Here is a 127209-nt window from a genome sequence, read left to right as displayed (position 1 = left end):
CCACTGCCTCCCAGCTGCTGCTGGGGATGGGGGACACTTGGGCTTCCCCTGCTGCCCCCACCTGGCTGCCAGGAAGTGGGGTCAGGGGCACGGGGGTTTCCCACATCCAGCTGCCAAATAGTGGGGTTGAGGAGGTGCTTCCCCCACCACGGTGCCAGCCTGCCCACCCAGCGCTGCTGCCAGGGAGCAGGGTCAGGGCGTGGGGGCTTTTCCTGCCTGCCCAGGGCTCCAGGGCCCCTCACCTGGCCAGAGCCCCTGGGCACGGGCCCCGTAGGCCCAGTGGCTAATCCGCCACTGACCTCCCCCTCCCCCATGCATTCAATGGACTCTGGACTAGTCCCAGAGATGCAGCATTCAGTGGATTATCCTGATTTCAGACAACCGGAACGGGGGCAGTGCCCTGATCCTGAGGTGGCAACAACAGCACCCAGAGAAAAACATTTGTCCCTTGTCCCGTTCCTCCCCATTGGTCTTTTCCAAGCGGAGAAGTGAAATGACAAACTGACCTGTCCTGAAGGCTGTGTGGCCAGAGTAGCGTTGAGAGCCCCATAGCTGCTGATGAAAGCGCCCAGCGCCTCCCAAGGGAGGGCTCAACCCCGGAACAACCCGAACAACTTGTCTCGGCAGAAGACTCCCTCTCTAATCAGGGCCTGAGTAGTTCCACTGGAATAAGCAAGACTAACCACAGAGTCAGGCATGACTCAACATAAGGGTGGCCAAATCTGTTCCTTAGTTAGGGGAGTTTCCAAGTGCCCAGTTGGATAAACAAAAGAGACAATTGTAATAATGGCAGCTACCTGTCAATTATGGCTCAATACATTGCCTGAAGGAAATGAACGTATAAAGAGAATACAGGCCAGTCTACTCTCTCTCACTACTGGCTCAGGACACAGTCGTAGGAGGTCTGCTAAATACACAAGCACAAATGTATGACAGACTTCAGAGAAGTGATACCAGGCATAAGCTTGTCTCCCAGCCTCCTGTGTTATTAAAGCTATTTCAAGAACATTTCCTTTAGGCCGGAGGAGGACAGAATAACCATAGCCTGCAGCAGAGTAATGGAGTTTCCAGGAGATACACACACCTGTTTGTGAACACTGAAAACACAGGACATCATCCAGAACATTGCCCACTTAAGGAAGACGACCTTTCTCTTCTAAATCAACTGTGGGCACGTCTGATTGTAAATCATGAGCTGCTGATCTTGGTCCAGATTCTAGCAGACAGGTTTTTATTACATGGATGTCATCATTTGTCATCAATATTTCAAGCTATTCTAAATTTTTCTAACCAGACCTATTCAAAGTCACCTATGGACATACGACATGAGTAACTTCAGCCATCATTGCTACACTCACCCTTGTCATAGGACTAGTGAATTTTGCTTTGGGAAGATCCTAATGGACCAGAAAATACAATAAGTACATTTTATCTCTCCACTTCACAGCTTCCCCTTATGTTTTAATGTTAGTTAAACTTTGGTACCTAACACTGCCAGTGCGTTCTGCCAATAGGAGTATTTTTCTCTTCTGCATCATCTTCCATCAGAGTATCCCAAAGCACTTTACAAACAGTGAATAAAGCCTTCCAATACACATGCAAGGCAGGAAAGTCCTATTTTACAAGTCGGTCATAAACTGAAGCCCGGCAGGTTATGTGACTTGACCGAGATCATAGTATGAACGACTGACAGTCAGGAATAAAACAGAGATCAGATTCCCAGCCAACATTCTACCCAGGCTCCTCCTCTCTGTCCTTCCTAGGATTATAAATCACACAACTGTAGATTTTCTTTTGATGCATAGATCTGAGAGCTAAATTATTCAGTTGGTTTGAATGGCTATTGCATAGCCTCAGATTCTTGAGCACAGTGGATTCTGTGGCTGCACAATAAATAGGCCCATGTGACGATAGGTAGAAGAATGGATGTACCAAAAAAAAACCCCCCGACTTGAAACTTTGTTCTTACTTTTAGCTCTGGCCTAATACACAGATTTGGACCAGTCTAAACTATTCTGGTAAGAGTGGTTTTTTTACCAATACAATCACATTGATACAACCCTGAGTGCAGATGCAGTTATACCAGCATAAAGGTGTTTTATATTGGCATAGCTTATTCCCTTCCCCATATGGGAACAGCTATACCAGTATACCCGCATTCAGCTAGGGGCATTGTACCACTTTATACTGGTTGAGTTGAAGGAGGGCAATTACGGTGTGTAAACAAGCCCTTAGGCTTTCTGCATGTTTTCTCTATGGCTAAGGCTGAGAAGGATGTAGAAAAATAATTGTCAAGGCACCAATGTTTACAAATAAAGAAAAACAGATTCCCCAGGAGATCAGGCACCATATGTCTGATCAGTCATAGAGCCAAGCTGAGACCCACCCGCACATAATGGCTTCCCGAAATAAATATTTCGGGCTTGCTCTTGTCTCCAGCGGCTGGCACCTTTTTAATCGGCTCACCCATGCAGTGTTTGCTCAGTACTCCCTCTTTCAGTGCAGCTGGGAAGGTTGTTACTAACGGGCGACCAAGCCTGAATGCTGACAATGGAGGACGATTATAACCGCCCGAAGAGTAAACATGCAGACTTTTCATCCAGAGACACTGCTGCTGCCATGCCAGAGGCTGAGATATGGCTCCTGACACACAGAGTGATAAGTGGGGTGTAATGTCAGTTCAAGATGAGAGGCTACAAAAGTCAAACAGCAATTCTATTGCACTATAGCTACACTCAAGAGTCTTGACTTCCCTGGCCGGAGGTGACTGGCTAAAAAAGCCAAAAGCAGCATTAATTAGCTTATTTGTGGGAAAAGGGGCTGTTCAGTTTATTTTTGTAGCAACAGCAACGCTAACGGCTGAGTCAGGGAGAAGGGAAGAGAGCTGGGCACTGGAGGGACAGCTTCAGACTTTTAGCATTCCAGTCAGTATCAAACAGTCCTAAGGACCTTATCCAAAGTCCACTGAAGACAATGGAAAACTCCCATGGACTTTAGTACCAAAATCCATTAGCTATGTGCTTAGTGTTAGCTTGTGATTGTGCGCTTTGCTCTGATGCAATTTCATTGGAGTATCTAGAAGGCATTCCTTATACTCCATATACTCCTAATGTCATCTATTCAGATTTATCAGGCTCCCTTCAGATTTCTCCCTAACCGTAGATGGAGACTAACCATGCTGTGGATCTACTGAAACCAGAATGACCAGCCTAAGACCGCAATAGAATGAGATCAGTGTAGTTAACAGCAAACCCTGGCCAGCTAACACCATGTAAGGTTTTGGAGTGGAAAAGTTCCCTTTTAGTCCAATGCCTGGACCCCAGTGGTCTGTGGCTCTCTCCCAGTGGAGCACTTGCACCCCAGAAATCTGTGGTTAGTTTTTACTCCTGTATCTTCGAAACACGTTTCAAACAGATTTACTATTGTTGCTTGCTGCTCTTGGTTTTCATTTCTTCCCTCTTAAATCCCGATTTGATATTTAGGGATTAATTTTCTAACACAAGAAGCTAAGTACTCATGAGATCAGCAAAAAGGAGAAGCTGCCCTTACAGTGTAAGGAAAACGAAGGTGCCCCTGTTTGAAAATTTAGCCTGTAGTATTTGTAGATTCCTGAGTGTGGCAGTTCTTAAGAGAAATCTTTTAAAAATGAATTTATACACAAGATTTTTCCCATTTTCTTAGCAGTTGACTCACTGAACACACACATTTAGAATTTCATATTGGAATCACCAACATCAGATAGTCATGCATCCATCAGTGACATGGTGCTCACAGTGGAGGCGACCATGGCATATGGATTAGACATGGCTGAAATCTGAAGCACTTGAATACTCAGGTATTCCTGCCTTAATTATGCAAATTATAACTGTAATTTTTTAAACCTTGGATCAAGTTTCTCAAATAGGTTTTGACATTATTAGTTTTATGTATTATTGCAACACCTAGAGACCACACCTGAGATATGGGCTCCATTGTGCTAAACATCATACAAACACAGTCAGAGATAATCCCTGCCCTGAAGAGTTTACAATCTTAATAGACAAGACAGAGAAAAGGTGGGAGGGGAAACTGAGGCAGAGTGAGGTGACGTGACTTGACGTGCCGAAAGTCACACTGCAGTGCCAGGAACAGAAAAGAACAGTTACTTACCCCACAGTAACTGTGTTTTTGAGATGTGGGGTCCACACAGATTCCAGGGCCCCATGTGTGTGACACTGGATGATTTTGGCCAGCAGTGTTTGTTGGTGCCGTGCCTTTGCCAGAGATCCTTATGCTCCCCCACATAGAATCATAGAATATTAGGGTTGGAAGAGACCTCAGGAGGTCATCTAGTCCAACCTCCAGCTCAAAGCAGGACCAGCACCAACTAATCATCCCAGCCAAGGCTTTGTCAAGCAGGGCCTTAATCTCTAAGGATGGAGATTCCACCACCTCCCTATGTAACCCATTCCAGTGCTCCACCACCCTCTTAGTGAAATAGTGTTTCCTAATATCCAACCTAGACCTCCCCACTGCAACTTGAGACCATTGCTTCTTGTTCTGTCATCTGCCACCACTCAGAACAGCAAAGTTCCATCCTCTTTGGAACCCCCACTTCAGGTAGTTGAAGGCTGCTATCAAATTCCCTCACTCTTCTCTTCTACAGACTAAATAACCCCAGTTCTCTCAGCCTCTCCTTGTAAGTCGTGTGCCCCAGCCCCCTAACAGTTTTCGTTGCCCTCCGCTGGACTTTCTCCAATTTGTTCACATCCCTTCTCTAGTGGGAGGACCAAAACTGGATGCAATACTCCAGGTGTGACCTCTCCAGTGCCGAAAAGAGGGGAATAATCACTTCCCTCGATCTGCTGGCAATGCTCCTACTAATACAGCCCAATATGCCGTTGGCCTTCTTGGCAACAAGGGCACACTGCTGACTCATATCCAGCTTCTCATCCACTGTAATCCCCAGGTCCTTTTCATGAGGGCACAAAGGGCAGAGTGAGCCCAACCATCCCTCAGTTCCATTGCCAATACAGACTCCCGTAGAAGGACTCCATTGTGACCAGGAAGAAGAGTGGTAATCTAGGTGGACAATACATCTCAAAGAACCACACTTACTGTAAGGTAAGCAACTGGCTTTCTTCTCCAAGAGATTGTCCATATGGATTCCATACTTGGTGACTAACAAGCAAATGTCTACTTGTCCAGAGATGGGTAGTAGGAGTCCTAACTAAACAATGACTGCAGGACAGCCCTACCGAAACAGGCTTCAGTCTCCATGGATACTAAGCCCTGGTCTACACTAGGACTTTAGGTCGAATTTAGCAGCGTTAAATCGATGTAAACCTGCACCCGTCTACACAATGAAGCCCTTTATTTCGACTTAAAGGGCTCTTAAAATCGATTTCCTTACTCCACCCCTGACAAGTGGATTAGCGCTTAAATCGACGTTGCCGGCTCGAATTTGAGGTACTGTGGACACAATTCGATGGTATTGGCCTCCGGGAGCTATCCCAGAGTGCTCCATTATGACCGCTCTGGACAGCACTCTCAACTCAGATGCACTGGCCAGGTAGACAGGAAAAGAACCGCAAACTTTTGAATCTCATTTCCTGTTTGGCCAGCGTGGCAAGCTGCAGGTGACCATGCAGAACTCATCAGCACAGGTGACCATGATGGAGTCCCAGAATCGCAAAAGAGCTCCAGCATGGACCGAACGGGAGGTACGGGATCTGATCGCTGTTTGGGGAGAGGAATCCGTGCTATCAGAACTCCGTTCCAGTTTTCGAAATGCCAAAACCTTTGTGAAAATCTCCCAGGGCATGAAGGACAGAGGCCATAACAGGGACCCGAAGCAGTGCCGCGTGAAACTGAAGGAGCTGAGGCAAGCTTACCAGAAAACCAGAGAGGCGAACAGCCGCTCTGGGTCAGAGCCCCAAACATGCCGCTTCTATGATGAGCTGCATGCCATTTTAGGGGGTTCAGCCACCACTACCCCAGCCGTGTTGTTTGACTCCTTCAATGGAGATGGAGGCAATACGGAAGCAGGTTTTGGGGACGAAGAAGATGATGATGAGGAGGAGGTTGTAGATAGCTCACAGCAAGCAAGCGGAGAAACCGGTTTTCCCGACAGCCAGGAACTGTTTCTCACCCTAGACCTGGAGCCAGTACCCCCCGAACCCACCCAAGGCTGCCTCCTGGACCCAGCAGGTGGAGAAGGGACCTCTGGTGAGTGTACCTTTTAAAATACTATACATGGTTTAAAAGCAAGCATGTGAAAGGATTACTTTGCCCTGGCATTTGCGGTTCTCCTAGATGTAGTCCTAAAGCCTTTGCAAAAGGTTTCTGGGGAGGGCAGCCTTATTGCGTCCTTCATGGTAGGACACTTTACCACTCCAGGCCAGTAACACGTACTCGGGAATCATTGTAGAACAAAGCATTGCAGTGTATGTTTGCTGGCATTCAAACAACATCCGTTCTTTATCTCTCTGTGTTATCCTCAGGAGAGTGAGATATCATTCATGGTCACCTGGTTGAAATAGAGTGCTTTTCTTCAGGGGACACTCAGAGGAGCCCATTCCTGCTGGGCTGTTTGCCTGTGGCTAAACAGAAATGTTCCCCGCTGTTAGCCACAGGGAGGGGGGAAGGTTGAGGGGGTAGTCACGCGGTGGGAGGAGGCAAAATGCGACCTTGTAACGAAAGCACATGTGCTATGTATGTAATGTTAACAGCAAGGTTTATCCTGAAAGAGTGTAGCCACTGTTTTATAAAATGTGTCTTTTTAAATACCGCTGTCCCTTTTTTTTCCCTCCACCAGCTGCATGTGTTTCAATGATCACAGGATCTTCTCCTTCCCAGAGGCTAGTGAAGCTTAGAAAGAAAAAAAAACGCACTCGCGATGAAATGTTCTCCGAGCTCATGCTGTCCTCCACACTGACAGAGCACTGACGAATGCGTGGAGGCAAATAATGTCAGAGTGCAGGAAAGCACAAAATGACCGGGAGGAGAGGTGGCGGGCTGAAGAGAGTAAGTGGCGGGCTGAAGACAGGGCTGAAGCTCAAATGTGGCAGCAGCGTGATGAGAGGAGGCAGGATTCAATGCTGAGGCTGCTGCAGGACCAAACCAGTATGCTCCAGTGTATGGTTGAGCTGCAGCAAAGGCAGCTGGAGCACAGACTGCCACTGCTGCCCCTCTGTAACCAACCGCCCTCCTCCCCAAGTTCCATAGCCTCCACACCCAGACGCCCAAGAACGCGGTGGGGGGGCCTCCGGCCAACCAGCCACTCCACCACAGAGGATTGCCCAAAAAAAAGAAGGCTGTCATTCAATAAATTTTAAAGTTGTAAACTTTTAAAGTGCTGTGTGGCATTTTCCTTCCCTCCTCCACCACCCCTCCTGGGCTACCTTGGTAGTCATCCCCCTATTTGTGTGATGAATGAATAAAGAATGCATGAATGTGAAGCAACAATGACTTTATTGCCTCTGCAAGCGGTGATCGAAGGGAGGAGGGGAGGGTGGTTAGCTTACAGGGAAACAGAGTGAACCAAGGGGCGGGGGGTTTCATTAAGGAGAAACAAACAGAACTTTCACACCGTAGCCTGGCCAGTCATGAAACTGGTTTTCAAAGCTTCTCTGATGCGTACCGCGCCCTCCTGTGCTCTTCTAACCGCCCTGGTGTCTGGCTGCGCGTAACCAGCAGCCAGGCGATTTGCCTCAACCTCCCACCCCGCCATAAACGTCTTCCCCCTTACTCTCACAGATATTGTGGAGCACACAGCAAGCAGTAATAACAATGGGAATATTGGTTTCGCTGAGGTCTAAGCGAGTCAGTAAACTGCGCCAGCGCGCCTTTAAACGTCCAAATGCACATTCTACCACCATTCTGCATTTGCTCAGCCTGTAGTTGAACAGCTCCTGACTACTGTCCAGGCTGCCTGTGTACGGCTTCATGAGCCATGGCATTAAGGGGTAGGCTGGGTCCCCAAGGATACATATAGGCATTTCAACATCCCCAACAGTTATTTTCTGGTCTGGGAATAAAGTCCCTTCCTGTAGCTTTTGAAACAGACCAGAGTTCCTGAAGATGCGAGCGTCATGTACCTTTCCCAGCCATCCCACGTTGATGTTGGTGAAACGTCCCTTGTGATCCACCAGAGCTTGCAGCACTATCGAAAAGTACCCCTTGCGGTTTATGTACTCAGCGGCTTGGTGCTCCGGTGCCAAGATAGGGATATGGGTTCCGTCTATAGCCCCACCACAGTTAGGGAATCCCATTGCAGCAAAGCCATCCACTATGACCTGCACATTTCCCAGGGTCACTACCCTTGATATCAGCAGATCTTTGATTGCGTGGGCTACTTGCATCACAGCAGCCCCCACAGTAGATTTGCCCACTCCAAATTGATTCCCAACTGACCGGTAGCTGTCTGGCGTTGCAAGCTTCCACAGAGCTATCGCCACTCGCTTCTCAACTGTGAGGGCTGCTCTCATCTTGGTATTCATGCGCCTCAGGGCAGGGGAAAGCAAGTCACAAAGTTCCATGAAAGTGCCCTTACGCATGCGAAAGTTTCGCAGCCACTGGGAATCGTCCCAGACCTGCAACACTATGCGGTCCCACCAGTCTGTGCTTGTTTCCCGAGCCCAGAATCGGCGTTCCACAGCATGAACCTGCCCCATTAGCACCATGATGCATGCATTGGCAGGGCCCATGCTTTCAGAGAAATCTGTGTCCATGTCCTGATCACTCACGTGAACGCGCTGACGTCGCCGCCTCGCCCGGTATCGCTTTGCCAAGTTCTGGTGCTGCATATACTGCTGGATAATGCGTGTGGTGTTTAATGTGCTCCTAATTGCCAAAGTGAGCTGATTGGCCTCCATGCTTGCCTTGGTATGGCGTCCGCACAGAAAAAAGGCGCGGAACGATTGTCTGCCGTTGCTCTGATGGAGGGAGGGGCGACTGACGACACGGCTTACAGGGTTGGCTTCAGGGAGCTAAAATCAACAAAGGGGGTGCCTGTACATCAAAGAGTATTTCAGGCAGGACTTCACGGAGGGTTCCAATAAGAAATGGTGCACCTAAGTTATCGTTCTTATTGGAACAAGGAGGTTAGCCTGGCCTCTGATTGATACCTGGCTAGATTTACCTCGCTGCACCTTCTCTGTGAGTGACTGCAGTGTGACCTAGAGGAATGAGTCCCCTAGACAGGGGAGGAGGCAAATGAGTACAAAACAAATCTGGTCTATTTCTTGTTCTGACCCACTCCATCTATCTTTTACATCTTTGGCTGGCAGCAGACGGTGCAGAAGGACTGCATGCCATCTACATCTCATGGCTGCTCGGCAGAAGATAGTACAGTACGACTGCTAGCAATCCTCATCTCTTGCCTGCCTGGCAGAAGATGGTACAGTACGACTGCTAGCAGTCCGTATCGCCTGCCCGCTCACCGTAAGACGGTTCAATAGGACTGACTGCAGGACTAAAGAGAATGACCTGGTCAAGTCACTCCAAATTTAGTCCCTGCGCCCATGTCTGCCCAGGCGCTCCCAGCCGACGTGGCCAGGAGCACCTCGGACACGACGAGGACGACTACCAGTCGTATTGCACCGTCTGCTGCCAGAAGGCAATGGGTTGCTGCTACTGTGCAGCAAAGCTGTACCGCATCTGCCAGCACCCAGGAGACATAGGGTGACTGTTACCTGAGCGGGCTCCATGCTTGCCGTGGTATGGCGTCTGCACAGGTAACTCAGGAAAAAAGGCTCGAAACGATTGTCTGCCCTTGCTTTCACGGAGGGAGGGAGGGAACGGGGGCCTGACGATATGTACCCAGAACCACCCGCGACAATGTTTTAGCCCCATCAGGCATTGGGATCTCAACCCAGAATTCCAATGGGCAGCGGAGACTGCGGGAACTGTGGGATAGCTACCCACAGTGCAACGCTCCGGAAGTCGACTCTAGCCTCGGTACTGTGGAAGCGCTCCGCCGAGTTAATGCACTTAGAGCATTTTCTGGGGGGACACACACACTCGAATATATAAAACCGATTTCTAAAAAACCGACTTCTATAAATTCGACCTTATTCCGTAGTGTAGACATACCCTAACAGGCGCAACAGTTAAATTTACTTAAATATTTTAAAAGATAAATTGTGATTTTCCTTGTATTTATCAACTTCTGCACATTATTTCTATATCTCATTTTATCTATATTTTCAACCCAATATCAGTAACCTACTAATGACTTCTAAGTAGCACAGACTGGTGTGAGCTCTCAGGATGCATGGCCTTGCACAGTTAACAAACCCCCCCCCCCACCTGTTTCTTGTCTAAGAATCCCACCAGGTTACAATGTCTTCAACAGGACTATTCATATGTTTAAAGTTAAACTGTGCATAAATGTTTTCCTGGATCAGGGCCAGAGTACTTGGCACCTTGCAGGATTAAGCACTCACACTGTTGTAGTGAGATCAGAACCAAACCCTGCAGCCTACAAAAATTTTCATTTTCAAAAATAAGGTGGGATTTTTAGTTAGGAGGACAAAAAAGAACAAATCTGCAAAATCAAAAATGCATCTGGGATTAGATTGTGTGTGCCACCCTCACAATTCAGTGCTTCATAACAGAATAAATGCAGATTTTTAAGTCTGCCATTTACTCAGAAGTGATGATCAATACTATTACACAGTAGTCCAAGATCTGCATTTGGCATTTGCATAGAGCACTAACATCAGAAAATGTGACTTCCAGTATCAAGGAATTAATTTTATCACGCTGGCTCTGGTTGTCAAGCTTAAGTGACAGCAAGAGCAACACACCATGTGGGGTGATCGGAGCACAGCTACAACTCATCTCCAGCATGATAGGGTAAGCCAGGATAAGGCAGCAGGAAATGATTCCAGTGTGAGTATAATGTACCATTAATTTTCTACTTTTCTATCTTACAGTGTGTCTGTTGAAGACATCATCTGATCTATCATCAGAGGAACCATTTTCTGAAGTGGAAGCTGCAATAAGCTATTCCTATTTCCCCTAGGAATATTCTGCAAAATGGATGCAACTACATCCTGGGTTCAAACCTGCCCTAGTATATTTGCTTGCTGCTTTTGGTTCTGCTCGTGGTTCTTCAAGAATCTTCTGCCTCTTTCCTTATGTTGTTTCACCATGTGGCATCTGTTGTAATAAGTTTAGATTTTATATTGCTGGAAGCAAAAAATAGGCTAACAAGTAAAGAAAGCAGACCAGGAGAGTTCTATAGGTAGAACAAAGTGTGTAGATATCGCTAAAAAGCTACCAAATTTCTGACAGATGTGAGGAATCTGTTACGCTTGCTATTGCCCCTCTGCAATCTTATGTGGGCATAGCAACTACAGAAAGAAAGCAACGCAGGTAAGTGAAAGCTACTCACATTTTACTTGGCAAGAGTGGGTAAATAAATCAGTGAATGTCAGAAAGGTTTGCAGCAGGAGCTGGGAAGCTGGCAAAAATTTTTCCCTCACTTACACCTGTGCAACCACAGTGAAGTCAATGGGATTGTACCAGTGTAAGTAAAGGGAGAATCTAATCCAATAATAATAGTATCACCTATTTCTCAGATACAGTAAATAATTTCTGGTATTTTGTACAAACAACAACATTGTTTTCACAGAGTTTATTAAAAATAAAAGCATAAGGTAAACAATAAAGAATTTAGAAAAACAAAGATCAAAAACATTCCTCTTCAAATTATTCCACAGTAAATAGTAACACTGAACCGTATGTTAAAAATGCTGTCCTAGATAACAAAACGTAATTGTACATTAGCAGACTGAGTAGAAAATTAAACTCATTCATTCAGGCCATGTCTACACTAGCGAGGTTACAGCAGCACAGCTGTATCAATGCAGCTGCACCACTGTAAGGCCTGGTCTACACTATGAGTTTATGTCGGATTTAGCAGCGTTACATCGAATTAACCCTGCACACAACGAAGCCATTTTTTTTTTTTACAAAAAGGGCTCTTAAAACTGATTTCCATACTCCTCCCCAACGAGGGGATTAGCGCTGAAATCGACATCGCCGTTTCGAATTAGGGTAAGTGTGGACGCAATTCGAAGGTATTGGCCTCCGGGAGCTATCCCACACTGCACCATTGTGACCGTTCTGGACAGCACTCTGAACTCAGATGCACTGGCCAGGTGTACAGGAAAGCCCCGGGAACTTCTGAATCTCATTTCCTGTTTGGCCAGGTGAGCTCATCAGCACAGGGGACCATGCAGTCCCAGAATCGAAAAAGAGCTCCAGCATGGACCGAACGGGAGGTACCGGATCTGATCGCTGTATGGGGAGAGGAATCCGTGTTATCAGAACTACGTTTCAAAAGACGAAATGCCAAAACATTTCAAAAAATCTCCGAGGCCATGAGGGACAAAGGCTACAGCAGGGACGCAACACAGTACCGCATGAAACTTAAGGAGCTCAGACAAGTGTACCAGAAAACCAAAGAATCAAACAGACGCTCCGGGACAGAGCCCCAGACATGCCGCTTCTACGTTGAGCTGCATTCAATTCTAGGGGGGGGCCCACCACCACTACCCCATCCCTGTCCGTGGACTCCAATGATGGGGTACTCTCCGCCACGGCTGAGGATTTTGTGGACGGGGAAGTTGAAGAAGAGGAGGACGAGCTTGAGGAGAGCACACAGCACACCGTTCTCCCCGACAGCCAGGATCTTTTCATCACTCTGACTGAAATACCCTCCCAACCCAACCAAGCCAGAGAAGGGACCTCTGGTGAGTGTACCTTTTAAAATATAATACATGTTATAAAAGCAAGCATTTTTTAATGATTAAGTAGCCCTGAGGACTTGGGATGCATTCGTGGCCAGTACAGCTACTGGAAAAGTCTGTTAACGTGTCTGGGGGTGGAGCGGAAATCCTCCAGGGACATCTCCATGAAGCTCTCCTGGAGGTACTCTAAAAGCCTTTGCAAAAGGTTTCTGGGGAGAGCAGCCTTATTCTGTCCTCCATTGTAGGATACTTTACCACACGATGCTAGTAGCAAGTAATCTGGTATAATTGCATGAAAAAGCCTGGCAGCGTATGGTCGCGGTGTTTGCTGGCATTCAAGCAACATCCATTCTTGATCTCTCTGGGTTATCCTCAGGAGAGTGATATCGTTCATGGTAACCTGATTGAAATAGGGGAATTTACTTAAGGGGACATTCAGAAGTGGCCGTTCCTACTGGGCTGTTTGCCTGTGCCTGAAAAGAAATCCTCCCCGCAGTTAGCCATGCGGTTGGGGGGGAAGGGGCACTGGCGCTGAGCTGTTTGCATTTGACTAGCAGGGATCTTCCCTGATACCAGCCACGCAGTGGGGAGAGGGGTAAAGCGATCATCCCAGAGAATTTGGATGGGGGGTGCGGGGGTTTAGTTTGGTTTCTGCTGCTGCACCTTAACAGGAAAACCGCAGCACTAAACAGCCAACTCAACGTGCTTTGCTTGGTATGGGAGAGGAGGGCGCTGCTGTTATGAAGGTTGCAGAAACCGAAAGACTATGGCTTACCGTGGCTGCCTGCAAGCCGAATTCTGTTGCCCGGCACTGCGTGTGTGATCTCTAGCACGAAAGCCGCAGGCAATATAAGATGCAAAATGCGACCTTATATCAAAATCACATGTGCTATGTAACGTGAATAGTGTTGTTCACCGTGAAAGAGTATAGCCATTGTTCTGTAAAATGTACTTTAAAATACTTCACTCCTTTTTTTTCCTCCAGCAGCTGCAAATGTTTCAAGCCTCCCTCCTCCGTCCCAAAGGCTATCTCAGATAAGGCAGTGGAAAAAATGTACGCACATTGAAATGTTCTCTGAGCTCATGCAGTTGTCCAGCACTGACAGAGCTCAGCAGAATGTGTAGAGGGACACAATAGCAGAGTATAGGAAAGTGGCCGATGAACGTGAGGAGAGGTGGCGGCAGGAAGATCAGAGGAAGCATGAGGCAACGCCGGGGCTACTGCGGGATAAAATGGACATGCTCCGGCATCTGGTGGAGGTTCAGAAACGGCAGCAGGATCACAGACTGCTGCTGCAGCCCCTGTTTAACCACCCTCTCTCCTCCCCAAGTTCCATAGCCGTCTCACCGAGACGCCCAAGAACGCGGGGGGAGGCTCTGGGCACCTAACCACTCCACCCCAGTGGACAGCCCAAGCAACTGAAGGCTGTCATTCAAGAAGTTTTGAAGTGGCCTTTTCCTTCCCTCCTACCCTCCTCCCACACCCCACCTGGGCTACCATGTCAGTTATTTCCCTATTTTTATAATCAATTAATAAAGAATACATGTTTTTTGAACGATAGTGACTTTATTTCCTTTGCAAGCAAGCTATGATCGAAGGGGAGCGGAGCGGGGGGCTTACAGGGAATTTAGAGGCAACCAAGGGGGTGGGTTTTCATCAAGAAGAAACAAACAGAAGTGTCACACAGTACCCTGGCCAGTCATGAAACTGGTTTTCAAAGCTTCTCTGATGTCCAGCACTTCCTGCTGTGCTCTTCTAACTGCCGTAGTGTCTGGCTGCGCGTATTCAGCGGCCAGGCGATTTGCATCAACCTGCCACCCTACCATAATCGTCTCCCCTTTACTCTCACAGAGATTGTGGAGCACACAGCAAGCAGTAATAACAATGCGAATATTGGTTTCGCTGAAGTCTGAGCGAGTCAGTAAACTGCGCCAGCGACCCTTTAAACGTCCAAATGCACACACTACCACCATTCTGCACTTGCTCAGCCTATAGTTGAACAGCTCCTTACTACTGTCCAGGGTGCCTGTGTACGGCTTCATGAGCCAGGGCATGCTGGGTCCCCAAGAATAACTATAGGCATTTCAACATCCCCAACAGTTATTCTCTGGTCTGGCAAGTAATTCCCTTCCTGCAGCCATTTAAACAGACCAGAGTTCCTGACAACGCGAGCGTCATGAACCTTTCCCGGACATCCCACGTCGATGTTCGTGAAACATCCCTTGTGATCCACCAGTGCTTGCAGCGCCATTGAAAAGTACCCCTTGCGGTTTATGTACTGGCTGCCCTGGTGGTCCGGTACCAAGATAGGGATATGGGTTCCGTCTACAGCCCCACCACCGTTAGGGAATCCCATTGCAGCAAAGCCATCCACTATGACCTGCACATTTCCCAGGGTCACTACCCTTGATATCAGCAGCTCAATGATTGCATTGACGACTTGCATCACAGCAACCCCCACAGTAGATTTGCCCACTCCAAATTGATTACCGACTGACCGGTAGCTGTCTGGCGTTGCAAGCTTCCACAGGGCTATTGCTACTCGCTTGTGAACTATGAGGGCTGCTCTCATCTTGGTATTCTTGCGCTTCAGGGCAGGGGAAAGCAAGTCACAAAGTTCCATAAAAGTGCCCTTACATATGCGAAAGTTTCGGAGCCACTGGGCATCATCCCAAACCTGCAACTCTATGCAGTCTCACCACTCTGTGCTTGTTTCCTGGGCCCAAAATCAGCGTTCCATGGTATGAGCCTGCCCCAGTAACACCATGATCTCCAAACTGCTAGGGACCGCAGTTTTAGAAAATTCTGCGTTCATGTCCTCATCACCACACTGCTGTCGCCTCCTCGCCTGGTTTCTCAGGTGCTGGTTCTGCATAAATTGCACGATAACGAGCGAGGTGTTTACAATGGTCATAACTGCTGCGGTGAGCTGAATGGGCTCCATGCTTGCTGTGCTATGGTGTCTGCTCGGGCAATCCAGGGAAAAGGGAGCGAAATGACTGTCTGCCGTTGCTCTGACGGAGGGAGGGGAGACTGACAACATGGCTTACAGGGAATTAAAATCAACAGAAGGGGTGGCTTTGCATCAAGGAGAAACAGAATGGCCCCCTCAAGGATAGAACTCAAAATCCTGGGTTTAGCAAGCCGTTGATTTCACGGAGGGAGGGAGGGAGAAAGGAGAAAATGAATACAAAACAAATCTGGTCTATTTCTTCTTTTGATCCACTTCATCTATCTTTATACATCTTGCCGGCAGCAGACGGTGCAGTACGACTGCTGGCCATCGTCCTGTCCTGGGTGCTCGGCAGAAGATGGTGCAGTATGACTGCTGGCCATTGTCGTCTCCTGGCTGCTCATTAGAAGACGGTGCAGTAGGACTGCCAGCAGGACTGAATCCCCATGAGACAAAACTTAAAAGGGAAATGAACTGGCTGAGACACTCCCATGTTTGCCCAGGCGCCCCAACGACCTCACCAAGGTCAGCTAAAAGAGCACCCTGGAGTACGGCGACGATGGCTACCAGTCATACTGCACTGTCTGCTGCCAAAAGGCAATGAGCGGCTGCTGTGTAGCAATACAGTACCACGTCTGCCAGCACCCAGGAGACATACGGTTACTGTGAGCTGAGCGGGCTCCATGCTTGCCGTGGTATGGCGTCTGCACAGGTAACCCAGGAAAAAAGGCACGAAACGATTGTCTGCCGTTGCTTTCGTGGAGGGAAGGAGGGAAGGGGGGGGGCCTGACGATATATACCCAGCACCACCTGTGACAATGTTTTTGCCCTATCAGGCATGGGGATTTCTACCCAGAATTCAAATGGGCAGCGGAGACTGCAGGAACTGTGGGATAGCTACCCACAGTGCAACGTTCCAGAAGTCGATGGTTGCCTCGGTACTATGGACGCACTCCGCCGACTAAATGCATTTAGAGCATTTGTGTGGGGACACCCACAATTGACTGTATAAAAACGCTTTCTACAAAACCGAATTCTATAAATTCGACCTAGTTTCATAGTGTAGACATGGCCTCAGAGCGCTCGCCTAGCTGCTCTCTGCCGATGGAAGAGAGCTCTCCCAGAGACATAATAAAACTCCCTCAATGAGTGGCAGTAGCGATGTCATCAGGTAAAGCTCTCCGCCGACATAGCAACGTTCACACTACCGCTTAGGCCAGTGAAACTTATGTTGCTCATGGGGGTGGTTTTTTCACACCGAGTGACACAAGTGGTAGTGTAGACATGGCCTTAGTCAGTGTTAAAGAATATCTTTTTCTCTTCAGAAGAAAAGTATTTTAACAGCCTGGACAATAAGTTAAACACACACACATATACAGTATTGTAGTCAGATATTTAAAACATTCTCTTCTGCTTAGGGGATGAGTATTTTTGTTTTTGCTTCTAGCCTTTCCATTTACAAATATAAAATCACAAACTTGTGACAGGATTGCACATTTTCTATCCTGACACTATCTTATCTTTCCATTCCAAAGCTCTATCACATTGTAAAAACAGAGAGCAACTGTACCGTATTTAATAACATAGTGCTGCATAACACAGAGCTCTGAATAATACAACCATCAAAAGGAGATTGGCTTTAGGTCATATGTAACAACAAAAAAGAATGCAAGAAGTACCACCTGAAAACTCATCCCTTCACAGACTCAGTGCTTCACCTCATCAAGTAAAAACATTACTAGGATTTAACCTCTTCCCCTCCCCAATTTGGCAAAAAAATATTGATGTTTTTGTAGTGTTTAAAAAGCCAGTAGTAATTAAGGATGTGACAAATCCATTTTTTAAAGTACTGGACAAATTCTGAGTTATTTACTGTAGTATTCAGTGGCAGGAGAGTTCTGGAATTAGGAGGGTTGGCAGGAATAAAGTGTGTCACGCACTCTGTAAATACCAGGGAAGCCCCAGAGTGCACCTGGAATGGTACAGCAGTAAAACAGTCACTCAGATGCAGCTGTGTTAGCTACTCAAAACTGTACTAACTTGGATACATAAATACTGAATTTTTCAGGTATCTGCATCAACTGAATACAAAACTAAGATTTGTCCTATCTGTCGCCAGTAACTGACAAAAAAGCCGTGACTTGTAGATAACCGTCATGCTCAAGGAAAGAAATCTGGAGTACAGCCTTATTATACACAGATATGAAAGCATCAAATTGCTTACCTACTTGACATTGGCACCATGAGTGCTCCAGGGTCAGTGCTGGTACATGTGGTATTCATATTTCATTAACAACCCCAGAGCTCGACTTGCCCACTGAGAAGGAGCCGAACAAATCAGGGTCATTTAGCTTCACTGACTTCACTTTAGGAATACTCTAGATCCATCTCGCTAAACGGATTCAAGCACAGGTTCAAACAGAAGCTATTATTCAGCAATCCCTCCCCAAAACAAAAAACAGTTTACTGTACTGACCAAAAATGCAAGTAGTAATGAAAGGAGATACAGCTGAGAGATTTTTATATCCAGTGACACACGAGCAGTAGCCTTTAAATTACACTACTGTAAATCTGAGGAAGGAGTTGGCAGCTGTATACAAATTAACAGCTTGGGATTTACACTTAAAAGATGAGGGTAGTGATTCTCAACCTCGTCCATATTATGACCCCAGGTTACAATAACAATAAAGAAGTTTCAGGACTCTGCTCCTATCTAACTCTAAAAAAAGGGAGGGTGATTATGACCCTATAAAATCTGTTTACAACTCCCAGGTTACTTGAGACCCATGGTTTAGAGCATCAAAGATCAGAATTCTGGACTCTCCTTTTATACAAAGTGTCCCCCTGTAGCATATGGCTCCATGTTAAAAAAACAAAGCGTGGATAGCATTCCTTGACATATCTACATAAAGTGGTTAATAGAAAACGTCTCTACTTTTAACTGAGCCCCAAGTTCAGGGTTTCCCAAGGGCATATTAGGAAAGCCCACACCTCCTCTGATGTGGATAGGACTCTTCAGTGTCTTATCCTACCTTTTCATCCAGGGCTGCCTTTGTATCCCTATCTTAGCTGTGCCCCTTCACAAAGCAGTGACTCCTGCTCTGAGTAACTGGACAACATTCCAGTGACCTCTGAAGTCAGACTGACTGCCACAACCACTGGGGGATGCTTTAGATCAATGTATCTATCTATCTATGTAAGGTATTTCTATGGTGCCCACCACTCTAGTATTTCAGTGCTGAATTTCTAAGCAAATGACATCCTTCCCCCCACAAGACAAAGCATACTGAGCCATTTGGTCTGGGTTCAAGTTTAATTTTTCCTACCTATATCCCCACTTCAATCTTTCTTACACTTCTTTTGTACCTCTTTCCTCTCAGATAGTCTTCTCAGTTCACACATACTTCCTTCATTCTCTTCCTTTAGCTGTCACAGAGAATGCCAGATGTAAGTGTCGTGAGTAGTACACACACCACCTATTATGCCAAAAAAGATTCAAGATCTCCTTAGGAAGTGGATGAAAACTGATCTCAACATCTTGGGGTTAGGGAAATTAGGCATGGATAGGTCCAGTGGTACCAAACAAATCCTGGTTACATCCATGTGATCAGTAGACTTGAATGACATCATCCCATTCATCAACAGGCCACATCCCATTGGACTGCACATTGGATGGAGAGCTTTTCCAGTCCCACATCTTCACAGGTACCTTCCAGTCCTTGCCATAGTTGGCTTCGACATATTGGAGGGTTTCACAAGGCACATGTACCTTGAGTTCTACAAACTCAGTCCAACACAGTGTAAACTTAGGAAACAGGTACCTATGTTACAATAAGAGAACACAATAGTTAAGACTCAAATATAGGTATGATATTCAGTAAACAAAACCTTGGAAGCCACTACAACATTTGATTTTTAAAATTATGAAGGAGTACAGATTGTGTATTGTGGCCAGAGCATAAGACAGAGTCAGGGACATCTTCATTTCAATTCCTTCCCTGCCCACGAATGGCTGCATGATTTTGGGCAAGTCACTTAACCTCCCCACTTCTGTTTCCTATCTGTGAAATAAGGATAATATTGACTTATTTACCTTACAGAGATGTTGTGAGGATTAACTAGTTAATGGTTGTCAAGTGCTTTGAAGCTGGAGTTTTATTATGGCTACATGCTCAATATGCTCTCCCTGATTGCTTCTCTGCAGGTGCAATGCCCTTAAAAATAAAAATCACAAAGAAAACCAAACCTGCCATGGGGCACTGAAGTAATATGAGTTGCCAGACCTATGCAGAATGCCCCTCCCTCTTCTCACACCTGTGGTAGAATGAGACATACCAGCAATGCCCAGGTGATCCAATGGAGAAGATTCAGACCACGGAGCCTAGGATCTACTTCCAACTTTGTCACTGACTTGTGATGCAAACCCAGGACAAGGGAGGAGGGGAAGGATAGCTCAGTGGTTTGAGCATTGGCCTGCTAAACCCAGGGTTGTGAGTTCAATCCTTGAGGGGGCCATTTAGGGATCTGGGGCAAAAATTGGGGATCGGTCCTGCTTTGAGCAGGGGGTTGGACTAGATGACCTCCTGAGGTCCCTTCCAATCCTGATGTTCTATGATTAAGTTACTTCGGGTTAGACTGTAACCCTACAAGCTGACCTGGACAAATAGTAGTCAAGCAGCCCCAGAAACAGCACATGTGCCGCGCATATTTTATTTTAATTTTTTTGCAGAAAAAAGCGTCTGTTGAAGAGTTGCTACAGTTCCACCTTTTGCCCACCAGAGGGCGCTGTAGCATCAGAACACAGCAGCTGCTCCCAGCCAGTCCCAGCTAGGATAGGGAAGAGAAAGAGCCTGCAGTGCCTTCTTCAGAGCACCTGTTGGGCCAGGCCAGGAGACAGGGGATATGGGGAGACAGACAGCATGGGGCTGCTGGGGATCAGACAGGGGCCCATAAAGGCTAGTGGGGGAGGACAGACTGGGCCAGGGGCTGAATGGGAGTGGAGGCGCAGGGCCATGGGGTGGGGGGGGGGGAGGTGCAGGGCTTTTTGTTTTCTATATTGTTACAGACATACTTGCTGATAGGTATTTTGAAATAATTTACCAAAATAATTGAAACTGGTGTGATTATATTGTGTTATTTTGACAAATAAAATATGCAGAATCTTTCAGAATTTTAAAATAGTGTGCGCAGAATGTTTAATTTTTTGGTGCAGAATTCCTCCAGGAGTATCATGTGCATAAAGTTAATCACAATATATGTGTTTGCACGATTGGGGCCATACTCACAAAACTGTCTATTCAAGGCATCTCTTGTGGAAGTTAGGAAACCAGCTCCCCAAGAACAAAATATGACTACATGAAAAATAGCTACAATTCTAAAAAATTAAAACAACATGTGCCAAATATAACTGCTCAGATACTTTGCTTTCCTTTCCCATATCCTTAATCTATATTTTGGCTATTCAAATTATGCATTTCTTGGAGTAGGGACCCTACTTTTATTCATGACTGTAAAGCATCAAGATCAATTCTAGTATGATGTAAATAACTGGTGAGCATTCTACACTGGGCATTTACTCTGTGTGGTAAAAATGACACTATCTGATCATACCAGTTCCCTAAAAGAAGTCTGCAACAAGCCTTAGTACACACTAGTTAAGGCACAACACTCCTATGCTGACTGTCAAATTAAGTGATCCTTAAGTGATCACTCTGGTTACAGTGTGTATGGTAACACCCATTGTTTCATGTTCTCTATGTATATAAATCTCCCCACTGTATTTTCCACTGAATGCATCCAATGAAGTGAGCTGTAGCTCACGAAAGCTTATGCTCAAATAAATTTGTTAGTCTCTAAGGTGCTACAAGTCCTCCTGTTCTTTTTGCGAATACAGACTAACACGGCCTACTCTGCTACTCTGAAACCTGTCAAATTAAGAGTCTCTCAAATGCCAGTATAAAAGTCACTGCTGCTCAACCAGCTGCACTGTCCTTATAATTCAGAGGCAAAAACGTTGTTAAAATACTTATAGTTGTAAATAATTATACAACTACAATTGTTCCAATAAAATTTTACTAAATTAATGTTTGAAAATGAGGAAATTCATAGTGTTCCTATACTAATATTATTTACCCTAATGCTAAGTTTTTTGTTAATTTCCCAATGTGATTTGTTTGTTCAGTTGGTTGATTTAAATCTAATATATCTTATTGTTTCTACCGTGAAATATTAAGTTGTTGCTATACCACAGTAACTTCAGAGCTTCTAAATTCTGCAGTATTCACTCCCAACCATAGAAATTCTGGTACAGTAGAACCTCAAAGATATGAACACCAGAGTTCTGGACTGGACACCATGTGAAACTGGAAGTAACCAATCAGGCAGCAGCAGAGAGAAAGGGGGGGGAAAAAAAAAGCAAGTACTGTACTGTGCCTGTATTGCATCTTAAAGGTAGGCACATCTGGGCTGCCTGTCCCCACCCCATCCCCACCAGCAGGGCAGCCACTTACAGCAAGATGCTAGGGCTGCCAGACCAAGGCAGCTGGAGCCAGCAGAGCAGGAGCAGCGCTGGGGTCCACACAGCTTTTTCCCCTCCCTGCCAGGAGGGAGATGAGCTGTTTTTACCCCCACCCCCAGCTGGGAGGGGGGACATGCTATTTTCTCTCACACACACACACACATGCCCCTGGCTGAAGGGGCCAAGCTTGCAAACTCATGCCGGGGCTGAGAAGGGAGCTCAGTTGCTGCTTGGAGTGTCAGCTGTTGGATTTGGAGCCCAAACTGCGCTTTGTTCAGAGTTACAAACATTTCAGAGTTACACACAACCTCCATTCCCAAGGTGTCCATAACTCTGAGGTTTGACTGTATCACCACCACTTATTCTTGAAGAACAGTCAATTCAGAGATCATTTAATGTATGACCATAGAGTTCCAGTGGCTCAGACCTAGTCAAGGTCACTTAGAGATACAACAAAATAAAAAGTTAAATGCGAGCTCTGTATGTACTTATGATAGAGCTTCTAATTTCTGCAGCAGTAACTCTATAGCTTCTAAACTCTATTAGTTCTCACTTTGATGTTTAGAAACTCTCCCATCCGCAGCCTTGTACAGCTCTGTTTTTAAGGTGATAACAACTCTTAGAAATTCACTCCAAGCTGAAGAATTAGATTCTAGCATGATTTAAACAGAATAACTTCTGTCTTGGTTGACCAACCCCATTTCCTCCCACGTTTCACAATCATTTTGAAAGAACAAAGTGAAAGCACCTAATGGTGGTGGGTATCACAGCCTTTAAAGTCAAGAGTAGTTAATAATAAGGTTTAACGGCAAATAAATAAATAAATAAACTAAAATAAAAATAAAAAAAATCTCCCCTTGTATCTCTCTCCTTTTGAGAAGGTATTTAATACAATGGAAGCTAGGTTAAGACATTCTGAACAGGTACATTCTGTTACTGATCAAGAGGACTAATTTCCATGCCTCTTTTTGGTATATATTAGATATAGTTTACTACACCTAGAAAGCACCTCTTTAGGATTTAACGTTTTCATTATATTGACTTCTTTCTAACCACACCTATCACAGACCAAACTTCCACACCAGCCTCTCTCCAATTCTGCTTAAAAAGCAAAAAAAGGATTAGAACAATCATATTTTTGTCTTCATCTGTGAAAGCTGGAACATCTGTACCATATCCAAGAGTGCAGCACCTTGGGCACAACACTGGAGCATGAATTCAAAGCCAACATCCATTCTCACACATGGGAGGCATTCTGCCTTGTGCAGGGAGAAAAAACACTGCTTTCATGCTCCTAATGACTGGTGCACATATATAATTTTGGAAGAGAATATCAGCTCTTTTGACAAGGAACTGGATGTCACAACATAGGTACAGCACAACTTTTGGCCTGCACCACCTTTATCACTGGAGATGAGGTATCAGATGGAAAGAACTCAGTCTAACTCTCAGAACCCAGGCTGAGTTTGCGCGGCTGACTGTTTATATAAGAATGACCATACTGGGTCAGACCCAATGATCCATCTAGCCCAGTATCCTGTTCCTGACAGTGGTCACCACCATATGCTTCAGAGGGAATGAACAGAACATGGCAATTATTGAGTCATCCATCCCATGTCATTCAGTCCTAGCTTCTGGCAGTCAGAGGTTTAGGGATACCCAGAGCAATGGGTTGCCTCCCTGACCCTCCTCGCTAACCTCCATGAACTTAACCTGCATGCTTAAATCTACATTTACCTGCATATTTGATACAGAAAAGAGCAAGATGCTGTAAATGGGGTTCCATGTTTCCTAAGCCACTTTCATAACAGGAACATACTTTAAAAAACATCAAAGGCATTTGATAGTAAGGGCTCATATCACTGCAGAAATGCTATTGTGAAACGTACCGTTGTGGACCATTACAGAAGAATCTCAATGAGTTGGGTTATTTTGCAAGGGACATGTGAGCCCCCGTGCCATAATCTCTAATCACACAGATAGATGACTGAACCCTCAGTGCTACAAAATAAATAAAAACGAGCACTTGAAAGAAAAAAATGGTAGGCTTGATTCCCCTTTTCCATTTTTATTGAACTAGTGCTGGTCTTAGTCCAGATGACATCTGTTTAACGATTAGATTCCAAGGCTACTGCAGATTTTCAAAAGGGCCTGCTGACAATGCTGAATATAAAAACAATTTGACAAGATACTTAAACATCACTTTTCAGAGTAGCAGCCGTGTTAGTCTGTATTCGCAAAAAGAAAAGGAGTACTTGTGGCACCTTAGAGACTAACCAATTTATTTGAGCATAAGCTTTTGTGAACTACAGCTCACTTCTCTCTTCCCATTTCTCCAGCCCTCACTGTGCAAAATCTCTACAAATTCTTCTCTTCCTGAAGCACCTTCTTGCTTGGAGGATAAAGCTAAATGTCAACTACTATTTCTAAAACATTGCTATTACATAACACATAGTATTTAATAACAGCATCTAATGCGGTAACAACTTGTTCAACTAGTTTTCCCTTCTATAGGTTTGAAATGAATTCATACTTAAATTTCTTGCCCGATTTGGCTTGAGTTCCTCCATTCCATATGTGGTCATCATCTTCATAGAAGAAAAAAATATCAAGTTTCACACCATCTTCTCCCTGAAAGGATAGTTCCAAGCTGTCTTCTACCTGTGAGACAGTCAAATACACCTCATATACTCATAATACAATCAGGAAAAAAACAGTAAGAGGTTGCCTGTGATTTATTTGTGCTGACATGTTACAGGGGAGTAATTGCCTTGTTACAATCTCGGGTGTCCCCCTCAGTGGGGAACACATGAAGGGTAAAAAGATAAAAAGAATCTGGTCACCAAGGAAACCCTTTAACAAGCCCTCTCTAAGACCACAGAAGACCAGTTTCCATAGCTCTATCCTGTATACAGATTTGCAACAATGCAAGTGTAACCACATTTCTTTAGCCAGATCTCACAGCAGGAGTATTTTATTAGAACTCAAAATGCAAAACTGTCTTCAATTTGAGAAGGAGATGGATTCTCACATAAAAGAGCAGAATAACCTCAATGAATTACTTTTTAACGTTCCTTCCTTTTAGTTTCGTAAGTCCATTAGCACCAGTTAATGATGAATCTCCTGGATCCAAGCTAAACTAAGATTGTTTGTGAGATCAGACGCTGGCATAGGGGTTGTATACAGCCCCTGATAAAACACTTATAATTATATTTAATTAACAATGTTTTTTTTAAACTCGAAGGTCTTCCGCATCTCTGTCCAAGACCTGTGATTTTGTCTCTTCACTCCACCCTTGTGACCCTGCACTGTAGCCATTGACTCTTTGGAGTCTAACAATGCTGTTTCTTGAACCCTCTGGGGGTTTCTGATGGGCATCCTGAGGTACTTCTCTTGCAGCCCTTCCAGCCCCTGCCAGCTGTAAGCACTAGTCTATGCAGAATGACACCCCTATAAGCAGGCCAAATCAATAGCAACAGAACACAATTCACCTTCTTATTTAAGGTTCTCTAGTGACACTAAAACACAATTAGAAACCCCTTTAATATAACAGTATATACAGAATAGAATTCAGAGGCAGGATCAGGATTCCATTATGAAAGGTGTTTCCCTAGCCCAGAAAGTGCATGAAGTCAGTAAGTTTACACATGGGTAAATTAAATGTGCACAAACATTTGCAGGATCAAGGCTTACGAGATCCTCTCTTATGAAAACTGTTTTTAAACACCTTCAGACAACCAGAACCTTGAGAAAATGTTATAATGAAGGTTAGGTTCACAGTTCAGATTTGTTACCTACTAACCTTGCCAAACTTGTGCTTCAGTGATAGTCCTGCCTTCTGAAATGCTGGAATAATATCAGATCTATAGTCTTGTATGAAGACCCCCAAATCCACATCTTTGCTATAAGGAATAATACTGCACTGTCTATACCAGCCTAAAATGGAGAAAAAATGAAATCAGAGACATGGTGAATACACAGCTAGAGCTGAAACAAAGTAAGAATGAAGTTTCATGTGCCACTAGCTGAGATATCTTTGAGGGAAGCCACTCAGCTGCCCCCCACAGAGACACCTAGATTGGAAGAGGAGGAGCATAGGGAGCTACTCCACTTGTGGCCCAGCTGTCTCCCCTGGAAAAGTTAGGATTGTGAAGGGGCCCTATCACCACTTAAATAACAATCCCTCAATCTCTCCTAAAGGTATGTTTTCTAACTTACATTTTTAAAAGAAAACCATTCCTGATCTGAGCCCTTTATGTAATATTTATGGAGTCACAATTCTATTTTTAAAAATGGATTACTTCATTTCAAATACTAGGTATTTCTGGGATGTAAACTGCCTACCCACTGCTGTTGGGAAATGGTGAGACTAGAAGCCCAGACATGCTTCCCTCCTCCCCCTTTTTGTTTAAGCCACATCATAGGGAACTGCACATCACTAAAATAATACTCCATTTAAAGGCAAAAATAAACCCTAACATTTAATGAAATGCTAACAAGAATTATTAAATCTATGGCTATAATCTACTTTGGAATTTAACATTCTCTTTCACCAATAATGAATTTGAGATATTGCTTTCAACCTTGATACAGTCAATAGGTTACCATATGGTTCCCCCTCTACTGAAGTTTTATAAATAATTTATCACATTAAACACCAAGTTTGTGTGGGATGGAGGAAAATCTGCATCTAAAATAAAAGATAACTGAGAAGTAAGATTCCTCTGCATTTTCTTTCAAGTACCTTTACAAATTATTATTAGTGACCTGGTCCTGCAAACTGCTAAGAGTTTCCTGAGAGGTGATCAATGTACTGACGTACTACTGACTTAAATGGAAACGCTCAACATTTCATATGAAGCATGCCCAGCATCTCAAATGGCTGGGCTCTAAGTGGCTTCTGAAAGGAATCTTGGAAATAAAACAATTACTGCTTTATTTTATTGTAATTTGTGAATTCCTCATTTTGACTTAGTAGTGAAGTTATTTTATCTGTGCTAATGTACTGGACTCCTGCTTCACACACCTATCAGATACCACCTACTAACCTGAAGCATTCAGCTGTCAACCTCAGCCACCAGCACTGGAACTAAACAGGATTAAATGTTTCAGATTTCGAAAGGGGCTTCAATGAGTTTGAAAAGCAATACGATATAAGCTCAAATACTTTACCAAGGCACGTTCCACTGCTCAGCCAGAACCTCACCCCTAAGTTATTTAATGTCAGGGCAGCCAGATGCAGCAATGCTTTTGCTTTTCTCCTAAACTCCACTGCATCAAGAGAGGCATCATCAGGGTACAGCTAAAGGGATAAGGAATATTAAACTACTTTCAGACATAAATGCACCTTAATTTTGAAAATGTTCTTAGTTTAAAAAAAAAAAAAGGCAATTTTTTTCAAGACTTTGATTAGTCGCTGGACACTGTCCATACCGCCATCTTGTGGCTATTTGGCAATACAAATGGTGAAATGAGAAAAGTAAAATTTAAATGCCTATACAAGAAACCAGCGGTTCTCAGTCGGGGGTTCGTGGCCCCCTGGGGGTCCGTGAGCCCTTTCAAGGGGGCTATGGGGCCATGCAACTAAAGCCCTGATTCCTGGCGCGCCGCATGGGGCTGAAGACGGACTGAAGCCTAGAGCCCTGATGCTCCCTGTGAGGCAGAAGCAGAGTTGGGGACATGGAGGGCATTCCCCCACCCTCCACACACCCCAAACTGCAGCACTAGATTATGACAGTCCCAGGGGCAGCTCTGCACCTCACCCCCCACATCTCCTCTCCCTGCCCCTTGGCCACGTTGCAGGTGGAAGCTGGAGCTGGGCAGTGCGGGGCAGCTGCTGCTCTGGCAAGCGCCATGTAGTAGGCAGCAGCAGCGTTCCTTCCTCTCTTGCTGGTGCCCCAAGTTGAAGCTGCTCCTCAGCGATTTGCTCCAGCAGAGGCAACCGGTAAGAGTCCCCCAAGGTGGAGAGACCCAGCTCTGTGGCTGGCTGACCCCTTGTGGAACAGGAACTGCAGGGGAGTCCTCCCAGCACACAGCCCCTAGTACCCCTCTCCCTGCATCCTGAGCTATCTCCTGCCTGCACACAGACTCAGCTATCCCCATCCCTGCATCTAAGCTACTTCCTGTCTGCACACAGCCCCTAGCCGCCCCCTCCCTGTACCCACAGCCACCCTGTGTGCACACAGCCCCTAGCTACCACGTCCCTGGACTCTAAGCTGTTTTCAAACTTTTTGAGCTAAGCCCCCCAACTTTGAGTTATAATTTTGGGTTGCACCTGCCCCCCAACCCAGACAGGCTGGGTGGCCTACTGAGGTGAGTCAAGGGGTGGAGGTGGCATTTCCTCCCTGGACCCCACCATGCAGAGGTGTTTCGAGCACTGCTGGCCCCTTCCCCCCCCCCCACCAAACAGAAGTAAAAATACGCCTATACCCAAGGCCCCTCCCCGAAGCCCCTCCACCCCCAAGGGGCCATAGAGTTTTTATAGCATGTCGAGGGGGGCCTCAGATAGAAAAAGGTTGAGAACCCCTGTGATAAACCATCCTCTTTGTTATCTTTTCCAAACTGATAAAATGTAAAAGTCAGTATTAACATACTACTGGAATGATCCACACCAAAACCAAAAAGATGAATATATATATTAAAGAAACAAAATATGTAAATGCTGTGATTAAACCTCTGCAATGCTTACAACTTTTCAACAATAACGCACATTGAGCCTGATCCCACTCTCACTAAAGTCAATTACAAAACTCTTATGGATACCAACTGGGGACAGAATTGGGCTCACTGTGGTTATTTTTAGCACATTTTTTACAACTTGTTTGGTGCCACCAAGTGTTAAAATTGTGTAGTGAAGTTACAAGTTTACACTAATTTCAGTTGAGGCACAGTCATTTAAGAGCAGCAGTGCATTTTCAAGTTATCAGAGCACAAAAAGCATCTTAACAACAAAAAGTCTCTATCCCATACTTGGATAACTCTGGTATCAACTCTCCAAAACAAAACTTTTTTCTTTTCTTTGCTCTGAACAAGCTTTAAAAAGATTCAGCCCAATCAATCACTTCAAAAGTTACAAGCCCCTGAAAAAGGGGATTTTGAATGAATATACTTGCAAATTTAAGTATAATACCACAAATGTGCTGTAATGCATGGTCAATCCTACTGTGACCAAAATAAAAAAATTACCAGAAAATTGGGACTCTTATTTACACTACGGATACTTTATACAACTCTGACAGAGTAGAGGGGTCTTAAAGTGTGTGCAAATTTATATATTATCATTTATCTATTCTCCATATGATTTCAAATGCAGAGACAAATGCACCCAGAATAGAACTAAACAGATGAAACAACTTTAGTTATTCATAGAAAAAAGTTCTAGTTATACGCTCAATTTTTTAAAAAAATTAGTTTCTTTACTTTGTGAGAACGAAGGCCACCATGCTGCATTTAGGCAAGAGTTTAATTTTAAGCCTATGAGTAGACCCATTCAAGTCAAACACATACCTACGTTTTTGCAGGATGGTGGTGTATGAGTGGAAATCTACTTTACATTTCCTGATTACCACTCACCTGAAAGAAAGCCCGAGCTTCTCTGTACCTACATTCAAGAAACCTAGAGTGTGACATCTCCTCTAGAAATTGGGACAGATTTTTTGGAATCTGAACTTTTAAGTCATCAATGGAAAGTTGTAGTACTTCTGGCCTGCAGTGAAAGAAAGACATTATATTATCCTGGCCAAGAATGCATCATCTGTGACTAATCAAACGCCACCTCCTATCTCTGGCCCAGGTTATAAAGATCTAAAACATGTTGAGCACTTGAGCGGTTGCTACATATATCCAAATGTATTACATCTGATTACACGAAACCAGAACCTCTTGGGTGCAACAAAATCTACAAGCTACTCTCCTAGGCAAAGATTTTCAAAATAGGAGCTAATATTAGACTCCTAAATCCATATTTAGACAACTGAATAAATCACCTTATTTTTCAAATGTGCCAAATACCCAGCAGCTCACACTGAGTTAACTGGGAGCTGCTGTTTGTTCAGAGCATTTGAAAAACGAGGCCATTTATTCAGTTGCCTAAATATGGATTTAGGAGTCTAATATTAGCCCCTATTTTGAAAGTCTTGGCTCATATTAATAATTTAACAATAGTTTAGGCCTTCATGACAACTGAAATGTTGAATGACATTTGATAGTTAATGTCCTGGATTTTAAATGTTTATGCATATAATAAATACAAGAGTCCAAGGTATAGAGGGGACGTTTAGTAACTCAGTAATTCTTAGCAAAAATAAATCAATGTGTTTTCCTTTTTTTTTTTTTTTAAACTACAAGTGTTTGTTCTGTTCTGGTTGTTGTGACAATTTCAAGTAGACTGCAGGAATATTATTCTCACAGTCAGGCTGTATGCATCTTGCTTCCCCAAGACTGCAGCAAGTGCGTAGATTTGCCATTTTTCATATGCTACTGAAACACTGCATAAGTGAAAGCAGCCTAGTTGTGGCTTAGAAGGCTGGGCTTACAATACAAAAGTACACATTGCTCAGGGAAGGCAAAAATAGAAGGAAAGATAGAAAGAGAAATTGAGACGCAAAGAGTCAAGTTACAAGAGTTCCAGTCAACCATTACTGAGCTCTTTATCAGTTTCCCAAAGGCCTGTCCCACGGATGTTACTCTCTGTGGACTCCCACCCTCCTTTTTTTAACCTTCCCTTATTATAACCTTATTCTAATTATTTCTGACACTACTATTTTACCATGTTTACTGAAGTGAATGAAAGAATTAGGCCCCTATAATGAAAAAAATAAATAAAGTCACAGTACAGCAAATGTGAAGTCAATTCTCTCTCAAAACCCACCCTCAAACTCCAGATCTGATCACCCTGGAAATCTGGAGAAGTTCAGAGCCAGGCCACCTGTTTTTGACCAATTTTAGCAGAGGCATTTTCATGTCAAGTTCCTATTTCAGTCACTTACAGTAACTTTAAAAATGGAAGAGAAGCACAGTTTAAGCACAAGACTGGGGACAAACAATTCATCCCAGATCTGACACAGACTTTGCACATCTACCAAGGCAATTCACTTAACCTGGCTGCTTCAGCTTCCCAATCTGTACAGTGAGAATACAAGTACTTCCTACCTGATGTGGTGTTGTGAGGATTAATATTTGTGAAGTGCATTGAATATAAAAGCACTATAGGCTTGATCACGGTTCCATTTAAGTAAATAGCAACACTCCCATTGCTTTCAATGGTGCAGAAGCAGATAATACGTTACTATTCCTATTCTGGCTGAAACTGCTTGTGCTCGTTCAAAATTTTATTTTTGGTGGGAGGCTTTTGGTAAAATTCCAGTTGGTCATTTCTGAGGTAAGCAGGCCTGCAAAACCACTGGTTTTCAATAGTCCATATATAAGCAACTAAATAAGTGGACCTAAATCTACTGCACTAGCAAAACCCCACAGTTGTGTATAAATATGGGTTCCCTTATTTACATGCACCAATATGGGGGAGGGGTTTCATGCAATGGGTTCAAATGCATTTCTGACCCAGCTATGCTGGCATAAAAGAGGTCTCTCTTCAATATCCTTCCACTTTAGTCACTGGGTCAGAGGTGGGCAAACTACGGTCCGTGAGCCACGTCCAGCCCACAGGACCCTCCTGCCCGGCCCCTGAGCCCCTGCTGTCCCCCGTACCCCGCAGCCTCAGCTCACTGCACCGCTGGTGCAATGCTCTGGGCGGTGGGGCTGCAAGCTCTTGCTGGGCAGCACAGCTGCAGAGCCACGGCCTGACCTGATGCTCTGTGCTGCGTGGTGGCGTGGCTGACTCTGCGTGGTGGCGTGGCTAGGCGGTGTGGCTGCCTGTGCTGGTCCTCTGGACGGCGCGGCCGCAGCGCCGTCAGCCACCGGTGCTCCAAGCAACGCGGTAAGGGGCCGGAGGAGTTGGAAAGTTTGGAGTGGTGGTCAGGGGGTGGGGGTGTAGATACGGGTCAGGGTGGTCAGATGGCGGGGAACAGGGGGGTTGAATGTGGGCATGGGTCCTGGGGGCAGTCAGGAAGGAGAGTGGGGGTTGGATGGGGCGGCGGGGGGCAGTCAGGAGCAGGGGTTCCAGGGGCAGTGAGGGGACAGGGAGAAGGGGTGGTTGGATGGGGTAGGGGTCCTGGGGGGGAGGGGGGGGAGGGGCAGTCAGGAATGAGAGGAGGGGTTGGAGGGGTGGGGGTTCAGGGGCGGTCAGGGGACAGGGAGGGGTGAATGGGGTAGGGGTCCCAGGGGGCAGTCAGGGAACAGGGGGTTGGATGGGGCAGGAGTCTTGGGGGGGGGGGCCGGGCCATGCCTGGCTGTTTAGAGAGGCCCTCCATAGAATTTGGAAACCCAATGTGGCCCTCAGGCCAAAAAGTTTGCTTGCCCCTACACTAGGTACTGTTACACAGTCCTTTGTTGCAAATGTAGTCTCCCCTTTTCTCAATGCTGAGAGTGTCACATATGAAGTTTTCTGACCAAGTTTTGGCTCTGTAGCATAATACAAAACGTACGGAAAGAGGTTACTAATATCAGATATTGCGGTTACACTTCTTTAATATCAGATATTGCTAATATGACAATCCCTATCTTGCCTGACATATATTTACTTCAAAATATTTCAGACATAAGCTGACAAGCAGAGTCATTCAATTATCTGCTGGCAAGATGTGCTACTATACCTCTTTGGAAATCAAAATATCCTACCACAAATCAATGCTGGGTTGGCCCATTACTGGATCTCTCACGCCCAGGTTAAGCCACTTAACCTCTCTGTGTCTCAATTTCTCCATCTGTAAATTGGGGAAAATACTTGTTTTACTATTAATATCACGGGATCTGTCACCTTAAACTTTTGATTCACCTGCATTTTAGTGAACACGAGATGAATTTCATAACTTGCTCTATAGACCCGTGAATTACTGATTTTAAGACAAAGTGGTAGTATTTAACGTGCTATAATAGACTTAAATCCTCCTTGTTGTCCTCCATTTATAACTTACTTGTTGTAAGCTCCAGGGTAGTGACCAAAGTGTAGCTTTCGAAAAGGCACAAACTTTCTGTCTATGTTTTGTTTCAGCCGCAATGGGCCATGCCAGACATAGTTACCACTCCTCTCATAAAAGACCACCAGGTGGATGGCATGAGCTGCCAGTTTGAAGATATAGTGGAAGGGAATTTCAATCCCAGAGAGGTCATCCATCCCTTCCAAACGGGGGTCTTTGTTCTGTATCTTTAGCCACTGGAACCCCATTTTTTCAGCAGCTCTCAACAAGCTCACCTAAACATCAGAGAAACAACACTTTCTGTGAAAAGGACAAAAACAAGACTTCAGCACTAAGGGCCAATTCTTCATGAACTTACATGACTCCTGATTTACAACATACAACTTAGATCAGAATCAGGCCCTACCTATTCCAGAATTTCTCCTAAACCTTAAAAGGATGGTAACTGTCTATGCACATTTTCGTTTTCTATTTGTTTTCACTTCACCTACCTTAATCACAGCAATACAAAAATAAACAGGTTAAGCTTTTTTTTTTAAATGTCCCCATTTCTCCCAGTTTTGTAGCGCACAATGAAACCATATGATGAGTTCCCTCTTTTGGTGAAAGCCCTGTAAGCATACAATAAAAACTGGGATATGACACCTATTCCACTACTTAGGGCTTGAATGTTTAAGACCAGGTATACACTATACACACTGGTATAACTACGTCACTCAGAGGTGTGAAAAATCCACACCCCTGAGCAAAGCAGTTATACGGACCTAACCCCCCGCGTAGACAGCGCTACTTTGACAGGAAGGCTTCTCCTGTTGACATACCTACCGCCTTTTGCGGAGATGGATGAACTATGTCAAAAGGAGAAGCTCTCCCGACAGCAGAATAGCTTCTTCACTAAAACGTTCTATGTGTAGACAAGCCCTTAGTTTGCAGCAAGCTGGGGTGTGAATCTACTCTGCACTAGCCTGCAGCACACCCTCAGTGTGGATCCTGCTGACATGCATTAGCAGTTCGTTAATGCACTTTGATTAGTCCCATTTCAAAAAGGACGAACTGTTAATGTGCGTCAGCAGAGTGCAGATTGACAGCACACGGCAGGCTCGTGCAGGGTAGAGTCACAGCCCAACTTGCTGCGAACTAAATGTTCATGTAGACAAGCCCTTACTTAAATCCAACTCCCACAAAATGTTCGAAGAAAACTGCCACTGTATAAATATATACGCACAGATTTTTCACAGGAATGATTATAAATGTTTACACTGAAGCTGCCAACCTCTGTGCTACTTTACAGATTCTACTATGCAACACTGTACCCTTTCTGATACCTTATGCAAGCACTCAGCTCCCTGGTATTCTTCTCTTCTTGTTTGAATCCTACCTCTTTAGCCATTAAACCACACACAAACAAACCACACATGTAGAGATTTCACATCTTTCCATCCACTACCAACATCTCAAAATGTTCAGTGTTTCATTCTCTTCATAATCTAGTCTACATAGGTTCATAGAATCATAGAATATCAGGGTTGGAAGGGACCTCAGGAGGTCATCTAGTCCAACCCCCTGCTCAAAGCAGGACCAATTCCCAGTTAAATCATCCCAGCCAGGGCTTTGTCAAGCCTGACCTTAAAAACCTCTAAGGAGATTCTACCACCTCCCTAGGTAACGCATTCCAGTGTTTCACCACCCTCTTAGTGAAAAAGTTTTTCCTAATATCCAACCTAAACCTCCCGCACTGCAACTTGAGACCATTACTCCTCGTTCTGTCATCTGCTACCATTGAGAACAGCCTAGAGCTATCCTCTTTGGAACCCCCTTTCAGGTAGTTGAAAGCAGCTATCAAATCCCCCCTCATTCTTCTCTTCTGCAGGCTAAACAATCCCAGCTCCCTCAGCCTCTCCTCATAACTCATGTGTTCCAGTCCCCTAATCATTTTTGTTGCCCTTCGCTGGACTCTCTCCAATTTATCCACATCCTTCTTGTAGTGTGGGGCCCAAAACTGGACACAGTACTCCAGATGAGGCCTCACCAATGTCGAATAGAGGAGAACGATCACGTCCCTCGATCTGCTCGCTATGCCCCTACTTATACATCCCAAAATGCCATTGGCCTTCTTGGCAACAAGGGCACACTGCTGACTCATATCCAGCTTCTCGTCCACTGTCACCCCTAGGTCCTTTTCCGCAGAACTGCTGCCTAGCCATTCGGTCCCTAGTCTGTAGCTGTGCATTGGGTTCTTCCGTCCCAAGTGCAGGACCCTGCACTTATCCTTATTGAACCTCATCAGATTTCTTTTGGCCCAATCCTCCAATTTGTCTAGGTCTTTCTGTATCCTATCCCTCCCCTCCAGCGTATCTACTACTCCTCCCAGTTTAGTATCATCCGCAAATTTGCTGAGAGTGCAATCCACACCATCCTCCAGATCATTTATGAAGATATTGAACAAAACCGGCCCCAGGACCGACCCTTGGGGTACTCCACTTGATACCGGCTGCCAACTAGATATGGAGCCATTGATCACTACCCGTTGAGCCCGACAATCTAGCCAGCTTTCTACCCACCTTGTAGTGCATTCATCCAGCCCATACTTCCTTAACTTGCTGACAAGAATACTGTGGGAGACCGTGTCAAAAGCTTTGCTAAAGTCAAGAAACAATACATCCGCTGCTTTCCCTTCATCCACAGAACCAGTAATCTCATCATAAAAGGCGATTAGATTAGTCAGGCATGACCTTCCCTTGGTGAATCCATGCTGGCTGTTCCTGATCACTTTCCTCTCATGCAAGTGCTTCAGGATTGATTCTTTGAGGACCTGCTCCATGATTTTTCCAGGGACTGAAGTGAGGCTGACTGGCCTGTAGTTCCCAGGATCCTCCTTCTTCCCTTTTTTAAAGATTGGCACTACATTAGCCTTTTTCCAGTCATCCGGGACTTCCCCGGTTCGCCACGAGTTTTCAAAGATAATGGCCAATGGCTCTGCAATCACAGCCGCCAACTCCTTCAGCACTCTCGGATGCAACTCGTCCGGCCCCATGGACTTGTGCACGTCCAGCCTTTCTAAATAGTCCCTAACCACCTCTATCTCCACAGAGGGCTGGCCATCTCTTCCCCATTTTGTGATGCCCAGCGCAGCAGTCTGGGAGCTGACCTTGTTAGTGAAAACAGAGGCAAAAAAAGCATTGAGTACATTAGCTTTCTCCACATCCTCTGTCACTAGGTTGCCTCCCTCATTCAGTAAGGGGCCCACACATTCCTTGGCTTTCTTCTTGTTGCCAACATACCTGAAGAAACCCTTCTTGTTACTCTTGACATCTCTGGCTAGCTGCAGCTCCAGGTTGTTATACAATGGTCATCACTGTAGTATCCAAGTGACTTCCTGAAGTGCATTAACCAATGTGACTAACATCTGTCATGTGTTTGTTCTGATACACATGACAGATGTGTGACTAACATCTGTCATGTGTTTGTTATGACTCCAGATAGTCTTTGCTTTGTGAAGAGACTAGATAATTTCACTGCTAGATTAAATCATGATCATCACTTCATCCTTCAGCTTTCTCCATTCACTCTCTGACCCTTTTGTGTCCCATCTATCTTTGCCTGTCTCAACCATATCCGCCCCAGCGAGATCATAACTTCCTCTAAAACCGAATGCTTCAAAGACTGTAGTCCTTCTACAGAGTAAAAAGTCCTCTTTTTCCCATTGTCTCGCTATTACTTTCCTTAACTCGGACCTTTACTTTGCATCCAATGCTGAAACCTTGAGAAAGTCCTTGACTTTGAATTTACTTGTTTCCTCCCACATCACCTTGTCTTTAGCTTTGGATCACTCTCAGGTTCAATGTAGGGATGAATTCTGGCTCTTCTGACATCCTTATTTATCCCTTGATTATATCATGACTTGACTGTTGCAAATCCTCCTTTTATGATCTGCATAAACGTTAGACTAAATTTCTAGAGTTACATGAAGCCAATCAGCTTTAACATATTCCAAAGGGAGCGGAATAAGATGATGACTAAAGAGAAGAAGAAGATCTCTCAAGACTTAAACAGCTCTTTTCAACAGCAAATCCAGAACTGTAAGCTCCCCTTTTACAGATGGCATCAAAGAGGGAAATCTAGAATAGTGTGCTGACTCATGGCCCCATACTCAGTTTCTGTAAGCTAAAATTAGCATTGGCAAAGAGAAAGAAAGAAATACAGCTGACCTTCCTTACTCAGGCCCAAAATGCCACCACTTTTCACTGTGTTTGAGTAAGAGTTTTACATCTGCCTGTCTCACATATTTTTCTCCTTTCTTAAATAAAATTATTTAGATTTTTATCGAAGTCATGTTCATACATCTTGTGCTAGTTAATCAAATAATACACATTTCCAGAATACAGTAATTTCGTACATCTAGCTTTTCTTTTTATCATAAAGCCCCAGCTTTTTCTGTCAGAAAGAGTTTAGTTAAAGTCTTATAATATAAAAAGTAAATGACAAGGTACCAAACATGCATCAATATACGGTTGCTGTACATTATGAAACAATCATATCAATGCACATTAACAGCTCTGCTACCTCTGCAATGGATACTACTCAGAATTTACTATGGCTATATGTATGGTAAGTTTCTATTTCTTTTTCTTCTCCCTTTCTTACAGATCTCTTCCTCTCTTCCTTCTGAAAGTTGGTCCCCTCTCACCTCAGTAGCTATGTATGTTGTGGACTGTGACCCAACTATCTTTGGGCTACCTGATGAATTCTCAATTCACTGAAACAGCCATTGAAACATTTTATCTGAGCTTCCTTAAAGAGAGTTGGCAGAAGCTACTCTCTCCTAGGGACCTCCCTGCCATGTGCCTTGCATCTTGAACAGACTGTTGCATGACTTCCCTTTACCTCAAGAGGTTTCAAAATAAAATAAAATAAAATAAAGTTTAGGTACACCACCACCTTTACACCAGTTCCACATCATGAACTTTAAACCTGGAAGTCTTTAAGTATGTTCTGTTCAACCATTAATCCTGTAATGGCTGGGTGCATTACAGCAGACAAAACTGAAAAGGGAGAAAATCTTACTTCATGTTTCCATGTTTTATCCAGTAGTGCAAATGTGGTGAAATCCCGTGGAACACAGAAATACTTGCATTCTGGGCTCATGCCATCAGAAGAGCTGCTGAGCTGTTCAAAGTCTTTATGAATTAATCCCAGAACCAAAGGATCAATGAGATACACTGGTACATTGTGACTGGACACTAAACCAAGGAATTTCTTAATCACGTGCTGTTTGGAAGAGCAAAAAATAAGAATCAGATCACCCTACCAGTGTGTAAAAGTTAACCTTTTAAAATTATGAATCCATTAGGACTTGATCTCTCCCAATAAGACTTCTGCAATGGGAACAGAAAGTGGAATAAGCACCAAACCTGATAGAAGAAAAGGAGTACTTGTGGCACCTTAGAGACTAACCAATTTATTTGAGCATGAGCTTTCGTGAGCTACAGCTCACTTCATCGATGTAGCTCACGAAAGCTCATGCTCAAATAAATTGGTTAGTCTCTAAGGTGCCACAAGTACTCCTTTTCTTTTTCGTGAGCTACAGCTCACTTCATCGATGAAGTGAGCTGTAGCTCACGAAAGCTCATGCTCAAATAAATTGGTTAGTCTCTAAGGTGCCACAAGTACTCCTTTTCTTTTTGCGAATTCAGACTAACACGGCTGTTACTCTGAAACCTGATAGAGTCAAAGGAGTTTACAGAGTGAAGTGTGTACAGTAACTCCTCACTTAAAGTCATCCTGGTTAACGTTGTTTCATTGTTACGTTGCTTATCAATTAGGGAACATGCTCGTTTAAAGTTGTGCAATGCTCCCTTATAACGTGGTTTGGCAGCCACCTGCTTTGTCCACTGCTTGCCGGAAGAGCAGCCCGTTGGAGCTAGCTGGTGGGGGCTTGGAACCAGGGTGGACCGGCAGCCCCCCATCAGCTCCCTGCTCCCCTAAGTTCTCTGTGCAGCAGCTGCCAAGCAGGCTATCAATTGCTGGCAGTTCAGCTGTCCCTCCCCCAACTGCCATGTGCTGCTCCCACCCTCTGCCTTGGAGCTGCTCTCCAGAGCCTCCTGCTTGCTTGGGGGGCAGAGGGGAAGGAGGAGGAGAGGGGGGCTAATGTCAGGGTGTCCCCCTCCCTGCTGTTTACTCCATCTCCATAAAGCGGGGGGACACACGACTGGGCTCAGGACGGAGGGAGCTTCCTGGCAGCAGCTGCCATGGGTCTCAGCTTGCTGATTAACTTAACAATTTAGCCCTGGTCTACACTAGGACTTTAGGTCGAATTTAGCAGCGTTAAATCGATGTAAACCTGCACCCGTCCACACGATGAAGCCCTTTATTTCGACTTAAAGGGCTCTTAAAATCGATTTCCTTACTCCACCCCGACAAGTGGATTAGCGCTTAAATCAGCCTTGCCGGGTCGAGTTTGGGATACTGTGGACACAATTCGACAGTATTGGCCTCCAGGAGCTATCCTAGAGTGCTCCATTGTGACTGCTCTGGACAGCACTCTCAACTCAGATGCACGATTGTTTGCCGTTGCTCTGACGCAGGGAGGGACAACTGACAACACGGCTTACAGGGTTGGCTTACAGGGCGTTAAAATCAACAAAGAGGGTGGCTTTACATCAAGGACTATTTCAGGCAGGACTTCACGGTGGGTTCCAATAAGAAATGGTGCATCTAAGTTATTGTTCTTATTGGAACAAGGAGGTTAGTCTCGCCTCTGATTGATACATGGCTAGATTTACCTTGCTGCACCTTCTCTGTGAGTGACTGCAGTGTGACCTAGAGGAATGAGTCCCCTAGACAGGGAGCGGGGGAGGTTTGCAAATGAGTACAAAACAAATCTGGTCTATTTCTTGTTTTGATACACTCCATCTATCTTTTAGATCTTTGGCTGGCAGCAGACGGTGCAGAAGGACTGCATGCCATCCACATCTCATGGCTGCACGGCAGAAGATGGTACAATAGGACTGCTAGCCATCCTCATCTCTTGCCTGCCTGGCAGAAAATGATGCAATAGGACTGCTAGCAATCCGTATCGCCTGCCTGCTCACCATAAGATGGTCCAATAGGACTGACTACAGGACTAAACAGAATGACCTGATCAAGTCACTCCAAATTTAGTCCCTGCGCCCATGTCTGCCCAGGCGCTCCTGATCGACCTCACACAGGCGACCTAGGAGCACCTCAGACATGACGATGACGGCTACCAGTCCTATTGCACTGTTTGCTGCCACAAGGCAATGGGTTGCTGCTGCTGTGTGGCAATGCAGTACCGTGTCTGCCAGCACCCAGGAGACATACGGTGACAGTGAGCTGAGCGGGCTCCATGCTTGCCGTGGTATGGCGTCTGCACAAGTAACTCAGGAAAAAAGGAGCGAAATGATTGTCTGCCCTTGCTTTCACGGAGGGAGGGAGGGAACGGGGGCCTGACGATATGTACCCAGAACCACCCACGACAAAGTTTTAGCCCTATCAGGCATTGGGATCTCAACCCAGAATTCCAACGGGCAGCGGAGACTGCGGGAACTGTGGGATAGCTACCCACAGTGCAACGCTCCAGAAGTCGACTCTAGCCTCGGTACTGTGGAAGCGCTCCGCCGAGTTAATGCACTTAGAGCATTTTGTGTGGGGACACACACACTCGAATATATTTCGAAATTTCTAAAAAACCGACTTCTATAAATTCGACCTAATTTCGTAGTGTAGACATACCCTTAGTGTACTTAAGAGTGGTGTCAGTGTACTTAAAGGGGAAATGCGCATCTCTCTCTCTCTCACACACAAGGCGTGTGTCTCTGTCTGCCATGCTGTCTCCCCTCCCTCCATTCCTGCTGCCTTGTAGAGCGTGAGGCTACATTAACAGCAATGAGTTAACCCTTGAGGGCTCAGCTAATTGCTAGTTCATCATTTAGCAGTAACGCCTTCCCTGGGAAATATCCCACCCTCTGACTCCACCCCCTCAACCAAGCTTCACAACCATCATCGCTGTGTACAGTATTAAATTGTTTGTTTAAAACGTATACTGTGTGTGTGTGTGTATATATATAGAGAGAGAGAGAGAGAGCGAGAGCGAGAGCGTCTTGTCTGGCAAAAAAAAAATTTCCCTGGAACCTACCCACCCCACATTCACATTAATTCTTACGGGGAAACTGGATTCACTTAACATTGTTTCGCTTAAAGTTGCATTTTTCAGGAACATAAATACACGTTAAGTGAGGAGTTACTGTACATAAAACAACAGGGTTGTCCCGTGACACACATTTAAAATCCTTCACTGATTGGCTATACTTTATGTGCAATAGCATGTGTATGATGTAGTCCTTATGTGGACATATAGGCGCTCTCATGTCCATATATTTTTAAGAACTCTAAGCTCACATATTGGGTTCAGTGTTTCTGGCCAGTGCAGTTCTTGCTGTAGAGCAGAGCCCTCTACTGGAAAAAGTAGGGCCAGACTAGCTTTTGAGACAATGATCGTTAGACAATAGCAGCAAAATAAGAGTAAATTGTGGGTTTAGTGAAATGTACTGGCTTTTTTCACTTTTGAAATAAGTTAACAAAAATATATTATTTTCCTGAAAGCACAAATTGTGATATTCATACGAATTAGAATTAAAATTCTTTACAAGACTACTTTTAAAAAATCCCAGTCAACAGGATTATATAATCATGTGAGCTAGTCATCTTACAAAACGGTCATTCAAATTTGGGAGGAGAGGAGTTTATTATTACACTTAGTAGATACTTTATGCCATAATAATGATTAGCATGTATTCACCACTTTAGGTCTTCAAAGCACTATACATGTATTAACTAATTAATTCTCATCAATATGACAGAAACAGATATATATTCTTATCCTATTTTACAAATGATGAAACGACAAGAAGAGTGAAGGAAACTATCTTTGATCATAAAACATGCTCATGGTAGCACAGTGTCTTTTGCTGTGAAACTGGCAAAATCTAATCAGGAATTTTTGCTTATTTATTTTTGAGGGACAAGGGAGAAGTATTAGCAGGTGGATTTCAAGAGTATCCTCAGCAAACTGGGACATTTGGTCACTCCATTAAGGGGAACTGCACAATTCATGCCATCAATGGTTTCTGGTATGTACAAAATGAGCATTGTTCAGACAAGCATATATGTAATGCACTCTTTGTTTCGTCTAGACCACTCTGATGTGTTTAAGTATAAAAAAAGTACTGTAAGGACTAGATGCTTCAGCAAGATTATCCAGTCTCTAGGTGGGTGATTTGTTAGCTTGACTCATACACAGGTATTCTTTCAATTAGATACATTCACATCTCCATGGAAGATGAAAAATCAACAAACATTTACAGCAATTTATTGTACTGTGACAACGATTAAAAGTTCATCTAATTTAACACTGCAGGATGGATTAAATCAATTACAAGCAAATGCCTTAATGTGCAGTTCTACTCTGAAAAGTGAATGTAAAAATGGCATGGCAGGATTGCATGTTCATCATACCTCAGTGATTCCAGATCAAATGTGTTCCGTCAAGAGACTTTGCCCCACCCTCCAACTACCACCCTGCAGTCTGAACCTGGCATTTGAATGTCAAGCTATGGTTTTGTTTGGGTCATACATTGTGTCCAATAATATATATCTGTGGGTCATATTCTGCCACCTCTAGAACACGACTGGCTTTAACAGGGATGCACAAGTGTAAGTGACAACAGAATACAGCTCAGCAAATTGAATTTATGCACCAGTTCTATAGGAGTTTCACAAGAAGGGATGAAATCCATTCCCCCCGTGAGCTCTGCAGAGCCAACACAACTACTAGGAAGGTAAAGTAGTAAAAGTATTACTTTTGTCATTAAAGTGAGCAGATTTGCCTCTGAATATCAGGGAATAAATCTGTGGGAAAAGGAAGGTGTCATTTTTACAGCCACCGTTTACAGAGGAAATGCTCTTCAAGTTTAGACTTAAATAGGGTGACCAGACAGCAAGTGTGAAAAATTGGGACGGGGGTGGGGCATAATAGGAGCTTATATAAGAAAAAAAACCCCAAATCGGGACTGTCCCTATAAAATTGGGACATCTTGTCACCCTAGACTTAAACAAGAGGTAGCGGGCGATAGTCCTGAAGTCAAGAATTTTCAGGTATTCAGAGAAGTTGAATAATTTAGGGCTTTATCCTGCAGGATGAAAGCTGAGAAACAACTGCAATGAGCCACCAGCAGGATAAGTATTCTGCTTTGTTACTAACAATCCAAGTAAAGTAAAGTAAAAGCTACAAGGGCACTATTCCTGCAGGCTGTTGAGCCAGAAAGAACATCACGTCCAGTACATCTCACAAAGCACTCAGTAGCTGGCTATGAGAAATGCCACTTCTTAGAATCATCACATATTCTGTGTAAGAAGGCAGTCCTCGCAGCTGCCCCTGCTTTGACTTTCCCCAAATACAGCTCTTGAACATACCAGAGTAGCCATTACACCTGGCTGGCAGTACCTAAACATCTTTAAAATGACTACTATGCACATCGCCTGCAAGCGCAGGACCGTATTTAAACCAAAGGACACAGCCAGGGCACATTCTTAAGGTTGCCAGGCATCTGGTTTTTGACCAGAACGCTTGGTCGAAAAGGGACCCTGGTGGCTCTGGTCAGCACCGCTGACTGGGCCGTTAAAAGTCCAGCTGGCGGTGCTGCAGGGCTAAGGCAGGCTAGTATCTACCTGTCCTGGCACCGCACTGCGTCCTGGAAGTGGCCAGCAGGTCTGGCGCCTGCAGGGGTGGGCACGGGGTTCCGCACACTGCCCCCGCCCTGAGCACCCGCTCCACACTCCCATTGGCCGGGCGGGGGAGAAAAGAATGCGGTGCCTACTTGTGAGAGTAGAGCGCGGAGCATCCTGGCCCCCCCACCTAGGAACCAGACCTGCTGGCCACTTCCGGGGCTCAGTGCGGAGCCAGGACAGGCAGGGAGTCTCCCCTGGCCCCTCTGTGCCGCTGACCGGGAGCCGCCCAAGGTAAGCCTGTGCCCCAACCCTCTGGCCCAGCCCTGAGCCACCCCCGAAAAGCAGAAGCCCTCATTTCTGGCCCCACCCCAGAGTCCGCACCCCCAGCCCAAAGCCCGTACCCTCTCCCATACCCTAACCTCCTGTCTCAACCCGCAGCCCCCTCCCACATTCCAAATCCCTCGGCTCCACCCCCCCAGCCTGAACCCCAAACCCCTCATCCCCATTCCAGAGCCCGCACCCCCAGCTGGAGCCCTCACTCCCCTCCCACACACCAACTCCTGCCCCAGCCTGGAGCCCCCTCTCGCACCCTGGGGTGGGGTCTCGGGGATGGGGCAGGCCAAGAGGCGGAGCCACAGGGAAGGGGCGGGGCAAGGATATTCAGTTTTGTGTGATTACAAAGTTGACAACCCTACACAGTTTCCCCCTTACATCCACTTTTCTCCATAACCATCAGTGTGGTGTTCATTGCAGGCACAGAGATTTGTTCACAACCCACTTTTCTAAGCAGGTTCTGAACAAATACCAAGCATAAGCATCACAACTTTGGCTCTCTGAGCTTCTTTCAGCAGTGCTCAACAGCCTGCAGGATTAAGCCCTAAAAAAAGCAGCCAACCAAAACATATCTCGATATTGAAGTAGTAATAAGACCCAGAAAGGTAACTTTGCCCCCTGTTTGTGAAGAGCTTTATAAGTCAGCATAAACAACTAACATGAAGCTAGAGTGACAGCAAGCAAAACAAGGTCAAACAACTTGGAAGAGTGTGCAGTATTATGTAATGTAACTATCTGCCAGTAAAAATTTTAGCTGGTGATTTTGTGCCAGCTGCAGCGTATTAAACAAGCTGGATTCCAATAAGCAAAGCATTTCAATATTCAGTTTGGAAGGACACAAAGGCATGGATCAGAACTTCTGCATCAGACAAGGAAAGACAAAGCCAGATTCTGCAGCAATGTTTCTTAAAAGGTGGAAAAGTGTCTTAAGGACTACACAGACAAAAGAATCTCCAAGGTCCCCAAACCCACAAACCTAGCTTAATACCTCTGTTTCAAAAATAGGGAATTTCAACCAATGTCTTCAAATGCTTTGTGATGTTGCTCACCTGACAAAGGCATCATCTGGTACATATAAGTATTACACTGTATGGTGATCCAACAGAAGGCATTTTTTACTTTACTCAGATTTTTGAAAGGTGAACATGGATACAAACATTTCTGGTATAAAATTTAACCAGCAATGGCAAGGACTCTGGACAAAAATCCAAATACAAATAATTGCATAATTCCACACTTGCTATCAACTCTTTTTAAATATTCGATTTTGGATTCTTCATGAAGGCTACTGAGAGTCTTACTGTACTGTAGCATATACACAGGATTATGAACTGTAGTTAAAATAAACTATTTCCTAAAAGGTAGATAATTTGGCATGACAATTTGTATGCTCTAATGATCCCCAGAGTCTGTGTCAGCGGGGGCTTTTTGCTCCTGGTAGGTTCAACCATGCCGGACTGTTTTGTCAGTATGTGGCCTGAGTCCAATTCTGATGAGAGAGAAGTTTACATCATGAAATTGTCACAATTGGCTCAAACTGTGACCTGTGCTGGTTGTCTCATCAAAAGGGGCCAAGGATTGAATAGACATGGAAAATGACTTCCCTCTGAGCCCTGAAGCACCATTATATTAAGCGTCAAACAGAGTTGAACGAACAATTTAAACCGTTCCAACTGAAAAGGTTTTGAAACCAATATATTATAGATGGGGGCACAGGAGCTTGGGGAAGCTCGCACTGCACTCCCATTAGCATGCCCAAGTGTATTCTACTGATAAACAGAAGACTTCAGAAGACTTTCAGTGTTCAAATCCGTCAATCTGATACCTTTCACAAACACTAAATTCACTTTTAAAAAAGGTAAATTAAAGATTTCCAGTTTCTGTGTTAGTGTCTTGGCCCAATTCTAATCAGGTTAAATTACATGCTGCTTATCTAACTTGTCCCTGCTGTTTTAATAGGATAAGTTATTCTTCACTTCCTGCATCTAAACTATTTTGTTATACTGATGCCACCACTACAAGCCTAAGTTCCACTCTAGAAACAGGTGCATGATCCTGAGACAGCCGAGCACTCAGAAATCCCCTTTACTTTAATGGTCATGCTCAGGGCGGTAAGATCAAGGCTGCTTCCATTTAAAACAACAAAATTCCCAATGACTAAACTAGATGCAGAAGAGGACCCATAATTTGCAATTCTATAAGAGTTTATTGATACTTACACGGATGCTGTATAAATAAATAACATTGTACATACCCATTGTATGCCGTCTTGTCCTGACTGGCTTCCTTTAACTTTTGAAAAAACAGCTCCATTCTAGCAAGAACAAGGACAAAAGATATTTTGAAACCTAAGATGTCCCAAATGGTGGTTTTGTTTAGATTTATAAAAGGAAATTGTACATATCTTTTTCACAAACACTTTACATTTCAAGGATTGCAGTTTTAAGTCACTTATATATGTTACATGAAGTAAAAATCATGCCCAGGAATATTCACTTAATATATTTAGAAGGACCATGCAAGGACTGTTGGATCTAGCCTTACGTTTCCAAGTCAATAGGACAATTAGTAAAAGAAAAAAGGACAGGGTGGGTAAGAATAAACAAAACGATTTTTTAAAATGTAAATTAAATATAGGTTTATTTAAAAAAATAAACCTATTTAAAATTACATTTTGGATAACAACCTGTGTTTAGGCCTAAACTTATTATAATCTATTAAAATCATTTAAATTAAATACAAAAAATAATATTAAGCAGTACATTTAGGGGACTGGAACAATGACTTATGAGAAGAGGCTGAGGGAACTGGGATTGTTTAGTCTGCGGAAGAGAAGAATGAGGGGGAATTTGAGAGCTGCTTTCAACTACCTGAAAGGGGGTTCCAAAGAGATGGATCTAGACTGTTCTCAGTGGTAGCAGATGACAGAACAAGGAGCAATGGTCTCAAGTTGCAGTGTGGGAGGTTTAGGTTGGATATTAGGAAAAACTTTTTCACTAGGAGGGTGGTGAAACACTGGAATGCGTTACCTAGGGAGGTGGTGGAATCTCCTTCCTTAGATGTTTTTAAGGTCAGACTTGACAAAGCCCTGGCTGGGATGTTTTAGTTGGGGCTTGGTCCTGCTTTAAGCAGGGGGTTGGACTAGATGACCTCTTGAGGTCCCTTCTAACCCTGATATTCTATGATTCTGTGTTTGCTGCCAAAGTATTAAAGAAAGTCAAATTACTGAACTCGTGGAAGTCACTGGCTGAGGATCTGAAATCAGATTATGTTGAAGTGCTAAACCAGCTTTTGAGAGCAGTAGCCTCTTCTGCGGTTGCAGCGAGAATATTTCCTTCATTTCAGTTTGTTCAGCAAGTTCAGTGCACTCAAAATTAAAAAAATAATTGGGAGTTAGAAAAGGAAAACAAGCTTTCTTGCTTTTCAATCTATGATTAAAAACAACGTGAGATGATGATATTTACTACTGTTAAATGAAGACATGGTAACCAGAAACAGTAAGTTCAATTCACTAACTACAGATAATACTTCGTTTAATAAATCAGTTAGTTTTAAAGGCAAGATATGTTTTGATAATTATTTTCTTATGCATCCAGGCTATTTAAGCTAGTTTTATTTAATTTAAAATGCTGGTTGTCTGCATTTTAAATGTAATTTGAATTTCCATCCAACTAGGACTGGATGCAAAGTGCAAGTAAAAAATTAACCTAGTGAACAAGAAATGCATCATTCACCATTTTCTAACAAAAAAATATAAAAATTAAATAACTTCTTTTAAGTTAAGCAATATACTAAAATGTACAAATGCAAAACACGATTAAAATTGATTTTTTAAATCAAGGTTTCCTATTTGTTGATTAAAATCAGTGATTTAAATCAATCCACCCTGAAAAAGGAAGATGAAATAATTCCAGCAGCCCCAGAACACTGGGGAAAAGTCATACCTTAGGTTCAGTGGTGCAGCCTGTCAAAGATATGACCCTCAATGGATAAGTTTGAGAAGGAAAATATTTGTGTCATAAGAAAATATTTGTGTTAAAGCCTCAGATTCCTAGCTACCTAGAGGACAATGATTTCTAATTCACAGCCTTGCTGTGGACAGCATATGAGGAAGCCAGACTGTAATGTCATGTAACACTAAGAAGACTTCAGACTGAATAAGGGTTCCCCCACCAAAAGAGCTAAGCTGGAAATTAGATACCAACAGACTTTCCTTCTAAATAAGGAGTAAGTGAAGACATACTGTTGCCTTCAGTTCTTGTACTATGTGTACTGAAATCTAGAGATAAACCATGTAATCCTCATGAGGCAAGATTTCACTTCTAGCACCATCTTAGCTAATTATTGCCTTTATTTTCCCATTACGGAAAGATTACATCTAGCCACATGTGCCTCTTGGTTCTCAATCAGAATCATAACTACAGGAATTTACATTTGGTATCTAGAAAGCTTTACAATAGAACCCCAGAGACAGGTTAAAGGTGACTGATTCTGCAGAAACAGTAGCTTCTTTTAATTTTAACACATCTGTTGAAGATGCTGCAAACAACAAATTGCATTTTACTTTTTTGCTTCCCTAAACAGCCTTACAGAAACTCAAGGCTGTCTCAGGTTTCAACACAGAATCATACATCAGTCTGGGTTAAGTAAAGGTGCATGCACTTGGGAAGTTTTAAAAAAAACTTTTGATGTACCAGACCGAGTTCGAATGTGCAGAAAAACCTGGAATCGCGGAAATTCAATCCAGTGTCTGATTTCATTGGTAAAGTCTTTGTCTAGCTGGCAGAGTTGCTCAGGATTGAGAGTAACATTCTAACCTCATTTTTTCTATGGTACCTACTCACTGTGTCCTGTTGGGTAATGTATTTAACTTTTGCAAGTCAATCTTATGGTAATAGTCGTCAATCCCACAGGGATTTTTGAGTAACAATTAGTTAATATTTTTAATGCACTTGAGCATAAGTAGTACTATTTTAATCCCCCCCCGCAAATTCAAGTCTTTAAAGTGATATTTTTTACCTTTGGAGATAAGTAGTACTTATAATAGTACAACTGGAACAGGAGAAACACTGAACTTGTCAAGGTAAGAAGAGCCAAAACCACGTTCTTATTAATTCTCTGCATTAGTCTTCAGGGCTCACTTGATTATCACTTGAAAGCAGGTCAGTCTTTTTCATCTTTTCAGATTGCGTATTACTTCTTTGCTTTTCTGTGAGAAAAGGAAGGTCACTTAGTTTAAGTAAAAAAAAATATATATATACAAAATCTACTTTTTAATACCAAGGTATAACAGTTCTGAAAAGCTAATTGAAACTATAGTAAATTGTGTGAACATAAAGTACTTACAGAAGAAAAAAAAGAGTAATGCAAATTATGTGTAAATCCACATGAAATGGGTGCTAATCAGTGAAACTGCTGGGTTTCTAGTCTTATCTTTGAAAAAACATATTTTAAACAAATAAAACCCCTTCAAACTACAGCCAATCTAGATGCAATCCTAACTATATAAGCAAGACATCTAGAAAAGCTACTGGAGTGAGAACACCATCGAAGCGCAACTATCATGTTTAATAAGAAACAATCACCTACCGAAGGGGAAGAAATGCCAACTAAATAAGAGAGACTACCTAAAAAGACTCATTGGCTGGGGAGAGGAACAATGTTTGCATTGAGACCATTTTGTTATTTAAAATATTTAACTATAATGGGAGAAAGAGGAAAAACAGATCTAAAACAATCAGAGCAAGAAACCAGGATTGATTAATAGGAAAGAGAACGTTTTCCTCTTTTGTGTGTTATTTTTTCTTTCACTTGACCAGAAATAGGGGCATCTAATGAGAATGCAGTGAAACTTCATCTGTGAGAGAAAATCCTGCATTTGAGGAGACACCAGACACTAGAACAGTCATTTATACTGTGATTACATCTCTGTTTATGTCTCATGTATTGTGTTGTTCAGAGTGATAACATTGGTTCATTTCCTTTCTTCAATCCTGCTCTTCCTTAGCTAAATAGCTTCCATGGTTCCCTGTCCATATAAAATGAGCTTAGAGTAGTACTGATGATGCTAGTCAACCAAACATAAATCAGAGCTTTAAACACAGTGAGTTTGAACACTAACATTTAAATCTAGCACTAGTAGTAGAATGCAACTACCATTCAGGGTATCAAAGTTTGAGACTCCAGTTCAATCTGTCACTTCTCAGCTGGCATAATTTGGGAAATCTGCTGGGTGGGAAACACCTATGGCTCTTCTCTAGTAAGGTTTTCAGATACTTTGTAAATTGGATTCTATTCTGGCACTAACACCAGCATACAATCAAACTCAGCAGCGTCTGATTTCATAAGCAAAGGATTTCTCTAGTTGGCCCAATGGTCTGAGCTCAGGATGGGGAGTCAAATTCTAATCTCATCTGTTCTACCTACTCACCATGTTTTAGGTAATTTAAGCATGTCAGTTTTATTATAACAGTTGTAAATAATCTCCCTGCCCAATGTATTCTGAGAGGACTTTTTTTTTTTTTAAATCTCATTCTTCTTAAGCATCATGGGAGATCAGACACTGGACAGGGAGGGCTAGGACTCTGAGGTAGCACTGAGCATTCTCTCAGGTGGTTGGCTGGCTGGATTTTGCTCACATAGTCAGGGTCTAACTGATCATCATATATGCGGTCAGAAAAGAATTTCCCCCCAGATCAGATTAGCAGTGCCCGGGGGTGTAGGGATGTCACCTTCCTCTGCGGAGTATGTGTGTGGGTCACTTGCCAAAATTATCCGGCCATATTTCACTTAATCCCTCCCATTGTAGGGGCCTCAGACATTGGTGCACTCTCCTGTTCTCTGCCTGGGGCATATAACAGTCTAGTCTCCTGTGGACTGTAATACTTGGGTCTCATTTTGGTCATCGGTTACTGTGCAGGTATGGGTGGTAGCTTGTGATCTAGAGGTGGTCAGACTAGATTTGTGGTTTTCAACCATTTTTTTATTTGCAGACCCCTAAAAAATTTCACATGGAGGTGTAGACCCCTTTGGAAATCTTAGACATAGTCTGCAGACCCCAGGAGTCCGTGAACGACAGGTGGAAAAGCACTGGACGAAATGATCTAATGGTCCCTTTTTGCCTTAAGTTCTATGTTCTGAGGAACAGTTAATCTTTGAAAAGCATGTTGAGCATATTTAGGATTCCCAACCCTCCCGGTCTGGCCAGGAGTCTCCCGGAACTGGGCTCGATACACCGGAGGCTACTGAAGCTAATCCTGGAGACTTTAAGCCGCTAGAAGTCCGGCAGCAGAGCAGGGCTAAGGCTGACACCCTACCTGCCTTGGTTCCGCGCCGCTCCTGGAAGCGACTGGCATGTCCAGCGGCTCCTAGGAGGTGGTGCGGCCAGAGGGGTCTCTGCGCACCGCACCAAGCGCCAACTCCGCTGCTCCCATTGGCGGGGAACAGGAAACCATGGCCAATGGGAGCTGCGGGGGCAATGCTTACAGGCAGGGGCAGTGTACAGAGCCGCCTGGCTGCCCAGGAGCCGCTGCTGCTTCTAGAACCTGTCTGAGATAAGTACCGCCCGGTGGGGGCCTGCAGCCCAAACCCCCTCCCAGAGCCTGCACCCCCAAACACCCAAACTCCCTCCCAGAGCCTGCACCCCCAAACCCCCTGCTCCAGGCCAGAACCCCCTCCAACACCCAAACCCCCTCCTAGAGCCTGCACCCCAAACCCCCTGCCCCAGGTCAGAACCCCCTCCAACACCCAAACCCCCTCCCAGAGCATGCACCCCAAACCCCCTGCCCCAGGTCAGAACCCCCTCCAACACCCAAACCCCCTCCCAGAGCCTGAACCCCCAAACCCCCTGCCCCAGGTCAGAACCCCCTCCAACACCCAAACTCCCTCCCAGAGCCTGAACCCCCAAACCCCCTGCCCCGGGTCAGAACCCCCTCCAACACCCAAACCCCCTCCCAGAGCCTGAACCCCAAACCCCCTGCCCCGGGTCAGAACCCCCTCCAACACCCAAACTCCCTCCCAGAGCCTGAACCCCAAACCCCCTGCCCCGGGTCAGAACCCCCTCCAACACCCAAACCCCCTCCCAGAGCCTGAACCCCAAACCCCCTGCCCCGGGGCAGAACCCCCTCCAACACCCAAACCCCCTCCCAGAGCCTGCACCCCAAACCCCCTGCCCCCGGTCAGAACCCCCTCCAACACCCAAACCCCCTCCCAGAGCCTGCACCCCCAAATCCCCTGCCCCCGGTCAGAACCCCCTCCAACACCCAAACCCCCTCCCAGAGCCTGCACCCCCAAACCCCCTGCCCCCGGTCAGAACCCCCTCCAACACCCAAACCCCCTCCCAGAGCCTGCACCCCAAACCCCCTGCCCCCGGTCAGAACCCCCTCCAACACCCAAACCCCCTCCCAGAGCCTGCACCCCAAACCCCCTGCCCCCGGTCAGAACCCCCTCCAACACCCAAACCCCCTCCCAGAGCCTGCACCCCAAACCCCCTGCCCCCGGTCAGAACCCCCTCCAACACCCAAACCCCCTCCCAGAGCCTGCACCCCAAACCCCCTGCCCCCGGTCAGAACCCCCTCCAACACCCAAACCCCCTCCCAGAGCCTGCACCCCAAACCCCCTGCCCCGGGTCAGAACCCCCTCCAACACCCAAACCCCCTCCCAGAGCCTGCACCCCCAAACCTCCTGCCCCCGGTCAGAACCCCCTCCAACACCCAAACCCCCTCCCAGAGCCTGCACCCCAAACCTCCTGCCCCCGGTCAGAACCCCCTCCAACACCCAAACCCCCTCCCAGAGCCTGCACCCCCAAACCCCCTGCCCCGGGTCAGAACCCCCTCCAACACCCAAACCCCCTCCCAGAGCCTGCAGCCCCAAACCCCCTGCCCCGGGTCAGAACCCCCTCCAACACCCAAACCCCCTCCCAGAGCCTGCAGCCCCAAACCCCCTGCCCCGGGTCAGAACCCCCTCCAACACCCAAACCCCCTCCCAGAGCCTGCAGCCCCAAACCCCCTGCCCCGGGTCAGAACCCCCTCCAACACCCAAACCCCCTCCCAGAGCCTGCAGCCCCAAACCTCCTGCCCCGGGTCAGAACCCCCTCCAACACCCAAACCCCCTCCCAGAGCCTGAACCCCCAAACCCCCTGCCCCCGGTCAGAACCCCCTCCAACACCCAAACCCCCTCCCAGAGCCTGAACCCCCAAACCCCCTGCCCCCGGTCAGAACCCCCTCCAACACCCAAACCCCCTCCCAGAGCCTGAACCCCCAAACCCCCTGCCCCCGGTCAGAACCCCCTCCAACACCCAAACCCCCTCCCAGAGCCTGCACCCCCAAACCCCCTGCCCCGGGTCAGAACCCCCTCCAACACCCAACCCCCCTCCCAGAGCCTGCACCCCCAAACCCCCTGCCCCGGGTCAGAACCCCCTCCAACACCCAACCCCCCTCCCAGAGCCTGCACCCCAAACCCCCTGCCCCGGGTCAGAACCCCCTCCAACACCCAACCCCCCTCCCAGAGCCTGCACCCCAAACCCCCTGCCCCGGGTCAGAACCCCCTCCAACACCCAAACTCCCTCCCAGAGCCTGCACCCCAAACCCCCTGCCCCGGGTCAGAACCCCCTCCAACACCCAAACCCCCTCCCAGAGCCTGCACCCCAAACCCCCTGCCCCGGGTCAGAACCCCCTCCAACACCCAAACCCCCTCCCAGAGCCTGCACCCCAAACCTCCTGCCCCCGGTCAGAACCCCCTCCAACACCCAAACCCCCTCCCAGAGCCTGCACCCCCAAACCCCCTGCCCCGGGTCAGAACCCCCTCCAACACCCAAACCCCCTCCCAGAGCCTGCACCCCAAACCTCCTGCCCCCGGTCAGAACCCCCTCCAACACCCAAACCCCCTCCCAGAGCCTGCACCCCAAACCCCCTGCCCCGGGTCAGAACCCCCTCCAACACCCAAACCCCCTCCCAGAGCCTGCACCCCAAACCCCCTGCCCCGGGTCAGAACCCCCTCCAACACCCAAACCCCCTCCCAGAGCCTGCACCCCCAAATCCCCTGCCCCAAGTCAGAACCCCCTCCAACACCCAAACCCCCTCCCAGAGCCTGAACCCCCAAACCCCCTGCCCCGGGTCAGAACCCCCTCCAACACCCAAACCCCCTCCCAGAGCCTGCACCCCAAACCCCCTGCCCCGGGTCAGAACCCCCTCCAACACCCAAACCCCCTCCCAGAGCCTGCACCCCAAACCCCCTGCCCCGGGTCAGAACCCCCTCCAACACCCAAACCCCCTCCCAGAGCCTGCACCCCAAACCCCCTGCCCCGGGTCAGAACCCCCTCCAACACCCAAACCCCCTCCCAGAGCCTGCACCCCCAAATCCCCTGCCCCAAGTCAGAACCCCCTCCAACACCCAAACCCCCTCCCAGAGCCTGAACCCCCAAACCCCCTGCCCCGGGTCAGAACCCCCTCCAACACCCAAACCCCCTCCCAGAGCCTGCACCCCAAACCCCCTGCCCCGGGTCAGAACCCCCTCCAACACCCAAACCCCCTCCCAGAGCCTGCACCCCAAACCCCCTGCCCCGGGTCAGAACCCCCTCCAACACCCAAACCCCCTCCCAGAGCCTGCACCCCAAACCCCCTGCCCCGGGTCAGAACCCCCTCCAACACCCAAACCCCCTCCCAGAGCCTGCACCCCAAACCCCCTGCCCCGGGTCAGAACCCCCTCCAACACCCAAACCCCCTCCCAGAGCCTGCACCCCAAACCCCCTGCCCCGGGTCAGAACCCCCTCCAACACCCAACCCCCCTCCCAGAGCCTGCACCCCCAAATCCCCTGCCCCGGGTCAGAACCCCCTCCAACACCCAAACCCCCTCCCAGAGCCTGCACCCCAAACCCCCTGCCCCGGGTCAGAACCCCCTCCAACACCCAAACCCCCTCCCAGAGCCTGCACCCCCAAACCCTCTGCCCTGGGTCAGAACCCCCTCCAACACCCAAACTCCCTCCCAGAGCCTGCACCCCAAACCCCCTGCCCCGGGTCAGAACCCCCTCCAACACCCAAACTCCCTCCCAGAGCCTGCACCCCAAACCCCCTGCCCCGGGTCAGAACCCCCTCCAACACCCAAACCCCCTCCCAGAGCCTGCACCCCCAAACCCCCTGCCCCAGCCCAGGGAAAGTGAGGGGGGGAGAGCGAGGGACGGAGGCAGCGAGCGGGGTCGGGGCCTCGGAAAAGGGTGGGGGCAGCGGGGCGCTGGGGAAGGGGGGTCTGTGATCAGACAGCTGGCCGCGCTAAGCATAGGAAGGCCCCAGTCCTGCTGTTATTTTGGTTCCGTTCCGGTCTCCGCAGAGAGGCTGGGCGGCTCCCCCCTCAGGAGACAGGCAGCGCTTCTAACAGCCCGCCGGGGCAGCCCAGGCCTGCAGCCGCGCCATGGGCCGAGACGCCCGCGGCCCGCCCCGACTCGCCCCACGCAAGCGGCGGAGGAGGCGGCTGCTGGGAGGGCGCTTCGCTCCCGGGCAGGCCGCAGAGCCCGGCTCGGGGCCCGGAGGGAGCGAGCCCGGGGTGGCTTCTCCCGCAGCGGGGCGGAAGCTACCGGGGGCCCCAGCCGCCGCCAACTGACCAGAGCCGGATCCGCCCCGGGGCTGCAGTCACCCGAGCCGGCCCCACCCCCACCCCAGGGGGGCTCGAGCCGGAGCCGGCCCCACCCCCACCCCAGGGGGGCTCGGGCAGCCCCTGCAGGCCGCCATCCCGTTACCTTGGCTGCCGCCGCCGCGCGCCGCTTGCGTCCGCCAGGGGGGCGTGGTTTGCAGCGGCCGTAAAGGTGCCCGCCTGCGGCGGATAGAGCGGTGGGGTCGTCTGCGCAGGCGCCAGGCCGGGCCCTGGGTCGCGCGCCGGGCTCGGCTGCCTGCGCGTGCGGCCGGGCTGCCCCTCGCGCTTCGGCCGGCGGCGCCCCATGGGCCTGCCGGGCGTGCGGCCTGCCGGAGGCCCGGGGCGAGCTGGCCCCTCCGAAACCTTGCCCTCGAACGAGCCCCGCACGCCGCGGCCCCTGTGCCCGCAGCCTGGACGGGGCAGGTGGGCGCGGGAGGGCAGCCGTTGGTTCGAGGCGGGTAGGAGCACCCTACGCCTGCGGGCCCCTGAACCAGGCTTCCCGTGGGGCCGCCGGCGCCTGGCGCTGCTCGGGGGACGGGGACGGGGACGGAAGGTCTGTAAGCCGCCGCCGCATCTGAAGAAGCGGGAGTTTTTTACCCGCGCTCGGCTGCGCCTACGAGTCAGAGCGCCCGGAAGCAGCGCCGGGCGGCCGGGCTCACGCCGCGTCCCCCCGGCCAGGCCCCGCCGAGCGCCCGGACTCCGCGGCTGGAGCGCGCCGCTCAGGCCCCGGGGCGAGAGGCGTGACGCTTGCTGCGTCCCGGCTGGAGCCCCGCGGCGCCAGGGAGGGCGCCCTGGCCGGCTAACGCGCTCTGAGCGGCCTCCAGAAGCGCCCCACGCTGCCTGTTCCAGCCACTCTGGTCATCACCTTGAACGCCCCTGCCCTGCCCTGCCCTGCTCTCAGGTACCCAGTCCTCAGACCCGCCCTTTACATTCTCTGGGGGTTTTGAAAGTCCCCTTCCTGTCTGCTCAGCCAGGTGTGGAGTGCTCTCAGCGCCTCTTTCCCAGTAAGCATGCCTCCCCCCGCCAGGCAATCCCCGGTATGGAACAAGGGCGAGGTGCTGGACCTCATCAGGGTTTGGGGGGAGAAAGCTGTCCAGTCCCAGCTGTAGGAATTATGATATCAAGGGACATGATGGAAAAGGGCCATGACCAGGACAGGCTGCAGTGCAGGATTAAAGTGAAGGAGCTGTGGAATGCCTACTGCAAAGCCTGCAAGGCAAACAGCTGCTCAAGTGCTGCCCCCTTGACCTGCTGTTTCTACAAAGAGCTGGATGCAATACTTGAGGGTGACCCCACTTCCCCTCCAAGTACCACCATGGATGCTTCAGAGCCCAGGTCAACAAGGCAGGAGGAGGAGGAGGGAGACACCTTGACATCCCTAGCTGCATGCAGCCCGGAGCTGCTCTCAAGCCAGGAGGAAGGTAGCCAGTTGCAGCGGCTGGTGCTTGGGGGAGGACAAACACCAGAGGAGGTTCCCCGTAAGCAGCTTTTTTTTTTTTTGGGAAGGAAGTTGTTCGGTGTGAGCTTTTGGGGCGAAGGCTGCATGCATGCCTAGATGTGGAATAGGGCTTTGATGTGCTCTCTCACATCGTGGTAAGCAGCCTCAGTGATCTCTTCAAAGGTCTCATGCAGAAGCTGGGCAAGCCGCTTGCACAGGTTCCTTGGAAGAGCTACTGTGCTCCTTGTCCCAGTCAGGCTAACATGTCCACGCCACTGTGCCATGAGGGGCAGAGAGACCATTGTTGCACACAGGCAAGCTGTATAAGGGCCAGGGCGGAAGCTGCATTGTAGAAGACCCTCCCTTGCTTTCCAGGTCACCCTCAGCAGCGAGATAGCTTTCAGGCCAAACTCCTGTGGAAAATGTGGGGACAGTGCTCAGTATGGGGGCCCCCTGCAGCTGTTGGCTCTCACCAAGGCACAGAACCCCAGAGGACAGTATGGCCAGGAAACAATCAGTTGCCCTTGCCCCTGTACTTACCATTTTGGGGCTCCTGTGGATTATGTGTACTTGCTTTGGGATGGGCAAATTCTGTCATTGTGTAGACTGTGGTTGTCTTTAAGTACAGGCAAATCATTATGCTGTCTAGTGTGAACAGTGCTACCTCTGTTAAGTGTTGCATTTTGCCTTTACAGATGCAACCTTGAGATCTCAGCTGTCTGTGTTATCGCTGGCCGAAAGACTCCAAAGAATTAAGAAGAGGCCACGTAGAAGCAAAGAGGACATGTTGCCTGAAGTAATGCAGCAGTCCCTTAATGAAAAATCAAAAAGCACAGGAGAGGGAAAGGGAGGGTCCACCAGCAGAATGCGGATCACTGGCACCAAAGCATGGAGCAGCTGCCAAGCATTATGGAGCACGAAGCGGACGCGATACAGGTGCTTGTAGCCATGCAGGCAGAGCACTACCATGCTCACCCCCTCCTGCAGTCCTTGTCCCAAAACTTTCCCTTGTGCCCCCATGTCACCTCCAACCCACTTTCCCCCACATCTGGGTTCTTATTGCCACCAGCTGCCTCCAACACCTATAGCTTCACCACCCAGACCTACAACCCTTACCCACTGCACTCAACCCCCCCCCCCCCCATCACCCTGCATTTTAGTCACGTGGTAGTCATTCCCCGCATGGGGGCAGGGTTTTTTTCTCCCAGCACTGGTGCCGCAACTACACCACCACCTTAAAGCGCTGCTGACCACATACCCTTAGATAAAAGTAAGCTGGCAGAGACTTAGTTTGTACAAAAGGGAGGCCCTGAGTGTGTTAAGAGAAAGCGGGGTGATTGTCCTTCCTATTCTCCTTTCATTAAGAAGTTTTCAGTTTGGGGTCCTGCTGGATCCTCAATGACACCTGGAAGTACAAGTAGCACCAGGGGCCCAAAGCATCATTTTACACAGGTAAGTGGGGTGTCTTAGGGGATGGGGAGAGCAAGGTGGCCCTGGGTGGGGGAGTCATCACATGGAGGGTCATGTACCTGCCCCCCCTTGTGTCCCTCCCATGAGGGCAGTACTGGCAAGAAATGATTTCTGCTTGCACCACTGCGTGCAGGGCTCTGTTCATCTAACCCCATCACTGCGAGAGGTGGGCTCTAAGAAGTGACACCAGCTATATACAAGAGCTGGCAGCATTGGATGTGTAGGCAAAGCAGGGGTTAAAGGCCAAGCTTGCAAAGTTAGTACTGTACTCCAACTAAATTTCATATCAGCCCATTCACTGCATGCACAGGCAGGGCTTCACTTTTTGGCCACCTAGGAGATTGTCCCAAGTTCATGTCTGTAAATAATAAGCTCTTTAATGCTAGGACTAAGAGGCTAGGGCTACAGTCCTATAATAGGAAAAAATAGTTGGGCAAGGAGAAAAACATACAAGTGACATAGATCAGGTGGACTAGCTACCTTTAGTCTGTCTTCCCTCCCCCCAAAAAACTATTTAACAGCTATTTATAGGATGGGTGAAGTAGGCACCTAAAAATAGGAAGGGGAACTGGATAAACCTTTCTGTGACAGGAGAAAACTTGCAATGTGCATTTGCCAAGATGCAGATATGAATTGACATTGTATTGCCCCACATGGTTCTAACAGCTCAAAACAGTAGGAAACTACTTATGATCCAGTGTTGTATGAGTGTAAGACAGATCCATTAGTACTTCAGCTTACTACGGGTATGACCTGCCTCCCTCGGGGTAGAGCTCTCATTTACTGTATTCAGCAGCTTTTATGCTATGCTACTGAAAAACAAAGTCAGTCTGACATTAAATGAAGAGTGCAGTTTTGCCTGACATTTAAGTAGATTCTTAAAGCTATAACAAGGCTCTATCTTGACAGTGTTGAATGTACCTCTTTGAATGTGAGTTTCATATTTTTAATTCAAACTAATGGTTACCTTGAAACATTAGGAAAATATATTGAAGAAATAGTATTTAAGACTGAACAGAGCTAGAGAAAAGGTGAAGTAGAATGCTGGAATTCAAAAAAGGTAACTATAGGATGGTCACTCATTCTGTTCAGTAGACCATGTAATTTCTACAGGTTTGGTTTTGATCTAATCTAATACTTGCAGTGTAAAATACACACCAATATCTTAATGCTCAAGTAGGAGCATCTTTCAACCTACACAGTTCTTATTTCAGCCCAAATAAGATGCTGTGACAAGGGTATTATGCAGCTGTTTCAAAATTAATTTATTAATACAAAATGTTTGTAAGACATACACAGTTTGAGTTAAAGACACAGCAAATAAAATACTTTGTGGGCTCTAAGGCACCCCTGTAGTGCTGCTATGACAGGTCTGTTATCTTGGGATACTTTATACAAAGAATGAGGAATGAAGCACTGATTACAGAATACCTGAGGTATTGTCAAAGTGATGTACATGGAAATCAATGTGCAATCTGTAAAGTAAAAATCAGTGTGACAATTCAAGATCACTAAGTACACTCACATTATGCCACAGCAGGAGCATGGATTATAGCTCCACTTATGAAAGGCACATGCAGCAAAAGAGGTGTTAAACAATGGAGGGAAATGAAAAGCTTTGCTTGATAGTCAGATATCCATAAAGCCCGTTTCACAGTGGCTGGGAAAACAAATGCCAGATTTCCCCTTCCAACAGTCAATAAAATGTTTGGAAAAATCTGAGTTTAGGTGGAAGATCACACTTGAATTAGTCTACCAAGATTATTAAAATCCATAATGTACTATGCTCAGAGTAGAGAGTGTTACTTTTTTTGTGAAGCTGAATATTTTCCCTATAGCAACTAGTTAGTTTCTTCACCTTGTGTGTGTGAGGTGTGAAGGATCAATAATTTAGAAAAGACGTAGGAAACCTATGTGTATGCTCCTGCAGCCTTGTTACACAGGGAACATACTTACTTCTCCTACTTACAAGCTTTTTGAAAGACCATGGAAGTAAGTCTAAACTGAAAATTCAGTTACTGCCCTTTATATCCTGCACCAGAAGACAAACTTAAGGTATGCATGCACGTATATGGACGTAAGTTATCAACTATCCATTTCCAAAATTAAATAACCCTTAAACTTCAGTAGATTCACATACTTCCACTGCCTTTTTATGCAAATGTTTTTTTTTTTAGTTTACCACTATATTAAAAAACCCTTATTATGCGCTGTTAGATGTAATTTACAGAGACTAACAGCAGTCCCTTAACCAAAAACTTATGTAAATAGCAGAAATACATTTAAAAGATAAATCACATTTTTACAAGAGAACTCAAATTTAGCTACAATCCTTCCCCCTCCCCCCCCCCCGAATACTTGAATTTTACAATAAGCAAGGCCATTAAATTACTTACATACTTGGAAACGCTGTGCTACATGCAAAGAATCTAGCACAACTCTAATGGGAGCTGTGCCAGCACCACCATTCAAGAGGGTTGCAAATTTGCGCAATCAAATCAAGTGGCAGAGTAGCCTCCAATAAAATCCGCTTGCCAGAAATAGTCTCAGGGTATTCATACATTCTTCCTATGTCAACTCATTCTGAAGCTGCAGCTAGTACTTTCACTGTACCTAAAAATAGCACCAAAGATGCTATGCAATACCATTAATATACCTGCACTTTCCACAAATGTAAAAAGATCTGCAAGATGTTACCACAAAAACCATAATCCAAGAACGAACATCTGAAGCGCTTAAGGCAATTCCTCATCTCCATATTCTATTTACTAAAAAAAGGGGACTTAGCAAAAATCCAACACTTGTGCATTAACTACTGCAGAGTAACTTCAAACTTTAAGGGCAAAATAACCCATACGTTATTATTTAGAACAGCTATATCTTGGATATCAAAATAAACCTTGTGCAGCATAAATCACAGTACTAAATACTTCAGCTTGTTTCAAAGTAAGCTACCATAATAGTTTAAGAAAAAAAATAATCAAGAATTCCACTGTCTACATCTTGTGCATAATCAAGTGTACCTTGCAGGTTTCCTTACAATTTGCTAAAATGTTCAAGTAAATTATGTATCTGCACTCAATTTTTGGGTTTGATTCAATGGTTACTGGTTTTTTCCTTATACATGTTAAGTTTTCCTTTACTTAATGTAAAAGTAAGTGTATGCTGCAAGGTATCAGGAACTGTAGCTAACTACCCCACATTGAAAAGTTAAAGATGGACAGATAGGAACAGAAACTAACCTTTACTACCATCAACTTAAGAGTCTCAAAATAGAAACAAAGCTTACTCTTCCCTTCTAAAAATCAATTTTGTGCCCCATCCTGCATGCTTCTAAACTCCCTCAATTCACTGGACATTATGAATGCTCACATTGCTGCATTAAGGACCTGATTCTCCAAACATGAAGTAATTAGGATGATGGCTTCACAAGACAACATGGACTGTCCCAGAGTACTATGATAAGCAGATTCAGATGTTGTTGAGCTCAATTAGCACAAAACCCTTTGCCAATCATTTGAAATTGTTTTCAGTTTTGTACATTTAAATTGGACAAGAAGTTCAGCAAAGGAGAGAAAACATACTGGAAGCTGTTTTCTTCCTCTTCCCACACAAAAAAGATTTGTATAACCATATTATAAAATAAGCATGGAAAAGAAGCCACGAAAAAATGTTGAATTCATGTATAGAACTGAATACCAAAAAAGGTAATTCACTTATCCTCAGTTTCTTAAAGGAGTAGCAAATGCTGTGCAACACTACTGGAGATCATGGGCCAAATTCAACTATGTATAAAACAGATTAAATACATCTGATTTTGCCTGTGATCTCCACAGTTGCTGCACGAGATTTCTTCACTCTACTTTCCTTCAAGAGGAAGAATTGAAATGCTCCTAAACTTAGAGGAATGTCTGTTTCCAGGGACTGAATGTGCAGAGTGCAAATCATCCCTCCCTACATCATTCAGTTCAACTCCCAAGAAGGGAGGCATTTCAACACAGCCACCAGCATTTTGCTTGAAGAAAAGTCTTAGTGTGACTGTGCACCATAAGAGACCTCTAATTAGAGAATTAAAAATTGGTCACAATATTGTCCATCATCTGCAGGTCATTTTGTGGGACCCTGGATTAGAACAGGAAGGGAAACACTGATTAAAAGTGGCTAAAATAGATTTAACACTAGTACAAAACACACTTTTATACTAAAATGTTTTCTCTTAGCTCTCTCCATTAACATGAATAATTTTTCTACTGTATGCAAAGGTTTGCTGCTAAGGACTAGGATCACTAGATATCCTCTTCAAGATCTCCAATTAGCAACTGGTTGCCTCAATGGGGAGAAATACATGGAGAGCAGACATCCATATGAAATTGCTGTAGGAGGGGTCTGAATCTGTTCAATGTATCAAACAAAATCCCTTATACTGAAGAGTGATTCTACTGTTTGTTAAAACCATTGAGTGCAGTATGTGTCTCTCCCAAAGCAGCACAAGAACCATAAACAGATTTTATAAAAAGCAGTCTAGATTAGCAATCTTTACAAAGGAGTACAAAATAACCTAGAAGTGGCAACCATAAAAATGGGCGGAGGAGGGCTGGTGCAGTGCTCTAGTAACCGTTTAATGCTTTGTCCTGTTTCAGGGAAGAACTCCAGGGCTGGAAAAAGTAGACACATTCAGTCCCATGAAAGGTGTGAAAAGAGGAACCTCAGCATTGTTTAGTGACCACCTCTAATAAGCACGACCAGAATTATTTCATTCTGGAGATCACAGGCAGTAAGGAAAGAGTTGCTTGGGGAGCCTTTCAGATGGGAGGGTGCATTTAAAAAAATAAGAGCTTGAGGGGGTTCAGAACTTTAAAAAATCCAGAGCATTCAAAGATATACAAAGTGGTCCTATCCAGTTAAATTATGCTCTTAAAAATACAAGCTCCTAGTAGCTTTCCAGTTTTGTAGTCTCATTCTATTTAGACAATGTTTTGCTAGTGAGTAGTTTTTACTATTCACTATCTACTTGTGTTAGAAGTGATATAGGTGGGGTTGAGCAGTAAGCAATGTGCTGCCCCGTCTAACTTTAGAGATATTCATATGCCTTCCTTTTTTGAAAGAAGAGTGCCTATAGTAGATTAAGTACGATGAACTAATCTACTACATTAATGTGCATGATCACTATGTAATTTAGTGAAATTAGTGGTACTCTTTCTTCATTAAAATGAATGTAATGTCATAAGTGAAACATTGAATGAGTGTTGGGCTGTCTACTTTAAGCTTTAGCTTAGCTGCATTCTTGAAGTCTTAAAACACCTCATCACCACCACCACAGCATGTGTACACACTTCAGACTCATTAGAAAGCTTTAAATTATATAAATCTGGTTGAAACAGGACAAAACCTTATTTAAACTGCATATTAAAAACAAGACACTTAAATATAGAAAGCATGGAAGCACTACCCGTACTCCAAGCTGGATGCTTTAAAAAAAGTAATCAAATATAGCTGAAAGCTTATTAAGGGTAATATTGGGGAAGTTGTTATGCATATCTCCCCAATAATCTAAGTAGAGGGCTCACACAGTAAAGATCAGGAATGCTCTGAAAACACTGGTGTAAAATTGATGTGAAGTCTTCATTTTCAAAGTGATGCAGGATTACTGAGCTCGTGTTCTAACTATGAATAGCCTATAAAGGGATATTCAGCACTGCCCATTTAGACAACTAAAGACCACCACAAAATGATACACTATTTATTCAACTAATACCAGAGGGTAGCCAACCTGTATCAAAATGACATTAGCTACTCTAGGAGAACATCTCAAGTCTCAAACTTGCATTATGGCATATCCATGTGTGGAAATTTGGGGGACTGGTTTCTTCAAAGGGTCACATATTTAAAGCTTCCATTTAGGACCTGAAAAATGGACTCCTTTTCAGGGTGGGGGAACAAGGAGTGAAAAAAGTGTATAGTAGTAAGTGCCGTTCAAACTAAGATCATACCTGCCATGTGCAGTTATACTGAAATGATGAAGTATCTAATACAATCAAATTCAGTCTAATATAAAAGCACATAGCTACAGCTCCCGACTTCCCCATCCAAAGCATCAAAAAAAGTCAGTCTCGCTTTCTATCTGGCTTTCTGGATTCACAGTAAATTTCTGCTAATGCTTCAGCCCAGAACTTTTGCACTATTGGTGCCCAGGCCTTAAAGCAGCAGTGGGGTAGCAAAGCCAGTTAATCCATTGCTCACAAGCTCCTGTAAATAGCAGCTGCACAGAAAAACCCACTCAGAAACAGGAGTATAGTATCCAAATAGACACATTATTGGGTAACATTGGTTAGGCTGGTAGCTGAACCACTCAATCCATTTTCACTCTTCTGGAGCATTTTCACAGCACTTGGCACTTGCAGTCCAGTACTCAATGCAAGTCCGCCACACCAGACCTAGAAGATAAACCATTACACAAAGCTACAGTGAGTCAATGTTTCAAAGCCAGTAAAATCCATTTTTCTCTCCACTCACATTTTCAAATGCAAATTAAAGATGACTTCACATGCTAAAACTACAGTTGTCCCTTTCAGGAGATTCCCTGTCCAGTATGTTGACTGAAGAGTAGGAAGTGGGTATTCTACTTAAAATAACCTTCAAGTGTCTATGAGAGGCACTGCCTAGTACACAGTGATGTCCTGATGAAGACAGTCAGAGGGGACAGGGGAGTTAAAGCATAGAAATCAGAAGTGTGTTCTTCTCTTCAGGAATTTAAGGAAAAACGACCCAGAAATTGGGATAAATACAACATAGGTAGATTGTACCAGACCAATCTGATCTCTAAGATACTGATTTTTCAGACAAAGGAAAATGCAGCAGATCTACTCTACCTGGATTTCAATAAGGCATTTAACATAGTTCCATATGGGAGAAGATGGGGATTAATATGAGAATTGAAAGGTGGGTATAGAACACGTTAAAAGGTCATGACACTAGGTCATACAGAAAGGTGACCTGTCAGACTGGGGGAAGGTTACTAAGCAATGTTCCTCAGGGATCAGTTTTGGGACCAATCTTATTTAACATTTTCATTAATGACTTTGACACAAAAAAGTAGGTGTGCACTAATAAAAAGGTTGCCCATATGATCTTAATTCTGCCGATTTGTGCATCCACCCTGTGTACTGAATAATGCAGAGGTCCTAAAAGAATATATTGAGAGACAGTGCATATGCATTATGATATGAGAGGGAAGAATTTAAGGATGCCTGTGCAACCTAGATTCATAGATATTTAGGTCAGAAGGGACATTATGATCATCTAGTTTGACCTCCTGCACAACGCAAGCCACAGAATTTCACCCACCACTCCTGCAAAAAAACCTCACACCTATATCTGTGCTATTGAAGTCCTCAAATCGTAGTTTAAAGACTTCAAGGAGCAGAGAATCCTCCAGCAAGTTACCCGTGCCCCATGCTACAACGTTTAAAAAAGTGTGCAACCTCACTTCTGGTATTTCTTATCTTGAGCGTTTGACTGCAACCTAAATGTTTTTGTAATACCCATGTTTTAAAAAAAAAAAGGAGTGAACAAGTTTTATTGTGTGCAACTCCCTCCCACAAAATCCCACAACACATTCTGAGCAGGGTTTGAATCTTCAGTATTGTATCAAAGATAGCAACCTTGTCCTGTAGCTCAAGACATAGTAATCCCAAAGGAGGATTGCTTGGTAGGAGAAGCCCAGACAAGTCCAGCTATGTCCCTTTACATGATGTGAGCTGGAACTGCTGCTCCATGTGGTTCCCCCAGCCTGTCTCGTCTCCCACACTGCTGCTCAGGGATGCTCCTCTCCCACTACTGCTGCTCTGACAGCTGCTAGAAAAGTGTGCTCTGCTGCAGCAGCAGCAGGATGAGCCAAACTAGATACACAGCGTGCTTGGTGATTTTGGCAGGCAAGAAGGGAAATGGTGATTTTTAAGCTTCTGTTGAGATATAAACTTAGACTTCCCCTGCTGCACAATGAAGGGCTACCACAAACAAAAGAGGAGAGCTTCTCAAAGAAAATGCTCTCAAGAATCCCATATGCCAAGTGTTAGACAACCAAAACAGAGGTCAAAACATATTAGTGCTAAAAATAGAAGTGAAGTTAATTGGGTACTGACCATGAAACCTGGTAGTAGTGGTTGGGTAAATTTTGTTTTGAAGGTGTATAACAACTGCTTTGAACTTGCATTATAAAATGAGAGCTGACCTGAAAGAGAAAACCAAGTTTTAAAAATTATATATGAAACTTGGTGTTAACAAGAGGATATAAATCCAAAATTGTTCTGAACAATGAAGAATTGGAGCCCCAAAAGAGGATACAAAGTGACAGGTACCACTTAGGCAGTCAACATACTGCAGATGTCAGCAAGAAATTTGTTACTCTTCATTCCTGGAATTTGGAGCTGTATGATGTGGGTTTTACATGTGTAGTTCACAAGCTCTTATACCTGCTATTGTTAGGAGTTGCTTCGAGGAGTTGGTACTTGATAAAAAAAAAAAGACATCTCTTACTAAGGTAAAAGGAATTTCAATTAGTGCCATATAGTCCACTTCCTTATTTCAGCAAACAATCAATCAAATACTACCCTCTTTACAGAGCTGTGTGTTAGCCTGGTTACCTTATTGCATAGAAAAGGTCACCACCTACTGTCAGTGGCCAAAGAGTACAGTACAGATGTAAGAACAGCAGCTGTCCAAAATATCTGTGGCAGCATTGCAAAGTAAGGACTGAGAAGGCAATGCAAGTCAGTTCGCAGAACTTGCAAGGAAAGAGAAAGCCCAAGGCCGTAAGCCCAGGTAACCTCCAAGCTTAGTTTTATTCTAGTGGCAGTTTCCACAGTACTGGTTGTCTAGGTAGTATTTAAGTCTTATTTTATTGCTCTTTCCATTTGAGAAATAGCTGAAGTCATCTTTTGGTTAATCCAAGTTCATCTGGGTATCTGAAAATGGAACAGCAATTTACAACATATTGCCATTAAACAACTACTTTTCTGTTCATAACCCTTCACTACTTATTTATCAAGTAAGTTGTGAGAGGTAGGACAAGGTGTAGGTCTATTTCTCTTAGTTCCATATTCGCTGAATGTTTTCGCCATTTTTCAGAAGTCTCCCCTCACACATTATATCCAGACTTTAAATTTGTGTTACAGAAAAGTTTCCAGTGTTCATGGCTCCATTTGAAAATCAGAGTTAAGTAATTTGACAGTTATGTACAGTACCTTCATCTCTCTCTCAATATGGTCTCCCTCCTCACCATGAAAAGGCAGATTAGTGTAAACTAAGGTTGAATCCTAATGTATTTCCACAACATTTACAGTATTATGTACTCCTGCAATTTGGCAATACCCATCCATTACTAAATTTCAATCTATGAAGTCCACAACAATATAAAGTTACCTCCATCAAAGTCACAGTACACTCCTATTCTGTCCGGAACAGTCATATCTAGGGCTTTGGCTTTATTATTGTGCTTTGCAGCAAAGGTGGTTTGTAGCCAGTTGTTGACATGGATACACCAGCTTGTGTTAGTCTTTCCCAGTTGATCAAATTTTCCCAGATTTTTATATGCTACTCCCACACTGTAGGATTTGCAGTCCTTCTGGGCTCTCACCTCCCAGTAGTGCTGTCCACTTTCAATAGCAGTGTCTCCTGTAACAGACCACAGATGTAGAGGTTTTTTTATTCTTTACGCCGACGCATGCAGTACAGGATAGACTTCTCACTGAGCAAAACAATGAAGCCTACTCAAGAAATAACTACTAGGTAAAGACTTAGAGGTTGTAGACAGTGAGCCTAGTGGAAACAGACCAAAATCCAATAAATTTAAGACTATTAGAAACCTTGTGTATATTCATCACATTCAGTAAAGGTGGAACAGAGAGGCTCTCTCTGCTCTCTACCAAAAACAGGTAATTTAACAGAATTTAACAAAACAAGTGCACCTTGATGCTATTACAATTGGCACATTAGAAAAGTCATTTAGCAGAAGTATTTTAGCTATCTTTTGGATAGCCTTACAGTAAAAGACTACTTCTTAAATGCTAGAATTTCCTGCATACATAAGTATCTTCACTCCCTGAATGAGCACAAGGATCTCTGCACAGATCTGAAAAGGAGAATCTAGCGTACAGATCCCAGTCTGAGCCCAGGTTGCAGAAGTCATTGTCAGAAAAACCTTGGGATTACAAGCTACAAATTGTCTCCTGATGGAAACCCAGATCTATCTGCCCTTGCTCAACACTAAGTAAGAGTTAAAGCAAAAAATTCACCCTACCCAACACTGTGTACGATTCACCAGTAAAGCGATCTCTGCTGCCCCTTATCGATGGTGACCTCGAACTAATAGATGTCCTCTTTGGAGATGGTGTGCCACTTCTATAAAAGAAATAAAATAATTTGCACTCCAGTATGGGGAAGTTTATAGACCAGTCAAATAATGGACAGGAAGTTTTATTTCTCTTGCAGGATACAGATTATTTTATGTGAGTCATGCCTGAAGTGTTAGGTGCTTGTGTTGCAATTTCAAGTGGCATGCTGGACCAGCCATTAGCTGCACTATAAACCCTTCTATATATAAGTGAGCTAGGGATCATGCACAAGGAGGGCTGACTAAGAGGGAAGATGATGAAAAGCAAACAAAAAAGATTTAATGAAGATGAGGTAGTGAAGAGGAAAGCCAGGAGAAGTTGAACAAGTGAATGGGAGGAGAGTAAAATCAAAATTTAGAATTTAAATGAGCCATCTGTCATTCAAATTATATGCAAGAGGTAATAAGTTTCCCCCCATTGCTTGCAGAAACCTAGAAAGTTTTGATAACAAATTTAGATGTTGGAAAATGGCAAATAATGAACATGGCAGGTCACTTATTGATATTCAGGTGTATAGTGAAGCATGAGACAAAGTGTTGATGTTCATCACAACACAGCCTAGAATGTCACTGCAATTTTTAAGTTGCTTGCAGAAAAAAGTAGCAGGTCTATACACCCATTGATAAATCCTATGTGCACTTTATTATATTTTTAGAGAAGTTTAAGACTCCAAGAGGCAAACAATGCTACAGTAACACTGAAGAGAATCTTTTAAAGGAGATATTGAAGATCTAAAGTCTTTTATGGAATATAATGGGCCTGATGCTAGTATTTCTGTAAATATTAGATACAATAGATGATGGAGGTGGAAAAAGCTTGCTAAGATTCAGCAGCTCAAGAATTTTTAATGCATTAAAACCAGCTTATAAAGCAATATTCTTCCACCCAAGAATGATGATCAGACCAAAAAAATGTAGAGGAGTAGATATGGTCTACTTATTACCATACTGGAGAAGCCTTTTAAGGCTGTTACATTCATTAATATATCTACTCTCAGACATGTAGTGTGAAAATACTCAGAAGTCCTATGAAACAGAACCTTTAAAAAAAGGTGGGGTGGGGTTCATAGGGCATTTTTCAGGTACTAAAGCAAGACCAAGGAAGGCCTATGTTCTCTAATCAGACTTCAAAAGAGAAAAGTGCTCCAGAAACAGGACAGGGTAAAATTTTGTTTTTGTTTACAGCATTTTATCCCTCTTTACAGAGGGAATCAGTTGGATGGGAACCAATATTTTAGAAAGAATCTAGTTAGACTAAACATTTTACTGTTCCTTAGGTAAGCCCCAAACCACAACAACTCTAGTAATTCAGGCCTAGACAGGGCATTTGAGGAGGTTATCTTCACCTAAAGTGAAGATTTGAGAAGGGAGAGTCTGAACAGAAAATGAGATTTCATTGAACTTTAAAAAAAAAAAAAAGACTGCTTAGTTAGGCAACTTGGATTAAAGTTTACCTTTCACTATTAATGCAATGTTTTCCTTTTCATTCAGATTAGATGACTTAGGCTGTATCTTCACCACCACCACAAAAAAAGAAAATGTTTTTACAGCGAGAAAATACAGCTTAGTTATCTCACTGCAAAATCCTAGCAGAAACAATGTTCTGTTGTTTACGCCACAACGCAACTAGGCAAGGTCAGCTATGAATGTGGTGGCGGGTATGGTGACCACCTTGTTTAGGTACAATGCTAGAAAGATCACCTGTGCCTTGTCTTCACTGACTTTACAGCTAGGTAATTAATTAATTAATTGTTAGTATCTCATTGCTAGCACAACACTGCAGTGTTTCTGTTGCTGACACTGTAGGATGATGTTTAAGTCCCTGGTTATTTCTGAAAATTCACAATAATTCCTGTTTATAAAAGTTTAACACTTTTTCCTCATGAATTATTTCTAATCTATACTGAAATGACAACATCTTTTTTAACTATAACATCACTCTGTGTAATAGCAGAGTAATGGAATTTTGTTCCTCAAGTGCATGCCTATAGTCTCAAGGTTCCAGCATTTAACGGTTCAGAGACCAATTATAGCATTTTGCATGACAGATTAATAGTGTTCTCAAATTGTGCTAATACACTTGGTCATATCCCCTGACCTGACTAATTTAGATACACCTTAAGAAGCAGGCTTGAATTTGCCAGATTGTAGGATGTCATAGCAGCTCCTAAACTGCTTGCAAAAAGAGGAACAAGGTAGGTGGGATAGTCTTTTATTGGACCTACTTCTATTGGTGAAAGAGAATCTTTTGAGCTACAGACCTCTTCAGGCCTGTGTTTCACCAACAGAAGTTTGTCCAATAAAAGATTATCTCACCAACCTTGTCCCTCTAATATCCTGAGACCAACATGGCTACAATACTGCAAGAAGAGGGTATAAAATAAGATAATGGTACTTTAAAAGCAGCATGTAACAGTTTCTAAGCAAGCCAACTGAAACATTTTAAAGGCTTGTGATAAATAGGAATAAAAAGTAGCAGTTTACTTACCAAAAGAAAAGGAAATAAGTGAAAGCATGAAAAACAGCAAAGCCAAGAATTAAAGCATATTTTCAGAGGGGAAAATATCCACTGCAACATTCCATCCTGCTCCATGTACGCCACTGCTGAGAAGCCATCCGCTTCTGTCTATCAGAAGCGAGGGCTTAGATTTTCCTTTAGATGATTTTCCAACAAGATATGCAGAAAGTGACATGGTCATTTAGAGACTCATTTAACAGACAAAGGCAGCATAATAAAAGCAGACATTTTGCAAGTTGGGATTTTTCCTCCACTCAATTTTGAACAAGTTACTTCAAACTTTGAAAATATGCTACTTTATTTGAAAAAAGGTGGTCTGTAAATGACCATTTCATCCAATGGTTTGACCTTATACACATGACTCCAACAGCCTTTAACAGTTCACACAGTAACCTTTACTATCTTGGATAAAAATGAGTAAATAAGATAGTGTACTTTTAAAAAATTAAGCTGTCCTTTTCACACAAACTACCAATCAGAGGAGTAAGTCTGGGATAAAATGGGCACAAATCAAGTTTGTTAGCTTATCACTTGCTGTTGGGCCTTCTTCAAATTTTATTTGAATGCAGGTCTTGGAAAGACAGTCCAGAACAGAAGGTAGGGCAGTAGCTTCTCCCAAGCCTCCAGCATGAAGAACCAGAAAGCTTGTCTAATAGCTTCTCCTGGAATAGAGCCTACCTTACATGCTAGACTGGGCAGGGTGACTGGCTCCTTCCGCAGAGAAAAATATCGAGAGTTGGCTAGAATTTTTCTATGCGTTGAACAATCTTATGTCCATGAAGGGAGCAGTGCACAGAAATCTAAGAGATAACAGAACAAGTAGTGGTGGTCTCTAGAAGCAGTAGCAGAAAAAGAAGTTACTCTTTGGCATGGTTCCTGAAACTAAAATTAAGGACAATATACTAATCTCAGGAGCAGTTTTTCCCCAAAGCTGCTGACCTCGCAGGCAGTCAAGTTTATAACATGTATGCATGATGAGAAGTGCAAGGGGGAGGAGAGAGAAAAAGAGAAGGGGGAGGAAGATACAGGAGATTCTGGGCAACAGTGTATTTCTATTTTGATCCCATAAAACAAACAAACAGAGGTCTCTGATGACCACGGAGGAGCGGAGCCCCTTGATGCTGGAGAGCGGTGCCAACTGGGAGACCGGAGTGGCTCCCCTACATGGGTCGCCAGTGCTGCAGGCCGATGCGACGGAGACGATGGTCTTATGGCAGACATCACCACCGGTTTGCCCACAGAATATATGGTGCCCGGAACCGGTGCCGGCGACCTCACCTGCCTAGGAGGCGAAGGTGGTGCCGTAAGCGCCAAAAGGTTTGCTGCTGCCTCAAACGCCTCTGGCATGAAGGGAGCTATAACGCCTTGCGGCAGTAGGCCAGTGAGTGGTGCGGCCCAGACTCAACTGGACTCGTCCCAGGGCAGGAATTAACGGAGTCCCCACTGAATGTGTGCCCGATGGGGGCTTGCTGGCCAACTGGTCCTTAGACCTGGTCGGGGAGTGTCCTCTGTCGACCTTTCCTTTTGTGGGGCACTGGGGAATGGGAACGGTGCCTCACCGATGTCTGGGACCTGTGGATGGAACCATGGTGGTGCTGAGGGTATCTAGCAGAGTCCTTCCTCGGCACCAGCTCACACGTTGACTGTGCTGAGCACTGCAAACTGAGGATGTGGCACTTGAGGCCGGATCTGCTGCGCCAGGTTCCAACTGAGGCCAAAGTGCTGCTTCCATAAGTAACACTCGGAGGTGCTTCTCCCTGTCTTTAAGGGTGCTGGGGTGAAAACATCTACAGATTTTGCAATGGTCTCGAAGGTACCCCTCACCAAGACACTTCAAGCATGGAGTCTGCAGGTCACTTTTCGGCATAAATCTGCCACAGTCCGAGCATTGTGTAAAGCCTGGAGATGGAAGCATATGCTGGTGTCCCCCAAAAAACATCAGGGGGACCCCCCCACAAGAAAAACTATTACACTAACTAACTAACTAACACTAACTGTATACACGAACATTGCAAACGCACGCTTGCTGAGGCAAGAGAAACAGGGAGTTTCTTGTGACTAGCTGTCACAAGTGGTAAGACGGAACGAGGGGGCGGGGAGGAGGAGAGAGGTTGGCAGGGCCCTATATTGGGCACCATGAAGGCGTGACTCCAGGGGGTACCCAGGCCAAATCTACAGATACTGGAAGATTTTTTTCCTCTAGCTTCTGTCATGCACATGGCATGCACACACCTGACTGGAATTGACATGAACAAGCACTTGAAGAACTAAGAATTAAAGACTGTAAGCTGTTTGGGGCAGGGGTTGTCTTGTTCTGTGTCTGTTCAGTACATAGTACAAGGGGGTCCTGGTCCATGACTGGGGCTTCTAGGCACAATGGTAATATAAATTAATGTTAGATTGTATTGAAACTTGAGCATGTACAGCTCCATTTGATTCAAAGGAGTTATGGCATATACCACTCTTAGGGTAACAGGCTGTTCTCCAGAGAACGGGGACTGCATCAACCTTCCCCATGGATGAAGATTAGATTACTAACCCATTAAATAAAAGCAGACAGAAAAAAAAAAGGTACTGTCTTGGTTACTGATGAAGGCTGTTGGATAGGCTCATGTTTTATCTAGAGAAAGAGCAAGTATTAAAAAGAAAAACTCTGAAAATTTTCAGCAAAGCTAGAGGCTAGATCCTAGAACTAGAAAAGTTGTAAGTTATCACCTTGTATTGTTCTTCAGTACTGTAATCTGGCCACTGTCAGACAGAAATAAGCAATCATTAAAAGAGGTTACTACTAAAAATTGTACACATTAGCTTTAGAGACAAATCTTATCAGCCTTTCAAAACTGGTCACACCACTGGCAACCACCAGCAGCCAGGAAGACATTTATTGTTTTAATGTTAGGTAACTGAATGTGTCTCACATTAGATGTTTGTAATTATACAAATAAGTCTTGACTAAGTAAGATTTTATATGATATTTAGAGAAAAAGATAATTTAACTAGATTTGGCCTTCTGGTAAAGCTTAATCTTTAGTAAAGGCTACAATCTTTATTGCACAGCCCTCTAACTTTCACAAAAAGAAAAGGAGTACTTGTGGCACCTTAGAGACTAACCAATTTATTTGAGCATAAGGTGCCACAAGTACTCCTTTTCTTTTTGCGAATAAAGACTAACACGGCTGTTACTCTGAAACCTAACTTTCACAGATATTTTACTCAACTTGCTATCAAAAGATGTTGGTAACCTCACTGACAATAGTTTAGAAATATCAGTATCCTTTCCTCCTTCATTCATCAACTATGGTTCCATGACGCAGCCCAAACTGGAATTGCATCCTACTATGTGAAGTTCATTCCATTTTTTAATTGACAGGTTACCCATTTCATCCCTTACTGTCCATATCTGATGCAAGATGGTAAGTTTAGAAGTTGAAACAGCTGACAGTCATGGGGAATGCCTCATCAACAGTGATAAACTGACAGGCAGTTAAGGGCAGCCAAAACACCTCTATATACACCACTTGTAGGTATGACAGATCTTATATAATTAAGGCTAATACATGAATAGACTCAAGACTACTCAAGTACAAGACTCTGCCTCTTCCCCCTTTCCCTTATCCAGTGTGTTTGAGATGACCTCAAGCTTGAAAGTCTAGAGCAGTGGTTCTCAACCAGGGGTATGTGCATCTCTGGAGCTTACAGCAACTCTAGATATTTGCCTAGTTTTACAACAGGCTACGTAAAGAGCACTAGCGAAGTCAGTGCCAACTAAAATTTCATACTGACAATGACCAGTTTGTACTATATGCTGAAATACAAGTATGATATTTATATTCCAATCAATTTATTTTATATGGTAAACATGAGAAAGCAAGCAATTTTTCAATATTAGTGTGCTGTAACACTTGTTTACAAAATCAGATTTAAAAGTACACAAGTAGTTAAGTGAGGTGAAATTGGGGTACACAAGATAAAAATCAGACTCCTGAAATGGGTACAGTAGTCTGGAAAGGTTGAGAACCACTGGTCTAGTACTTAAACAAAAAATGGTATTTATACAATGCCATGGAAAGCAACCTGCCTCCATGGTTGAGAACAGCAGTCTGGCAGACAACTGATGCAAAGAATGTAGCATGACTATGGAGATGGAAATGTCTGTCAAGGACAGCTTTTCAGGGTATGCCAATACACCTCTACTCTTTCCAAAAAAGGGCCATGGATTGGTTCTCTTTATGCCATTTTTCTTTTGTTTTATCCAACTCCATCCATCTACAATACAATATTAGCAAGACTGACTCAGTCATTCTTCGAACTGGTGGTTCTACCGTACCTAAGTGTGTCAGATCAGATATTTGAAGTGGCTTATTTGAATGTCTCCTCTTAGTGGGGCTACATGCCTTATCCTTCTCTTGGGCCTTCCCCATCCTAGATCACAGCAACATTTCTTCCAAATAGAAATGTCCGGATGAAATTTCCTTCAGTGTCCACAGTTACACCAACCAGATGAGTGACTGGAGATTATAAGGAGTAATGCAAACTCCCACAGAGGCAGGAGTGTGCCAGCTACGAATACTACTGACTTTCCTCCCTTCACTTCCTGGGCTGTGTCCACAGTCTAAGAAGTCAGGAATACCTGACAACTCCCTATTTAAGAATCTTTAATACAACCCTATGGTCCAGGGAATCAGCGTTTCATGGTATGCCAATTCAAAACTAATATACTAAGTATCTTAAGCAAAAACAGTGCCCTAAAATAGTTTGCCACTCTAAACATATTAACCTTATTCAATCTAAGACTTCAGGTTACAGATAGAGTTAAAGTTCTCACCTGCCTTTATTCTCTTTTCCTTTTATTTTGTTTTCTTGGCCTTTGCCTCCAGTAGGATCCCACTCAACATAAGAATCTTCAACTTTCAGGTTCAGATGAGATGATGTATTGTCCAAACTGAAGACAAGTGCTGGTCAAGACAAGATTTCAAAGATTAAAAAACACATGGATTATTTCCCCCTGCTGTCTACAAGAAAAAAAATTAGGAGTAGTAGACGACAACAATGCACTATAAAAAAATCAAGTAATTATAGTTAAGGCTCCATGTTTGTCATGGAGGTCAGATTCCGTGACCTCTGATTTCTGCAGCAGCCTGGCACGGCTGGCCCAGGGGCTGCCTGAGCAGCTTTGGCAGCCCTTGGGACCGTCGCACTGACTGCTGCTGGGGCAGTCTTGGGTCTCCCCTCACCCCACTACAGCAGCAGGAGCTTGGGGAGGGGGCAGCTCCCCAGAAGGGCAACAGGAACTCCCCTTCCTCAGCTCCTAGGTCCACATGCTGCCTCTGCCTGCAGACACTGCCCCAGCAGCTCCCATTCGCCACAGTTCCCAGCCAATGGGAGCTGCAGAACTGAGGCTTGGGACGGAGTGGAGGCAGCACATGGAGCTAGGGTCACCACTTCCCAGGAGCTGGGTAGGGAGCCTGCCCCCGCCCCACCCCCTCAGCAACCCCCAGGCTGCCCCCAGACACCCAAGTTTTAGTAAGGGGTATATAGTAAAATTCATGGACAGGTCACAGGCCATGAATTTTTGTTTCCACCCATGACCTGTCCATGACTTTTACTAAAAATACCTGTGACAAAAATGTAGCCTTATAATTGGTCTGACATTTGTAACTATAAACAAGTGAAATCCAGCCAGTCCAACTGTAGTCTCGGGACCATGCCACACAGAACACCTTCAAATCGGTGAGTCTCAGCAATTAAAATGTTAGTATTAAATCAGAGACGCTTTCTATACTCCAAGATTTATAATTTGAGAGATAGTGACAAAAAAACTAAACCCATCTTCTGCACTCCATATCACACTGTCTTCTGCAAGCTATTTCTGTGATGAAGATTTAACTGTCATAATCTGTTGATTACAATAAAGCTGAAGCAACAGCAAATACATAGGGACAGTCGAACTGCGAAATGACCTGCAGAGATTAAAGCAGGCATTAGGATGTAAGCAACTAAAGAAGACTCAGTAGTAATTAGTGTCAAATCCTTCACCCTGGGAGAGAAAAAGACAGCATAGAATAGACATAGCCAACCGGCTGCATCCATCATTTTAGTGATTTGATTTTCATCTCTCCTCTGAATACTGTCCTGCTATCATCATCATCATCAAGTACTATATTTACTGCAGGGAGAAGTGTTTAAGATCAAGGGGTCCACAATTCACAAGCTTGAACCACAGCAATATGCAAACAGATTGAGATCAGAGGCCCATGCTACCCAATATAAAACCAAGATAAAAAATTATGCCAATACTTTGAATCCAACGTCTCACTGGAATTTAAGCAAGTTCCATCTTTGTTATTGCTGACTAAGCAAAATAATTGAGCCTCTTGGGAGTTATGCTTCTGAAGCTAAAGGAAGGAGCCTAACAGTGATTGCCATATTAATAGGTACTACTTAATTAGAACACATTAGAGACTTCCATTTTGCATTTCAATATGCCTATTTTTTAAATAATTGCTTTAAGAGTTGAGATTGCAGTAGAGTTCAATTGAAAGACAGTACAATACAGTTCAAATGCAGCTATCCATCATGAAGCAGCACTTACCAGAAGCAAAATGAATTAGCCAATTTTTCTAAATTAATTAACCCCCTGCTCTCCAGGATATCCACTGTGTTGCAGCAAATTCTTGTAAAGATTACTACTATTGTATCTGATTAAGTCCTGAAAATTGCCTCCGCTTTGTTTTAGATGTTTCTCTTGAAGTTTACATAGTAGTAGTGAAACAGCCTTTTATATAGATTATCTAAGGTAATAGGTGAGGTCCTGCTGCTATAAGAGCACATGCTCAAGATCCATCAGTGATCTCTGGGATTTGGTGTAGGTTCCAAAAAGTGTTTAGGAAGCACAAGCAGATACAGCTAGTTTCTTTTTGAATGCGGACCATATTTTAAAGGCATTTCTTTCCATTGTTGGACCTCAATTTAATGCTTAAGTGTGACAGGAACAGCAAACTGAAAGGTCGGTAAGCCAGTCAACATATCAAACTAGAATACCCATGTCATAAAAATAAAGGGAAGGGTAACCACCTTTCTGTATACAGTGCTATAAAATCCCTCCTGGCCAGAGGCAAAACCTTTCACCTGTAAAGGGTTAAGAAGCTAGGATAACCTCACTGGCACCTGACCAAAATGACCAATGAGGAGACAAGATACTTTCAAATCGGGATGGGGGGGGGGGAAGACGACAAAGGGTTTGTCTGTGTGATGCTTTTGCCAGGAACACATCAGGAATGCAGGCTCAGAACTTCTGTTACTTAGTACATAATCTAGCTAGAAATGCATTAGATTTCCTTTTGTTTAATGGCTGGTAAAATAAGCTGTGCTGGATGGAATGTATATTCCTGTTTGTGTGTCTTTTTGTAACTTAAGGTTTTGCCTAGAGGGATTCTCTATGTTTTGAATCTGACTATCTGTAAGGTATTTACCATCCTGATTTTACAGAGGTGATTCTTTTACCTTTTCTTTAATTAAAGTTCTTCTTCTAAGAATCTGATTGCTTTTTCATTGTTCTTAAGATGCAAGGGTTTGGCTCTGTGTTCATGTATGCAAATTGGTGAGGATTTTTATCAAGCCTTCCCCAGGAAAGGAGTGTAGGGTTTGGGGGGATATTTTGGGGGAAGACGTCTCCAAGTGGGCTCTTTCCCTGTTCTTTGTTTAACATGCTTGGTGGTGGTAGCATAGGGTTCAAGGACAAGGCAAAGTTTGTACCTTGGGGAAGTTTTTAACCTAAGCTGCTAAGAATAAGCTCAGGGGGTCTTTCATGCAGGTCCTCGCATCTGTACCCTAGAGTTCAGAGTGGGGAAGGAACCCTGACAACCCATCAGTTTGATCTTTTTGGTTTTCAATAAGAATTAAGTCTAACAGACTAAAAACCATCTACTTGGTCATCTTTTTTAAAATGCCTCAGTATAAAACTGAGCACCTTAATTACAGCTATGAAGTTCTTGAAAAGCTACTTTTAAACTCTTCTTCTCTATAAAAGATTGTAGGTCTAGTAATAAATGCCTTGAAGGTTCCAGAAAGAGCTAGATTTAAGTAGACTGGAGGTTGTGACAAACCCTCAAAGACCCTCCTAAGAGAAAAAACCCACACAAAAAAACAAAACAAAAATAAAACCACACATGCAATCTAAAAAAAAAGTTAAACCTTCACTGTCAACTGTAAGTGAGAAACTGCAGTCTGGAAAACTGACACCATAATATTGGAGTTGAAGATTTTGATTAAAAACAAAACACAAAAAAGGGATAAAAGAACCCATGACTTTCCTGAAAGGACATATGGCTCCAGAAATATTTTAAATTGACAGGGTCAGAGGTGACAGCTTAGTGAGCTAGGTCTAAGCTTAAAATCCCTCATCTCTCTGGAACCAGAATTTCAAATCCATTAGCCTGACTAGCTAAAGAGTGCTAAATTCTCCTCAGCGTTTACAATATTGTTTTCTACACATTCATGCGAGACTATCATGTCATTTTACCTTTAGTCTCCAAAGTCATTGGATCAGAGTATTCCCCTGCCACAGCCTTGTTGCAAGCTCTTACCCGAAAGTTCATATATTTTGAATCAAATTTCAGTCCTGAAAAAAATTTTGAAGCACTTAAAGTTAGACATAATTTTTGTGGTTAGTTCCTTATATTCTAGATTAAGAAAATAAGAGGAAAGTTTATTTAGTATATAATGAGGACTAGTAGCTAAAAACAAGGTGACCCAGGTCTGCATAGGAAGGCCCTGTAACTGACCAGTTATCTGGAGGCTACATTCATTTACTGAGTAGCATTTTTGTTTGCAATAAGGATGCCCCCTCAATGGAAAGCGTTTTGTATAGTTGAGCATTCTATGTTTGCAGTGTTGTTGTAGCCATGTTGGTCCCAGACATGAACAGCAGCTCAGTGTAAGCTCAAAAGCTAGTCTTTCACCAAGAGAAGTAGGTCCAATAAGTGATATTATCTCACCCACCTTGTGTCTAATAGGATTCTGTTATATACAAAAAAAAAAAACCAAAAATGAGCGTTTGCGTTCAGAGTCACCTCAAGAGCAGAAGACTTTTTAAGGAGGGTAAATGAGCAATCTTTACCAGATAATGTATATTCAGTGCCCTTAATATAGTCTATCAGCTCCCAGCATGTTTCATCTTTTACTCGAGGAAGCCCATCAAAATTAGTTTTCCTATATTCCAGTACAAAATGATCAATTTTGTTGTCTTCTTCTGGCATTCTCCATACTATTGTTACAGCGTTGTCAGCTACCAGACACTCTACTGGGTCTATCTCCGGAGCTTTGGGGACTGCAAAAGAACAAAAAAAACAAAAGAACATTAGAGTATTGATGAAAAAAAATGTTTGCCACCCCAGTGTTGCAGTCTGTTCCTTTGGATCTACACAAAAGAATCAGAAATTGCCTTTGGTTCAGTAGCACTCATACCTTTCAAGGATTTTACTCAATTATCTACAAATTGGAACTTAAACGAAATACTCTGCCTGTAAAGTGAATATATTAAACACAAAATTAGCACTTTGCTAACAAATATGCATTAGCTCTAGGATTAACTTCTACCATTCTCGTCTTTGTTCTTCTGATAGTACAGGTCAGGCTGACCTCCTTGTATAAACAGTAATAAGTAAACAGAGCTGGCAGGGACTGGCAATTGTGGTTTCATGGTTTTAAGGCTCTTTCAGCTAGATCTTTTTACAGATCATTCAGAGCTAGAGCCCTGATATAGGATCATGCAGCAAGAGCATGCTTCCATCACTTTAGAAAAAAGGTTGGTTTATAATATTTGGATACAAGCACCACTACACAGATTTACAATATAACATTTCCAGAGAAAACAAGGTATATACAGATACGACAGTGACCTGAACACAAAGCATTTACTAATGAGTTAATGAGTGTGTGTATATCTATATGTCAAGATGGTGAACATTTTATTCAAAACACAAAAAAGTCTACCAATGATTATGGTTTATTTTCTGTAGTGTATTTTCTAGCAAAATCCAAGCAAAAGGATAAGAGCTAAAAAGCAAACTAGCTTCTCACCACCAGGACATTGAGGAAAGTATGTTTGCAATAATCATAATTTAAGGTTTACTCAGAATTACTGTGTTTTTATTGTTATCCTCCAAGTCCTCTAATCTCTCAGATCATCTTATGTCAACTTAATCTACTGATTTCACATTCTATCCTTCAAGTACCATATTAAAAAATTCAACTTCCTTTACTAAGCCCTACTCATTAAGTTTCTGATTACCCTTACACTAGAAACAAAACTCACTCCTTACTCCCAGTGTGATATCGGGTCATATTGCAGACCCTCAGCATCTCATGACACCAGCTCCCTAAGAAACATATCAGGGCACATTCTACAACTTGAACCAATTTCACTATATTTCTCTTTCCCATCTATATCCCCAAATATTAACATCTGAGGCACACATCATGCGTGGAGCAGGAAAGAGGCATCAGAAGATGGGTGCATGACAGATAGTAATATACTAATGGATAGCAGGCAAAGTAGGATTTAAAACCAAAAACAAAACCCAACCTTACCAGTGGTCTATTTTAATCAAAGAAAAATTCATATGTTTCTTTCTGAACATAGAATAATGCATAAAGCAAGCAAAAAAGGTGAGTAGCTAATTACAGCTGGAGTCCATGACCAAAACCTTATTTCATCACTAAGCTGAAACCAAGAACTTTAGGAGTCAAATTTACATTGACAGGAAAGGAAAGTAGTATCCATGCGTTTCTTGTTCAAGAATCTGTTTTTGCCTATAAAGGAAAACCATTCTCTACCTAATACTCAAACAACTTCGGCAGTTTTCAAAGGGGTCCTAAAAATAGTTTTTGAAGTATGCTTGTTCACACCCCATTAGGTATTTTATTCCCGAGGCTTATCACTTTGCAGCAAGCTATTCCTCTTACAAGTCACATAAAATGCATTAATGGAGTTTCACGTTTAGGCCTCTTTCTGTGGAAATACATTCCGTTTACAAAGAAGGTGATTCCCACCCCCCGCCAAACACTCAGCCCTCTAAATAGTCTGAGTTCTGATTCAAGCATCATTGGACATTCTTCAGTCTAACTTAGACCCACAATTAAATCTTGAGAATCTATGGTCTTCAAATTGGCAGAGTATCCTGTGGCACCTTACAGACGTGCCACAGGACTCTTCTGCTGCTTTTACAGATCCAACACAGCTACCCCTCTGATACTTGGTCTTCAAATTGTGACTTAAGTTACATCTGTAACACTGCTGCTTTCACTGGGTTTTCACAGATGTAGCCAATTGGAACTTGGTAAGCAGTTCTGTTGATGCACAGGATGCAGCAGAAATTTTTAGCTCACTTTTAACTATCAGCTCTGCAGAGTGAGGATGACTAAGCAGTAAGAACTTTGTCATTCAAGCCAGCAAATACAGGGTTATTTCTCCTCCCCGTCAAAACCCAGTGAGTTTGTTATGTTTTTATTTTAAATGAAGACATATGCATACAAATTACTTAAGTGTATTTAATCCTCAGAGGGCACATTGCCCAAAATGATCAGATTGCAACTTCAGGCAAGTTCACCAGCAAGCATTCAGTCTACTAATTAGGATCTGACCTCAGATCCCAATACTTTCCCAACTTGTTTGGCCTGGCAATAGGTGTGCCGAAAAAAAGCAGTCTGAAAGCATTAACACCATGTGTGGTCACACTGGTCTGGCTGGACACACATCCTAGTCATTTGAAAGTTCAACTTCCCTGACGTGTTTAATTCTACCTACTAGCCATGCTCCTCTCCAGTCATCACTGACTACCTATTCCCCTTTAGGTTCTAGATAGAAAAATTGTAAAAGCATCTGCAGATAAGCATAAGAACTTTTATATTAATTCTTTTTCAGCTTTTGAAGATGCTGAAGTTAGACGTCTAATATTAATATCAAAAGGTATTTAAATTATATTCATGTAAATACTTCAGAGTGACAAACATTCAGTACCATTAGGTTGGTTTTGATTTCTAACATGAAGTTTTCCCTGTATGAATACACAACAGTAGCACATTTACCAAGTAAGGAGGTGCCATTTTCTGTCACTTTTTAGAGCTGACCACTTGGTTATTTAATCACTATGCCTGTCTCCGGTTCAGTGTGCTTGTTCCATATATCTCAAATGAAGGTCAGTCAGAGACAGACACCACCACTGAAGAAAGACAAGACCATTTATTGGGGAATTTACTGAAGCTCTTCATCAGTGAAGCAAACACCATTCTTTTGGCTGATGTAGTACAGCTTAAATTACAGCATGCTTAAAAACAGTGATGCACGCTTCAGTAGAAGAGTGCAAGTTATAATTCAATGATCCCAGCAGGTGTGTCATGAAGTGCATGAAACATGTCAGAGTGACTGAAATTTTAGGTAATTCTTTTTATTTGCATTGAAGACCAGCAGACATCTCTCAAATCTCTGAAAAGCTTAAAGTTTTGCTTTTACTGTATAGTTTCTCTTTATGCAAATGGACCCTAGTCAGAGCATGAGGGGAAAAAAGGATATTCCACTTGAAGTTACAAAACAAAGAAAGTTTGAGAGTGCAGAAAACACTCACTCCAGCTCACTTCTTATAGCATGAAATGAAGGTAGCATTAAGCCAGAGTGTTGCACATTTATAACTTGCCAAGAGGAGATACTTTATTAGCCTTCCCAGCAGAAGCAGAAAGTCTTCAGTCTATGTACATATCCCATGCAGCCAGCCTCCCAAGCATGCCATTTTGAAGAGTTACTGAACATTTTTAAATATCACAACTTAAGTGTAAATGCTTTTCACTTCTCACAAGGGTTATTTGAATAGAACACAGGACAAGTTGTAGTCATAAGACTTGATGTTCCAGCAGGGCTCGTGGTTTACAAAATGTTTGGGAATTTCTGTCTAAGTTGTATAGAGATTGAGAACAAAGATTTATGAAAGTCTTAGAGAATCACAAAAACAATTCTAACTGGTTTAAAGAGAAATATAGTAGTATTTGGAGAGAAGATTATAGAAGTCAGCCAGCAACAGGTTAAGAGTTTGAGAGAAATACTAAGACATCTATCATTCAGAGGCCATGCCAGCAACTTTTGAAGCACCTACCTCTACCCATTATTTTTGGCATCTTCTTATATACCAGATAGAAAGATGAGATTCTTTCATGTGTTTACTTTTAGAAGTTGTAAGATACTCCTGTACCATTGTGATGAGCATTATCTAGGCATTTAAATATCACCACCTCATCAAGTTTGGGATTTCAAACTGTCTGAATCAACACCCAGTTTAAGTTTTGCCTACAAGAATCTGTGCTGCTATAAGTAGTGACAGAGCTCTATACCAAATAGTTACAAGCTATTTAAGTTATCCACCAGGGAGAGGGGAAAAAAAAAAAAAAATCCAGTGATATCCTTACAGTTGATCTTTCCACATTTAAATGCCAAGTGCCGGATTATCTTGTATGAACAAGAATGTAGCTAACCAAAATTATGTTAAAAGAAAAGGAGGACTTGTGGCACCTTAGAGACTAACCAATTTATTTGAGCATAAGCTTTTGTGAGCTACAGCTCACTTCATCGGATGCATACTCATCCGATGAAGTGAGCTGTAGCTCACGAAAGCTTATGCTCAAATAAATTGGTTAGTCTCTAAGGTGCCACAAGTCCTCCTTTTCTTTTTGCGAATACAGACTAATACGGCTGCTACTCTGAAAACTAACAGCACTGGTCACTCAAGTCCTCCATTTGTCTCCCCACATAACAGGTACAGTATACAAGCAGCATTTCAATCTTCCTCCCTTATCTAGAAAGGGTAAGAGGATAACTGAGTTACCATTTGCATCCGGAGGCTAAGGACTGAATGGTAATTTCAGCACAGCTCATCGTGAGTTGCCAATTAAGCACCATGATAGTGATTTGAGACAAACGCTAAGCACAGGACCAAGATTACCTCCACATCATATAGCAAAAGGGACCATGACTGCCAGCAGGAGGCTTAATAGTTCTGGAAACAGTGTCAAGGTGGTTATTAATTCCCACACCAAAGGAAAGGCTTCCTTAAGTTGGAGCTCAGGCTGTAAATATCAGCAATTTCAAGTTTAGTGGACTGTTACCTTTGAAAATCTAATATCTAATCCAGATATTTAATATCAAAGATCAGATCATCTTTTTAAAAGGAAGTACAAAAAGGAAGTCAGAGGAACTTGAACACTCTTGGTCTCTACACTTATATCCCTGGCATTTTGTGAACTGCATGTGAAGGAGTAACATGTCAAACAAGACTCAGCTTGTGAGTATGTTAAACACTTGATACCTTGCCAGTGCAGGAAGGATCTTAGGCAATTACCTATAACGGTGAAGTACAGGTCTGGGAGCAAAGAACAAGTTCCATTCCCACCTTCGTTGACTGGTCCTTATACTGTATAAAGGTCTATATGTGTTACCACCTTTATGAAGTAGATGATCTAGATCTGATATTTGCCAAGTAAATATTGAAGAAACTGTTTAAGATAGCTGAAAAAAATCCACATATTAAAACGCATTAAACGAACTATTGTTTATCCCAGATATCTTATAGTATAAAAATTCAATTCACTACAGACTTAATTTTACCTGGCAAAAACTTTAAAGCTTGGAGCATCTGCCTTTCCTGAGAGAAGTCCACCATCAAGTGAGTCATGTTATCACTGACCTTTGGTTTCAAAGAGATGCGGAATGCTGAAGCCATTGTGACTCTACAGAAAAGAAAGGCTTATTAGGAAAACGTGGTTCATATTTTGGAAATTCTATACTCAGGAAGTTAACTTTGAGGTGTGTCAAAACCATGTGATTTTTTATAATTCACTTCAGAAGTTGCTACAGGTTTGAGTGCACTGTTCTTCCCTTATTATATTTGAAAAAAAAATCAGCTCCCACATTTTAAAATGGTGGTGTTAACCAGTTTTCTGAAGTTTAAGTTACAAGAAGTGTTTCACTGCTCAAAAGATCTGGTGTTAGTTGCAAGTGCCTCCCTCTCACTTGATCTGTGACATTATGAGTCTCCATGTAAGAATCTAGAAGTGACTAAAAAGACTTCAAGCCTGATTCTCCCAGGCTTCGTACCTGGGGTATTCATTTAAACCTGTACACACAGTAATGATAGCCACTGAAAGTGAAAAATTCTGATCTGGTAGCATTTTACAGCCACTTTGCACAAGCCTAGAATCATAGGACTGGAAGGGATCTCAGGAAGTTATCTTGTCTGGTCCTCTAAACTCATAGCAAGACTAAGTATTATCTAAACCATCCCTGACAGGTGTTTGTCTAACCTGCTCTGAATCTCCAACAATAGAGATTCCACAGCCTCCCTAGGCAATTTATTCCAGTGCTTAACTTTCTGTCAGGGTAGTTTTTCCTGCAATGTCCAACCTAAACTGCCCTTGCTGCAATTTAAGCTCCTTAACCTCTGAGGATAGGACAAGAAGCAAAGGAGAACAATTTTTCTCCCTCCTCCTTGTAATAGCCTTTTATGTACTTGAAAAAAAACTTATGTCCCCTCTCAGTCTTCTCTTCTCCAGACTGAACAAGCCAAGTCTCCCGCCCCCCAAATCTTCCTTCATAGGTCACATTTTCCAGACCTTTACATCGTTTTTGTTGCTCTTCTCTGGACTGTCTCCAATTTGTCCACATTTTTCTTGAAATGTAATGCCCAGAACTGGACACAATACTCCAGTTGAAGCCTAATCAGCATAGAGTAGAGGGGAAAGAATTACTTCTCATGTCTTGCTTAAAATGCTCCTGCTAATACATCCCAGAATTATGTTTGCCAGTTTTTGCAACAATGTTACACTGTTGACTCCTTTAGCCTGTGATCCATTATGACTCCCAGATCCCTTTCTGCAGTACTCCTTCCTAGGCAGTCATTTCCCATTTTGTATGTGTGCAACTGACTGTTCCTTCCTACTTGGAGTACTTTGCATTTGTCCTTACTGAATTTCATCCTATTTACTTCAGACCACTTCTCCAATTTGTCCAAATCATTTTGAATTTTAATCCTTATCCTCCAAAGCATTTGCAACCCCTCCCAACTTGGTACCATCAACAAACTTTATAAGAATATTCTCTATGCCATTATCTAAATCACTGAAGAGGATATTCAGCAGAACTGGACCCGGAGCTGATCCCTGTGGGACCACACTTGTATGCCCTTCCAGCTCGACTGTGAACCACTGATAACTACCCTCTGGGAATGGTGTTCCAACCAGTTATGCACCCACCTTACAGTAACTCCATCTAGGCTGTATTTCCCTAGTTTATGAAAAGGGTCTATCACCTGCCCACCCATCCACAAAGCTTGTTACCCTGTCAATGAAAGCTATTAGGTTGGGGTGACATGATTTGTTCTTGACAAATCCATACTGACTGTTACTTATCACCTTATTATCTTCTAGGTGTCTGCAAAATGATTGCTTAATTATTTGCTCCATTATCTTTCTGGGTACAGAAGTTAAGATGACTGACTAATTCTCTGGGTTGTCTTTATTTCCTTTTTATAGATTAGCACTATATTTGCCCCTTTTCCATTTCCCTGGAATCTCTCTCATCTTCCATGACTTTTCAAAGATAATCACTAATGGCTCATATCTCCTCAATCAGCTCCTTGACTATTTTAGGATGTATTTCATCAGGCCCGGGTGACTTGAAGCAGGACCAAATGAAAGACACAAGGCATTGAAGAATTAAGGCCTTAATCTGATTCTCAAGTATCAACTTATGTATCCATAATTAGAAATGCACTAGCTACCAACACTGTAGAAAACAAATTTGTTCCTCAATTACAGAAGATCATTAAAGATTTCACTATAAAGCACCTTCACTCTTCCATTGAAGAAAATTCCAGTTGTCTCTTTAAAATGCAGATTCCCATTTTGAAAGTACTAGACATGACTCAGAAACAAAGTCTGTTTTCTGCTGAATCAAATAGCATGCTTTATTAGCACCACCCTACTCATCTAATTTAGGGGATGAGGAGAGGTTAGTTGTATACATTTGACTGTACATATAACCAGTATCATGGTAGAGACTGGAGCATAAAATAGTTAACAGCTTTCATGTTCACTCTCAGATCTGACTTCATAGCTCCAGAATCAGCACGGGTATGATAACATCACCAGTCTATGTAAGTGGGAGGCAGTAGGAAAAGGAGAGCAAGGCCTGGTCTACACTACGAGTTTGTCCGATTTAGCAGCGTTACATCGAATTAACCCTACACCCGTCCACACAACGAAGCCTCTTTCTTTTGTACATAAAGGGCTCTTAAAACAGATTTCTGCACTCCCCAACAAGGGGATTAGCGCTGAAATAGACATTGCTGTTTCGAATTAGGGTAAGTGTGGACACAATTCAAAGGTATTGGCCTCCGGGAGCTATCCTACACTGCACCATTGTGACCGCTCTGGACAGCACTCTGAACTCAGATGCACTGGTCAGGTGTACAGGAAAAGCCCTGTGAACTTCTGAATCTCATTTCCTGTTTGGCCAGGCGAGCTCATCAGCACAGGGGACCATGCAGTCCCAGAATCGAAAAAGAGCTCCAGCATGGACCGAAGGGGAGGTACCGGATCTGATCACTGTATGGGGAGAGGAATCTGTGCTATCAGAACTATGTTTCAAAAAAGACAAAATGCCAAAACATTTAAAAAAAAAAGTCTCCAAGGCCACAAGGGACAGAAGCTACAGCAGGGATGCAACACAGTGCCACGTGAAACTTAAGGAGCTCAGACAAGCATACCAGAAAACCAAAGAATCAAACGGACGCTCCGGGACAGAGCCCCAGACATGCCGCTTCTACGTTGAGCTGCATGCAATTCTAGGGGGGCCACCACCACTACCCCATCCCTGTCCGTGGACTCCGATGATGGGGTACTCTCCGCCATGGCTGAGGATTTTGCGGATGGGGAAGATGAGCTTGAGGACAGCACACTGTTCTCCCCGATGGGCAGGATCCTTTCATCACCCTGACTGAAATACCCTCCCAACCCAACCAAGCCGGAGAAGGGACCTCTGGTGAGTGTACCTTTTTAAATATAATACATGTTATAAAAGCAAGCATTTTTTAATGATTAAGTAGCCCTGAGGACTTGGGATGCATTCGTGACCAGTACAGCTACTGGAAAAGTCTGTTAACGTGTCTGGGGATGGAGCGGAAATCTTCTAGGGACATCTCCATGAAGCTCTCCTGGATGTACTCCCAAAGCCTTTGCAAAAGGTTTCTGGGGAGGACAGCCTCATTCAGTCCTCCATGGTAGGACATTTTACCATGGCAGGCCAGCAGCACGGTGTCTGGAATCATTGCATAACAAAGCATGGCAGCATATAGTCCAGGTGTTTGCTGGCATTCAAGCAACATCCATTCTTGATCTCTCTGGGTTATCCTCAGGAGAGTGATATCGTTCATGGTAACCTGGTTGAAATAGGGGAATTTAATTAAGGGGACATTCAGAGGTGGCCGCACCTACTTGGCTGTTTGCCTGTGCCTGAAAAGAAATCCTCCCCGCAGTTAGCTACGCAGTTGGGGGCGGCGCAGCACTGAGCTGTTCGCATTTGGCTAGCAGGGATTTCCCTGATATCAGCTACACGGTGGGGGGGAGGGGTAAAGTAATCATCCTAGAGAACTGGATTGGGGGGCGGGGTTAAGTTTGGTTTCTGCTGCTGCACATTAACAGGAAAACCGCAGCACTAAATAGCCAACTCAACATGCTTTGCTTGGGATGAGAGAGGAGGGCACTGCTGTTATGAAGGTTGCAGAAGCTGAAAGACTATGGCTTACCATGGCCACCCGCAAGCTGAATTCTGTTGCCCGGCACTGCGTGTGTGATCTCTAACACAAGATGCAAAATGCAATCTTGTACCAAAAATCACATGTGCTATGTAATGTGAATAGTGTTGTTCACCGTGGAAGAGTATAGCCATTGTTCTATAAAATGTACCTTTAAAATACTTCACTCTTTCTCCCTCCAGCAGCTGCAAATGTTTCAAGCCTCCCTCCTCCATCCCAAAGGCTATCTCAGATAAGGTGGCAAAAAAAAATGCATGCACAATGAAATGTTCTTTGAACTCATGCAGTCATTCGGCACTGACGGAGCTCAGCAGAACATGTGGAGGGACACAATAGCAGAGTATAGGAAAGGAGCCAATGAAGGTGAAGAGAGGTGGTGGCAGGAAGATCAGAGGAGGCATGAGGCAATGCTGGGGCTACTCTGAGATCAAACGGACATGCTCCAGCATCTGCTGGAGGTTCATGAACAGCAGCAGGATCACAGACTGCCGCTGCAGCCCCTGTTTAACCACCCTCCCTCCTCCCCAAGTTCCATAGCCTCCTCACCCAGACGCCCAAGAACGCAGGGGGGAAACTCCAGGCACCCAACCACTCCACCCCAGGGGACAGCCCAAGCAACAGAAGGCTATCATTCAAGAAGTTTTGAAGTGGCCTTTTCCTTCCCTCCTCCCACACCCCACCTGGGCTATCTTCCTATTTTTATAATCAATAAAGAATACATGTTTTTTTAAAATTATAGTGACTATTTCCTTTGCAAGCAAGCTGTCATTGAAAAGGGGGAGCGGGGGGGGCGGGGCTTACAGGGAATTTAGAGGCAACCAAGGGGGTGGGTTTTCATCAAGGAGAAACAAACAGAAGTGTCACACAGAACCCTGGCCAGTCATGAAACTGGTTTTCAAAGCTCTAACGCGCAGTACTTCCTGCTGTGCTCTAACAGCCCTGGTGTCTGGCTGCGTGTATTCAGCGGCCAGGCGATTTGCATCAACCTGCCACCCTGCCATAATCGTCTCCCCCTTACTCTCAGAGATTGTGGAGCACACAGCAAGCAGCAATAACAGTGGGAATATTGGTTTCGCTGAGGTCTGAGCGAGTCAGTAAACTGCGCCAGCAACCCTTTAAATGTCCAAATGCACACTCTACCACCATTCTGCACTTGCTCGGCCTATAGTTGAACAGCTTCTTACTACGGTCCTGCACTTAGGACGGAAGAATCCCATGCACCGCTACAGACTAGGGACCGAATGGCGAGTCAGCAGTTCTGCAGAAAAGGACCTAGGGGTGACAGTGGACGAGAAGCTGGATATGAGTCAGTGTGCCCTTGTTGCCAAGAAGGCCAATGGCATTTTGGGATGTATAAGTAGAGGCATTGCCAGCAGATCGAGGGACGTGATCGTTCCCCTCTATTCGACATTGGTGAGGCCTCATCTGGAGTACTGTGTCCAGTTTTGGGCCCCACACTACAAGAAGGATGTGGATAAATTGGAGAGAGTCCAGCAAAGGGCAACAAAAATGATGAGGGGACTGGAACACATGACTTATGAGGAGAGGCTAAGGGAACTGGGATTGTTCAGTCTGTGGAAGAGAAGAATGAGGGGGGATTTGACAGCTGCTTTCAACTACCTGAAAGGGGGTTCCAAAGAGGATGGATCTAGACTGTTCTCAGTGGTAGCAGATGACAGAATGAGGAGTAATGGTCTCAAGTTGCAGTGGGGGAGGTTTAGGTTGGATATTAGGAAAAACTTTTTCACTAGGAGGGTGGTGAAACACTGGAATGCGTTGCCTAGGAAGGTGGTGGAATCTCCTTCCTTAGAAGTTTTTAAGGTCAGGCTTGACAAAGCCCTGGGTGGGATGATTTAGTTGGGGATGGGTCCTGCTTTGAGCAGGGGGTTGGACTAGGTGACCTCCTGAGGTCCCTTCCAACCCTGATATTCTATGATACGGTCCAGGGTGCCTGTTGACGGCTTCATGAGCCAGGGCATTAAGGGGTAGGCTGGGTCCCCAAGGGTAACTATAGGCATTTCAGCATCCCTGTCAAAGTTCCTTCCCCACTCTGAACTCTAGGGTACAGATGTGGGGACCTGCATGAAACCCCCTAAGCTTATTTTTATGGGCTTTGGTTAAAACTCCCCCAAGGTACCAACTATTTTACCTTTTGCCCTTGGACTTTATTGCTGCCACCACCAAGCGTCTAACAAATATGTAACTTCTTTCCCCCAAAATCCTCCCCAAACCCTACACCCCCTTTCCTGGGGAAGGCTTGAAAAAATCCTCACCAATTTGCATACATGAACACAGACCCAAACCCCTGGATCTTAAGAACAGTGAAAAAACAACCAGGTTCTTAAAAGAAGAATTTTAATAGAAGAAAAGGTAAAAGAATCACCTCTGTAAAATCAGGATGGTAAATACCTTACAGGGTGATCAGATTCAAAACAGAGAATCCCTCTAGGCAAAACCTTAAGTTACAAAAAGACAAAAACAGGAATCTACATCCCATTCAGCACAGCTTATTTTATCAGCCATTTAAACAAAACAGAATCTAACGCGTATCTAACTAGCTTACTTACTAAGTTCTAAGACTCCATTCCTTTTCTGTTCCTGGCAAAAGCACCACACAGAGAGAACCTTTGTTTCACCCCCTCCCCCCAGCTTTGAGAGCATCTTGTCTCCTCATTGGTCATTTTGGTCAGGTGCCAGCAAGGTTATCCTAGCTTCTTAACCCTTTACAGGTGAAAGGGTTTTTCCTCTGGCCAGGAGGGATTTTAAAGGTGTTTACCCTTCCCTTTATATTTATGACACCCCCCAAAAATCACAGATAGGGTGAAACGCTGGCTGTGATTTCTTCCTGGAGCTCTAGGAAGAAACAGAGTTAATAAGACAGCCGCACCTCTAAATATCCTACCAAGATTAACAATATTTTCCACATCTCAAGGACTATTTTAACCAGTTAATTCTGGGAAACTTTCAAGGGAGAGTGCATCAGCCACTTTGTTAGAAGCTCCTGAGATGTGCTGGATGTCAAAACCAAAATCTTGGAGAGCTAAACTCCACCGAATAAGTTGTTTGTTATTTCCCGTGGCAGTATGAAGCCACCGTAGTGCAGCATGATCGGTTTGCAGGTGGAAATGCCGTCCCCAAACATATGGGCGTTCAGCTTTTCCAGAGCTTAGACAATGGCGTAACATTCTTTTTCACTGAGTGACCAGTTGCTTTCCCTCTCAGACAGCTTCTTGCTGAGAAACACTACAGGGTGGAATTCTTGATCCGGTCCTTCCTGCATTAAAACTGCTCCCACACCACGCTCGGATGCATCTCTGGTTACTAGGAACAGTTTGTCGAAGTCTGGGGCCCTTAGTACAGGGTCAGACATGAGTGTCGCTTTAAGCTGGTTAAAGGCCTTCGACACTCTTCTGTCCACTGAAAGGCATCTGGCTGTTTCTTTTTCGTTAGATCTGTCAGTGGGGCGGCGATTTGGCTGTATTGTGGTACAAGTCACCTGTAATAATCGGCCAAGCCTAAGAAGGATTAGACCTGTTTCTTTGACTTTGAGACAGGCCACTTTTGGATAGCATCCACTTTGGCCTGTAGGAGGTTGATAGTTCCTTGACCCACCTGGTGTCCAAGGTGGGTCACTCTGTTTAGGCCTATTTGACACTTCTTAGCCTTAACAGTTAGTCCTGCCTCCCTTATGCACTCAAGGACTTTTTGTAGATGTTCCAGGTGTTCTGCCCAGGAATCCGAAAATATGGCCACATCGTCTAGGTAGGCGACGGCATATTCTCCTAATCCTGCTAGGAGACCATCTACAAGTCTTTGGAAGGCGGCAGGTGCATTCCGCAGCCTGAAAGGGATTACATTAAATTCATACAGCCTGACGTGTGGTGAAGGCTGACCTTTCCTTGGCAGATTCATCTAGCAGTACCTGCCAGTACCCCTTGGTTAAGTCCAAGGTAGAGATGAACTGGGCCCGTCCCAGTTTCTCTGATAGTTCATCTGTGTGTGGCATTGGATAGTTGTCTGGGCAAGTTACAGCATGTAGCTTACTGTAGTCCACGCAAAAACGTATCTCCCCATCTGATTTGGGAACTAGAACCACTGGAGATGCCTATGCACTGCCAGAGAAGCAGATTACCCCCATTTGTAACGTATACTGGATCTCCTGTTCTATAGCAGTTTTAGCCTGAAGAGACACCCGGTAAGGTTGGACTTTAATTGGGTAAGCATTACCTGTGCCAATGGAGTGGTATGCCCGTTCAGTCAGTCCTGGGGTGGCTGAGAACATCGGCGCATAGCTAGTGCACAGCTCCTTGATCTACTGTCACTGCATATGCCCAAGGGTCATGGAGAGGTTCACCTCTTCATGTCACTAGCACTTTTCCCTTCATAGTAGACACCTTCAGGCCACTCAGCGTCATCTCCTCCCTGGGCTGTAAACTGACAAACCTTTAATTCTCTGGAATAAAAGGGCTTTAGAGAACTAATATGGTACACCTTAGGCTTTTGGTTGGAGGTAGGGAATGCTATGAGATAATTAACAGCTCCCAGGCCCCCCTGGACCATGAATGGCTCTTCCCACAATGCTTCCATTTTATGGGCCTGGAGTGCCCTTAAGACCATGACCTGGTCTCCTACTTTGAAGGAACGCTCTCTGGCATGTTTATCATACCAGGCTTTTTGCTCTTTTTGAGCATCCTGTAAGTTTTCTTTAGCAAGGGCTAGAGAGGTTCGGAGGGTGTTTTGTAGGTTGGTTACCAAGTCCAGAATGTTAGTTCCTGGAGAAGCTGTAAACTCCTCCCATTGCTGCTTCACCAACTGTAATGGCCCCTTAACCTCATGGCCATATACAAGTTCAAATGGGGAAAACCCTAAACTGGGATGTGGTACAGCTCTGCAGGCAAAGAGCAACTGCTGCAACACTAGGTCCCAATCACTGGAGTGCTCATTTACGTATCATGGCCCCCAAAGTTCCATTAAACTTCTTCACCAGGCCATTTGTTTGATGGTGGTAAGGAATGGCAACCAAGTGATTTATCCCATGAGCTTCCCAAAGGCTTTCCATAGTTCCTGCCAGGAAATTAGTTCCTGCATCTGTGAGGATGTCGGAGGGCCAACCTACCCTGGCAAAAATGTCTGCTAGTGCTTGGCACACACTTTTAGCCCTGAGGTTGCTTAGAGCTACTACTTCTGGCCATCGGGTGGCAAAATCCATGAAAGTCAGTATGTACTGCTTTCCTCTTGTGTCTTTTTTGGAAAAGGACCCAGAATATCCACAGCTACTTGCTGAAATGGAACTTCAATGATGGGGAATGGCTGGAGAGGGGCTTTGACCTGGTCTTGGGGTTTTCCCACTCTTTGGCATACTTCACAAGACTGGACATAGGTAGAAACATCCTTGCCCAGTCCCTCCCAGTGGAATGACCTCCCCAAAACAGTCTTTGGTATTGTTCACCCCAGCATGGCCACTAGGATGATTGTGGGCGAAGCTCAAGAGCTTGACCCGGTACTTAGTTGGAACTACCAACTGTCTGAGGATGCCAGTCTTCCTGGTGTCCACCAGGAAGAGTTTCCTTATATAAAAAAGTCCTCTTTCTACAACAAACCTGGATTGATTAGAAGAGCTGAGAGGCAGTGGATTGCTCCATGCCACCGTCCAAGCTCCCTGGAGGCGCTCTTCTGCTTCCTATTCAGTCTGGAACTGTTCCCTTGGTGCTGGAGACATCAGTTCCTCATTAGATTGTGGACCTAGGCTTGGTCCCTCTGGAAGCGATGTAGGGGATGGGGCTGTTCCTGTTGACTGTGAACCGCTCTCCGCTGGTTCACTATGTTGGGGTTCAGGCTCCGGCTGAGCCTCTGGTGTAGGGTTATCGGCTGCTGCCGGTTCAGGTTTGCTGGGGCCCTCTGGTGTTGGGGTTGCAAGTACTGGATTCAGTGCTGGCAATGCGTCTGGTGCTGGTTATTCTGCCGGTTCCGGGACTGGCTCTGTCTGGGTCTCTGGGACTGGATCCACTACTGCTGTTGCAGACCTTGGCCTGGGATCCAGGTCCATCACCTCTGACCAAGTCCTGGTAGAAGTTTCCGGAACAGAGCTAGGCGTGATGGCTTGTTTAGCCTGGCTGCAGGTGACCATTCTCACCCTCTTGGCTAGCTTCACATGATTGGCCAAGTCTTCCCCCAACAGCATGGGGATGGGATAATCATCATAGACTGCAAAAGTCCATGTTCCTGATCAGCCCTTGTACTGGACAGGCAACTTGGCTGTAGGCAAACTGAAAGAGTTTGACTTGAAGGGTTGAATTGTCACTTGGATCTCTGGGTCAATTCAATTGGGGTCCACTAAGGAAGCATGGATAGCCGACACTTGTGCTCCAGTGTCCCTCCACGCGGTGACCTTCCCGCCCACACTCAGTTTCCCTCCGCTCCAAGGGTATCTGGGAGGTATCTGGGCCTGAGGACCTCCGGTGCAATGAACTGTAATCTGTTGGGGTTCTTGGGGCAGTTGGCCCTCACATGCCCCGGCTCGTTACATTTAAAACATTGTCCAGCCGACGGATCACTGGGGCGAGGTGGGTGGCCGGAGAATGGTGTGGCAGGACGATAAGGTGTCTGGTGTATTCCTTGGTGTATAGTTGGGGCCTTGGGCTGCCCCTGGTAGTAGGGTGTGGTCTGAGGGTGTCCCTCCCTCCAACTGTGACCAGGGTTGTTGTTCTCTCCTCCCTCCACCCGTTTTGTTCTGGCTTGCCCCACCTCTCTGGCAGTCTGGGACTGCTCGTATCGATCAGCATAAGAAGCAAGACTTTCTGCTGAGTCCATTTCCTTATCCCACAAACACGGTTTTATTTCCTCTTTGGACATATTCAGGAATTGCTCCTGAGCTATCAAATCACACATTCCATTAAAGCTAGTGACCCCCCTTCCTTGGGCCCATTTAACAGATCCTTCATCTGGTTTAGATAAGCCATATTACTTAGTCCAGGCTCTCTTAAGAGTTCAAAATGTTACTCTGTACGTTTCAGATGTAATTTGAAATTGCTTTAAAACCAAATCCTTGAACTTATTATAGTCAGAAGCTTCATCAGTAGGCATCTTATTGAATATTTCCAGAGCTTTTCCAGTCAATTTTGCAACCAATGTGCTCATCTTGTGAACTTCAGGAATTTTATGGAGTGCAGTGTCTCAAAGGTGAGAAAATATTCAACAATATCACTGGATTCATCATACTGTGGACATCACTGCTCCCATTTGTGGATTGCTGGGGAAGGATTGTTAGGGTTATCCAGTAGATTCTGCTCAGCCCTTACCTTCTCCATCTCCAGTTCATGATTCCTCTCTTTTTCCTTTTCCTCCATAGCTCTCCTGTGAGCAGCCTCTTGGTTCTTTTCTGCCTCCATAGCTCTCCTGTGGGCAGCCCCTAGGGCTTTTTCTGCCTCTTTCGCTGCCTCCAGTCTGGTTAACTCCAATTTGTGTTGTGCCTTGGTTTCTGTCATGTTTGCCTCGGTTTTTAACTAACTTTACACCCAAGAGTTAGAAATAAGCAAGCAAAAAACTTGGCTTGTCAAACAAAATAGGTTGTGCTGTAATTGGATATCTATGTTCTCTGACAGTGGTTGTCAGCCTACAGAAAAATCCTTAAAAAAACCTAACATCTTTGTCTCCAGGCAAATAGACAGAAAACCCCTCTATCTGCTCTTAGGTAAAAAAAAAGAAAAAAAAACACACACACACAACACGAACTTCAGGTCTGTGAAGACTTGTGAATTTCCCTGCAGGAGGTTAACTACCCTGCCTTTAGGTAGAGAAAACTCCAGCTCATAAAAGAATTCTCTTTTGTCTCTGCTCTGGCCCCCAAGCAGAGACAAAACTAATTGCTTTCTGCTAAAAACCTGCTTTCCAGCAGCCCAAAGGAAAAAAAGTTTCCCTTTTAAAATCTGTGCTTCTTGTTCAAAAAAAAGAGCACAAAAACAAAAACCTCAAATTGATCTCAAAATGATTTCAAGGTAATCCCACCACTCTGCCACCATGTCAAGGTTCCTTCCCCACTCTGAACTCTAGGGTACAGATGTGGTGATCTGCATGAAAACCCCCTAAGCTTATTTTTATAGGCTTAGGTTACAACTCCAAGGTACAAACTATTTTACCTTTTGCCCTTGGACTTTATTGCTGCCACCACCAAGCGTCTAATATATAACAGGGAAAGAGCCTGCTTGGAAATGTCTTTCCCCCAAAATCCTCCCCAAACCCTACACCCCCTTTCCTGGGGAAGGCTTGATAAAAATCCTCACCAATTTGCATACGTGAACACAGACCCAAACCCTTGGATCTTAACTATGAAAAAGCAATCAGGTTCTTAAAAGAAGACTTTTAATAGAAGAAACGGTAAAAAGAATCACCTCTGTAAAGTCAGGATGCTAAATACCTTACAGGGTATTCAGATTCAAAACAGAAAATCCCTCTAGGCAAAACTTTAAGTTACCAAAAGACACAAAAACAGGAATCTACATTCCATTCAGCACAGCTTATTTTATCAGCCATTTAAACAAAACAGAATCTAATGCATATCTAGCTAGCTTACTTACTAAGTTCTAAGACTCCATTCCTTTTCTGTTCCTGGCAAAAGCATCACACAGACAGAGAGAACCTGTGTTTTCTCCCCCGCTCCAGCTTCGAAAGTATCTTGTCTCCTCATTGGTTATTTTGGTCAGGTGCCAGTGAGGTTATCCTAGCTTCTTAACCCTTTACAGGTAAAAGGGTTTTCCCCCCTCTGGCCAGGAGGGATTTTAAAGGTGTTTACCCTTCCCTTTATATTTATGACAATCCTCAGTTATTTTCTGGTCTGGGAAGTAAATCCCTTCCTGCAGCCGTTTAGACAGACCAGAGTTCCTGAAGACGCGAGCGTCATGAACCTTTCCCAACCATCCCAAGTCGATGTTGGTGAAACATCCCTTGTGATCCACCAGTGCTTACAGCACCATTGAAAAGTACCCCTTGTGGTTTATGTACTGGCTGCCCTGGTGGTCCGGTGCCAAGATAGGGATATGCGTTCTGTCTATAGCCCCACCAGTTAGGGAATCCCATTGCAGCAAACACATCCACTATGACCTGCACGTTTCCTAGAATCACTACCTTTGATAGCAGCAGCTCAATGATTGCGTTGACTACTTGCATCACAGCAACCCCCACAGTAGATTTGTCCACTCCAAACGGATTACCGACTGACTGATAGCTGTCTGGCGTTGCAAGCTTCCACAGAGCTATTGCTACTCGCTTGAGAACTGTGAGGGCCGCTCTCATCTTAGTATTCTTGCGCTTTGGGGCAGGTTAAAGCAAGTCACAATGTTCCATAAAAGTGCCCTTACGCATGCGAAAGTTTCAGAGCCACTGGGAATCATCCCAAACCTGCAACACTATACGGTCCCACCACTCTGTGCTTGTTTCCCAGGCCCACAATCGGCATTGCACGGCATAAACCTGCCCACCACGATCTCCAAATTGCTGGGGACCGCAGTTTTAGAAAATTCTGTGTTCATGTCCTCATCACCGCACTGCCTTCGCCTCCTCGCCTGGTTTCTCAGGTGCTGGTTCTGCATAAACTGCATGATAATGCATGAGGTGTTTACAATGATCATAACTGCTGCGGTGAGCTGAACGGCCTCCATGCTTGCTGTGCTATGGCATCTGCTTGGGCAATCCAGGGAAAAGGGCACAAAATGATTGTCTGCCGTTGCTCTGACGGAGGGAGGGGAGACTGACAACATAGCTTACAGGGAATTAAAATCAACGAAGGGGATGACTTTGCATCAAGGAGAAACAGAATGGCTCCCTCAAGGATAGGGCTCAAAATCCTGGGTTTAGCAGGCTGTTGATTTCACGGAGGGAGGGAGCAAGGAGAAAATGAATACAAAACAAATCTGGTCTATTTCTTCTTTTGATCCACTTCATCTATCTTTATACGTCTTGCCAGCAGCAGACCGTGCAGTACGACTGCTGGCCATTGTCATCTCCTGGCTGCTCATTAGAAGACAGTGCAGTAGGACTGCCAGCAGGACTGAATCCCCATGAGAAGAAACTTTAAAGGGAAATGACCTGGCTGAGTCACTCCCATGTTTGCCCAAGAGCCCCTGACCTACCTCACCGAGGTCAGCTAAAAGAGCCCCCTGGAGTATGTCGATGACGACTACGGTCATACTGCACTGTCTGCTGCCAAAAGGCAATGAGCGGCTGCTGTGTAGCAATGCAGTACCGTGTCTGCCAGCACCCAGGAGATATACGGTTACTGTGAGCTGAGCGGGCTCCATGCTTGCCATGGTATGGCGTCTGCACGGGTAACCCAGGAAAAAAGGCACGAAACAATTGTCTGCCGTTCCTTTCACGGAGGGAGGGAGAGAAGGGGGGCCTGACAATATGTACCCAGAACCACCCGTGACAACGTTTTTGCCCCATCAAGCATTGAGATTTCTACCCAGATTTCAAATGGGGGAGGAGACTGTGGGAACTGTGGGATAACTACCCACAGTGCAATGCTCCGCAAGTCGACAATTGCCTTGGTACTGTGGACGCACTCCACTGACTAAGTGCACTTAGAGCGTTTGTGTGGGGACACACACAATTGACTGTATAAAAATGCTTTCTACAAAACCAAATTCTAGGAATTAGACCTAATTTCGTAGTGTAGACATGGCCTAAGTGCCTTCCAGCTAGGTCTTTAGCACCTTATAACATACAAAGTTGTACAGCATTACCCTGGAGTGTTGTCCATCTGTCAAATGCACTACTGAAATCAAATGTTCACTCTATCCTACCCACTTTTTTAAAAAACATAAACTTAAGAAAAATCAAGTTCTGAAAAGTAGTAACTAATGACATGCTGTTTCAGAAATCAAAAGTTGGACAAAAGAAGCATTTTTACCAAATTCACACCCAGGGATCTGTGACATCTGAGAAGTGGCTAGCAAATTGGATTCTTAAGTGTTTTTGTGAAGGAACAGGAGCAACACTTCTTCCCATACCCACCCCATGAAAAGAGCCAGTCTTACTGAAACTACAGTTACAATAGAGAGTGAATGAAGCACAAAAAAGGGTTTTAGCAGTGGAGACAGTGAGGGAAAAGCAGCAACAGATCCTAGAGACTTGATGGAGAAAGCAAAGAGTACAGAGGATGACAGGTTGCCAGGGGAAAAGGACAATGTAGTTGGCATTGAAAAGAGCAGACACACTGTGGCCATTTCATTGCCAAAAATAGTGTGGAAATCAAAAGTGGAAGATATTCCAGTTCAAAAGGTTACTAAATTTTGAGCTATTACAAGATCAATTCCAACTCTGACCCACGCCACAATAACCCTAGATACCTAATTAAACTTAATTTTATGCCAACCTTCCTAAACAGTGGAGAGAAATCGGAGAATACAGCTTCAATTTGAGGACAAGAGAACTAAAGTATCAATGTTTATAAGAACATGAATTCCTAAAGATGGAATTTTAGAACTGTAAGCCATCAGTTTTAGACTCTATGAAAATTATTCAGGATTGCGATAGCTGTGAAATAGTTAAATCTCAGAAACTGACAGGGGCCTCTCAAACAATCTCTGAATGAACGAGATTATACACCCGCTACTGGAGTACTTAAACTATCTTGTCTTGACCAGATGGTGAAGTGGTGTCAGTTATCCATGTTTTGAGTTTTTACTTCTTGACCATATCCATTTTTAGACTTACATTCTTTCTAAGTTTGCAGCCTGACTGGAACATCCTCAAAAGTTTTTTAAAAAAAGTAGCATTTCCTGCAGAGAATTTTACAGCTTGCTGGTAATCCTAAAAACTACTAATTCCAAGTGGCAGTACCCAAGAGTCAAAAATAGGATTTAATTTGACCAGCAGCTCAATATCCAATACCATAGCCCTGTAGCTCACAACTAAGTCAGAAGTACTTGAATTTTCCCCATCACCAACTTTCCAGCGTGCATCACTAGCAGCCCCACAGCTATCACTGCTCAGCCAACAGACTAAGCCCCAAAAGTACAACAGCTTGATTGACCTTAACAGAACCTTGTGTTGTCAATAGTTACAAGTTGTCCAAGCAGAAACTTCCCATAACTACAACCTAGTTGTGAAACTTCTGCATGTCTGGCCAACAGAACCAGCTGTATAGAGATTCACTGTTCAAACTGGCTGCAGCAGAGTGGCTGAATGCTGCTAGAGTAGCTTCATGAGCTTGGAAGGGATAACCGGAGGCGTGCTACTGTTCAAAGAACTGAAGCACATTAAACAAAACTTCTGCCACCACCATTCCTAAATTTCTTTCTACTAAGGGTTCTCTATTTCTGCTTGGGCTTGGATAGAAAGCTTAGTTTCCCATAGCAATCAACACTGAGTTTACCTTGGACACAAATTCCAGCATGAAACTAGCTTTTTTTCTTTGGCAATTAACTTGTTAGTTCTCATGAAAATGTTTTACTCAACAGCCAACCTGCTGGGCCAGTGGAAGCAACATATTCTGGAAACTCTTGGTCGGGCTGGTCTTCCACATGCTGAATACAGCTTGTGTCTAAAAGTTTTAAAAGTGCTTCCAGTCTCCATTGAGACCCACTGATATACCTGAGTTTGCTAGGCATGTTTTGAATAGGATTGTGCTGGTCCAGAAGAAAGATGTGCTTACCTTAACATTGTTTCATCATAAAATACTTGGCAGATTAGAAGTTTTCCACTCTAAAAAAGTTGGTTTAAGTATGTGTTGAAGAGACTCTTCACATCCAAAAAGAAATCACCTTGGCAAAAAAAAGTCACTAATGCAGGCAGTGAACCCACTGGCATCAGTACTGGTGATACCACCAGAAAGACATTCTTTGTCAACACTAGAATAACTTAGCTAGAAAAAGATTCTAGCTGCAAGGCATCTCCTCACACTCAAAACAGATCATTAAGCCTGCAGAAATTTTTAAGTCAGGATCCTATATTTAGGAATTTAAGGGAAACCGTCAACTTGATAAAAATAGATTGTAAAAAATGTTTTCAAATTTTACACCCAGTTGTCTGTCCACGTGGTTTTCTCACCACACTTTCTGGGTTGTTACCCATTTCCCTCCTCCTGTTGCTGTGTGAAAGGCTCACACAAAAGGAGAAAGGTTAACCAGCTAGACAGGGGAGAGTAAGAAACTGACTATATGGAATGCTGTCAAATAATGTATATAATCTTTCAATTGTGATACTCTTGTAAACAATACCTAAGAGCATCAGAAAGTTGACTGTTCCCCTTTAAGACTGTACTTTTGAGTTCCGTGAAAAGATATTAACAATTACAAAGCAAGAAGTTTTGTACCGTACCTATCTTTGATCTGTCTGGCAGCCTTGGTGCATATCAGGAAGAAGAGAGAGAAGGTAATTAGTGCTTCCATGCAAGTCTCAACAGCAGTAACATGCAAGAAGAGTTAGATTATGAATCCCACAGCTATGCAGCTCAGATTCAAACACCAAACAATATTTTACCACTTTGATGTAAGATTTTTCTTTCCATAAGCTTGTGTTAATGCACAATGGTTAGAAATGCTGTAATAAGTCAGATCAGAGCAAATCAACTTCAAAAGCCACACCAAACCAACTCCAAATTACTGGGCTTTTTCTTCTTGGGGGGAGGGATAGCTCAGTGGTTTGAGCATTGGCCTGCTAAACCCAGGGTTGTGAGTTCAATCCTTGAGGGGGCTATTGAGGGATCTAGGGCAAAAATTGGGGACTGGTCCTGCTTTGAGCAGGGGGTTGGACTAGATGACCTCCTGAGGTCCCTTCCAACCCAAATATTCTATGATTCCAGTGTAAGAGCAGATATCCAGTTTATCACTTTAAATTTCTTTCCTGCATCCATAATTCCAAATTTAAAAGAAAAAAGTACAAAGACAGCAGCATTTACTTAGGTTCTGCTCTTTTGAATCAATAGTGTAAAGTACTTGTTTTATTGCCAGTGGTGTTTATCCATACCATAACCTGTCAGAAGCTTAACTTCTTGTAGAACAGGTATCAAAGAGGAAAGGAAAATTTCCCTCTGAAAGTTATTGTACTGTTTCTTCAATCCTACTTTACAGTAGATTTTCCCCATCTATTCCTCAGAAGCTCCAATATATGGAGTTGCACAAGTACTCAACTTCCTGCTATTATTGTAGTACACCCAGAACCAATATGGCTGATCTACGGGTATCAAAGTCTTAAATTTACCATTTGAAAACAGGGAGGCCTGGTCACATTTAAGAATAAAAAGGTTATTGAACAAGTTAACAATGAGAAGATGGGTGGATTCATCTTTCACCTAGAGTTTCTAGTTGGTTTGAGGTTGCCTTCAACTGAGATTTTTATTTTGGAGGATTAACTCTCAAGGAACAGCACCAGAAAGCTTAGGCCATTTCTCTGGACATAAGAGTATTTTACAAAACCTAAGAGAAAGGTTTTTGTAAATTACAAACATGTTTTCATAAAAATATCTTTCCATTGGAGACATTATTGGTTTGATAGGAAAGTCTTGTAATAAAGAGATTATACTACAATATCACATAAGGGATCTTATGGTGATTGTAATTGTACTAGATGAATATCAATATGCTGTACATAGTTGGACTATTTAAACCTACAAAAAGCAGTGAGGCTGAATTTCACTTCAATTTAGAATACCTGCAGAGGACCCTCTGAGCAAAGGTGAATTTCATTCTAAGTGCCCTTATTTGCTAAATATCTGTTGTGTAAAGTATACTAAAAATAGAGAGTTTGACCAACGACATTCCTCAAGGGAGGAGATCCTACTTTGGCAACCCTAGTAGGGTCTTATGTAGCAGCTCTTATTTACAATTCCTCATAGCTGTGCCTTTAAAAAGGTAGGATCAACTTTTTGAAGGGGGGTGGCACGGAAAACAAAAAACAAACCACTTCTCCTAGAACAAGGATTTAAGAATGTTCCAGGGAAGACCCAGAATCCATCCTGTCATTTCTCTAATGAAGCAAACATTTAGCTCTCAATCCTGCAATTACCCCTTCAAAAAAAAAAAAAAAAAAGTAACACCTGAAAGAGGTCAGTGTAGTTTTCTGTACAGAGAAGGAAGATGAACATCTCATTTTAGAAATGAGAATTGCTGATCTAATGAGCTGGCTCAGCAGACTATGCTAGGAGACATTTGCAGTTGATCCAGTTCTCTTCTCCTAGCTACATTCCTTGTCAGTCATGGTGGTCTTTAGTGCTGTTCATGGTTTTTCCATGTCATAATTTCACAGTGAGCAATTTAGATGAAGTTTTTCAGCTTGTTTCAAAAATTCACAGAAGCCTAATTCACTAAATATCACTTTGACAAAAGAAATCCATCCTCAATCATAGTTTAAATGCAGTAGACATGAATAGGATTTGACGTCTCCCCCCACATTGAGATAGCTGTTCTCAAATTAAGTGATTAACTCTGAAAACAAACAGAAGATCCCCTGTACTATGGGGTTTACATGTTATTGAAAGCTGAATGACTCATTAGCTGGCTAGCCATACAAAAACTGTATTTGGCTCTACCCAGCAAGGAACGTGAAACATGTCAAAATAGTGACTTGCATCAATTCATCAGCGTGGCCATAAGAGACATTTAAATTTAGACTTGACGCATTTGATCAGTTTAAATGCAGTTTGTGTATAAAATTAAACAGGAAACTTGCAAGAAAAGTCTTTGACTGTTCTTGACTGGACAGTGAGCGCAAATCAGTGCCAAGCCTGCTTCATACTGCTGTACATGACGTGAGTCACTTCAACCATCTACAGCTGAGACAGGACAGTAGAAACATTTAAATGAAGTTCTCTATAGAACTTAAGACCATTACTATGGTTCCCAAGTAGGTATAAATATCCAATTACTGATAGTATAGCATGTGGTTGCTATCTTCCCCTCTTAAGTTTTTACTTTATGGACACATGAAAATAAATGCAAAAGTTGTGCCCTGTATAATGTAACAAAATTGCAATGGCTGGAATATTTGTCAGTCAACTCTACTGCTCCCATTTCATTTAACAACACTTACATCAAGTCACTGCCTATGATGCATCTCTAAAATGGGGAGAGACTTGCTGTACACAGAATCAGTCTTGATGCACTGTTTTACTGATAAATATTCCACAGCTAAAAGAATAAGTTCTGCAAAGATAGTATACTGTTATGTCAGGTAGAGATCTGCAGTGCTTCAACATTAATATTCAGCCAAGTACCAACATTGCACAGTCCTACAATGGAGATATGCACTAATTTAGTGTATGCAATTTTTACTGTATTTTTCAACTAATATCTCCACATTTGACTGTAATTCTGTTTTTTTAAGAAACATACTTCCATTAAGCAAGCAGTTTCTCAGCCTCTTGGATGGTTGCTTAAGATTGGTATCTACAGTGAAATCTGAGTCCCAATAGTCATGACATCCTAAAAAGTGGATTCATCTCAAGCCTAATTATAGTATTGCAGTTTTAACCTAAAAATAAGCTAAGGCACGCACCATGGTGTCCACAACAAATGGTGTCCACAACAGATGCAGCCAAGTGCTTTTGCGTGTATGAAAGAACATTGTGAGGATAATATAAGCTTACAAATCAGCCCTACTTCCCAAGGGATTTCATTAGTGGGTTTTGTTTTGGTTTTTAAACTAAGGGTTTAGTTTGAATAAAAAGATTTCCAAGGTATTAGCTCTTGCATACTGCAATTAAATGTAAGAAGGTCTTCATTTTTTCTGTACTTAAATATTAAAAATGAGTACTTCAAAAGGCAGGGGCAGTCTTGTCTCCCCCTGCAACCCCTTCCAAGTATTAAAGCTCAATGAAGTAAAAAATCCACTGTCATAGCTGTGGGAGCATGTAGACCAGAACAGAGCCCTACAGTTCATGAAAATCTGTGCTCACAGAGAGCTGAAGTGGAGACTACAGCCCAGGCTAACAGTGCAAGTTACAAATACTAGATTCTAGCAGACTACACTTGTTCTTGGTACCTTGAATACTGCAGACTTTGTGATCCAAATGCCAAAAGAAATGGTCATTACAATTAGTGTAAGATGATTTCCATTAATAAAGTCTGTGTGCTTTCCAGTTGACTCTAGCTATAACATAGCTTTGGGTACAATACTTCAAGAGCTGTTTAAGATCTGACCCAGTTTTAACATGTCAAGAAATGACAAGTCATAAGCCATCATGTATTAGGCTCCCTAAATTTTAAGTACTAGATAGATATTTAGCTTTTAACTTGTCAGTCCTTCGGGGAAAAAAATTAAACAAACAGGTTTCAAGAGGGAAAAAGCAAGAACTCACACTGTCACTTTAAGAGTAAGATTGTCCTATTTACTAGAACATTTCCAGTATCCTTGTTATCAAGTGAAAATTAAAATGGCAGAAAATACAAGTAATTGGGTTTTGGATTTGATGTGGCTCACTGCATTGTTAGTACAAAACAAATATGGTATGTGACATTGACAAAGTCAAATGTGGGATATCCTAGTAATAGATCTGAAGCTGCAGTAACTGGATTGCCAGCATTTTACCAGTTGTATTGTGTTTCCACTCCTCTACCTTTCCCTTGGTGCATTTCCCCCACTCAATTGTAAGTTTGTTAATGGTAACGTACATATATTGTTTGTATTAGCTACACCGAATCACTCAAACAGTCTCTGGACTGTCATTGGGCTGGAAATTTGTACAAAAAACCCAGACATTAGAAGGCCTGCAAGGCATATGGTAAAAACTGCCCTGAGGAGCTTACAGATGCTAATGTAAGATTTTAAACAGCAGTTAAATCAAATGGCTATAGCAGCTGTCATGGTTACAACCCATCAAAACCAGGAGTTAACAAAAAGCAATACTAGGGTAGTTTGGAATGAAAATATACCAATGTAGCTACTGATTTTTCACCTTTTAACAGCCAACTTGGCACTATGGCTCGAGGCACTAGCTCCTTTTCCAGATTCCTCTCCTCTTACACTACTGTTACGCTAAGCGGTTTGTAATGACAGATTTATGATAAAATCCCATTCAAGTTAAGAAAACAGAACTGTGTTTTCCTTATTCACAGCAGTTTAATTTTCTACCTTTGAGAATTCCTCAGGGTCCTTTATGTCCAGTGACCGTGCAGCAAATTCTAGTAGTTCTTCAGAATTCTCCAAGGCATTACTACATTGGCTAAGTTGATTCTAGGGTCAGAAAACAGGAGAGAGTTCCAAATATTAAAATTTGGAGAGTTGGTAAGATAGTTTTGACAGGTTCCCTCCGGGGTGCCACTTGGAACTGGGGTACAAGTGAGCCTGCCTGACCCACCGGCCTGGACTCCCTCTCATACTGTGGTGCTGTGATAAGTTGCCAAGCTCTCCGAGCTTGCTCTTTCACCATCATACACACAGATAGGGACACACCGAGCTGCAGCTTCACACACAGATGCGGAGATCAGCTCTGCATGGGAAGGCTGAACTAAAGCACCTCCCAGTTGCTAAGGCACGCACCCCCTTCTGGAGTGTGAACACAAAATTATACCATCTTGTGCTGCACAGGGAACTGCGCGGTATAAGCTCATAAAATTCACCCTCTCCCTCAATGTATAAAGAGATATGCAACAGCTTTCTGCCCCAAATTATAACTTCCACACGTAGTGGTTTTAGACCAAACAAAACTAGTTTAACTACAAAATATAGATTTTAAGTGGTAAACAGATCAAAGCAGATTACCGCAGTAAATAAACAAAACCACAAACAGATCTTAAACACACTAAATTAGGTAGGATATGAATTAGCAAATTCTCACCCTGAGTGATAAACAGGCTGGCAGATTCTTAAGGCACAAGCTGCCTTGGCTTTCCCAGGTTCATACACAGGCTAAAAATCCCTCTAGCCTGGGACCATCACTTCCCCCAGTTCAGTCCTCAGCTCTCAGGTGTTTCCAGGTGTGTTGTTGTAGGGAGAGAGGTACCATCATGTCATTATCCCCCTTGTATATCTTCTTCCCACTTGCTGGAAAGCTCTTTTGCTGTGACCTGGGTCAAACAGTTCCCACTGTGCAACGATATCTCAGAGGTTTCTACTGCACACAGTTCCGGGGGTAATCCTTGTGCACATTTTCTCAATTAGCTATTAATATTGTTTGGCCTTTTTACTGTTTTACCTGAAAGACTGTTTGTGGAGGTTTTCAACCTCCACAACATGGTTCAGTAACACCTACATAACCAAACTTCATAACTTCACATATGACAATAGCACATACAATCCAATGACATATTACTGTCTAGCAGATGAAGACTTTTAGAATGATACCTCACAAGGCACATTTTGTACAAAACATATCCTAATTACAAGATAGTGGTGAATATTGGGGTGCCAGGGTTTCACAACAGTGAGTACTAGTATGAACAGCAGAATTTGGACATTCATCCCAGCTGCACTATAAATGTTACTGAGTATCAGCTCTGCCACCCAAAGGTTTTGGCATCCTTCTTGGCAGGACACATCGTCTTAGCTAAGTAAGTTTCTACAGCTGAAACTTAAGGATGTGTACTATGCCCTATGAAACTAAGGAGCAAATAATTAGTTAGATGGCACCCGTAAGGCCCGATGAATGTATAACTGCAGTCTACTGCTCTTAACATACTAAAAATTGTAAACATTTTACAGAGTGTGCCAAATAAATTAAAGTGTATGTTGCAGATATGGTTAAAAAGCTTTCAGTATGGCTTGAACCATGCTTTCCAGTTTTAAAAATCTTAGTTCAATATTATGGAGATACCCCTTCAAATGTAATTTAGTACTGTGTACAATATCTTAACTGCAGGCCAAAGGGTAGGGCAAGGGAGACATGAGTTTTGTCCCAGCTCTGCCATCAACTTGTTGCAGTGTAGGTCATTTAATCTGCATCAATTTTCTGTAATGTGCTGCTTACTCACCCTTGAGATCTAGGGATACAGCACTGCAAGTGCCCAATAGATCTGCTGATACTGTACAGCAAATAAATGTAAGTCTCTTCCCTGAATAGCTTCCAGGAGCAAACCAAAAAAATTGCACAATACAAAACTTGCCTCTTTCTAAAGAGTGACACTCATGCCAGTTTCAAAGCCCTTTGTTCTCAAAACTAGAGATGTAAATATCTGTTTAAAAACTATATAATTTTAATTGTTTAACTGATAAACCTTTAACCAAGGTCCCTCTGGCCAGCTGCAGCTGGTCCACCAGGGTTAACGGTTAAGGTCAATTAACAGCAAGCCTAATGCTTACTAGTTAACATTTTACACCCCTATCTCAAATGCTGCATAAATGTAACTAGTTTTTGCAGAGTGATGTTCAGTGAGAGGTTGAATCCATCTAGACTTTTTAGGTAAGACTATTAAAAAAAGTTTAGGATCTAAGTAACTGTCTTTAGTAGCAAAAGATTGTTTGAGACCTCAAAGTTTATATCAATTTTCTGTGATTTCTGACTGAATTAATGCAAACTTCCCTCAAGCCAGTCAATGTAGCTTCTGTCCACTGACCCACATGTGACTGTTCTTGATATATCAGCTTTGATACACACTTCACAACATTGCATAATATTGCCATAGAAGCAGATATCTCAATAGCAGTGTTTAGCTAAGGGCATCTCTAAACAATTTGCAAAGATACAGCAGACAGACACTAGCATTAGAATTCTGGATGGATGCATCAGTATTTGGGAACAGAAGGAGTCATGTCAGTTGTAAACAAGTGTAATTAGGATAGATGGCCCCACAAATAAGTAGTGTTTCTTCCAGCCTCACACAGGTTTTAAAGGGTGGGTTCCAGTTATAAGCATGGGCCTATAGAAGAGTTCAATATTCTTGTGAGAGGACATCAACTTTAGAGAGTTAATTAAAATCACTCACATTACAATATCTGGTAGATTTGTTATAAATCTACTAATTATACAGACATGACTGTACAACTTACAAGTTCTTCCCATTTAAAGGCATGGAATAGGTAGTTTTCCAATCCAGACAGTATCAGGAAGACTGCCTGCGTAAATACAGCACAAACACTTCCTGGTGACAGTAAAATTAGGAGACATTGCTTCCTCAACTCCAATCAAGAGTCACACCCAGTTAAACTCTAGACCAGCGTTTCTCAAACTGGGGTCTGTGAGGGTACTCCAGGGGGTCCACAGGCTCTGCTGATCAATTCAACTCCTCCCCCTCCCTCCCAGCACCTCCTGCACACTGGAGAACACCTGTTCAGCAGCATGCAGGAGGCACTGAGAGGGAGGGGAAGGTGTGGGATGGGGCCTTAGGCTGAGTGGAGGGCTTGGGGGGTCCGTGAAAAATTTCAAAGTGGTGGTCCTCAGGTTGCTAAAGTTGAGAACTGCTACCCTAGACTAAGCTTCATTATTTCAGCTATACTTTTGTACAGTTGACCTATATAGTGCATTGTTAGCCAACAAGGAGTCCAGCATGCAGTCTTGACTAAAAATTTGATTTATCAATTAAGGTACATCTAGAATAGTCAATATTATCCTTTATCTGCTTTTAGTAGGCCTTTGGAGATTCATAAAGTGCAGTTCTATTCTGAAACACAACTCCTCTCCATCCCCCTCCAAAAGAGTACCATGGAATTCCTTGAATCATGAGACATTGAAGGTGATCAAATTTGAAGATTAAGAAAATAAACATTTCCAGGGCTGGTAGCTATAACAACCTTCCCTGAAAGGCAAGCTGACAAAACCTGCAAGTATTCAGTCACCAGTAACATTCCACGGGCCCTCTTTTTTCCTTCGGATTTCAAGAAGTGGCAGTGCAGTCATACAATACATAGGTTTCAGGTAACAGTTGTTGGTTCAACTGTACGACACTGACAGACAAGCTTTCAGAACGTCAAGCCCTCTGTTAGGTCATGAAATTAAGTTCCTTAAATTAAGTTTTCTATATGGTATGATCATAACTGTGGATTTAAACCCTCCTGCTTCAGATCATGATCTGAGCAATGACAGCCCAGTTAGGGATTTCTTGCACCTTCCTTTGAGGCAACTGGTACTGGCCACTATCAGACGTGATACATGTCTAAATAAAGCACTGGTCTAATTAAATACCAGAACTCCTATTAGGTATACATGCTGTTTGCTTCCACAGCTACCCCACCCCAACCATTAAAATATTGAACACCTTAAAAACATTAGTGATTTCACCCACACATGTGAAGTAACAAGGATTATCCCCATTTTTTAAGACAGGAATCTGAGGCACAGAAAAGTGACTTGCCTAAGGTTCTATAGGAAGTCTCTGGCAGAGTTAAGTGCCAAGCAGATCTGCTCATGCTGTACAGTGGGTAAATGTTAGCCTCTGACCTTAAAAGCCTCGAGTAGCAAGCTAAAAAGTTTGCAGAATACAGAACTTGCCTCTTTCTAAAGAATATCAGCCAGGCCAGTTTCAAAACCCTTTGTTCTCAGTCAAACACTACATAAATGTAATTAGGCTCTTGACTGGAACTTCAGTAACTAAACTTATTTTAAGACTAAAAAAATCTAAAATGACAATACTAGCTCTTCTATTTGGTATAAAATTTACAGTTCTTGCTTAAGAAGGATATAGGAAAAACCTGTATGTTAAAACCTCTTGGCTTGGTCCCAGAGCTCCAACACCAGCACTGCTATGAGGGAGCTAGAAGAGTATAATGAGTAAAGACAAGAAAGCACATCAAGTGCCTTAGTCAGAGTCTATTTGCAGGAATTCTGGAACAAAAGTTGAGCAGCTGATGTGGGTATTGAGATGCAAACGACCGCAACGGTCTTTCAGCCCTATTATTTCATAGGGGTGCTAAAGAATAAAGCCAGAAAATGTCTCTTTCCTGTGTACTCTGGAAACTGTTTTGTGAAATTTAATCCAAGTTTAGCTGCCAAGCCTTTGAGTATGGATATTACTAGTGAACAGGCCCCTAAAGGAGCCATGGAAATTTGTTCTGAGAAACTGTCTAGGACTTAAAAAACCTTATTGTGTTTAATATTGAATTTGCTTTAAGGAGGACTCCAATGTGGATGGAATGGTATTCTTATTTTCCTTTATTGTGAAAATGTCTGTCTACCTTTTCTCTTCACCCTCCTGCTCTGAAAGGATATGCTCCCCTTACTCCTAGTGGTTTGTGTTTTTTTTTTTGTTTGTTTTTTTAACTAGAGGAACAGCAATTAAAAAGATAAGATTCACAGTCCCTTGCAACATATGGCAATGTTTATTTTTCCAAAAGCTACACTTTATTTTCTCCAATAGTTTGTCATGGATACAAAGTTGATGTCCAGTTCAGAAAGTCAGTTGTTTTGTTTATATGTCATCACACTCCCACTCCCAAAGATAGTCCCCTACACAGGGTTTAACTGTAGAATACCTGTTCTTATATCCAACACTTCAGAAAAACATAAGTATTGGGAACTGTGTAGCAACAAGTACCTCATACTTTTCCAGTGGAGGACAGATAACTCCTTATGTGTAAAGAGCAAGGAGGAGGAAGTATGGATCAGTAAGTAGGTGCTAGCCTAGGACTTGAGACCTGGATTCAATTCCTAGGTCTGTTACAATCTGCCTGTGTGGCCCTCAGCATGTCACTTAGCTTCTCTGTTCCATCAGTAAAATGGGGGAACAGCACTTCCTTATACTCAAAATCCATGTGAGTTAAATATATTTAAAAATTTGAGGGACTTATGCAATGAAAGCCATGTAAGTAATTAAGATAGAACACACACCTTAGCTAGGAGTAAACATTTGTTATAAATACTTGCTGCAAAAATCATTTTGCGTTGACAAATTAGCTAGTTTTAGTCAAGAATTACATCCTTAGTACTTCAAAAACTTTCAGATGTATGTAATTACCTGTAGCTCTTGAGATTTATGAGCTTGTTCTTGCTTAATACTGTTGGTCATACTTTCCTTCATCTCATCCAGTATAGAATACAGACCATCAAATTCCTCATCCAGCTCAGCAATTACATTAGAAGAATTAGCCTGAGAAGAGAATCGTAACTGTGTTTCAGTTGTGCAAGAATAGTGATGCAGTCTTCTAGAGTGCCCCTGCCCCCCAACTACAATTTGCAATGATTACTCTGCATGTTGTCATGCTACCCCATCTCATAAAAATTTGCTAGTCATGATGCAATTTGTATGGTAGGCCTCTCTTAAGCAGATTAGAGAATTTAGAATATTACAGGCCACCAGTTGGTTATGTCAGCAATGCTACAAACAGAATCCTGCACAGCACACAGGTATGTGTAAACATTAGTTATCCAATAGCACAAACCTCTCATTGTCATGAGTCTCAAGCTCTCACACACAAAAAACTAGTAGTTCTCACACACAAATGTAATTACCTAGTTCTATGAGCAGCAATTGGTTTTATTTGCCACTACTTAAGAAACTTGCTTTTAGATTTACAGTGTTACAGACATACCAATGCTGAGCAAAGAGCACAGAGGTATAAGCATCAGGCAGTAGATAAATTAGAAAAAAATTAATCCTTGTTTTAGACTGAGAGAAGGGGTAAAGATACAACACAAGTCTGACAGTCTGTTATCTTCCAATTTACTGATTTAAAAGCACTAACCTGAAAAGCAAGACAAGTGCTGATGCTCAGACCAAAGAAATCTCAACATGCCACATGAATATTGACTTTTCAGAAGAATGTGATCTGGATTTAACTAGGAAAAAAGTTCACACACAACTACCACTTCACACAAGGTGGCAGAAGTTTCAAAATCATTTAGACTCTTCCCTATAGTTGAGTCCAGTCTCAGCATTTCACAAAAACAGGGATTTTTCAGTTTCAGAATTGAAATTTATACTTGCATTTTACTTTCAGTAAAATCACCCATAAACAGAAAAACCACCACAACAGCTTTCCTTTTTGGTTTTAAGAATTGTCAATAGCAGCTCTTTAGACACCAAGAATATTTTTAAGTGAGCATCAATAATCCAAGTCTGACTGACCTCCCACCCCTCAACTTCATCACATTTGCAAATATAATGATTTGCCGATATTAACACATGTACCTGAACACCTTTTAACGTATGGCTCAGTGTGTCGATAAAGTTCTGGATTTCATCATTTTTGTTCGCCAGAGTAGAGATAATCCTTTGTAGAGCTTCCTGGGATTACAAAGAAATTCAAAAGCGAATTCAATATTTGTAAAAGGATTATATATAATTCATCTTGTGAGCAATTTTAAATAGTTTGCTACCCCAAAGAATGTTTATTACTGAATGAAAACCTTGTCTGCCTATCACCACTTCCCACTGCAACACCAAATACAAACATGGATTCAAGTCCTAATGTGAAATTAGAGTTTTGTTTCAAAACGACAACGTTTTGTTAAAGCTAGGAAGGCCCAAAACAGTCAAAGATGTGAGATCTAAGACAGGGGTTCTCACAAGAAATTTTTTGGTGCCCTCAGCGTGTGGCCACCAACTATTGCTGGTAGCCGCTCTGCAAATTTTTCCTAAAATACTTCATTGTAATTTTTTTCCTCCCCTCAAGTTAATTTGGACATATATGTGCATATTTATGTAGGTTTTTTGCAGACTCAAATAAAAATGATGTACAATTTTCTCTGTTCTTTACTAGACCTCAACAGAATAGAAACAAATAATGTGTTTTGCATATTCTTGTCCCTTTTTGTTGTTTCTTTTGCTTTATGTGGTTGCTTATTTTTTTTTAAGACTAGCAAGTCTGTCTGTGTGAAAACAGATATTTGTATTTTGTTACTATCACTTCAGCAGACTTGCTAGCTAGCAAGGAGGCAGCGAAAAGTGATATTAACAGACATACAAATATTTTTCACAACAGACTTACTCAGCCCTGGCAAGCTGGGGGACAAATTAAGCCCTGGATGTGGAGGTGGGAAGGGAGGCAGCTCAGGGTCAGGGATTATGTGGCGGTGAGTCCAGGGACTGGAGCCCTGAGCAATGGCTGGGGGCGAGCCTGGGGCTAGGGGATGAAGCCCGCCACCACACAGCTGGAGTCTACTGCCTGGCCACCCCAAATCTGAAACCCGAGCCCTGCCGCCTGCCTGCTCTTCCAACATTTGTGGCCCCAGAGGGGGACAGGACCCAACCCCTACGTGCAGCCCTAGGAGGGGCCGTTGCTTTATCCCCCCGCCCTCCCATATTACCACCCAGGAGAGGCTGGGGACACACAAAAAGCCCCTAGTAGCAGCATGCAGCCACGATTGCCGCATTGAGAAACGCTATCTAAGAGGTGTTCCACCAAGGTATATGGCTTTTTCCTTATTTTAAGAAGTCTTTTCTACTCCTTTACACATTTGATCATGTAATTTGTATAAAGCGTGGCTAAAACTTCAGTGTTTTTGGCTTGGCTGTTAACAGAAGTTGGTATATAAGCAACTGTGTTTAAACTAACATTTCTTCCTAGTCCCATCCTTAATTCATTCTATAAATTCATCACAGGAAAATTTATTATTTCTGATCTCACAAATAAAGTGTGTGTATGATTCTCCAGTTGCTCAGAAATATTTAAAAAAAAAAACTTGGAACTGGGTAACTGCCTAGAAACAAGTCAGCTGATCAACCTTGTGGTATAGCACTCAGGTAACTAAAACTGGTGGGATGCTGTCCACTATCTCTAGAGGGTATGCCAACATCCAGTTCAATAGAATATTGAAAGGTAAGCTATGGAGAACACTAAGAACTGAATTATACTAGTATCCACCTACCTGCAGTCTAAGGATTTTAATGAGATACATCACTGATCAGTGTTTCAGTGGAAAAAAAATCAGCAAGCTATCTACAGTCCCTGCTTCCTGCCAGAAGGCCCTTAGGAAAAGATTCCAAACTTGAAATTGGAAGGTAAGTTTACCTTTACACCTATCAAGAGTTGGCATGAGGTAGTCATGCAATACTATTCTGGTTAATTGTGTGCAACTGCATACAGTTGACAAATCTTTCCAATTTTTATTACTCTTCAATAAGGACAGTCAAATTGCTATGGTGATGTGTACCAGGATCCATTACTTCCCTCAAATTACTGTTATGAATGTTTCCACCACTTGGTTTAGAATAGAAGGTTTCCCATTGATTAAAATATTATATAGGAGTATTATGGACAAAGTTGTTTTTAAGTTATTCCCTCAGACAGTCTAATCCTACCAACTGCTTTCTGGTTCACTACTGACCAGGAGCAATTGTGCTTGTGTCAGACAAGCCCACAGCTAAGCCTTAGATCCTATAAGCATAACCATCAGTATGGATGAGTCAGAAAACTCCCAATCCTCTTGACTTGGATTTATGAGATCCCGTTGGTTCTGCCGTTTGAAAAACATTTTATAGCCATGTACAATAAAGTCTGAATTTACCTGAAGGCAAAGGTCTATCTAGGTAACATTCAAATAAAGTCCTTTGCACAGCCACTCCTAAAATACAAACAATGTATCACTCCCATTTTCTACTTGCTAACAGTTGTCTCAACATAAACAAGATTGTGCCAATGATCCTAGAGTTAGGACTAATGGGGGGAGAGGGAACAGGAGGAGAAACAAGGATCGGCAAGACTATTAGAAATAGTACATAAAACTTTCAAGGCTACAGTTTCAGTTTCATCAAGCAGGAAGGAATACCATGAAGTTCAGCTAACTTTAATCCTAACCATATATTTTTCCTCATATTGGTGAAAAAAGGTAAAGGCTGAAAAATCCACTAATGGAGTGAGTAGCTTTCCTTGGCAGGTGTTGGGGCCCAAGCCATCAATTTCAAATAAAAAAGAGCTAGAAGTCAGCAGCTAGTATTTTGTTTGCAAATAATCGTCCAAATGAATAGTAAAATGCAAGATGAAGCAGACTGCAGCTCATCTCCGAAGGCTGGCAGCTCCAGCCTCTCTTCTGCTGTCCATAATTTCATTAAGATGAATTGTAGGAAAACAGAGGACCAATCTATACTTAAAAGGTTGCTGTGGCACAGTTGAAGATCTTCAGTGAAGATCTAGTATGCCAACAGGAGGGCTTCTCCCATTGACACAGTTAGTCCACCTCCCCCAGAGGCAGTAGCTATGCTGATGAGAGAATTAGCACTGTCTACATCAGGGGTTAGGTTGGTTTAACTGTGTCGCTCAGGGGTATGGATTTTTCACAGCCCTGGGCAACATAGTTATACCAATGCAAGTTTCTAGTGTAGACCTGGCTATAAGCAAAAGTAGAGGCTTACATCCCATCGGAGAATGGCCTAACAAGCAAGTTGCAGGGAAGCCCCTTGGCTAATTCCCCACAGAAGGGGATTCAAACAACATTGCACAGAAGGTAAGCATTGTGTTTATCAGGCATTGTCCTGGATGTCATTGGTGAGCCGGTTCATTTTTGTACTTCCTTCTGGCTAGTAGGCTTAGTACCCCAATTAGTACATGTTCATGGAGTCACTGAAGTCCTAAGATAAGGTTTAGATGTGTTAGTATTGTATGCTAACAATCTGTTCATAGCAAATTAATTACAGTGTAATTTAAGAATTAGATTTAGTGCCTCTGAATAGCACATTAATGCCCATGAGTTACATGATGTGATTGGATACATTTTGTATTGAGGGAGTGCAGGCTCAAATGGTTTGGTTGTGTAAAGCACAGTCCTGACAACTATGTGGGTAAGATCAACTCATCAAGATAGAAGGAAAAAGAGGCCAACCCAAGAAGCGATTGGCAAAACTGTAACCTACCCTCATGAGAAGATGGCATTGGGCTTTCTGATATGTAGCAGTGAGTCTCAGCTGACCCGATCAGCTCAGTGCACCCCACATACTTATTATATTGATTTAAAGGATGTCTTGTAATATATCATTGAAAAACTAGCAACTCACCGATTAGTATTCTTGTGAGATTATGTATTGTTAATATAAAAACTATAAATGTGCTGGAAATGTTTTTAAAATGTGGTAGGGCTTAAGGCCCCCTGTGTTAGACCAAGGAACGTGGCTCCACTGGCTTGTATCGTCTCCAATGTAAATTGATCAAGGAGAGGCAATGAAGTACATTTACATAAAATGTAAACAAAGCCATCAAAGAGGAGGAGACAACAAAACAAACAGAAACACATGGCTTCAGCTCTCTGGTGGACACAGCAAGCTGAGCCCCCTGGAAACAAGGATGAACCTTGAGAATATGAATGGAGAAAACAAGCCATTTTGGCATTCTTCACCTGAAGAAACAAAGATATCAAGCACTTTGAGATCAGAGTTGGATCCTGCCTGAGGACTAGCCAGCCCTGCTAGAAGACTTGTTAAAATGGACTATGGTGAAAAAAATCAAAGATTCCAGCTTGTTAAATTGGCTTTTAGCATTAGAAGCACTGTCAAAGCCGATTCCCCACTCTGGCACTTTGAGTGCAGAAGGTGGGGACCTGCAAGGATTCTAAAAATTAATACTGGCTACTCCAGGCTTGTATTAAACTCCCAAGGTTACAGTTTCTCTGACCTTGGATACATAGACGCTGCCACCACCCAAATGCAAAACACACACATCCTTTGAAATCAGAAAGGCACACTTCGGAATTCCTTCCTGTGAGGTACCCTCAAGCCCTTTCATCCGCCTCCGGGGAAGAGCGGAGAAAGAAAAATAAAGGAAATCAGCTGTTGCCACCAGCTAATTTAAGAACATATGCACAAACATCTTAGGACACCAAAAATCCAATCCTGTTCTTAAAAAAGGTAAATTTTATTAAAAACAACAAAAAAAAAACACATCTGGAACTTAGGCTTTTGCTAGATTTAAAAAAAAACCCACTTACAAAATTTAAACCTCAAGAATAACCTTCTTGAGGTCCAGCTTAAAGGTTAAAAGCAAAACAAAAAGTATTTGGGGTTAGCACAGAGGAGTCCACAAGCCAATACTAAAACAAATAAATAAACCTAATCGTGTTTTTCTAGACATTCCCTAGTTTACTTACATATCTGGGGTTTCAGATAAGCAATCTCTAGGTATTATCTGATGGTTTTTCATATCTGGCTTAAGCTTCTCACTGCATAACTGCTCCCTGTTCCCTTTTTCGCCCCAGAGAATCACAACACCTAGACAAAGGGAAGGTTGTGGGTTGTTTTTAAAATGCGGGGGGGGGGGGGGGGGGGGGGGGACAAAAAAGTTCTAGCCCTCCCATTGGTTCTTTTGGTCAGGTGCCCACTCCTTTCCTTTTACTTGTGGGCTTGTTAACCCTTTACAGGTAAAGGAAGCAGAGAACCACCACCAAGAGGGATTCCATAGCCAACTGAGTGTCCACAAAAGGGAGCTACCCTCCCCCCCCCCCCATTTATCACAAACATATTTTCACTTTTGTTTATTTGGAACCTTTTCTATCCCAATTCCTTCTGTTTGGTATCATTTAAGTATCTGCCCTTTGTTAATAAGGAATCTCAGTGGAGCGTTTTAAACTGAAAGAGTAAAATCCACAGTCAAACTAACAGGCTGATGCTGTGTATGGTCTTCTCATTGTAGCACTCATAAAACCTTATCAAATTTGCTGGTCCTTTAGAGAAAGGCTGAGCACTGCATGGGAGACAGTTTTAGGTAGACACAGGACCATAGGGGCAGTTAGTATCACCCTGCATGGAGTAACCAGGCTGGTGGAAGCCAGAGTGAGGTCACTGTGCTGTATGCAGGTGGCTGGTGTCAGGCCTCTGAGTCAAAGTTGCACAGTACAGAAGCACGTAAGGTTGTAGGCGACACTTTACTGGTCTAGGTGAAACTCCAAAGCATCACAGTGGAATATCATAAAAGAAGACATTAGAATGTGGTGTAATAGACTAGAGGACATAGCATTGAACAGAGCACTCTGGAGAGAGAGAGGACTCGTAAAGCGGATTCCATTAGATGGGATTAACAAAAAGACAATACATTTTGTGTATCTAAAGTTTCACAAGCAAGTCTGTCATACTACACTACAAATATACAGTAATAGACATGACAAGATTTTTTGTAAGTTTACAGATACACAAGATGTCCCTTCCTAAATGACACTTGATTTATATGCATTTCTATGGCACTCACATAGCAACTGAACACCTCAAATATTAATGAAATATACATAAGGTTATTCATTTGGCCCTAGCAAGTATGGGTCTAGCTCTGAGTCTGAGCCTCTGCAAAACCTTTCATTTAAGAATGAGGTTTCAAGACATTACGATTTCAAAGGTAACTTTCCAAATGTGAACGAAGCATAAACCAAGCTACTGCCCTCTTTAAGTCTGAAGATAGCTGTAATATTTCTGCTACTGTTCATAGCTTCTCCAAGCAGCACGGAAGGGAGATTAATACCACCTATGGTCAGTTTCAAGGATACTATGCAGAACCCCATGGGGCAGCAGTGAAACTTAGAAATCATGTGAATGCTACTGTTTGGAAAAGCTCTGACTAGCAGAGACAGGCACTGGAGAGGACCACCCAAAATAAAAAGGCTCCAGAAAAGGGTAAAGCAGAAGCCACTACTTAAGACTGGGAGAATCAGTAGAATAGCAGAGGCCCTCTCCCCTACTCCCACCACTTGGGGGAGGGGAGAAGAGAATAATTCCTTTTCTCTTCCAGCAACTAAAGGTGGATGGAGGTTCAATTTTATACAACATTTAATGAGGAAGACTTACAGAAGTTCACCCCCTTACCTCTTCAACCGAAAGGCCCCCGTGAGAGCACCCCGACAAGAGTCTACCACAGAGCTGGCTTAACAACCAGTTATGTGGTAGCATTTCTCATCTGCATATTTCAAAGTAGTAAGCTTAGTCATCCAGACAATAGGTGTGTGAAGTTTTTCAAGCCCCCAAAAAATCAAGGTACAACTCATAGCTAACAATAGTTCCAGTGTTTCTGGGCTACTGCCAGTAGTTAGGTGAGATCCTAAAGGAGGAGGCAGGGAAAAATCCTTCCTGATACCTGGCCAGGGACCCACAAAGTTGGGTCAAGATTACTTGCAGAGCCGATGCTAACTTTTTCCTGTTGGCGCAGTCTCCTAACCCAACCACTTTTCTGCAGGTCAATAATTTGATTGGGTGGGGGACAGGCAAGGAAGGAGACAGAAGGGAACGTGGGCCAACAGCCACATTTTAAAAACATACAAGAAATATAATTAATTTGTCCCCTTCAATGCAGTTTCACATTAACAGTAAACAGAGGGATTCACCTATGTCAACAATCTAATTACTGGTGGCCAAAATGCACAATAAGAGAGATCTATTCCAGACTGGTGTTTTATAACATACCATTAGCATCCCAACAAGCAGGATACTAAGTCTTTTGTTTAGCTCAAGATTTACATTTGTTGGTTTACAACCCCTTTACATCCCTCTCGTAGGAGGGATCAGACCAATATTGCAGAACGCTTTCCATCTATTTTCCCAGCATTTTTTCCTAGTAGCTCTCTCTTACACTTGATCATTTTGCAGTATACCAAATTACTGATAAGAATTTTTCTTCCACTGCTGAAACACTGTCCTATTTTCTCACTAGTACAGGCAAATCCCTTAGGGAAACCTGCTACTTCCCAGGAACTGTTGCGCACCTATGCTGCTCCGCTCTCCTCCCCTGTACGTCACAAGGGAGTTTCTTCTCAGCTATACTACACAGTTTTCATACAACCTCCCTGTGAAAAAGCCTCCTCCAAAGCTACAAAAGTTAGAATAAACGGCAAAGGAGAGAGAGAGAGATGGAGAGCGCACAGACAGAAGGATGGGTTCCCTCTCACATGAAGATTAGACGCACTTAATGGAAGCTACGTTTAGTGGGCAGCTACACTCCACCTCAGCATCCCCCCTGCCTCTAGCAACAGGTCCCACGGGACCCAGCCGGCTGCAGGCATCCTAACGCTGCCCTCTCGTCTGAAGGCAGCTCCCAAGCGAGCCCTGCCCCGCCACGCTCAGCGAGCCCGCCGACGATACCCAGCAATTTCCCCCGGCGGCAACTCGGCTTTGCCTTGCAGCAAAACAAAGCTGAACAAAAGCCTCTGACAGCCCCCGCCCCCACCCCCGCCGCGTCCCCCGGACCCACCCCACGGCTCGGGCAAAGAGCGAGTCACCCCAACCTGCCTCCCTCCCCCCCCCGCAGCCATTCCCGCTACCTCCTCACACCTGCCGGGGAGGCCCCCCCCGTGAGGGTGGGCGCGGCCCGTTACCGCCCGAGGGGCGGGGAGGGGGGACGCGCGGGGGGCGGGAGCCAGCCCCCCCCTCTCCCCCAGCGACACTCCCTCACACCAGTCTCCCGCGCGCCCACTCACTTTCTGGGCATCCATAGCGAGGCTGCGGCAGGCGCGCGCGGAAGACACCCTATCGCTCAGCCCACCCGCTAATGAAAGTCGTCTGCGGGAGAGAGGCTTGACTCTCCCACCCTCAGCGCGCGTCGACCGGCACCTCTGCGCCTGCGCTGTCCTGTCCCCCACAAACCCCTTCCATCCCCGCCCAACGTGCCCGCCCTTTCCCGGGCAGGACGCACCGCCCCATTCCTTGCTCGTCCAATAGAGATGCACCGCCTCGACCAGGCACCGCCTCCTCCCGGGCCTGTCTGACAGGGCGCCCCGCCCTTTCCCCACCTCCCTCGGTCCCTTGCGTGACTAGGAACGTCTATTTCGAGGCGGGAGGGGAAAGGCGAGAGAGATGGAGGTGGGAGCTGCAGCCCTGGCGCCTGCGCAGTGGGCGTGCTGCACACCGGCGGCTCGGGCGGGGGTTGGCCTGGGGGCGTCTCACGCTAAAGGAACGAGGCTTCCCCACATGCCCCGGAGTCGCCGGTTCGCGTCCAGCCGGCGCGCATGCTCTGCCCAGTGCAGGAACCAAACTCAGGCCCAGCCAGGCCTGGGCTATTCCCACGGCACAGGGGAGTGGAGGGTGTATTGACCTGGCAAAGGCCAGCAGTGGAGTCTGTATCCACGCCATAGCCGCCCCCTCAGGGGCAGAAGCCATTTTCGTTCTGGCCTGAGTTGACAAGTGACCAATGATTTTCACTGGCCAGCAGCTCCAAGGTGTTAAAGAAATCATGAGTCAGGCCCCCCAAATCATGACATTTTTAAAAAAAATCTTAAACTTTTAGTTATTTTATTTTCCTCTTGCTTTCAGAGCCTGTAGGGCACACTTGGCTCATGGCTTTAAGCTTTTTTTCCACATCCAGGAGGGCTAAAAAAAAAAGTAATTTTATTTTAGTGAAAACTGAGATGCCTACAGGAGCTGGGTCTTTAAGAAAAGCAGCAAATATTTCAAGACTAGCAATAAAAGCAGAAGAGTTGGCAACACTGGATTTTGGATTGCCTCCATTTCTGTATGTCCGGCTGGGATGCCTCAAAGGGACCTCATTTCTAGAGAGCAGGTGCTCAGCACTTTCTGAAAATCAGGCCCTTATAAGGCATCTCAAGTTGGACACATAAAAATCACTAATTACTTTTGAAAAGTTTGGGCCCCTGAGCCTGACAGAGGCTCAAGCACATTACCAGTGCTTTTGAAATGATAATTGTGGGTACACCTGTGAACATCACCATATTTCTGAATGTTTCAGGATAAGTATCCACTTTCTAAGGTTTTCACCCACTTTGGTGCTTTGTCTTGTATACAGCAGTCAAACTTTACACATTAGGAATCTTCCCCCTAAACCTAATATGTATTTAGTTTGCCATACTTGTAAACAAGCTTTGTAGTACTTCAGAGCCTTCTGACCCACAGAATAAAAAGTGTGTCATACAGCTTTTGAAATGTGTGGTAACTCTTCACATCAGTGACGTTTTACAAATATATAACTATAAAAACATTCACAGTATTTGAGAGTATCTGACTGTATCACTCTTGATTGGGGCTTTGGCATTATTGTAATGTAATTGATTGATAATAGTATAAACTCTGGTTGCAAAGTAAAAGAAAAGAAAACCGCATTATGGTAACTCTCCAGGACTACCTTCACTACTACAACATCACCACTTAAAGGTAAAAAGGATTTATTAAGCCAATTTTGGCCTCGGTTTGCTTTATTTATTTAGGGATGAACCCCCATTTTTCCTTAGTATCATTGATTTTTCTAAAGTGTTACGGACTTCCTACCTTCATGAGAGTCAATCAGGCATTCAAAGGAAATTTTATAAAACTAGATACCTAGTAACAGGAGGAAATGAATTCTCTGGTGAGGTAGAACTCCACACCCTTTTGTTATTAGTATTGTTTAAGATTTGTGAGATCAGGACCCCATTGTATTAGACACTGTAAAAACACATAGCAAGAGACAGGCCCTGCTTCAAAGAGCTTACAATGATAAATATGTGACAAAGGGTGAGAAGGGAAATGGGCACAGAGAGGTGAAATGACTGGCCCAGTGTCACACAGGACCAAGCAACAGAGCCAGAAATACAGTTTAGGTCTCCTAAATCTGAAAATGATAAGGCTATGGAACCACTTCTATATGAAGGGAGATTAAAAAGACTGGGACTATTCAGCTTGGAAAATTGATGTCTGAGGGGGAGGGATAGCTCAGTGGTTTGAGCCTTGGCCTGCTAAACCCAGGGTTGTGAGTTCAATCCTTGAGGGGGCCATTTAGGGATCTGAGGCAAAAAAAAAATTGGGGAGTGTGCCTGCTTTGAGCAGGGGGTTGGACTAGATGATCTCCTGAGGTCCCTTCCAACTCTGATACTCTAATAGGAGGCATTAGCAGGAGTTAAGATAGAGGCCTATAAAATCATGACTGGTGTGGAAAAAGCGAATAAGGAAGTGTTATTTACCCATTCACATAACACAAGAACCAAGGGTCACCCAATGAAATTAATAGGCAACAGGGTTAAAAAAAACACAAGGAACTACTTCTTCATACAGTGCACAGTCAATCTGTGGAACTCATTGCCAGGGGATGTTGTGATGTCCAAAAGTATAACTGGGTTAAAAAAAGAATCAGATAAATTCATGAAAGATAGATCCATCAATAGCTATTAGCTAAGATAGTCAAGGCTGGAGCCCCATACTCTGGGTTTCCCTAAAGCCCTGACTGCCAGAAGCTGAGCCTGGATGACAGGGGACAGATAATCCAATAAACTGCCCTGTTCCGATCACTCCCTCTGAAGCATCTAGCAGAGGCTATTGTCTGAAGACAGGATACTGGGCTAAATGGACCATTGGTCTGACCCAGTCTGGCTGTTCTTAGATTGCAGCCTCATGCCTCATGTAACAGGCTATGCTGCCTCTCAAGGGCTGGAACTGTTTTATTGTATGATTCTGAGGGTCTGTGTTTTGTTTTTCCCCCCAAATCACACACACACAACTGTGCACATAATTACCATGACCGTGTGAGCAAAAAAGAATATTAGTTTGAGCAAATCTAATAGACAATTGACTAGTTGCCCATTCAAAAGCAGTAATTTTGCATTGAGATTAGCCATGTGATTGTGCATGTCACCATATAAGTAAAGAGACCCGAAGAAGAGCTCTGTTTAGCTCGACAGCTTGTATCTGTCAGCAACAGAAGTTGGTCCAATAAAAGGTATTACCTCACCCACCAAATATGCTAGGACTTACGGCTACAACAACGCTGCAAACATTGTGAAAATAAGTCCCTTTATGTTCATGTAACCTAAAGATAAAGAACCTGTGCACATGAAAATGAAACACTAAGGTCTTGGAGACAACTCTTGCTTTTTTTCTTATTGCAGAGTCTGGTGGCTCATACCAG

At 43.9% G+C, this 127209-nt stretch overlaps 3 protein-coding genes across 32 annotated transcripts; 1 reads left to right on the top strand and 2 right to left on the bottom strand.

Moving 5' to 3' along the window:
- Positions 1-11608: 11608 nt before the first annotated feature.
- FKTN (fukutin) lies at positions 11609-56640 on the bottom strand. Of its 9 annotated transcripts, none has more exons than XR_012159162.2 (11): positions 56052-56491; positions 49343-49532; positions 46578-46637; positions 38309-38512; positions 33242-33519; positions 29784-29916; positions 27384-27513; positions 26014-26147; positions 24745-24872; positions 19061-19515; positions 11609-18086 (listed from the first exon to the last, which is right to left on the bottom strand). XR_012159162.2 is itself a non-coding variant. In XM_073345977.2 (11 exons), the coding sequence occupies exons 2-10, from the start codon at positions 49445-49447 to the stop codon at positions 19827-19829; spliced, it is 1254 nt and encodes a 417-aa protein (XP_073202078.1). In that variant the 5' UTR covers positions 49448-49532; positions 56052-56493; the 3' UTR covers positions 19428-19515; positions 19788-19826. The 9 variants fall into 9 exon arrangements, 8 of the variants coding, with proteins under 8 accessions (XP_073202073.1, XP_073202072.1, XP_073202075.1 ...); XM_073345977.2 differs by lacking the exon at positions 11609-18086 and adding an exon at positions 19788-19908 and having other exon boundaries at positions 19428-19515; positions 56052-56493; XM_073345972.2 differs by lacking the exons at positions 11609-18086; positions 56052-56491 and adding an exon at positions 56543-56640 and having other exon boundaries at positions 18094-19515.
- On the top strand, positions 56130-91356 carry LOC140911884 (uncharacterized). 17 transcript variants are annotated; one of them, XR_013635859.1, is made up of 5 exons: positions 56856-57423; positions 58079-58319; positions 83685-83729; positions 88903-89843; positions 90798-91356. XR_013635859.1 is itself a non-coding variant. In XM_078852976.1 (4 exons), the coding sequence occupies exons 1-3, from the start codon at positions 56985-56987 to the stop codon at positions 83689-83691; spliced, it is 687 nt and encodes a 228-aa protein (XP_078709102.1). In that variant the 5' UTR covers positions 56856-56984; the 3' UTR covers positions 83692-83729; positions 85564-88680. The 17 variants fall into 17 exon arrangements, 5 of the variants coding, with proteins under 5 accessions (XP_078709102.1, XP_073202084.2, XP_073202082.2 ...); XR_012159181.2 differs by lacking the exon at positions 83685-83729 and adding an exon at positions 58749-58835 and having other exon boundaries at positions 90798-91354; XR_013635856.1 differs by lacking the exons at positions 83685-83729; positions 88903-89843; positions 90798-91356 and adding exons at positions 58749-58835; positions 75132-75174; positions 76642-79438.
- FSD1L (fibronectin type III and SPRY domain containing 1 like) lies at positions 60095-123950 on the bottom strand. 6 transcript variants are annotated; one of them, XM_073345964.2, is made up of 14 exons: positions 123797-123950; positions 115605-115700; positions 114432-114563; positions 108679-108780; positions 103930-103952; positions 86412-86533; positions 80880-81089; positions 80283-80381; positions 76587-76716; positions 74477-74509; positions 69151-69251; positions 68274-68525; positions 66995-67083; positions 60095-65287 (listed from the first exon to the last, which is right to left on the bottom strand). In XM_073345964.2, exons 1-14 carry the CDS (start codon positions 123809-123811, stop codon positions 65165-65167), a joined length of 1527 nt encoding a protein of 508 aa, XP_073202065.1. In that variant the 5' UTR covers positions 123812-123950; the 3' UTR covers positions 60095-65164. The 6 variants fall into 6 exon arrangements, with proteins under 6 accessions (XP_073202065.1, XP_073202066.1, XP_073202071.1 ...); XM_073345965.2 differs by having other exon boundaries at positions 69151-69248; XM_073345970.2 differs by having other exon boundaries at positions 123862-123931.
- Positions 123951-127209: the final 3259 nt, after the last annotated feature.

Source organism: Lepidochelys kempii, chromosome 5 (assembly GCF_965140285.1).
Source record: "Lepidochelys kempii isolate rLepKem1 chromosome 5, rLepKem1.hap1, whole genome shotgun sequence".
NCBI classification, from domain to species: Eukaryota; Metazoa; Chordata; order Testudines; family Cheloniidae; genus Lepidochelys; species Lepidochelys kempii.
Note: the sequence above shows the minus strand (reverse complement) of the source record. Positions and strands in the feature narration are given on the sequence as shown.

Coding starts and splice junctions, on each gene's coding strand:
- FKTN (XM_073345972.2), bottom strand. CDS start 49,447: ATGCAGAGAATTAATAAGAACGTGGTTTTGGCTCTTCTTACCTTGACA. Junction 33,520..38,308: donor ATAAAACATGGAAACATGAA/GTAAGATTTTCT, acceptor TCTGATGTTTAG/GTGAGCTTGTTGAGAGCTGC. Junction 26,148..27,383: donor GAGCAGTGGAACGTGCCTTG/GTAAAGTATTTG, acceptor TCTCCATTTTAG/GCTGGTATAGACAGTGCAGT.
- LOC140911884 (XM_073345980.2), top strand. CDS start 56,985: ATGGAACAAGGGCGAGGTGCTGGACCTCATCAGGGTTTGGGGGGAGAA. Junction 57,424..58,078: donor AACACCAGAGGAGGTTCCCC/GTAAGCAGCTTT, acceptor TTGCCTTTACAG/ATGCAACCTTGAGATCTCAG. Junction 58,320..76,641: donor ACGAAGCGGACGCGATACAG/GTGCTTGTAGCC, acceptor TGCCTCCAGTAG/GATCCCACTCAACATAAGAA.
- FSD1L (XM_073345964.2), bottom strand. Junction 76,717..80,282: donor AATGACTTTGGAGACTAAAG/GTAAAATGACAT, acceptor TGTCTTGACCAG/CACTTGTCTTCAGTTTGGAC. Junction 69,252..74,476: donor GTACTGAAGAACAATACAAG/GTGATAACTTAC, acceptor TTTCTTTTATAG/AAGTGGCACACCATCTCCAA.